Source organism: Lytechinus pictus, chromosome 4 (assembly GCF_037042905.1).
Source record: "Lytechinus pictus isolate F3 Inbred chromosome 4, Lp3.0, whole genome shotgun sequence".
Classification (NCBI taxonomy): Eukaryota; Metazoa; Echinodermata; class Echinoidea; order Temnopleuroida; family Toxopneustidae; genus Lytechinus; species Lytechinus pictus.
The window spans coordinates 3,869,893-4,014,071 of NC_087248.1; the positions used below are offsets into that span (position 1 = coordinate 3,869,893).

The 144,179-nt window shown below is 36.4% G+C and overlaps 6 protein-coding genes across 10 annotated transcripts in view; 2 read left to right on the forward strand and 4 right to left on the reverse strand.

Annotated features, from left to right (window-relative positions):
- Positions 1–3,785: 3,785 nt before the first annotated feature.
- LOC129259163 (brefeldin A-inhibited guanine nucleotide-exchange protein 3-like) lies at positions 3,786–39,869 on the reverse strand. 4 transcript variants are annotated; one of them, XM_054897460.2, is made up of 30 exons: positions 39,750–39,853; positions 35,985–36,170; positions 33,197–33,321; positions 32,646–32,783; positions 31,435–31,503; positions 30,385–30,489; positions 28,656–28,751; positions 27,887–27,923; positions 25,201–25,267; positions 24,596–24,715; positions 23,783–24,116; positions 22,626–22,738; positions 21,800–21,978; positions 20,017–20,705; positions 19,514–19,661; positions 18,845–19,017; positions 18,241–18,406; positions 17,561–17,677; positions 16,218–16,442; positions 15,335–15,578; positions 14,737–15,090; positions 13,795–14,143; positions 12,823–13,002; positions 11,898–12,162; positions 9,818–10,085; positions 9,291–9,535; positions 8,631–8,973; positions 8,085–8,313; positions 7,629–7,759; positions 3,786–7,267 (listed from the first exon to the last, which is right to left on the reverse strand). In XM_054897460.2, the coding sequence occupies exons 2-30, from the start codon at positions 36,067–36,069 to the stop codon at positions 5,674–5,676; spliced, it is 7,188 nt and encodes a 2,395-aa protein (XP_054753435.2). In that variant the 5' UTR covers positions 36,070–36,170; positions 39,750–39,853; the 3' UTR covers positions 3,786–5,673. The 4 variants fall into 4 exon arrangements, with proteins under 4 accessions (XP_054753435.2, XP_054753434.2, XP_063954169.1 ...); XM_054897459.2 differs by having other exon boundaries at positions 25,201–25,294; XM_064098099.1 differs by lacking the exon at positions 30,385–30,489 and having other exon boundaries at positions 39,750–39,869.
- Positions 39,870–41,915: 2,046 nt separating this feature from the next.
- LOC129259162 (uncharacterized) lies at positions 41,916–54,233 on the forward strand. 2 transcript variants are annotated; one of them, XM_064098101.1, is made up of 7 exons: positions 41,916–42,113; positions 43,165–43,302; positions 44,526–44,737; positions 46,632–46,929; positions 47,356–47,538; positions 47,697–47,967; positions 50,140–54,233. In XM_064098101.1, the coding sequence occupies exons 2-7, from the start codon at positions 43,281–43,283 to the stop codon at positions 50,219–50,221; spliced, it is 1,068 nt and encodes a 355-aa protein (XP_063954171.1). In that variant the 5' UTR covers positions 41,916–42,113; positions 43,165–43,280; the 3' UTR covers positions 50,222–54,233. The 2 variants fall into 2 exon arrangements, with proteins under 2 accessions (XP_063954171.1, XP_063954173.1); XM_064098103.1 differs by having other exon boundaries at positions 41,921–42,113; positions 44,526–44,731; positions 50,140–51,853.
- Positions 54,234–55,309: 1,076 nt separating this feature from the next.
- LOC129259693 (aminopeptidase N-like) lies at positions 55,310–97,007 on the reverse strand. The gene is made up of 18 exons (XM_054897957.2): positions 95,311–97,007; positions 71,883–72,174; positions 71,143–71,263; positions 69,495–69,649; positions 68,101–68,214; positions 67,280–67,417; positions 66,713–66,778; positions 65,987–66,052; positions 64,753–64,931; positions 64,161–64,249; positions 63,700–63,833; positions 63,018–63,221; positions 61,970–62,043; positions 61,566–61,667; positions 60,431–60,595; positions 59,725–59,865; positions 59,170–59,251; positions 55,310–58,354 (listed from the first exon to the last, which is right to left on the reverse strand). The coding sequence occupies exons 1-18, from the start codon at positions 96,186–96,188 to the stop codon at positions 58,190–58,192; spliced, it is 3,165 nt and encodes a 1,054-aa protein (XP_054753932.2). The 5' UTR covers positions 96,189–97,007; the 3' UTR covers positions 55,310–58,189.
- Positions 97,008–104,505: 7,498 nt separating this feature from the next.
- LOC135153950 (uncharacterized protein DDB_G0271670-like) lies at positions 104,506–117,340 on the forward strand (the record flags this gene model as incomplete). Its single annotated transcript, XM_064098905.1, has 4 exons — positions 104,506–105,169; positions 111,507–111,527; positions 116,643–116,702; positions 116,757–117,340. Coding segments are annotated over exons 1-4 (1,329 nt in total), but the record flags the coding sequence as incomplete, so codon positions are not given.
- Positions 117,341–120,860: 3,520 nt separating this feature from the next.
- On the reverse strand, positions 120,861–129,472 carry LOC129259160 (guided entry of tail-anchored proteins factor 1-like). Its single transcript, XM_054897454.2, has 4 exons — positions 129,341–129,472; positions 125,155–125,320; positions 124,337–124,404; positions 120,861–123,884 (listed from the first exon to the last, which is right to left on the reverse strand). The coding sequence occupies exons 1-4, from the start codon at positions 129,425–129,427 to the stop codon at positions 123,657–123,659; spliced, it is 549 nt and encodes a 182-aa protein (XP_054753429.2). The 5' UTR covers positions 129,428–129,472; the 3' UTR covers positions 120,861–123,656.
- A 2,662-nt stretch (positions 129,473–132,134) lies between these two features.
- The window catches only part of LOC129259688 (protein SFI1 homolog), a 21,818-nt gene continuing 9,773 nt past the window's right edge, over positions 132,135–144,179 (reverse strand). Inside the window, exons 7-16 of the mRNA XM_064098104.1 lie at positions 143,899–143,995; positions 143,293–143,453; positions 142,781–142,855; positions 142,122–142,373; positions 141,290–141,582; positions 140,620–140,724; positions 139,815–140,281; positions 139,013–139,214; positions 138,453–138,561; positions 132,135–137,813 (exon numbers count right to left, since the gene is read on the reverse strand). Of these exons, the coding sequence (XP_063954174.1) occupies positions 137,706–137,813; positions 138,453–138,561; positions 139,013–139,214; positions 139,815–140,281; positions 140,620–140,724; positions 141,290–141,582; positions 142,122–142,373; positions 142,781–142,855; positions 143,293–143,453; positions 143,899–143,995 (1,869 nt within the window). The 3' untranslated portion in view covers positions 132,135–137,705. The remainder of the gene's footprint in view (positions 137,814–138,452; positions 138,562–139,012; positions 139,215–139,814; positions 140,282–140,619; positions 140,725–141,289; positions 141,583–142,121; positions 142,374–142,780; positions 142,856–143,292; positions 143,454–143,898; positions 143,996–144,179) is intronic.

Below are 144,179 nucleotides of genomic sequence, written 5' to 3' on the forward strand. Positions count from 1 at the left end.
TTTACATCCACACACACTTAATTGTTTGAAAATTAATTTACATTGTGAAAGTTGTGCTGAATTGATCTAGTTTGATAACAGTTACTATTTGAGCTATGCAAAGACTGCTGGAATATCATAGTGTACAGCTCATATGGCCTCATGCAATAAATTGATAGATAATTCATGATTTAAAGAGAAAGAGTCAGATATAGTAAACAAGAAGAGAAAGAAGACATGATTACTGCGCATATACATACATGTACAATAATTTTTGTCAGCTACATACATGTTCATTACAATTTGTGAGTTTCTTTCTCCAGAAATTGATCAATGTTCCATAGTTAATGTAAATAAATAAATAAACTAGTATGACTTATAGCTCTTGTTCTGGTTATCATTCAACATCATTTTATAATTGACAGGTAAATAAATGTGTCAAAAGAAAGAAAATTAGCCTACATACAGTAGGCCTACCTCTGATATAATTCATGAAAAGATATTAATACCTGAAAAAACATTGCACATGATTAATATGTTGAAGGTGATTAATAATCAATAATTGCACATAATTAAAACCCTTTAAATTATCATCAATAAATATAACATAAATGATTGTTAACGCAAATGTTTATCCTATATGGCAGTGAGTACTAAACCTTGTAATACATACTTGTATTATAATATGCTTGCAATGCCTAAAATCTTAAGTTTCTTTTTGAATTCCACATAGAATCTTTCTGATATGCAAAAATAAAAGTGAAAATGGTAATTTTAAGATATTCTTTACTGTCATAATAAGGTCTGTAATTGAGCATTGATTTTCCCCCCATCTTAACCAAACTGGATCCCCTCGGTTTAAAAAATATCAAGAAACTTAACTGACTGAAACATTTCATTGAAATTAAAAAAACGCTTATACGATATAGTCCAGGATAGGCCCCATAGACAAGGGGTCGAACCTTGTTTTTTTAGATATACAATGTTTTTTTATGGTTTCTTGTCAATTCGAGGGTGCTGATTCCGAATCTGAATGATGCCACTCTTGTAACCTTGAGCATTTTCCGCAAATTGGCAAAATCCAATATGGCCGCCAAAATATGCAAATTACCCATGAAAACCATAAAATTGCCCACACTTTAGCTTTAAAATGCATGTAGTTGTTGTGCAGAAGTGAAATACCAATTGGAAAAGCGATATCTGACAAAATATTTATTTTATTGATATTCAACATGGCCGCCATAACCCCTGTATACTTTATTATGTAGAATATGAATGGGGAAAAATATTTTTTTCAAACAAGAGCACTATTATTGCATGTGATTGTGACCAGCGAGTGGACTACTGTCTGAAAACATGACTATTAACAAAACTATGTCATTTGTATATTATCTAATGTGATAAATGCTGTATTATGATATTAAAAATGGCTGTCATAGACCCCTTATACTGTGTACAATATATAACAGGGGACAAATAATTTTCACAACCTTTGAATTTGTTTCACTTTAAAATGCCAATAACTGCGAAATATTGGTGTAACACTGTCTGATAACAAGGATTTCTAACGAAACATATCATTTCCCTTGCAATTTCGGTAATTATGCTGCATGTTGACATTCAAAATGGCTGCCATAGGCCCTATCTGTATTATGAACAAAGCGAATGAAGAAACTAATTTTCACAAGAGTGAAAACAATAAAATGAATGTAATTGTAATCTACGAGTGAAATATTGTCTAAAACATGTTTTCTGGCAAAACATATCATTTCCTTTTTCACGCATGAGATAAATGCTGTATTGTAAAATTTAAAATGGCCCCTATGGGCCCTTACAGTATTATCTACAATGTAAATGGGGACAAATACTTTTGAAAGAATTAGGATTTGCCTGACTATGAAATCCATATAATTCTGTTGTATAAGGAAAATATTGTTGTGATAAATACTGTATTTTGACTTTCAAAACGGCCGCACAAGCCCCTACAAATTCTGTAACATGTGTATAGGGAAACTAATCATCACCAGAATGAGAACCAAAAACGCACGTAACTATGTGATGTATAGGTAAAATTTGGTCTTGAACATTATTTCTGACTAAATACATCACATAGTGGTTGAGAAGGTAATAAAGGCCTTACTTTGAAATTCAAAATTGCTGCCATAGCCCAAAGTAGTATGTACATTGTAACTGGGGACAGATAATTTTGACAAAATTTTTACTATGAAAATGGCTTAATGTTTATCTAAGTGGTAAGTATTGTCTAAACCCTATGATTTCTAACGAAATATATCATAGCTTGTGTCATAAAGGTGATGAATGCAGCCTTTTAAAAATGAAAAATGGCTGCCATAGTCCCTTATCTTAATATGTAAAATTTGAATGGGGAAAGATAATTTCCACAAAGAAACATATTGCAGCCATTTTGAAATTTAAATATAGCATTTATCACCTAAATAACATAAGAAATGATCCATTTGGTTAGAAATCATATTTTCAGACGATATTTCACTCATACATGCAACACCATTTAGTCAAGCAAACCAAATTCTGTTAAAATTATATGTTCCCATTCACAAAGTACATAATAGGCCTACCGTTAGGGCCTGTAGCGGCCATTTTGACTTTCAAAATACATTAATTATCACCTACCTGGCAGTGAGAATGAATGATATATCTTGTTAGAAATTATGTTTTCAGACAATATTTTACTCTTAAATCACAATTATATGCATGTTATGGTGCTGACTCCTGTGAAAATTGGTTTCCCAGATCGATTGTACATAATACAGTCAATGTCTTTTGGCGGCCATTTTGAAAGTCAAAATACAATATTTAACACAAATATGAGACCCAAATAATATATTTCGTTGCAAATTATATTTGAAGACAGTATTTCACTAATTTACCACAATAAAATACGTTTTAGTGCTCACCTTGTGATTGTTTTTGTCCTCTCTCACATCGTAGATCATAATTTTAGGGCCTTTGGCAGCCATATTAAATATCAAAATACAGGGTTTATCACATACATGGCATGTTAAATAATAAATTTCGTTAACAATAATGTTTTTAGTCAGTATTCCACTCGTTTATCTTAACAAAATGCATTTTAGTGCTCACTCTTGTGATTTTTGTGTGTCACCATTCACATTGTACATAGCATTAGGGCTTTTGGAGGCCATTTTGAATATAGAAATACAGGATTTATCACATAACTGACACAAAAAATTATTTATATCGTTAGCAATAATGTTTTCAGACATTGCTTCACTCATAGATCATAATTACTTGCATTTCAGTGCTCAATTTTGTACAAATTTATTTTCCCTATTCATATTGTACAGGGGTCTATGATGGCGGCCATTTTGATATCGAGAAAATAAATATTTTGACAAAAATCATTTTTTCAAATATTATTTCACTCCGGCAGCACAATTGCATGTACTTTATATAGCCAATGTGTGGACAATTTTATGATTTTCATGGGTAATTTGAATATTTGGCGGCCATATTGGATTTTGCCAATTTGCAGAAAATGCTCAAGGTTACACGAGTGGCATCATTCAGATTCGGAATCAGCACCCTCGAATTGACAAGAAACCATCAAAAAACATTGTATATATAAAAAAACAAGGTTCGACCCCTTCTATCCTGGACTAATAGACCTTCATCCAAAATATATAATGTAATACAATCTTATGAGAATTACATTTATTCACAAAATCCCATATGACATGTAAATGAGTCACAAATTTGGAATACATTGTGTTTAAAGTAGGTTACTTGATATTCTTCATAAAAGATTGCAAACCTTCATTATTTCATTTTACTTTAAATCAAGGTAAATTTCAAAGAACATTAACATATGCTACTGTATAACTTGGGGAAATAACTATAAAAAAACCCCATAAAAACCATGATCTAAATGTCAATACAATCAACAAATCTTAGTAATTCCTGGTTGATAATACAAGTAGTCTAGGATAACTTACAGAAAATATATCTTCAAAATAATGTGTGAGTCACAAATTTATGGTCAGAAATTCATGCATTGACAAGAATTGCATCCTCGCGCCATATTGAAGTATCTATTTAAACAAATCTGGAAGGTCTATGCAAATGATACCCAAGGGAAATATCATCTCTATCAATATTTGGTTCCCTGTCTCCATTCTGTTAGCTCTTAGCAGGAAAAAAATGAGGTCTTAACATCAATTGACAATGTTTGACAATAAGTATTGAGGATGATATATCACCAAATCAAGGTTTTAACAGCTGGCAGAAATTAGTTACATGTATCTAAATATGCTTCCCCATTAATAGACTATAAGAAAATTGTCAAACCTTAGTAAGTTAACCTAATAAAAAAGACCTAGCTGTTGAAATGTAACAAATACAAACTGGTGTCATCTAGTCAAACAAAATTCATGCACATACATATACATGCAAAATGTTTCTAAAACTAGTTGTAAACATACATTCTTTTTCTCAAAATAATTATCTTTATTAAATAGACAATAGAAATGAATTTTAGCAATTCAAGTAAAAATTTCTCTGCTATTCAAATTCTCAGCCTCTTACATTGCAGTAAAATAAAACATTTTAAAATAAAACAAAATTCAATATACATATACATGTATACATTAAAATATATATCTTTAATCATATATTTTTTTAAAGTAAGCTAGATGGATTTTCTTCTGCTCACACTAAAAATTTATGCCTCTGACATTGCCAAATCAGATTTTATTTTCAAATAATGACCTCTCACCTTTGACTTTTGATCTTGTGACCCAAGATTAAACTAATAATATATGCATACTTGGACCATGGATCCTACTAGAACTTGGATAAAGTTTGAAGTTATAATCCATCAATCGGTTATTTATTGCAAGAATGAAAACAGGATGGGCAAACGGACAATCCGAAAACATAATGCCTCTGACTGTGGGGGTGGTGGGAGGCATAGAAAACTTCTTATAAAAATGCAATTATACTAAGTCAGATGAAATGTCTAAAATTGTATAAGACAACACATTTGCAGTGACAAAGAATATTTGCCTTATTTTGAAGTGTTCTTTATACAGGTTTTAATTGTTGACAAATTAATAAATTGATGGCAAACTGTTTTTCAAAAGCTGAAAAATAAAATGATTGTTGGAATGTATCTCAATATTGCACAGCAGTTTTAAATACTGTTTCTTTTTTTCAAGGCTAAAAATAATGGAACTTCGAACATCATACTTCTTAATAAATTATAAATTCTAGAATATAAATTCTCCATAAAATCCTGTAGATTTCAATAAGCATGATGTTCCAAAGATCATAATGGCTCCTATTTGCAATGCATGTTTTACTCTACCTGATTTTATTTTAATGTTTTATAAACCAAATATTACTGCACTTTTCTCCTTAATATTAACACAAATATGATGATAAACAGCATTAGATAATTATGATTAAATAATATCAAGATGAAAAATGTTGAATTCTATCAGCTAATATAATAGTACTCTAAACACGTATACAAACCAAATAAATAGCTTTCAGAAAAAGTAAGTACAGAGCAATTCAGAAAAAGGAAACATTAAATGTAATAGATTAGAAAATCATGACACATGTAGTTTCATAGCTAAAAGAGGATATTGTAATGTATATCATTTTGTCATATTATACAATGGAATGTTTAAATCAGGCAATACCATGAATACGTGCGACCCTGTCCATGAACTCCATGACCCCTTGCCTAACCTGATCATTGGTCACATGACATATGAGCTGGTTGATACAAGGGAAGATGGCTGGAAGGAATGCGCTGAACTGTTCATCAGGTAGAAGCTGTAGAAGCTTCAACATGGTGCCTAGCATGTTGCCCCATGTCTGCATCTGAGCCTCGCTGTCTTGCAGGATGGACGACTTCTGTTCTTCCTGGATCTGTTTCCGGCGCTGGCGCTCCACGGGAGTCAACGTTGCTGCTGCTTCCTTGGCTTTGATGCGGCCGTACATCTGCTCCTTGAAGGTGGGCTTCTTGACGAAGACAGAGCGGGAGTGGTGGAGTTTACGCTTCTTGTACTCCTGCATGAGGCTCTTGATAGCCTTCTTAGTGGCTACCGTGTAGACCTGCCCTTCCTCTTCTCCGCTGCTTCCTTGGCGGAGCATCTTCTCTCTGTTGGTCTTACGCTGTTCAATCACATTGACCTCCTGTTCCCTGACCTCACCATTAACCTCTGAGCCATACTTGACATTAGGAGTCCAATGAGATGCAAATTTGAAACCTTTGGCTCTTGGAAGACTGCTTCTGTGTTGCCTACTTGGCTTTGGCTCACCATTTGCTTCTCTTTCCTTGTCATCCTCCTCATCATCATCGATGTCACCGTCAGACAGAGGATCATCCTCAAGTTCAAAGGTGAACATCCTATCCCGGCTATCATCAGGGGATGTAGTAGGTGCCACCAAGAAAAAGAGAGCCATGTCTGAAGATAGAGGGGCATCATTCTTACCACAATTAGGGACAACATGCAGCTGGATAAAAGAGGCACAGACATCGTTACATATACCATGAAGTCGCTTTATCAGCCAATCAAGATCGTCAACAGAACTCGGATGAAAGGTTAAGTCACATTTCAGCTGCAAGTTGTCTACACTGCTGACACTATCCCTACTCTGCAGAGTTGCTGATCGCTGACGAGAGTTATCATTTTGTGATGCAGCACTTGGTGTCGTCTCTTCTTCCGGAGCAGTGTCCCCTTCTCCAAATTTCGTGGGATGTTCAGGTATACCCTCATTCCGGCACAGAGCCCTGATGATCTCCTTGATATGGGAGGCTTCCATCTTATTCCGAGGTGTGTGGTGGCAGAGTTCCAGGAGTGTGTGAAGGTAGAAGGTGAAGCTCATTGCACCTTGCCAGTACAGGTTTGCTGCAACCTCAAACCTGGATACCTTTTGCAGAAGGAACTTCAACCCTGGCCTGCTGTTGAACTCGCAGGCAATCTGGTACGACTGGATAAAGCACTCAAGAAGAAGGGACAGGTTTCGAGGTGAGAGATACGCAAGGAGACCAGGTAAAGATGAGTCAAATGGAGGTACCTTACTGGAGTTGGTAGTGGGTGAAGTTGGGCAGTCTGTCCCATCATGAGGGCTTAGCTTTGATGGCAGACTTGTAGTGGAGATTGCAGTGTGTTCACCAGAGACTTGAATCTCTGATCCATGGAGGAGGATTGTACCTAGAGTCTGGATCAGCAACTGATGCGCCAACAATCCAAGGACTATTCCACGGAAAGACACTCTGCAGAAAAAAAGAGAAATGGTTGTAAAAGAAATGCAGGCTTTCTTATTCAACTGTTCAGACATGTATATCAAAAGGAGTATCAAGCAGGGGGGGGGGGTAGGAATGTTGCAAGGATAAAAAAAAATAGCACAGCTAATTTATCACACAAATTGTACAACAAATTAGTTCACATGAAAGAAATTTCATTAATAAAAAAACAAGTTATAGATATTTGATAATCTTTTCCTATTATAGACCTGAATATATCAAAGTTAATCTGTACAATTCCATCATTACCTGTTGCTTGCGAAATATGAAGTAGAGGACAATAATTTCAGTCAGAGATTAGGATAATTCTGAGGGCTAGTAATTACATTACCTTGATTTTATTTGGTCAATGCTTGTAGTGAGGTCCATATCAGGAGGATAGATGATAAATATGAACGACCTTGGGTCATCCTCTGAGGTCATATCCATGGAAACTGGTCGCTGGCATTCTAAGAGGAACACCTACATGTAACAGAGAAAGCCATTGATTTTATATTTACACCACAATCTCATAATATAAAGAATTCTACAAAAACCATGACCATGCTCTCTGTCTGATATGGTGAGCAATTTTCTGCCTTTGTTTTAAAATTCCAATCTGAAATACTGATCATAATCAATGTTACATGTATATTCAACCAAAGTCATGAGCAGCTAATTAAGAATGAAAGCATTGGTAAGACCAAGAGTCCCAACAACCTAATTAACAATTCAATTCATGTAATCATCATTTAATGTAGATTTATTGCCTTGTGTTTAGGAAGACATATCTGAGCAATGGGTTCACCTGTTGGGCAAGTTGCTGCAGTCTAAGGTACTCCATATCTGTGACATCCTTGCGGGCAGCGACCTTCACAGGACAGACATCTCCCATGAAATCATCAGATCCTGGCTGGAAGCAGGACATCAGCTGCCTGATACTTCGAAGACTTGTTGCCACAGCTCGTTGCATGCCATTACATGCCACCGTCCACATGTCATGGGTAAAACTGGGACCAGCACTCAGCAACAGATGTCTGTGATGGTGTTTACGAAAATAAACGTCAATGAGCCATTCATATCGCATCAATGTCTTCAATATTGGTAGAAAAATAAATTCTAGTGCTGAATGTTGAGGAAAAAACAAATTTATGGAAATTAGATGCATCTAGTTACATATTCATTGATATCTTGTTTACAAATTAAGTATGAAGGAAAATCATTTTTAAAAGCATTATTATGGTTGTATAGTCAAAGAAGATTCCCTTGAATAATATTTCCAAACTGTCAAATGTGCTTGTAAAGGTTGGTATATTTTATCTAAACTTGAATACATATATTTGGGAGAACCTACCTGATACAAGAGCACCCTAGCCTAGCCACTGATTCATTGGACTGCCCTATGCATTCTACCAGGATATCCAGCAACTGCTTCAGCATCAGGCATCGACCATTTATCGGTGGCAGCGGTGGGATATCCCCGTCTCTATTACCATCAGACTGTGAGTTACACGTTTCCTGGGTGGTGTTTCCTTGGGTCAGGTGTTCTACCACCAGGTCAGTAGCCAGGCCACATGCCTGCTTGAAGTTGGCCGTAGTGGCATCCCAAGTGGAATGGACATGGCGGTTGCGACGCACCCAAGAGTGCATCATGGGCAGGAGGAGCTCAGTCACGGCGTAGACACCGAACATAGGCCCTAATTTCAGAGAGAAAGTGAAAAATACAGATGGATAGAGTAGGTAGAGTGAAATATCAACCTTTCATCTAGAACTTATCAGACTTCTACTGTTTCTTTCATTTTCTGCTTCATTTAAAATCATACCATACATCAAGAAGCCCTTTGAATGTCCTAACTTCTTACCAGGATTCATGCCATAAATCTTAAATCTGAAATATCAATGTTTTTCTCATTATTCCAATCTAAATTTTACTGTATGTTTTATTTTCTGTTTCACTTAAAATCCATCTGAACATTAGAGAGGAATACCCATTTTCATTTATTAAAATTCTTACCAGGATGTACTGCCATAGATCTAAGTAGTTCAAAGAGTAGTTCCAAAGTAGGAGGTTGATATCTTCTAGGACATAGAGCCACTGCTCCTGTCAAACCTTCCAGTAAAAGGAACCAGACCCGGATGATTCCAGTGTAGTCATCTACTGATTCCATGGCGATAGGCTGGAAGAGTTCATCATCCAAACCCAGAGAGGACAATCCTCCATGCCTTGGGGACGTAGGAGAACTTGGAAGAGGAAAGGACCTAGACAAAAAGGGGGAAAATAAACAAAAGCCACTCTTAATTATGCTGTGACTAAACCAATAGTAATATTTCAAGTTAATAAAATTGATAACTTCTTCAACCTGTGGAACAATGGGAATTGGCTGATGCACAGTTTAAATTTATTCATTTTCAGGTTACCATGTCCTCTTTCCAATTGTATTGGCCTGGAAAAATAAATAAAATTAGATCATATGCATATTTCAGGAGCATGAAATTGATGAATTCGATGGTGTGAAGGATTGACATATCATTGTAACTTACCTTTGAGGTGATAATTCCCCTGGAGGAAAACTCTCTCTAGCCACCAGCCTGATGGAATGCGCTCCCCTGAACATAGGGCAGGAGGGCATCTGATGAATAGAGGCAAGAATCTTGTGGCATCGATGAAGGTAATTGAGAGCAGGGAAGCAGAGGTCAAAGACACCGTAGGTCATCGGGGGTCGTTGCCGTGGGGATGAGGGCTTGGTTGGAGAGGTGCCAATGTCACCTTCATCGGCCTCACTGCTGGTTTCTGATATACCCGCATTGCCTTAAAAATAAATTTATAAAAAACACATGCATTTAATTCACAGTTAAAGCATGTGACTGATAATCACATTAAAGGGGATACATGTATGTCAAATAGACACCAACAAACATTCAACTACACAATTATGCATTTTGAATACTGTATGCGTCTTCATACCAGTAAATTTTAATAAGTTACAAAAAACTACATATCACACATAATGGGGGAATTTTCATTAAATAAACATTGAGATTTTATATTTCTTCATATCTACCTGATGATACATGTATGTTCCTTAACCCTATCTTAACTGGGCTATTTCGGACCAGTATATACTGGGGGGGGGGGGGGGTCAATTTGACCCCCCCCCCAGATCTCGGCCACTGATTGCGTAATCGCCGCGAAAATTTGCAAGCGCGTAGAGCCGGATTTAAACTACATGTACAAGAGTGTATAGTAAAATTTTCAATTTTTTTTAATAATATTTTTTATTAATTAATTATGCAAATAAGCATATGAAATTTGCCATAAATTTGGTGTTTTGTGTATTTGCCTTTAACTCAATTTATATAGCTAGTAGAATGCTAATTTTTGGTGGGAGTATCAATTATTACATTTCTAACAAATATCTACAAAAAAATAGCAAAAGTATAATTAATTTCTTATGTATTTCTTTGTTTTTTCAAGCCTTTGTTTTTTATTGTTTTTCCCGATGAACTTTGTCCAGGACCCTTTTGCGATCATAAATAGCATAAAATAAATCAAATTAAACCGACAAAACTAAAAATAATCATACATTTATGATTTTTGGTTGAAAAACACAATTTGCATTGACTTTTTACACGGAATCACGTTTTTGAGCAATTTCTGGTCTGACATGCACTTACAAAACCTTGCGTAATTTTGAAACTGCGTACCCGGGCGTCGCAAATTTGGTCTCAAAAGATGCGCAAGACTTGAAAGTAAAAAGTCAGTGAGTGGCGCAGTAAAAAAAATTCGTGCGACGGCGTAGTGACAAAATTTGTTGAGGGGGGGGGGTCAAATTGACCCCCCAGTTTAATAAGGGTTAAAGGGATGGTCCAGGCTGATATTTCTATCTGAATAAATACAGTAAAATTCACAGAGCAAAATGCTGAAAATTTGATCAAAATCGGATCACAAATAACGAAGTTATTGAATTTTTTAAAATTGCATTATTCCGGTGAAACAGTTCTAGGCAAGTCTTTATGAATATTGATATTAGGTGGACTGATGATGTCATATACCCACTTGTTCTTTTGTATTTTATTATATGAAATCAGGTTTATTCAAATTTTTTCTACCAAGAACTAAAACAATTGGATTGACAACTGATCAAGTGCATTAGTTATTTATTGCCGCAACTTATTTCATCATAACGGAGACACATCATTTACACATGTATGGAAAAATGAAACATTCAGGACTTCATGTAATAACATAAGAAAAAAGAAAGTGGGGATGTGACATTATCAGCCTACCTAATGAATATTCATGATGATAAGCATATAACTATTTTCACACAATATTTATAAATTTTAAAATTCAATAACTTTGTTATTTGTTATCCGATTTTGATGAAATTTTCAGCATTTTGCTCTGTGAATTTTACTCTATTTATCTAGATATAAATATCTTCCGCCCGGACCATCCCTCTATCTCCAATATATTTTGTACAGATGGATCTGCTTCATTCATTGTTTAAAAGAGTGGTGATTTCTTTTTTAAAAATAATTTCTTACAATATTCTTAATCTTTAAAATAAATTGCTGAGTTTGAACCCAAATATCAATAATCAAAGAAAATCAAACTCACTTCCACCCCTGACAAATTTCAGAAGACACAGTATGCAGTCAATGGCAGCATTGGCAAAGACAGTCACGTTATCAGTATTGAGGAATGCTTCAAAGACATTGCAGACCGGGGCAAGCGGATGCTCTGCCCTGTCTGGTGAATCATCCGATTCATGGTGCTGATGCGGCTGCATGCGTACTGCCCGTAGAGCTCCAAACAAAGGACGCCAGCCAGACTTGATGTTTGAAAAGGACCCCTCAACGAGCTCACATATTGAGGAAACCACCTACCAAGGGCAAGGATAATGTGATTGCTTGTGTGAAACTCTGGCCATTCTTATCAATCAATGAATATTGTTAATATAATTTTTATTGCTTATGCTACATTTATGTCTCTTTTTTTTTAAAATCATGACAGAAATCTGGGCTTCATCCAGCAATGATGAAGAATAAAGCAAGGTGTGAACATATTTTTAACATATATGGTGGACAAATGTATGGCATTTGTAGGCTTCAAATTAGACCACATGGTCTATCTTGAAAAAATTTCCTGAAAAGTGGTACTCACAAATACCTACACACACTCACTCCCATCCTTTCATTGAGCATATTTTCTCCAGGAATGAAAAAAAAAGATGCTTACAGAATTCAGAGTGAGTACATAATTAAAAGATCATGCTCATTTTCAAGAAAGATCTGATAGTATTAATAGTGTGAAGCGATCTACTGCCCCAAATCAAGTTTCTACACAAGGAGAAAAAATATGAAGTAGAGCACTACAAATCGAACTAAAATCTATTATAATTTCATGATACATTTTACTTAATCAAGTTATGTGCATATAATTATGCTTCCCATACAAGTAATTCAAACCCAGTTTGACTCAAGTAATTGTACAACCATGCTGAGAGAGAGAGAGAGAGATGAAAATTAAGTATGGCTATTACCTGATCTTGGACATCACCGTCACATAGTTCCAGTCTAAGAAGACTTTCAAAGGGTTTCAGTAGAGCCTCATGGAAGTTAAAGTGAGGTAACTCCTGACTGGACATCATAACCTCTGTAAGGACATCATGGATGATGTCAATGGCTCGCTTGGACACATGCCGATCTTTGTGGCAAGCAGCCTGAAGAAATGAAAAAAAAAACTACATGTATGCACACTTTATATGGCTTTGAGTGCAGACAAGGAAATTTGACACACGATGATAGACATTATCATTGCTTAAAAATTTCAGGTAGGTCTCAAACAATAGGTTGGACATACTAGAATTGCCCCAAAGCACTGAATTGAAGGTAAATATTTTAATGAATGAAATCTACATGAGTTGTTTTTTAAGATTTAATACAAATAAATTTATGAATTTTGTGCAAGATTTGCCCTATATCCAGAATAAAGGCAAAATCAGTGGTAAATCACAGATAATTAGAAGACTGCTATGAGGTAACTAATAAGCGTACTCTCAAACGAGAAAGCTTGTGATGGTGTAATTTTGATTTTAGCATATCAGTATAAACATTCAAAACCCTGAAAAAAAATGTTACATCTTATGTCATAAAATTGGATTGCAGCAGATTATATACAACTGCAGTGTGAGGCAAGCTCTATAAACAAAAACATTCCTTGACATCTCAATCACAATAACATTGATTGTGCGGCAACGACAATGTCCCGCCAGTTCAGACGAGCTGAAGAAGCGTCCTGGATCGGACGTGAAACTGTTCTCTGTTTCAAACCAGAAAGTCCAGATGATCAGATTTATTTCTATTTGTAATTTGATCAAATACATAACTCTACAACCATCACCTGCCTACCACACCTCTAAGCACTGTTTAACTCATTGGTTACAGAAACTGTGCGATCCCTGTACAAAGTCTACAGGAACAAGAAAATTAGTAGTCAAAGAGTTAATGTGTACCTCTATGAGATGAGGGGCGACTAGACTCCATGCCTGCATCATGTGTATAATGGGACGACTAGGATGCCTCACGCACTTGAGAATCACATCCCCTAGCCTGAACAGCAGCAATGAAGTCTCTGCCTTCCCCACCGTTGGGAGTGACTTACTGGGTGATGTAGGAGCGATCATGCTGTGGTCACCAGCAAGGGGGTGACCAGCTGTATCCAACCCCATGGGTCCGATGCCCTCGGTAGATGGGATGGGTTGGGAGCAGCGGTACAGCTGGGCCTGGGATGCAAGACGTAGCTCTCGCAAGAAACCTAGTAAGGCCTGGAGGTTGAGACTAGATGCAGCATCATCAAAGAGCCTGAGGAATGGAGTATGAAATATATCAAAGGTAGATATTTGTTTCACAATCAAGTGTGTGTCTCATGAAGGTTCATGTAAGTGAAGTTCACTGACAAATTTGCTCTCAACAAATCATGTGTAATCATTTCAGTAGCTTATAACAGCTATTGGTGAAAATCTCTTGACTATTGGTTTCATGAAATCCTTCCCTCCAATCCCTTGTATTCATGTATGTAGTGCTCAAGGTTTTCACTTGTGAGTTTTCTATACTGGCCAATACTAGTATTGAGAAGCATATCATGCATTGTTATTTTGTGGCTGTATTTGTAAATGTGGTCAGTTGGCCAAAATCTGCTCTTTTCCTACTAGTCTAATTTGATTATAAGGAAAGACTAATGAAGATGCATAGAAAATCAATGATGATTTTGGCAAAGCTATCACACACAAAATCATTACAATATCAATAGCAATATAGACAGGAATGGGAATTGTACATTTTCACATTGTTTCCTAGGATCAGCATCAAAAGCTGACATCAACCAACATTATCTACATATATATTGTGATATAAGGGATTTGAAAATACAAGAATCCATCATCAGCCTTGCTCACCTGTCTACTCCTGCAGATAGTCCACAGACAACTTTGGCAGCCTTGGCCACACTGAGCAGTCCTCCCTTAGCAGACCCAATCTCAAACCCTAACTCTTCCATCTCCTTCTTGATGAACTCCTGCACATCAATGCCCGATGATGATGGAGGCGGAGCTTGAGCGACTGGTGGAGGGGCTACTGGGACATGGGCCGACATGTACGGAGGAATCAGATCAAGCTCGTCCGACATGGCCTCCTCCAGGGGTTCAATTGACCGAGTGGATTCTTTGACGTTTGGCAACGGGGTGACTGAGGGTTGAGCATCGGTGCTGCTGAATTGAGTGTGTTCGAGTTGTGAGACAAAGGCACAGCATCTGTTGAAGAGTCAAGATAAAGACTCATAATCACTCCGATCAAGGAACAAAGTTGCCCACTAACAAAGTGAACACAGCTACAACGTATGATACAGGTAGTTCCTGTGACTTCTATTACAGACTAACAACTTTCTCTTGGACAAATGAGTACAGCAATATAGGATACTGGGACTTCTATTACAGACAAGACTGCAGTAAACATTGCTGTTTGTCATTGTTGTTTGATAAAGGTGTGGATTCTTACCTGAAGACATGACCCCAGCATTCCGCCGAGTGGCTACCCATCTCAAGACCCATAGAAAGCAGTGCATCCATACTGAGAACATGGGCAGCATGAAGCCTCATCCCCTGTCCCTTGCCTAGCTTCCCCCTAAGGCTTGCCATCCTGGATGATGTCTCTGTACTATTGGTGTCAGGAGTGGGATTGTCACTTGCACAGGAAGCCTCGCTCAGCTGGGCGAAGACAGCCGCACAACGCGTCTGGAGGCCTAAAAGTAGGATCAGTCAGGAATGAAATGGTACAAACTCAATGAGCATAAGGTCTAGGAATGAAATATACACTTTCTGGGATAGGATATGGACTATCAATTCATGACAGTTGCAAAATGGGAGAGGGAGCCCACATATCTAAAAATTTATGATAAATCTGTACACAGTTAACTAGGCTGGTTGGAAAAATTCAAAAAAAGAAATATTGGCTAAAGTAAAAGGCCACAACAATTAGTTCAAATTAATTGTCATTATAAATTTCTACTGAATATGACATAATTTAAATTCTGGCACTTTTGGTATAAAGTTACATGTGCTTACAGACAGTAACCCTGTGTCACCAGATCATTCTTCTTTTCCATTTTTCACTACTATTGAATTTGAAGACTAGGTTGTATTGTAGGTAGTGAAAGGATATCAGGGGAGTACTCTATGAAGCCTTTCATCAGTGAATTTCATTAACACATTTTCTTAGGATTTCGGTATCTTATGGTAAATAGCCAGTGAAAATCCCTGAATATTTGATTTCATGAAAGGCTACCCAGCTTTCCCTTGAATTAGGCAATATTATCACAATGTATTCTCCTAGAATGTCCTGTCATGTGCATCATTCATCAACAGCCTTACTGCAGTCTTACCCAGAGTACAGCTGAGTTCTGCAGCCTTCCTGAGACCATCCAGACTAAGACAGATAGCATCTTTGTCCCTTGAGTTCTGTTCCTTACTGCTGCTTCCTTCACTCCCCAGTAGGAAGGCCAGGCCACCACCCTGGACTAGGGTGTGCTTGGAGGAGAGGGGTATGGACAGGATGGAGAGTATCCTACGCCAGAAGGTTGTCAGGAGCTCTCGGGCAAACACCTCACCTGAAATGGTGTATCAATGTAAGAGGTTGCTTGCAATGCAATTTAAGTCCCTTTTTTGTCAGATATTTTTTTCCAACTGGGAAGTATCATTGATGGCAGTGACCTTTTATGCTTATTAGAAAGATTCTGCCCCCCCCCTCCTGCTTAGTATCTTGGATTGGTCATGTAGTAAAGGTTAGAGTAATATAACATTATTATAGAAATACAATTAATTTAAACTCTGGTCTAAAATTTCCAGCTTGATTCACAAAAAACAGGGAGTAACCAATTATTGAGTAAGCAGTAGAAGGTATTTGTCGCCGGAGCAAATGCCATGGACCCGCTGAATATGGCATGCAGATGCATGTGCTCTTCAAGAAAGGACTACTCTCTTTACCAGCTTTCAAAAATGATCCTCAATAACAGAGCTTATATCGCTGGAACAATAGATGGATTAGAGTGGCATGATAAATATGTCAAGGCAAGATCATGGTAGGGACACCTACTTGACATGTAGCTGGCTCAATCAAGAGAAGGCTGCTCATAGGTGACTAAGAGTTGCTATGGCGACAATTGCACCAGGCTTTATTTCATCCAAGATATGGGTTTAGGGTTGTAGTATGGTTTTATGTTAGGTTTACGTTTAGGACAAGGTATAGAGTTAAATCCAGGGTTGAACTTGGTCATTCCATTAGTGTGTGGATCAATTGTCGCCGGAACAAAATGCCATGGAACCGCTGAATATGGCATGCAGATGCATATGCTCTTCAAGAAAGGGCTACCAGCAAAACAGGGACATGATATCACAAAGGCATTCTGTCAATACTTGTACATTCGGGGATCAAGTTGATAACCTGTGCCTTTTGGAATTACATCTGGACCCTTGGAGATGAATTACAGACATCGCTGTGTTTTTATCTCTTCTCTTTACTATCGAAATGTTACTTTTAGGCAATTCCATTTAATATGTTTATCCAATCCCCTATATGCAGGAACTTCCTGAAATGTGTAATGCTCTCACCTTATCATGGCTTTAGCAGTTCATGCAGGGGAGTAAGAAAGGGGGAAAGTCGGAGTCAGAGGTACAAATAGGTTGATTACTTTGGTATTGCCCTTCTTGACTAAAATGTGAACCATACCTGCTGACCCTTCTAGATTTGAGTTGTTGACTGGTAGCGTTTTAATCCCTTGATTGTAAGTAGGGGCATCATGAAGCATCTGACCTCCAAGCTCTTGACTTCCTAATCCATCAAGATCTGAAGAGAGGGGAAACAAAATATATTCAACATGATCTGGAACACTCCCTTGTGATGTTGTAAAATCCATTCTTTGGGTAGAGCAGGGCATCATCTAAAAAATAAATTTCAACAAACGTATCTTGTACTGCAACAAATTGTAGCTCTGAAGGAGGAAGGGGAGGTTTACTGTCTCAAATGCTTATCGAAGACGAGTAGAACTTATTGGATTGTACCAAAATGTTTGAAAATAATACCAATCAACAGGCAGATTTTCTTCACAGCTTTTGGATAAGTATATCATTTGATGTGTGCATTCATGACCCAACTTTTGATTTATCATGACAATGAAAATAGGACTGACTGAAGAACCGACTGTAGGTGACCTTTAGACATAATGCCTGCTGCACTGCACGAGTGGGCTAGGCATAAAAACCCCAATTGAAATGACAACATCTATATTCATCATCGTTCCTGTCAACGTTACTAACTACACCTACATCATCATCATCGTCATTATCATAATTATCCATTTTACCACTATCATCATTATCCTGAATCACCTCTAAAACGTTTCAACTAACCTGTCAGGATGGAGATAAGAGCCCGGTTACAGTATTCCATTGAAGGTTGGTAGCCTCCTTCCTCCAGAAGGTTCCTGGTTATAATAATCCTGTAAAGCTCACCCAGCCAACTGGCCGACAGGTACACCAATACCCCGCTGTAATGGACACTGTCAATGAATTGTTTCTGCAAATTCAAAATTCAAAATCCTCAGAAATTGGCACTGTTTGTTATAATGAGACAATGGTATTTTGAGAGAAAAAATGAGAGATTTTACTCTCTGTTTCACAATGTCATACTTAAGCACCTACGCAGTCATGATATTTAACACGCAAATCCAGAGCATAATCTGACAAAAGCAGTAGTGAAATTTAATGCAAGCATCTGAGGAGTTAAGAGATGGGAATTTTAGTTCAATTGCAATTTGAGTTTCATTTCAATCTATCGCAACTCATTGTAAAACAGTGCCCAGGTGGAGCAACAAGTATTTTCTCCTATATTTAAAAAACAACTTTATTCAACTAGAAAAGAACAAGGTGCCAGAGTACTGAACATAACTGTATGCAAGGAAGGGAATCATGAAAGTTAAGGTCTGTAATTTAATGCTATAAGGAGGTAACTCACCTGTGTCAGAGGTAGAGATGCAGGGTTCTGGTAATGATCACTTCTCACAAGCTTGAGATTGAGTAGCAAACAGGCGTAAGTAGCAACATAGATACCATCGGCATTGATGACTGGAGTCAGGTTCAACTTGTTGGATTTATCACCTTCTGCTTCAGACTTCTTCATGCTATACCCTACTCAGAGCAAGATAATTGGAAATATCATAAGAGCATTGTGCAGATTGGAGACATATCTAGGAAATGACACCCAGGGCTAGACAAATGCTGAAACTGAGCCCTTTTCTTGTTTCTGATTGCAGTTTATACCTCATTTTCCATTAAAAAACTTCAATTTTTTTTTGTTCAATTTAACTTTTGCCTTTGTTGCCCCCAAAGAGACACTCAAATACATGCCCCATAACATGTAACTCCAGGGATAGAAACTTCAAAGATGGATATACCTAAATCTACTTTATACATTAAATTTGAAACCTTTTCTTTCAACATAAGGAAACAGAGTCATGAAGATTCATGAATTTTAATTCCTTTGAACATATGAATTTTAGATGTTAGCATTGGTGACTTTCCATAGCTACATGTATCATTTATCAGTTTCTCTGTTTTTTTTAAATCAAATTAAATTAGTACGTATATGAGAAAAGTCGATGTATGTAATGTTGACTATACTTACCAATTACATATCTGGATGCAAACAGCTGAATAGCCTTATCAACATCGGTGACATCATCAATGGCAAGAAACCTTGGTAACATGGAGAGGAGAGCATCAGCAAAATCCTGGGCAGCTTCTTTCTCTTTCTTTGCAATGAGGAGAGCAGCCTGCCAAATAAATATTTGAAAGGAATATTGAAATGAGCTCAATTGAAATGTTTGATCATTGTAAGCCTAATTAAAGGCCTTTAGCAACCTTCAAAATCACTTTTATATTCTGTAACTTATTTAACATTAAAGAAGTGGATCTTTTCATGTTTTGGTCTGCAAATTACTTCAACTCGGGCGATTGTTCAACTTACATACAGAAGTTCAACTTTGGCAGACTTACATGTACCTGTATTTACAAGTAAACCTCATTTCATTTACCAATAAAACTTATTCTGCTTATTTCTTACACACTTATATATGGTGTTGCTCATATGTGAAGTAAATATAGAATGATTGAAAATAAGATTCTAACCTTTTCTGCAGCAGCTGAAGGGCTTCCTGGTAAAGATGATCCTTTAGCTTCTCCATCCTCTCCTTCTACCTTCACATCCTCTGAAGCTGATGCACTGGATTCAGGATGTTGGACACCATTCTTGATATCATCACCCTGAGAGATAAGTGGTGAGTCCTCCCCTAAATCTTCATCAGGCTCTTCGAGCTCCCTGCCATCACCTTCCTCTACAACCTCGCTGGTCTCGACTGCCTTTTCCTTCTCTTCTTCTTTTCCTTCCGCCTCCTTCCTGGTCTCATCCTGGCCCGCATCACCAGTACCATCATCCACTACCTCCTCCTCTGCATCATCATCGGCGGCAAAAGCAGCTGCAGCAAGTGCAACAGGATCCTCCTGGTCCACCACCTTGTCCTCCTCCTCCTCCTGGACCTCCTCTTCCTGCACTCCTTCTACCAATCCATCCCCATTATCACATCCTCCCCTTGGTGTGATAGGATCAACCTCCTGTAGATCACCATCTCCTTCCCTTTCTCCATCTCCATTCTGCACTGCGCCCCTTTCTAGACCTTCAACAGTCTGGTTCCCATCTCCCGTAGGTGATCTGTAGGCTCCAGCGAGTTCAAGGAGTGTCTTCTTCCGCTCTGGCTGGAAGTTGATATGAAGGTTTTCTGGTGTAAGGCAAGGTGGTCCATCTTCTTCTTGTTCCATTTCTGAAAAGCGATGGGTGTTAACACAATTGTAATCAACAAGCCGTTTGTAAAAATAATGGCAGCATGACAATGTTTTTTTAAATAGAAAATTATGAGTAGAATAAAATAGAAATTAAGGATAAAATAAAACCATATCATCCCCCTTGTATTCAAAGTTATTTGTGGCATGACAAAATTACCAATGCAATTCGGCAACAGGGTATATCATCTCAAATTAAAATATTAATCCTAAATGACTGGGGGCCAGAATCATCCTCCCCCTTCAACATTTTTATCAGTGAGATTTCATGAATTTTACTTTAAAGGATAAGTCCACCCCAACAAAAAGTTTATTTGAATAAAAAGAGAAGAATCCAATACGCATAACACTGAAAATTTCATCAAAATTGCATGTAAAATAAGAAAGTTATGACATTTCAATATTTCGCTTAATTTCACACAACAGTTATATGCACATCCTGGTCGGTATGCAAATGAGGGGACTGATGATGTCATCCACTCACTATTTATTTTGTATTCTATTATATGAAACATTAAATATTCTGATTTTCTCCCCCTTGCCCTGTGAAATCGAGTTTTATTCCTCCATGAACATGTGGAATTACCATTGTTTAACATTATGCTTGTTAGATATTTTTCTATTGATTCTAATCAATAATTTTCTGGGGTGGACTTGACCTTTAAATAACTTGAAAATGAAAATCCATAATTCATTGTTCGAAATAGAAATCTGAATCAGAATCACTCCGAAAATTCATTTTGCCCAATTAATCATGGGCCCGGCAGCCACTGTGCAGCACCAGATCGATGTAGATCTATCCCTTGAATCTTGAAACGCCAAACAGCGTAGCAGCAACTCCCATCTTTTAATGTCTTTTGGTCTGACGCGACTGGAGTTTGAACTCCTGACTTCCCGGTTATGAGGCAGATGCTCTACTAACTGAGCAAACACAATAGTTGGATCTAAATTCATTTATATTTCAATAAATTTGTCACTTTAAGCTAAAGCAAAATAATTGGAATTTTCTAGCAGATCACCTAAAAATTGCAAAGTTGCAATCGATTGGTTTCTTTCAATGTCCCTATGATCTTACCTTTCTTGTTTTCCTCTTCTTTTTCCTTTGCTCTCCTTAGGATCTCTTCTGCCTGCCATTGACTCATTCCTTTCCCATGACTGATCTGTTCCAACGAGGCTAACAGCGCCCCCACACATCCAATGCTAGACACGCACACCTCATGGCAACCAGACGCTTCAGAAATAGCATCCATGAGTCTTGAACAATAGGAAAAAATGAGAAACAACATTAGACTGATATCATTCTAAAATTACTGATAGATCAATTTTGAAGTGTTACATATTCATAATGAATTACATGTATGATGAAAAAAAAAGTAAAATGGCTGTTTAGTGCAAGAAAGACAAAACCTTACTATTGTTCATTTTTTACTTTTATGTGATGATGTTGAATAGGATTGGGTGCAATATATGTTTTGAAAAACATGGGCAAGTGAAAATAAATATCTTCACAAAAAATATAACTTTTTAAAGCTGAAATTTGAACAGGTCAAGGTAGAAGAAAAATTGATATTTCATGGAAAGAAAAATGACTGAACAGTGACCATTCGAGACAAATTATGAGGTCTGAATTCACAGAGGATGTTTAAGCCCTCTCCAACAATAAACTCTCACTTACATGGAGGTTGCTTTTTTTTTAAATGTGCACAAACCATGTATATGATCCAATAATTGCGGTAGATGCACACATGAGTATTATGTGCTTATTTGCACTTATTCTAGTATGCATAAACAAAGTACATGTAGTTTATGAGTGGTATCCCATCATAGTTAAAACCTTCTTTGTGAATCTGGGTCTAAGAGAGTAAATGCTGTAAGATGGAGAGGGTGAGATATAGACTTACAGTTTGATGAGGTCCAGGTCTGCTTTATGGTCCTTGTTTGACATGCATGTAATCTCAGCTCCCTCTATAGCAGGTCCAGATAGGTCCAGGATCCGACCAGGTGAAGACAGTATCTACAGTGAAGAAATAGTCCATTCACTATTACAGGTCTAGTATTAAACTTTTAAAGCTTGCTTTAATAATAATAATAATATACAGTTCTTGTATAGCGCATATCACATTTTGAATAATGTCTCTATGCGCTTCCAAAGGACTTGGATACTAAACATGTGTTTTGATCATCTTCTTTGTAATCTTATTGTAATTCACAAACTTGTAAATTGACCCCTTCATCCTATACTATATCTATTTGTGCATTATATACCAATAAATAAAGATAAATAAATACATGAAATTTAATAAAAGTATTATGACTGTTCATGGCTTTCAGGTGAGTGTAATTCATCAGAGTAATTTGCACCACTATTTCATAAAACAAAAAATATAAAACATTTCATTAGGGCATTAGTACATCTACAAAACCTAAACAACGTGGATCGTTGTGGCCCAGTGGATTAGTCTCTGGACTATGAAACAGAGGGTCGTGGGTTCAAATCCCAGCCATCACGTACCTTCAGCAAGAAATTTATCCACATTGTGCTGCACTCAACCCAGGTGAGGTCAATGGGTACCTGAAAGGAATTTATTCATTGAAAAGCCGAGCGCTGGAAAGGCTGCTTGAGCTACAGCCGGGGTAATAATACTCAAGTCCTTTGGAAGCGCATAGAGAATTTATTCATAATGTGTTATGCCCTATAAAAGAATTGACTATTATTATTATTACTGTAATAATAATAATAATAATAATAGCGGTATATTTACCCAGGGTAGCCGCTTCAGTTCCGAAAACTGTTCTCCCAGCGGGCCCTGCTATTATTACCCCGGCTTTAGCTGGGCTGCCTAGGCGCTCAAGCATTCAAGGAATTAATCCTGCCGGGTACCCATTTACCTCACCTGGGTCGAGTGCAGAGAGACCTCTGTAGAGACCTTCAAAACAGTCCCAACACCCTCAGCTATTATCTTGGGTATATTAGAACTGTTCAAAAGGTAGTTAAATGATCTGCATTAATTGTATAATATAGTGTTATTTTTTTTCACCAAAAACACATTGTTTTTACCTCTTTAAGGACCTTGAGGGCCTCGTTCCTCTGCAAAGGCGGAGGAAACAGCAACATCCTGTGTAGCAATGAACCAATCACAGGCCTCATAGAAGCCACACACCCTACCAGTCTGATCAGTTCTCCTGCTATACAGTAGATCACGTGCCTGGCTGAGCGAAAGGAGACGGGAACGGACACCGCGCTGCTGGATCCTCTACCGTGCTCCTGATGATGATTGGTTGCTAGGTGACCAGGATGATGGTGGTGGTCGGGATGATGGTTAGAGGAGATGATGGATTTCTGGTCCTTGGGGATACCGAGGATCGCGATGAGGGTGGGGCAAAGCTCTTGCCTGTTTTACATTAGAACATCAAATAAGCAGAAAGAAGGCATTTAGACAAGGTTTTAAGAAAAAGAGAAATTGTATTTATGCCAGACTTTGTATTAAATGACACAAGGGAAGACTCAGCTTAAGTTGAAATCCCCTGGGACCGCAGAAATCTGTTTGACGTAATAAGTAAAATTCAAATCGAAAAAAAGTAAGTAGCAGAGTTTTTCTTATAATCTGGTACTGCAATTGCTGTGGCTAAAGCAATAATTTGACTTACAGAAGATTGACCATGATATACAGACTGAACTATAGTTTGAAGTTTGGATACCTACATGTACATGAATGTCATTCAACTGTTCAAAATTCATTTGTGTTCTTGTATAAATGTCTTAAATGGGCATTATGATTTTCATTGAGAATATACATGTACATACATGTTCACGTAAACTCTACGAGATTACAAAGAAATTGATAGATTAAATGAAAACTAATGTATTTACCAAAGAACTTTCTGGAATGCTGAACTGCTTCGCAGGTTGGGCTCCATGTTGGTAAGCATGGCCAAGATAGCTTCCAGTTCAAAGGTCAGCTGCGTTTGATTCTGAGTGCTGGCTCCAGCTCTAACAAAATAATACAAAACAAATGGTTTTCAATACTTGAATTACTAGAAATTTACCCACATTGTGCTACACTCAACCCAAGTGAGAAGAATGGGTAGGAATTTATTTCTTGAAATGCAGCGCGCCTAACAGCTGCTCTGCTTAAGCCAGGGTATATGCTGCATTACTGTACAGTGCTTTAGAGACTTCTGATACAGTGTTAAGTGCTATATAAGCAAGTATAATTGTTATTAGTAGTAGTATACATGTACAAGAATAGCTGGACTATAAGTAATTCCAATCACAAGCTATTTTTCATTAAACCACATAATCGTTAAAATGTGGATATCTGCACCATCTTATTTCTTAGTGCATTCATAAATTTGTATACACAGAAAATTGTCTCTTGTTAACACATACATGTATAAACAAAATCACATCATCTTAAGAAATCGATGGAGCATTTAAATCTATGCGAAGTATAAAATTATTTTAGAAGGACTTACTTGTGAGTTTCTGAGACCTTGTTACATAAGAACCCCAGTACAGCAACCACATCACCACATAATCGGTCTTCATCGTCACCATCATCAACAGAAGCTGCAATACAAAACATACATTAAACATGAAGTCCTTTTACTCTGAAAAAAATGCTATGGAATACCATGCAAAACAAGTAATACTGCAAAAATGAAAGATAAATATATAATATACTTAACAATACATGTGTATCTGTAGTATGTTTATGAAGGAAGTCAAGCACTTTGGAATGCTCTACAGAAAATGGCATAAAATTCTATCCATCATCAGGCAAGCATGCATATACAAAGCATAGTAAAAAGCTTGAGGAACGATACATTGTAAGTATCGTGAGAGAAATATACAATAAACATGGGTTTTTTTTAAAGCAGGATTAGCTTTACCATAGGCATACATGTAGATCTGGCGGTTAAAAGGGAGGGAATGGCAAGGGGGTGGGGCAGAGTTTTTGAGGCCTTCTTTGGCTAATGAAAAAAATAATGACAAAAAAGAGCTTCTGTAATCCGAACTTGTTAGTTTTTGGTTAGTCAGAAAACTTTTGCCCCCCCCCCCCTGGTAAATCTTGGATCAATGCCTTGGTACTATTTTCTTTAACTGCAAATTCAATGTTTTTTTTCCCACCAACTTTAAAAGAGAACATGCATTAGTTATGAAAACAATAAATGCTAAAGTTATGTTAAAGAATTTAATCTAAAAACATCATTTGCTAAATTTCAAGTTACATGCATACAACAAACTGTATTCCTTTTAAAATTCTATCACTATCACAATTGCCTATCTTACATTGTTATCCTGTACTTTGTTTTTTCTTTGAATCTAAGCTGAGAATATTGTGCGACTGAAAAAACTATGTATGCTAGTGGCAAAGAATGACAAACACGAACAAGTATATTAATCATTGAAAGACAAACGCACATTTTCAGAAAATCCACACAGGTATCTACATGTAAGTGGTGCAAAATGACTTACATATGTTTGAAATCCACATGAAAAGCATGTCAAAAGTAAATTGAAATATGTGGTAAATATTAGAGTTTCAGAGAAAAACAAATGAATTATTTACAGATGTACAGGTACATGAACACATAAATGAATGTCAAACACACATAGTAGCTGGCAACTTCCAAGCAACATGTATAGTGGATGATATAACATTTTGAATGATCCTGTGTATTATTGTTTCAAATAAACTAAAAAATGATTTTTATGATTCCAGTAAATATTGTGATTATCCACTGCATAGACTAAAAGTCATATTAAAGCAATATTTTATTTTCATTATAGACAAATGGTACATGTACCAAAAGAGAGCCTGTGTGCAATTGGTCAAAAGTTTCATCTCATATAATTATTCATTTATTGTAGTCCCCTTCCAGGACTAATATTTTTGTACGAAAATGGACAAATGTCATGAATTACTTTTCTCAAAGAATGTGTGTGACATCCAAATATGTACATCTACATGTACATCTGTACACTGAACCATAACAAAATGTGGAGCAAGAAATAGCACTACATGTACATGTGGCTAATAAAATGTCAATTGATCTATTTCAGTTATTCCTGTTTGTATTTTTTCTGCAAAGGATTTCTTTAATTCAGACACTATTGTACAGAACATGTATGTGGCGTCCCCTCTGGAAAGAATGCATGGCATACATGATACATTGAGAAGGGTACTTATTTAACCATTTTTGCTCCAGATTCTGTTTGGTTTTAGTACATGTATGTTGCAATACAGCTTTTACCAACTACATATAAACAGGCTTACACAAATTTCAATACGATGTGCATATAATCAGCTTTCATGAAATTCATAGAATATGAGGAAAGGTGCTGTGAAAATGTCTGGAAAAAGGGAAAGAAAAAGGATGATAAAATCAAAATGGATATCAAGACATATATCATAAACTAATAGCGGAAAATAGATATCAGCTGAAATTGAGAATTTTTTTTTTTCAACATTATATAGTACATAATATACACAGACAAGGAGAGGTTTGTTGAAAAGGAAACATCAAATAAATAATTTATGGATGTGAGAATGTACTTCAAAGGTAAACTTCTTTTGAAGGACTTTATTCCGAAGCATTCAAATATCCAATAATAAAAGTAAAATATATGTAGAATTTGATGCTTTATAAAGATATCAGAACTTAGGAAAGTTCATAGCTTTGATAGAAATCAACATTCCATAGACTTTAGCCAGAAAATGCATTTTGAAAATAAATATCAGAAAAAAAAAGAAATTTCACGGCTGAACAAACCTCAATTATGCTTTTGGAGTCTTTGTACAGTGTAGTCTGTGATTAACACAAATGATAGAGTATTTGTGTGATGTGCATGTTTGTATGAAATGGGTACCTAAAACTAACAGTATGGAGACAATACAGCAAGTTTTGTCAAACTCTCACTACTGTAGGGATTCAAAGGTCTTGGAAACTCAGTCACAATTATAGTGAATATTAAACAATCCTGTATTTGGTCGTGTTGAGTTTATATGCATGCTTTGTGACACATTACATATCTCCGAGTAGGTCAATTAGACAACTTTTGTACTGTGTAGCTCAACATGTACATTATGAGTGGATTGTTTTGATAATATTAACAATTCTATGAATATAATTATGATGGAACAATGAAATTTCTTACCCATCTCTCCATGGTCTAACATGATAGTGCTTTTAACCTGGGATGAAATAGCATAGTGGTATAAAGATGAAAGCATTATAAGACAATGATAAAGGAATGGCTGCAAAAGCAGAAAATTTTACTTTTTTGAAAAATGAGATTATACATGTATGATAACATGCTTCTTTAAAGAAATGTCAATGAATCTTACCAAATCAATTATTATTATTTTTTAAACAAATTATGTAAATTTATTACTACAGACAGAGTATACATAGTTGCGTCATTTAGATGCAGCTATGTGCAAGTCACAAGTTGCATAAATACATATAGTGCACCAACCTGCTATTGCTCTTTAAAAAAAATCATACTCTTGATGTTAAAAATTTGAATTATTTATAATCTATTCAATTTTTTCAAACTTAAGATGTTATCAATACATGTAGGATGATAGTTCAACAGGGAGTTACTTTACATGAATTTAGACTTACCTATAATTTACATTACATGTACATGGGGGGGGGGGGGGGTATACATCAATCTGTGTGTAGCATTGGTGTAAAATTGTGATAATTCATAGTCGATCTCTTTTCCCACCACATATATGTAAAGTTTCAACACAGGTGGGAAACAAGCATTTATGTGGAACAATTTACAAACAATCTCAAAATCAAGGGGAAAAATTCTTGCTTACATGTGTATAATAAATCAACTAAAATTGACACAGAAATGATACAGAACATTTTATTGCATGTAATGGCTGCGGGTATAAGACAAGAAGCAGACTTACTAGCGCTTTACACAGCACACTCAAGGTTTGCGTGAGGGTGATTTTAGCAGCATTACTTGCTTGACTGGGATGACGAATGGGCCAATCAATGCAAGCCTACAGACACACACACATAAAAACAAATTGACATGCTACATGTACATGAAAAACAATGCAGTGGTACATACATGTAGAGCAACAATCATACAGTATGCAGTAGGCCTACTATTCTATACATTTAGCAGATAGATTGAAGATGAGTTGAAATGTTGACGGAATTTTCTTGGAATGCTCTTGATCTCTAAAAAACTGTTGCACTATCATTGAGTTCTGGGAGAGTTTTGATTAAAATACATGTAGGCATTAAGTGCTAAATAAAGCAAAAATAATTATCATCATCTTTATCCCCAGCCCCCCCCCCCCCTGCCAAAAAAAAAAAAAACCATGCAGCACAGAAACATTTTGAAGTCCCTTTAAGCTTAGTTTACAAGGGTAGGACATCAGTCTAGGCTTTCCTTTTTGTCCAGAAATAAACTTTGAATTTCAGCCCCAAACTTGTACCATATACATGTACTCAAGAGGCACAAATTCTGTAAAAAGCTTGTCATACATTAGATATGATTGATGTTTTCCCTGTGCATACATGGATGAATTGGAAATACAGAGCAAAAGAAGTGAAAAAAGGGACACAAATACCTGTACAAGGAAAATTTTTTAAATAGCTGGGTCCACAGTGATACTTGCTATTACATATCACACTGAAAACATATGAACTTTATATAAAATCAATAAAAAATATAATATTGACATTTAATAGATAATTAGTATATTCTGAAAATGAGCAAACCATAACATAAAATTGTACTAGTAATATTGAATAAAAAAAGACAGGATCATGATTACATACAGAAAGAAAAAAAATGAAGTGTACGATGGTATGAGTGTGTGATTGGATGAGAGCAATGTTTCATAATCAACAGGACCTCTCATTCATTGCCATGCTTGACAGGCTATAAAATTCATCACAGAGAGGGGAGATAACCCAGGGAGCTACCCTGTACTTAGAATAAATGTATGATAAGTATGTGCCACAGTCGAGATCCCCATTTTCAGCCTTAATTTACGTTCCAGAGCATCAGTAATTATCACCTTTTTTCCGTTCCGGAGACCTTAAATTTGTGGTTCCGCGTTCTAGTGCGTGTCCGTCATGAACTGCTCAGCCGGTGGCGCCAATGGACCATTCTGGAGACCCCCATTTTCTAATATGGTCAGTTTCAGAGCATTGCATTACTAGCAATCGTTGATCCTAGAGACGTTCTGGAGACCCCCATTATATAAGACTAATTTTTAGTTCCAGAGCCCCCTATTTTCGACTTTGGTGTGTCACATAGGTATCATGGTATAATTTGAGTAGCCCTGCCCCCCCACCCCGGAGAAAAAACAACAGTGGATCACCCCCCCCCCCAAGAATTTTTTTTTTTTAAGTCGACCATGGAGCTATAATTTGTCAGCATTTTCCTAAAAAATCTGACATGCAAAAATTACAAAGAAATGTCACTGGGTTAAACACTAAGATTAACTGAAATATTATACCAATATTATAATGAACAGCATACAAATATACAATCAACTTGCTGGAACAAGATTACAAAACATATGCATGATAATATGACACCAATATATACTCATGCAACATGACTGCAGCAAGACACCAAGCAGACAATATGAGACTGGTATCTATCATTTCTACCTGTCGATTGGTGCTTTGAGCTACATCTGTCATGACCTGAAGAATGGTCACCTGACATGCCTTGTGGACCTCAGGTTTGCTCTGGAGATACACCGATTGACAAAACTGGGACAACCATGGGAAATGGTAAAGGATAAAATGGTTTTTCAACATCAGTGCGTGCGATTCAGGGATGGATCCAGGATTTTCCAAAGGGGGGGGGGGGCATTTTGTACAGAAAAAAATTTAACAAGCCCCCAAAAAGGGTCTTCCTTCCCAATTGATGGTGATGTCAGGAAAATTTGACAATAAAAAAAAATGTCCCCACTTGTGCAAGGGGGAGGGGGGGGGGGCACCGGCCGGGTGTGCCCCAACCTGGATTCACCATTAATGCGATTTAAATGTACCTTGCAGCTTTAGATCTGTTAAGAACTTTCTAATACATGATCCAAGTTCTGTTATGCAAAAATATCTCTACTACCTGGTATTTGTCTAAGTATACATACTTGGTCAATTATATTTGGTCACAGAAGTTGCATCTCAACTGAAGACACATCTCTACCACATGTCTATAATGAAGCAGCCTTTTTTTTCAAATATGGTAAGAATCTAAATTCCGTCTACATTATTTCATTAAAAAATAACTAGTCAAGAAAGAGGCAAGTTTTAAGTACAGTCAATGCTCAATGGTAATCAAAATATGTAGCCCAACTCATTTCATCCAAGGCAGTTTCGAAAGGGGGTAGTAAATACCATCCAATAAAAAAAAAATTTAGATGAAGTAAAGTACAGGCATGTCTAGAATTAATATTACAACATAAAATCTCACGGTTTTCAGACAGCTTTAAAGGGAATGAATGCATTTGAGAGGATTGACTGAACAATTATGAAACGTCCTACAGAACAACATAATTATTCATCATTCTCATTTCACAATTCTTTTTTTTTATATTTAAAGTAAATAGGATAATACTATACATCTGTAAGCATTGGTAAAACTGGTAAATCATCGATGGAATGTTATAAAAATCAAAGTAAGCAAAAAGGATTTATTTAGAGGTTGTAGGATACCTTGGCAATGTTGATAACAGTCTGCGGAGACACATGAGATGGATTAGAGCAGGCTACCATCAAGAGAAGCTGTAAGAGAAATGAAATATTGAAAGGGGAAAAATACTATTAAGTATGACAAACCAAAAAGTGCTACCTAACAAAAGAAATTAATATTCAGGGAGAATAAAATGATAACTTGCATGGTTATAGTCACAATGAACACAATCATAAACATCATTATTAAAGCCACTATTATATCATCGTCACAATATTCATCTTCATCATAATCATAATCATTATTAATCAACATCACAATGATCATAATTGCAATGACCATCATTATCACTATCATTATTATTGGGGCCATCTTCATTACCACTGTTATTATCATCATCACCAAAGCATTATTACCATCTTCATCACCATCAAAATCATGATCATCATCATCAATTATCATCGTAATCATCATCATCAAAATCATCATCATCATCATCCTCCTCATCACCCTGGTCATCACTTCCATCACCACCACCACCACCATCACCACCATCATCATCACCACCAGCACCACCACCACCACCACCACCACCACCACCATCATCATCATCATCATCATCATCATCCTCTTCCTCCTCCTCATCATCACCATCACCACCATCACCACCACCATCATCATCATCATCATCATCATCATCATCATCATCATCATCATCATCATCATCATCATCATCATCATCATCATCATCATCATCATCATCATCATCATCATCATCATCATCATCATCATCATCATCATCATCATCATCATCATCATCATCATCATCATCATCATCATCATCACCATCATCACCACCACCACCACCACCACCACCACCACCACCACCACCACCACCACCATCATCATCATCATCACCATCACCACCATCATCATCACCACCAGCACCACCACCACCACCACCACCACCACCACCATCATCATCATCCTCTTCCTCCTCCTCATCATCACCATCACCACCATCGCCACCACCACCAACACCATCATCATCATCACCACCACCACCACCACCACCACCATCATCATCATCATCACCATCACCACCATCATCATCACCACCAGCACCACCACCACCACCACCACCATCATCATCATCATCATCCTCTTCCTCCACCTCATCATCACCATCACCACCATCACCACCACCACCACCACCACCATCATCATAACTGACCTTCATGATCTCTACTTGATGCTCCTCACTCAGTGATGGAGTCACAGCTACTGCTCTAAGGATCTGGTTTGGCATGGTATCATCTTCATGCTCTATCTCACCCTCTCGGCACTTCAATTTCTCATCAGTTACTACTTTCTACAAGGAGGAAAATGCACAGTGATATTGATCTTAGTATAAAATCAATCTCCAGCAATATTCAGACACTTCACCAAAAGTCAGAGGCGTGTATTTCATGGGGGACTCCTGCAAGCATCTTTTCATATTTATAACTAATCTTGTCCACATTTCATCATTAAAAAAAATGGGGGATATGGGGAAAGCCAAAACAAAACTGCTATCAGCTTTTATCATCAACATATTAAAAGTATCACTAAAAGAATTTTGCTTAAAACAAACTTTCTTTTTACAAAATTTTGTAAAGAATAAAACAGGAATCAACTTGAGAGTTACCAGAAGCATGTTCTTTGAAAGAACCAAGTTTACAGAAGGGAAAAAATAAAATGTCAAGAGGTTTTAAAGTAAACTGCATTGTAAATAAGAATGCAAACCTGAAGTCCATTGATCCCCAAGGGAATAATCTTGCTAGTCTTTGATTCCAAGCACAGTTTAAATGGTTCAATACAGACTTCTCTCTGTGAATGTGTAGAAGCTTCTGACTCCTGGCTGTATATCCCTGCAATGATTATAATAGTGAAGGGAAAATAAACGTTGGTTAAAACAAACAGATTTAACATTTGACAACACTAGGGTATCATTATATTAATGAACTTTTAATGTATAGTAGTACACATGTGCTGTATACAGTATGCAGGGAAAATGTGCCTTTCATTCCTTTTCCGTAAATGAAAAACAAGAGATGTGATCCACAATATTTGTAATTCCATTTGATTATGGCTTATAAACGAATTTTTTTTAACAAAAACAGTCGATATCGCGTCCATGAGGGAATTAGGGATGCATACGTGTACTTGAAGGCATGTACATGTCGTACAATGTACATGTACCTGTAGATCTGTATATACAGGGCAGCAAGGAACATCCTTTTACTCTATACTGATTTATGGTCTTTTTCTTTTGCTGAATTTTTACAGGCTAAAAATAAAATGTATAATCTCTATTTTCAACACATTAATGCTTATTTTCTAGCTGTGGAAATGGACCTCAGATTCATGTAACTTGATTACTGGTCTTAAGAAATCACTAATAGGGTATGGGTTTGAATCGAAGTAAAAATCACAATGAACCGTTTTACTGGAAATCGGACCCACGTACACTGCACTGTTGTACTACATGTACAACTACATGTACATGTATGTGTGAAATAAATTACAGGTCCAAAGGATGCATAAAATCATATTTTTCTGATAAAGGAATTAGCCTCGTGTCTAAAAATTGGACAATGGATTTTCACTTAAAGTTTTCTGCACATGTGTACTAGTATGTACTGTATTAAAATATAATAGGGGAGATCGGGGTTAGTTGGAACGCGGGGTAAGTTGAAACATTGTAATTTTCTTTAACGCCTTTAAAAAAAATTATGCAATACTGCCCTCAATTTATTGCTATTAATAATACAACACTATTAATAGCAATAAATTGAGGGAAGTATTGCATAAATTTATTTTACAGGCGTTAAAGAAAATTACAATGTTTCAACTTACCCCGCGTTCCAACTAACCCCGATCTCCCCTATACCTATGTACATCTTTGTGAACTTTTAAAAATAAAACAGGCCAATTATTAAATCAATTGACTCTTATTTACAAATGAAATGAGTTGAGGTACATGTAGCAGATGGTCATTGCTTCAATAGTGTGTTCTGTTTGTGGGCACACAAAGACTGGTATACATGAGTGTGAAATACACTGTAGAAGAGTATATATATTGCACATATGGTTAGAATAGTACCTACGTGTAGCTGCACATCTGGCATGATTTCAGGTTGTTTTTACTCAAGGGCAATCACATTCACAAACCATATTGCAACTTGTTGAAATCATTTTTTTTTCCATATTAAAATTATTCATGCAGTTCACAAAAAAGGTATAATTAACAAACATTCACATATACATGTACTTCGAAATTTTACAAGTACATGTTTCAATAAAAAATTACACTTCAAATGTATTTTGTGCAGTTACAAGAAATGTATGTACCAGAAGAAATATATGAATCCATGATTGCATAATTTGACATGTACTTTGCTTTTATCATCAAGATTGTAGATTCACAAGTGAATGTAAATGGTATTGGTTAATTTCACACCTTTTTATTTTCAGCAATAGGACTTCTTTGGGGTTAGTTGTGCAGTTAACAACATAATTATTCACACCCCTGGGAAAGTTATGTGTTTTCCTGTAAAACTAAAAACTAAACCAAAATTACTTGTACAGTACATCTGTTCGTGCAGAATAACTGGATTAGAACTCCTCCTGGTTTGCATGTATAGCAAATCCCACTCAGAAAAGTCAAAAGAGCAAGACAAACTTCATGAACACATTGACCTTTCCAATGTAATGTTTACCATTTGAAACAAAACACATCTGTAAATATTAGGACCTAGACCTCACAGGAAGTGCAAGTATGCTGGAAAGAAGTACAGCACAGACTTGTCCAATAAGTACAGTTCACTATGCACATGTATAGATATCATGTACTTTTTGCTGTTCAACCAGACTCCACGTACATGTATTTTAAAAGTCACATATTGAGATGATGGACACTGGATAATTAATGACAATTGGAATGAAGTTTCCCCTTTTTCATGCTTGTTTTTAAAGATTACAATACTGTGTCCCATGGAATAAGATTTACAAGAAATTGATTTGAGAGAATTAATATAAATAAATAAAGATTTTTTCATGACTAATGACTTAATTACATGACTGTGAAATGAAATCTCCCAAAATGCATTGATTACTTGTACATGTATTCCATTGTAAGATTAAAGTGCATGTCTTTCAAATAAAAGGTGCCTTTTAAGAAAAACAAAAACTACATACATGACCAGGGGCTTGTATCACAAAGCTTAGCAATGATCGTAGAATATTTTTCTACGACTGATTCCATTGACTACAATGTACAATCAATCATGAAAATCAAGCTTACAATTAATCTCTAACCTTTGTGTTACATGACCAGGATATACATGTATGAAGCACTAATTGATAGTCAAATGTATCTTCTTTGAAGGTTTTAATTGATTTTAAAATATGATTGAAAAGCACACTTGGCTCTTTGTAGCCAGACATTCATAGGCAAAAAAAAATTAATGAATAACAATGTATACAAATAATATTGAGAATACTTATCAATGTATCTAGGACAATGCTATACCTTGTGCTTGGCTGACGGCCTCTCGTATAGCTGCATGCTTGTTTGATGTTGCCTCCTTAAGGATCTGTCCAAACAACCCCTCCATGATCAGGTCAGTGAGGTCGGGTCAGGTCAGGTCAACAGATCTTTGGGTACTTGAGGACAGACTACTGGTAACTCATTTCATTATCGTCTTTCCAAGGAAAGCTTCAGAATGTACAAAAGCAGAATTATGCAAGACTTAGTAAGATTTCAGGACTACCAAAATTATTTTAGAACTGCAACTGAAGAGCATTGTACAAATTGCAGTTTGACACTCATAATGAACTTCCTCAAAATATTAAAGCAAAATTAAAGTATTAAAGCAAAACATTTTGCAAGTTTGCAGTAAATAATGACAAATATGGCATGTCTTTACACTTTAAAAGGGATGGTCCGGGCTGAAAATATTTATATCTACATGTAAATAAATAAAGTAAAATTCACAGAGCAAAATGCTGAAAATTTCTTCAAAATCTACATGTAAATAAATACCGGTAGAGTAAAATTCAGAGCAAAATGCTGAAAATTTCATCAAAATCAGATAAAAAATAACGTAGTTCTTGAATTTTAAAGTTTATCAATATTTTGTGAAAACAGTTATATGCACATCGTCATGAATATTCATTAGGTGGGCTGATGATGTCACATCCCCACTTTCCCTTTTTTATATGTTATTACATGAAATCATAAATGTTTCATTTTTTCATAATGTGTAAATGATGTGTTCCATTATGATGAAATAAGTTGGGGCAATAAATAACTAATGCACTTAATCAGTTGTCAATCCAATTAGGCTTTTTTTTTGGGGGGTAGATTTTTTTAAATAAACTTAATATAAAATACAAAAGAACAAGTGGGGATATGACATCATCAGCACACCTAATGAATATTCATAAAGACATACCTAGAACTGTTTCACCGGAATAATGCAACTCTTTAAAATTCAATAACTTTTATATTTGTTATCCGATTTTGATCAAATTTTAAGCATTTTGCTCTGTAAATTTTACTCTTATTTATTGAGATATGAATATATCCAGACTGGACCATCCCTTTAAAAGACAAATCCAAAAGGATAAAAATCAGAGGCATAACACTGAATATTTCATCAAAATTGGATGAAAAATAAGAAATTTATGACATCATTGTAAAGTTTTTATTAATTTCACCAAACAGTTATGCACATCTTGGTCGGTACGCAAATGGGGGGACTGATGACATCACCAACTACATGTATATCATCATATGAAAAATTATATTTTTAATTTTCTCCCAATTGTCATGTCAAACAAAGATGTCCTTGATAAACATGTAGAATTACCTTTGTTTTAATATTTTGTAGTTCATTTAAGTTGGTCCTTATTGTCAAATCTGTAAAAATTGTAATATTATATACCACAATAAAAAAAAATAGTAAGGGACATCATCGACTCTGTCGTTTGCATCGCATTGAGTTGTGTATACAATGCAACTGTTTGGTGAAAAATAATCATAGCCTAATTTTAAGATATCATAACTTTCTCATTTTCATCCGATTTTTATGAAATTTTCAGCGTTATGCTCGTTTGAGTTTTCTCTATTGATTCAAATCAACATTTTTCTGGGGTGATTTGACTTTTTATTTGAAGGTTTTATATTTCCAATCTGTAGAAATTTTATACCTCTGCTACCATGCTACGCTCTATGTTGCCAATTTTAGGATTATTGGGCACATTAGATAGCCGTAAAATACTTAATAATCACAAAGAAAAATAAACTTGGTCAAAAAGTAGATCTGTGTAGATGGCAATTCCAAGCAAAGTGAATATTTTCCAAAATCTTATTGGCTCTGTTTATTTAAAGTTATGATAAAAATTTTGGAATTAGAACTCGCTCCTGTGTATTTTCAATGCTGGACACATGTACATGTATGTACTTGCATACTGCTTTTGAAATTTGATGTATCAAGCTCTGATAGAAACACAGTATGTACAGTGTAAGCTAAAAATTAAGTCTTAAACAATACAAATAGATAAACTGGAAATATAATACTAAGCATTAAAAATGTTTAATTTCCTTATGTTTAAAGACAAAGTATCATCACAATTTCCATCACTAGATTCATGATATATATCATCATCATAATCACCATTCACAATCTATCATCATCATCATCATCAGGGCAATTCCAAGCAAAACTGGACATTTTCCAAAAATTTATATTGGCTCTATTTTAAATCTGGAGCAAACTTTTCTATTAAAACTCATATGGGATTTCATAAATACAGAAGGGGAACATAATTAGCCACAATTTTTTTTTCTTATGCATCTCCTTATAGGAGAATCCAAAGTCCAAACCATACAAAAAAATTCTATACATGGGACTACATATATTGTTTTTTACTTAATTTCAATTTAACAGAAAACTATTGCTTGTTTTGTAAAATTTTCTTTTCGATAATCTGAAGGTAATCATTTTTACATCATATCAAAAGAAAATTTCTAAATATAAGTTCATTTTACGTTGCCTGTGTGTGAATATTTCAGATGTCACTCCGTAACCGGGTATGGGGTTTATGTTTTAAGTTGTAATTAATGAAAAAATACACAAATTTTTTAATGTAATGCAGCATATTAAAGCTAGAACATAGAATCCAATCAATAACTCAACATTGTGATAGCCATTTAAAGTTCACAGCGTTTGATCAATATATTTTTCTCCTCAAATATGCATGTCCATTTTCCGTCACTCCGTAACCATGATTATGAATATTCATATCTCATTTAATTCAGTGGATCAAAATATGTTATTATTTTGAAAAGTGGGTTTCAGCAACTACTGTCAGGTACCATTTCTTTGCAAATAAATATTTAAATATGGGTGATATCTTTGTTTGAATGCTAAAAACTTGTTTCTGAATGTCACTCCGTAACCCTGGAACTGCCCATCATCATCATCACAACCATCACCATCATCTTCATTATCATAATTTCCATCATATTCATCACCATTTATAAGGATTACTGCCACCAACCATCATCATCATTCATCTCCAGCATATTCATAGTCATTATCAACATGTTAAAAATTGTTATATATCATCAATCATCATCATCATCATCACCACCATCACCACCATCATCACCATATCATCAATTTCATCATCACCATCGTCATCATGATCATCATTAGCATTACCACCATCGTCATCACGTGACCCACCCAAGGGTTCATTACATGCCGCCGCGCACAGAAAAATCAAGCCATAGAAGTCGTGTGTTGTGGACCCAAGAAGTGAGATCCCAGCACGCGCGACCCACTAGTTAGAAATCCACTGCCAAACGCGGTTCGTGGTGCGAGGTTAGTATACTAATACTAACCTCGCAATACGTGTGAGTGCACGTGACCATCATATTCATCATCACCACATAATCATCATTTCCATCATATTCATCACCATTTATATAAGGATTACTGCCATCAACCATTATCATTAAAAAGACATCATCATTGTCTCATCACCAGCACTCACACACGTATTGCGAGGTTAGTATTAGTATACATCACCAGCGCAGCCGCAGGCTAGGCAGAAGAATGGCAGAACTGCCAGAAGGAGACAACACAAATTTACGCATGTGGGACTGAGTTTTCTTGACAATTATTTTGCACTCATGATAAATGCCATAAATTGTCGAACAAACTACAAAATTTAAGTGAGCAATCATACGCATATTAATTCGAATTCCTGAATCGAATAATTTTACCTTTAAGATCAAAATAGCAGCCTTAGCAGCGGTACAATGAACGCATAATCCAACAGCTGTTCACGTTTTCCAGTTTTCCTCAGGCTTGAATCCACGAATTCAATATAGGCGATCTAGCTCGCTCGGATCGCTCGCTTGCTTGGCGCTGAAAATTGCAATGCATGCGAATCCATTATTGTAGTGACACCGGCGTTCATGAAATAGGGCCTATATATGGCCTACTTATAGTAAGAATAACATATATGAATCAGTTTATTCTATATCATCATAATTGAAAAATATACAGCCACATGAATCTCTTTGCACATATAAACACATTTTTATATATTATTTTTTTAGATCAATTTATTTATTTTTAGGGGAGGGGGCAATTTGCATGGGGGCAACAGACCCACGAAACTGTCCCCTTTCACAATAGTGGCTTACAGAAGGGGATATAAAACCTCGCGCACGACCCCTATAAATGAGGGGAGAATGAAAAGGAAACCTCCCATTAAGCTAGGTCCTATAGTGAAGGATTATATAGGCCCCTACTGTCAAAATCTATCACAAAATTAGCACAAAATCATGTTTTTGCTCCCTCGCTCGTGAATTTTTTTCAGTTTTGTCTCAGTAGGGCCTCCACGAGTTTGGGTTTGACCTCCTAAATTTGGCTCATTACCCTACTTCCCACCTCGACCAATTTTTGGTGAGCACTGATACCGTCGATGTGTAAGGAGATCGAGTGAGTATGACCGTTGCAGGGTCGGATCCAGGATTTCCCAAGGAGGGGGGGGGGGGGGTAAATTTTCCCGAGGAAAATTTGACAAGTAAAAAAAATAGAAAAGAAAAAAAGAAGGTTTCACTAAAAACTGAAGATCATTTTGTTCACGTAACAAAAAGGTCTTCAGTTATATTTGTTGTAACTTTGAAAGGGGGAGCACACTTGCGTAAGAACAGCGTATTTACATTAAAAAATAACATTTGACTATGACTCTCAAAGGTGGGAGGGTCAGAGGGGGTCGGGCGTCCGAATCCCTGAAAGCATTATAGTTAAGACCAGGGACGGATCCCTAAAAGGTTTTCATCTAAAAATAAATGTCATTTGATCCGCAAGAAAAAAAAAAAGGTTTTTCACCTAAAATTGAAGGGCTTTTCGTCCAGAATTTGATAACACCCCCCAAAAAAGGGTTCCCCGACTTCCAAATAAGGGGGGGGGGCACACTTGTGTAAAAATGGCGCCCCTGGATCCGCTACTTGTTTAGACCTGCATGGAGTCTGGGTCCAGAATTCTTTTGCATTCTTAAAGGTTAAGTCCATTTCATAAAAGTGTTAATTGATTTGAATCAATAGAGAATAATCAAACAAGCATAGTCATTATGCCGAATTAAATTCAGCCATGAGGATTATGCCATATGAAGTTTCGCTTATTAAAAAAAACCAGTTGTAATATAGGCCTACACCCATAACTTAGTGATGTGAAAATGAGAGAGTCGATGATGGCCTCCCTCCCTATTTTTTATTGTTTGAATTGCACAATTTTGTATTCCTTTTTTCTTTGGCAATAATGACAAACTTGAAAGATCCACAAATTGTTAAAACATTGGTGATTACACATGTTCAGGGACGAATAAAACTTTTGTTTCACATGACAACGAGGAGAATTTGAAATATTTCACATTTCATTCGAAATACAAAAGAAATAGTCAGTTAGCGATGTCATCAATACCGAACTTTAAAACGTCACTTCTTTTACTCCATTTGATACAATTTTCAGTGTTGTACTGGTTGGATTTTCATCTTTCAATTTAAAACAACTTTTGTTAGGGTCCCGTTAGGGTGGACTTGTCATTTAAATAAGTCGCACCTCTAAAGTTTCTCACTGTATAGAGACAAATTGGTCATTGAAAAAATAATAACATGCTAATGTTAAGGCCCATTTCGACCCTGGATAAGCCCCTTTTTAATGACCCTCCCCCGGAGATTGAATGCAGAGTAAAAAAAAAATGGTTTACCAAAAAAAATACTGATAATTAAAAAAATGAAATAAAAAGATCTGATAGGCAAAAGAGGTAGGCCTACTGCCATGACTATATTGCCGACCCACTACCGGATCCGCTACGACCACCCCACCCTCCACCCTCCATCCACTCTTCCTTCCAAACTGAGCAGAGCGGGGAGTTCCCCGAAATAAAAGAGGGAGGAGTTACGTTGCCATGACTGGCACCAGCGTCGTGGACCCAGCCTTTACCGTATATACCCAAGCAAGCTGGAGCGCGAGTCGAAGCCGGCCGACCGGGCGGCGGCTGGCGCGACGCGCACTACGAATTCCGCTGGAGCTTGCAGCGCACAGTACATGACGTCCGGCACAATTAGCTACACCATGTAAGTCGCCCCCAATTTCTACCGAGTTATTAGATAATTCACTATCTTATTTATTTGAATAAACTCGTCAGCGTCACAAGCACATTGTGTTGTGAAATTTTTGAAATTCTAGGCCCCTATAATTAAATAATCTTGACTTTTGAATTGTTTCATGTTTGTCCTGTCGAGCTGTCCTATCATTCCTATCATGCCTATTCTTACTTCTATTGCCTATTTGGATCTATCATTCAACTACTAGTTATTATACAAATATTCAAAGTTGATGAGTGCGATCGTTCCGAATATTGCATGAGTGTGCAAGTTGAAACAGTCTATTCAACGACGCGAAGCGGAGTTGAATAGACTGTTTCAACTTGCAACGAATGTAATATTCGGAACGTCGCACGAATACAACATTGAATATTTGTTTTATACAACACCGATAGCTTACACTTCAGACTAGATAGGCTAGATCCATAGGTCTAGTTTATGACTAACGCGCGTTAGGTCTTTAATTTTGCTTACAATGTTGTTTTTTGGGAGTCAGTAGATTTAAACTAATAATCCCAGGAGAGTCAAGTACTTTCAACATAGATAGATCCATGAGGTCAAATTTGTGAACGAATTCCATAAAATCCAGAAGGAAATCCAGAAGGTACGCAGTCGTACCCTGGGAATAATTTGCTTAGCAACGTACGTACGCGCATTGTGTTCAGCTTAGCAACGTTTATGCGCAGTGCTACGTACATCGGTCAGAGATACGAAAACGTGATTACGCGCGTATACCGCTAATTCACTTAACGTGTACGGGGCATGTCCATGGGTTCAGTGTGCCCAGGGATCTTGCAGTGCTGGCTCATTTTAAATACTTCAGCGTGCTATAGTCGACTATAGCACGAGCGTGCAAAAGTCGACTATAGCACGGCTAGCATATCTTAGCGTGCTATAGCTGATTCGTCTGAATGTCATGTGACACGCTTTCATCCAATCAGCTGTCAAGGATCTATACATGTGTTGTATAAAACACTTTAGATTCATCATATTTATCTTCTTGTGATTGTGCCTTTTGAAGTTTTGTTGATGGTGTTGCCAAGAAGATCATAGACTGAGACTCGAGACTTCATTTCAAAGTCAAAGACAGAAGTCAACATACCCACGCCCACGACACTCTGTCTCTGAAACAAAACAATGGAGGAATTCAATGCTGAAGGTATGTTATGTATTATTTTTTTATATTAGGAGCAGTTTTGTGCCAGTAAATAGTAATCCCCTTGGCTTTATATAGGTCTCTGAGTCTGAGAAATAACTTTTCAATCAAAGCATCTAGAACTGAAGTAGGCCTAGGTAATGCCTGGTTCACTGAAGACAGGCCTACACGAAATCTGAGACAAACGCACCATTATGTTGAGCCGAGGTGCCGTACTAATCGATATAAAAACAGCCCCATTCCATTCACGACAAAATTATTGAATTCTATTTGAACCCTATGTTAATAGAGGATAAACTCAAACCTGATGACTGACGATCGGGATTTGATAATATTGGTAATGTGTTTTTGTTACTCAATTTGAAATTATGAATACATTTTATAATTGTAATAAGTTTACAAAATTTTGATATAATATTTTGTAATTTTATAATGTAATAATTCATTTGTAATAATATTATTTATTCGAAATTGAAAATGCAATGATGTAATACTTCAACATGTAATAATACAAATTTTGCGACTAAAACTTGCCGCTCTTCTATTTTTGTTTACTATGTACAATCCACTGGCATGATGTGAAATGGTAGTTTGTATTTTAATCAGGATTATTTCACCTTGTTTACATGATAGCCTACTCACTTTCAAAACTTTACCTCATATCGGCTTATTTAGTTCACAATAACCACATACCTGTATGCAAATATTATTTTCAGGGTTGAACTTGACATGTTCTAACTTGTTTATCGCTACATATTTCATATGTAAATGTTAAGTTAATCGATTTATTATAATCCTCCTTCTTTTCCATTTTCATTCTCTTCTCTATTATCCCTTTTTTTAATTTGAATTAATTTATCTCACTGTTAAATGTTGCCTTATACTAAGTTTCATTATTAATAGTATGTGAAAGTTTACCATGTAAAAATACTTTTGTAATCCAATGCACAATTTAGTTGTCAAACTACGACGCATGGAGATTCGTACACTTATTGTTTATATGTTTTTGATTCAAATAAACCATCTATCTATGATCTGTTATGTACAATGAGTCGTCAAAATCAAGCATACAATTAATTGCTAACCTTTGTGTTACGGAACCCATGAACTGCGAAGAGTTTTTTTGTCCTAATAAATGGATTTTCTTATTTTAAAACCCCAAATTATAAACTGGGTCTGTACTAATTAACCTCATCACACAAACTTTTTTTTCAAATTTCATGCAGAGGTACCTCCTTTAGAGGACATGAGTGACCTTCTGGAACAAGCTCATCAACTACAGAAAATGAAGGATAAAAAGGGCATGGCTTCATCTTCATCATCATCATCTTCATTTAAATCATCATCAGTCCATGGTTCTCCAAAAGTTGAAGAAAAACCCCAGAGCCAGAGGGTAAAACAGGAAGCTACAAAACAGGAAACAGAGACTGAGGTACATGTACGTATAATTTTTCAGTGTCATGCCATTGGGGTAGTTTGCAGAAGTAAATCTCTTCCTTGTTGGAACACTTAGTGGTGTGAATTATCAGACTTCTGGGGCCCGTTTCTCAACACCGTCATAAGTCTAACTTCTTGACTAAATCGGAGATAGTGAGCTACTTGTCCGCTAACCGTTTCACGAAGCCCTCTTTACCAAGATCGGGTACAACAACCTCACTAAATATTTATGACACCTCCGAACCTGTCATAACTTCTTTCTTAATGACGTAGTGGCATCACGTGGGTAGACTATGACAAGCAAAAGTGCCTAGAGATTTGAAAATAATAGTCTTAGGTAATCAATCATAGAGTATGAAATTACATCACAAAAACGAGTGGAATAATGCATTCAATGATAATTCTAATAAAAACAAACTATAAAAACTGTTTGTAAAACGCCACAAAACCATTCAGTTTGAAATAGTAAAATGATTTGATCGATAAAGATTCTACAACGTCAGGCCATCCATAACTGGACTCGTATTTGTCATTTTCAGACCCCTATTAACATTTGGATAAATTATATCTCTAATTCATGCATAGAATATGTCAATCGTATGTTTCAGTTTCAAAGATTTATTTTTGTTTTTGTTAAACTATATTTTGATGATGTTTGGAATCGTAGAAGGGCGTATAATTATCATCATTTTACAAAGAAAACCGTTATAGTTTACTTTCGTAAACTATCAAAATTCGATGTCCCGGGGGTACCCATCTCAACGTCCACATGTGATTTTCTAGTCATGAAGTGATTTATTCATAATTTAATTTTCTCAGCAATTGAGTGCTCCAATATTCATGGTCTAAGTATGTATGATGCATAATTTGCATGTGCCATTATTTTAAAAAGATGTATTTCCCAATTCATCACAATATTTGCAAATTTGTCATAATTTTTCTTTTTTAATATTATGCTATTTTATGACTAAGGCTACGTCTCGTCTGCTCTTTTTACCGATAGTATCGATATCAAGGTATTCTAGTTAGGAAGCCTTTCGAGAAACAGGTTTAGTAAGATTGGAACTATCTCCGTGGTTGGTGGATAAAGATATGACTAACTTGTCCAGGTGTTGAGAAACGGGCCCCTGGAGGAAAATTGATGTGCTAAACTTCTCTCAAGTTACACTTGTTGATTAACAATCCACTTATGGTCTATGCATGCAGACAACCATCAGGATTCTGAATTCATCAGATTCTTGTGTTTCACACTTGTGCTACCCATGTTCATTATCATGAGAGGCCTATTCTCTTGTAGATAGACGACTTTTAACAAGATAATGTGCTCTGTGTGTGAGAATTGAAGAATTAAAGATTTATGAATCCCAAGCGCAGTTAAGAAGATCATGTATTAATCTTTGAAGTACAAATGAGATCCCAGGAATTTGTACTGTTTAAAGTTTAAATGAAGTTTGCCAATCACTTTAAAAGAGATACGGTTATTAATGTGGTTATGCTGTTAACCATTCTCAGGATTTATACGAAGGAATGATGTCACAATAAGAGCACTACTTGCGTGCATGTATTTTGAAATTCACTGAAAACCCTGGTAATTTGTCGTTCAGAATAAAATCAAAATCAATATTGATCAAACTTACATGCTACATGCACATATAGTAATGGAGATTGCAAAGAGGAATTATAAACAGTATTTAGAAGCAACATTGACAGGAAAACTTTATGGAAATATGTTCATGTACTTTTACAGCAAAAATATATGCAGTTTGCATGGAATTTTATTGTGTACAATAACTATAATTGTGAATGTTTCATAAAACTATCCTTGTGATTTTAGAGAATTCCAAAAGAGATGAGACTCTCGTATTTACATGTGTTTCACTCTTCCATCTCTACAGAAGACACCATCTCAGACCAACAAACCAGCTTCCTCTAAAGCCAAGTCCTTTGGAGGCCTGAAGAAAGGATTTCTCTTTGGTTCCGCACCCAAATCATCTGGAAAAGCTTCTTCACAAACTTCTAAACAGCGCCCTCTCGTAGAGCCATCAAACAAGGCCCAGACTGCTGTATCAGGTGAAGGTCTTGAAGATATTCCACTCATCAAACCTCAAGGTGATGGTGCACAGAATGGAGCACAGAGGATCCAGGAGGTTCAGGATGCACTGAAGGCCAGTGCTCCGTTTCTTGAAAACAAAGGTGAATATTGTGTGGCCACCGGTCGTCAGCAAGGAAAACACTTAATGTGATGGGGAGGTCTTTCTTACTTTGTTTACAGTGCTTAGTTCTCAGCACTCTTTTGAAACTTAAAAGGGTTAATTTTTATATTTTAGGATTATAGGTTATTAACTGTTGTATGCCTGCATTAAACCAGCTTGTCCACTGATGCCTGACTAAAGGCTGCCATTCACAGGAGTCCTGAAATTGTCTCTTTATTTATTTCTCATAATAATTTCTTGAATTCACTGTGCATTTGAAACAGTAATTTGAGCTAAACCTGGGTAAAAATGATTATTTTGAACCTCGGTAGATTATTTCAGATAGGCCATGCTATGCTTATTATTTCAATAATTCTTGAATCCCTAATTTTGCATTGTGACCTTTTCAATGTCTCTCTTCTTATAGACTGGGTGAACGACAATCTTCTGTCAAAGATTGAGAAACATCCTCGCTTGGCCCAACAGATGTCAGATCCTCGTTTCAGCCAGGCAATGTCCATGTTCCAGTCTAACCCACAGGGTGCCATGAAGTACTTCCAAGATAACCCAGAAATTCAGACCTTCTTTCAAGACTTCTGTGCAATTCTAGGTAGGTCAGCCATATGGAACATGCTGTCGGTACTAAACATTATTTATCTTTTCCAATTTTACCCCTTGACCAATCAGGTTGGAGGATTTAGTGGCTTATGTCGCAGCATGGTACTGTTGTGAAAGGAAAATTCATTATATTTTGTGATTCTTCCACAGGGGATCATTTTACTGGTCTCAGTTCCACATCATCAAACCAACCTTCTCCGTCAGCCCCCAAGGTGACTCCTGTCCAAGAAGTCAAAGTTCATGATAGTCCAGGTGCAGACATGAGGGTGTCCAGCAGTACTGACCCCAAGCAAGCAACGGCTGCAGATGAAGCCAAGATGAAGGAAATCATGGCTGATCCTGATGTCATCAAAGCTTTTGGTCATCCGCAGATACCCCTTTTCTTTGAGGCGCTACAGAAGAACCCTGATCTAGCTCAAAGGTATGAATCCTTCATAGGACCCTAGATAGTGTTTCTTTAGCTGCTCGTAAAGTCTCGTATGACTTTAAGCATGACTGGAACATATTCTTAGGTGCTAAGTCAGCTACATATAGATATATAATTTAGCACAGGTAAGGGGTCACCAGTCATGCATGAAGTCGTGAATAATTGACAAACTGCTTCTTGAAAGGCCCCTGAATAGTTATCCATGACTATACGCACGACTGTGACCTGATTTTGTGCTAAATTATACAGTCGAACCTGTCTTAGTGGCCACCTGCTTATAGTGGCCACTTAAGATTCCCTGCAGGCTGCAGGTAATTCATGTGTTGGAGACCCTTTCTATAGTGGCCACTTGTCTAACGGGGTCAGTGGCCACTCATTTTGCATCCCTCGGTTAATAGCAGACCCTATATATTGGCCACTAAAAATAAGTTTCCTAAAACTTTTTACTCCCAACAGTAGTTGAATAGCTAGTCATTGAGCTTGCAGCTGCATCTAAACATGACTCTTACTCTTAAAATTAGTATTAAACAATCAACATAAGTATTTGGTCTATTGAAATAGACATGAATGCAATATTATATAAAAAAAGGTTGAAGTCATTAAAATCACAGACTGTATGTCCAGTACATTGCACAGTACATGTATCTACTATTCATGGTAATTTCAAGATGGCCGTCAACCTGTCTATAGTGGGGACATTTGACATTTCCCTTTGGTGGCCACTTTACACAGGTTTGACTGTATATATTTTTTTAGCTGAATTATTAACTAAGAACATGAATCATTCTTGTGTAAAATCATGTGTAACGTAAATTAAGGCCACTGAACACCGAATGACTGGTCCATGACCCGATTTTGGAACAAATCACATTTTTCTCATTTTCTGAAAATGTGAATGAATAGTATTTTTTTATTTGAGGTTCAAATTAACCAAAAGAATACTAATATAACCATTTTGGATGATTGCAAGCCTTATTTTGGAGTAAATTCCAAATCAGTTTCAAATCATAGCCCATCATATGATTGCCATGATGTCATAGATATTAAATTCACATTTATTCTAATAAGGATGATAGCACAGTCACATATTTGAACAAAGGTACATGTATTTGTATGATTTAGAAAATTTCACAGTAAGATATTTCATGTTTCAATATTAGCATCAAATTCTACTATGTTTTATTCCAAAATCAGGTTGCAGAGCAGTAGCAAGGTGTGGGGTGACCTTTACGAAAAGCATTATGAAAGACCACCCATATTAGCCATATACATTAGCTGTTTGCAAGTTACGCATGACTTTACGCTTGGCCGATGACCCTTTGTTGGGTGCTAAATCACATTCTCAATCATTTTTATTCTCATTAGCTACATGTGAAATCTGATCTGTGTAGATTAAAATTCTCATTACTAACATGCATCTATAAAATGAATTCAATATTTTTCAGAGTTGGATTTAAAGTTTGATAAGGTTTGTATAGGAAATGCACTCGCATTTTCCAAAATATCTCATTTTACCTTAAGAAAGGGTCACGAGTCATGCGTAAACCTATGTGCAACTTACAAACTGTTTTACATGTATAAAATGTTCCCCATATTCATACCAATCGATGTTATCTTAGGCTTAAATAGTCTTATATAGACTGAAAAGCCTCTAAACCTAACCCCCCCAAAAAAATCTGATCCTTTCTTAATGAGTATCCAGCTATAGATCAAGCCTCGTCGATCTGGCACTTCATAGTGGCTGCGGGGCCTGCGATCAATGGGGCAAAATGAATTTTCGGAATATTTCTATTCTCAGATTTTTATTTCGAACAATAAAATGTGGATTTTTTTTCATGATTTTGTTATCATTATTATTATTTTTTTTTTTTGGGGGGGAAGGGTAGTCTCTTAGTACTAACATAAACTTGTAAAGGTGATATCTCAAGAACTAATGGTCAGATTTACATGAAATGTAGCTACAATAAAAGGATCAATACTGACCACAAGTAGCTTTGTCATAAGCATTTGGATTGATATGTAATAAAATTCAAAGAAAACTGAAATCAATTGAGTAGTATTACGTCAAATTCTCTATAAGATAAGTTTATATATACATTTATTTTTGTTAATTATTTAAAGATGATAAAACATCTTTCTACTGTACACTCTTGTATTTTTTTTCAGGATGATGCAATCTGCAGATGCTGACTTCAGACGGCACGTACAGACGTTGGTGAAGAAAGGACTTCTGGGATTTGCAAGGTGACAAGATGGACTACAGAATGAGAGAAGTCATTATGTAGGACATGCCTTCCAATATGTTGAACATAATGGAGCACAAAATCCACCATTAGAGCAATAGACTGCGTGTTTAACGTTCCTGGGTATTCCTGTTAAATGCACAATGTCGTGGAAGCAACAGCAATATACATTTGGACTCCAAGTGCGGGAACTCCCAAATGTGTGGTGTAGTATAAATCATTCAAAAGGAGGACCTTACGCTCGGATGATAAAATCACTTATCAGTGAAAGATGATTATCTGAAGGATAAAAAACATTCCAGCATTAGTATTCTAAGCTTAGAATGTTTGTCAGACATGTTAATGGTTTGGAAATTTAATCATATATTTTGGAATTGCTTATAAGCAAAATTTGAAAACAAATATTATTAAGCAACATTGTTTCCTTATTTCAATTTCATCCTTTTTTATTACTTGCATTGAACAAGGACCCTGTTTCACAAAACTTGTTATAATAACAACTTTGCAATAACAGTTAAAAGCTACTGAAATTTTTCAATCTGATTGACTGAAAGTAAACTTTTAGAAATTGTGCATTTGTCATTATAACAAGTCTTTATGAAATTGGACTGAGTGTTTACTCTCAGGAAAGGGTTATTGAGGATATCAAAGTCTAATTTTATGTTATAAAGCTTTCTTGTGACATTCCCTTTGAGGATGTTTGATTTTAGATTATTTTATCATATTCCATTCATGCTATAAAGTGTGTGTGTTCGTGTTCATCTGTCCAATCTGCCAGCTTCTCACTATTCATGCTTTTCACGGTTGGTGAATACAGCTCCTAAACTTATGGAGAAAAAAAAATACCCTGATTTCTTTGCAGCCGGCATTTTATCAGCTCGTCGAAAAGTACATTTACTCACCTTTCTCTTGATTTGTATATTTCATAATGCACGCAAGTTGCGCCCTTAACACTATCTAGGCCGGGGGGGGGGGGGCGTCAGAGGTCCCCCCTCAACGATTCGCGCAATATTTTTGCCGCGCGAAATTTTTTGACTGCGCAGCTCGCTGACTTTTTACTTTCAAGTCTTGCGCATCTTTTGAGACAAAATTTGCGTCGACAGGGTACACGATTTCGAAATTACACAACATTTTGTAAGTGCATGTCAGACCCAAAATTGCTCAAAAACGTGATTGCGTGTACAAAGTCAATGCAAATTGTGTTTTCAACCCATAATCATAATTGTATGATTATTTTTAGTTTTGCTGGTCTAAATGGGTTTATTTTATGCTGTTTATGATCTCAAAAGAGTCCCCGACAAAGTTCATTGAAAAAACAATAAAAAACAAAGGTAAAAAAACAAAGAAATACATAAGACATTGCAAAAAAATATAATACATAAGAAATTAATCTGATATCGCAATTTTTTTCATGTTCATTTGCTGAGAACACCACAAAGAGTTTCTACACCAAAATTAGAACATTTGGAGCTTTATTTAGGGAATTAGAGGGAAAAGTATGATTTTGCATACTAATTACGCATAAATTAGCATAATTAATTAATAGTGATTTGCATGCAATAAATTGATACAGAATTTGTAGATTATGTTCCAGGCAAGTTGCGTGCCAATTTTCGGCGCGATCGACGGCTGTGATCTCAAGGGGGGGCCTGGGAGGCCCCCCCCCCCCCCCCGGCCATATGATCTCCCAAAATACCCCGGCCTAGATAGGGTTAATGTGACGTCAGTCATGTGTTAAATCCGGACACCAAGCATTAATCATAGTGTTACTCTTTCAAAGTGATTACAGACTTAATATTATTACAGTTTCTTGTGATCTCATTTATAATATGACTGATCAATCCATATTTTGGAGAAACAAGTGGAATGCCTCTGGCAGGCTCACCTGCATTACGCGATTCGATATATAGCAGCAGTGCTGACTTTGAAAACAGCTATCGAATAGTTATTCACAAAAGAAAACATTCATATGATAATGAAATACTATGTCCATTGACCCAAAATGACCTTTGACCATGATTATGTGATCTAAGATGTGTGCAAAACAACTCGATTACTCTTATGTCTAAGTTCTATGAACTAGATCCATAAACTTTCAAAGTTACGATGGTAATTCAACAATTACCCCTAACATGGCCAAAGTTCATTGACCCTAAATGACCTTTGACCTTGGTCATGTGACCTGAAACTCGCAGAGGATGTTCAGTAATACTTGATTACCCTTATGTGTAAGTTTCATGAACTAGGTCCATATACTTTCTAAGTTGTCATTTAAAAAACTTTAGGTTAAGATTTGATGTTGATGCTGCCGCCGCCGTTGGAAAAGCGGCGCCTATAGTCTCGCTCTGCTATGCAGGCGAGACAAAAAAACTACCCCAATTGTCTTTCAGTTGGCAGTTTATCATCATGTCCAAAAATACTCGTTATCTCTTCATTTTGAGTATTTCATAATACATGCATGCAATTTGGGCCCATACTGTGACGTCAGTCATGTGTTAATTCACCTGACACCATGCATTCATCAAAGTGTCTCTTTCAAAGTGATTACAAACTTAATTTATAAACTCTTCTGATCTCACTTATAATTTAACTGATCAATAATTATTTTTCACTTGGGATTCATCTTTAAATCGTTTAATATTTTCTTATTTTTAATTCTTACTTGCGGACTGTGCTACCTTGTATGCCTTGGAAAAAAATTGTTGACCACGAAGCCTCCCATGATAATGAAAATTGATTTAGCATGTATGTTATAATGCATTATGAATGTATTATGTAATACTGTAGCAAAAAAGATTAAATATGTCCAACAACAGAAGTACTTTTTCACAACTGGGTAAATAAATGATTTATTCAGTATAAACATCTGCAATATAATACAGAACATACAAACAATAGCAAGTATAAATTTAGCCTGGTCCTAGTATAATGACTACTTCAATACAAGTTTATACATAGAACATATATACTATTTTCTATTTACAGTCAATACCTTGTAATGGTGATCTTATGATTCCATCCATTAAATGCATTTGTTATTTGTATATCAAGTCTTAAATGTATTATAAATTCGTAATATTTGCTAGGCCTTCTTATGTACTACCATGTGAGTAAAAAAAAACTTAACCCCTCCCAAATCCCCAATTTAAGGACAAAATATTTCATGAACACATGATTAATATACATGGTCTGAAAGAGTATCTTCAAAATAATTTGATACCATATTTATGTGGTATGTGTTAACACTTGGATTATTCTGAGGTATTTTTTTACTGTGATGTAAAGTTTGATTTGCACCAAAGTAAGGCATGGCTGCAATGAATGAATCCACATGCCAATGATGTCATTATCCTACTTGAGTTAGTAAACATATGTGTAAACCCCTTTTCAATGAAATTAACTTGAGAATTAATACTAAAAGGTGTTTACTAAACAATTTTAATGTAATTATTGAAAGTTGGTTTGCAACAAATTTTAATGCAACACTTGTAGATTTATGAAATCATTGACATCTAGATTCATTAATTGGAGCCATGCCTTACTTTGGCGCAAGTCAAAATTTACATCACTGCAAAGAATACCTCCTGATCATCCAAGCGTTAACACATACCAAATGAATATAGTATCAAATTATTTGGAAGAACATACTCTTTCAGGCCATATATAGTAATTATGTGTTCATGACATTTTTCCTTAAATTAAGGACTCATGACGTGTCAAGTTTTGTTTGACTCACACAGTAGAGCAGGCATGGGTTTATGATGTACCTCTGGAATCAACATTGTACATGTACATCTATTAAGTCTTGGTGATGTTGCTATACACGTCATGATTAGGGAAGGAAGCCATTGGGCTGCATTCATTTCTTTTTCTTTGCCCTTCCTAGGCAACCTGGGTTTGGATTGTAAACATTCTCAATTCATTTTCCCTTTGTGTATTTTCCTGTAAAGTGCCCTTTTTGTTAAATGCTGGATAAAAATTATGATTTACAATAAACAATGATAATAATCTTTAGAATATCAATGATCTCACATGTATGTATTTCATATTCAGTGTTGACGATATTAATATTATGTTCAATCAGTATTGGATTGATACTCATTTTAATGTCAAAACTGTAAATCAGCTTTTAGTGAAATGAAGTACACAAATTTAATGTCTCTTTGTGCTCAGAAGATGATACTTGGTAATGTGTTGGACACCAACCTGTGAAATGGCTTACATGTAGATATGCATATACATGTACTGGCCTAATTTGACAAAAGGAAGCAACTGATATTTTGACCATATTTAGTTTTTGATGTTTCCATTTTACTAATTAAAACATGTATCTTTTTCCAGGACAAGTTTAACCCTATCCAGCCCTATTTCATGTACAAATCCAGTACAAATTCTGTATGTAGTCAAAATTCATAAATGTATCATTATTTTTATTTATTAAAAGCAATAGATTTCATGTTATTTATGACTGAAATGGTGTTGCTGACGATTTCCATTGAAAAAACAACAAAAAACATAAAGTAAAAAAAAAACTTAAGGAATACAAAAGAAATATAAACAACAATAAAATACATTATGAAAATAAAAATTCCATATTTCCATTTCTTTTATATACAGCTAAAAAAAATTCCAAACCAAAGTCTAGCAGTTTTGGGGCTATATGTAAAGATTTACAGCCAAATTATGATTTTATGCATTAATTAGCATAATTTATTAATTAAAAATAATTTTGAATAATTTTAGTACAATTGATATTTGAATTATGGTTATTATTTCGTGGGTGATGTGCCTGCAATTTTTTTTGGCGATCGCGCAATCAACGCCCAAGATCTGAGGGGGGGCTGTGTTCGCCCCCTCTCCTCCCCCCCCCCCCCCCCCCCCCCCGGCTATGCAATTTCAAAATAGCCCAGGCTTTATACTGCTCCTGTTATGATATTTGGCTGGTTAACCATAATGCGAATGCTCAATGATATTTTAATATGTACATGTAAATGGCAAAATGATTTTACTCATTTACAGGATATTACACTTTTGTTACTCGCTTCCTTCTGTCAAAATAGGGTAGTATAAATGTACAATACACATACTATCTTCCAATGAAAGTACAATTTATTCAACTTTATACAGCACAATGAAATTAATAAAATAAAAGCACACTGCTAGTGTAACTTACACAAGAACAGAATTAAATACAAATGAATTAATTTACAAGACAAATGAATATCTCTCACATTATCTCCTTAGCTTTGATCCTAACAACTTTTTTTACAATATAGCCTACATTGAAATAGAAAGCTTGATCATTGAAAGCATGTAATTCTTGGTCCTATTAGGAGGCTATTAATCTGTTGGTCCTTCAAATGAAAACTTTTTTGCTGCAGCTACTTATCATTAAGTCATCAGAAATATCCAGTCTAAAACAAAACATCAAAACTTGTCCAAGTCTGTCTTAAGATCATACTTTAATAAATTCCTCTTTGCATGTGATATATATATTATCATTGCATTGGTCAAATGGGATATGTGCTACTGCATAATTATCAATGAAATGATGTATTGAATATCTTTGCATTTAAGACTTTTATATAGTCAGATTTGTCTCTTTATGAACCACCCTCTTGTCACCATGACACATTATCCTAATATGTGCAGTGTAGTCGGGGTCGGGACAACTCCAAGGGGTGTTTCACAAAGATTTAAGTATGACTTAAGAGTCACAATTAAATGCTGAGTTGCATGATGAATAAAAGGTATTAACTGCATTGGTCAGATCATGCGAAGAGGACGCTTACTACTGCGTATTGATCAATAAGATTGCGCGTTGCATTTCATGTATGCTTGTGCATTTTATATTTAAATCTTTGTGAAACACCCCCAGGTGTTAAACATACACATGTAGGTCTTGTTGCATAAATCTAAATGATTATTTTTCTATGTTTGATTGCACATAATATTTAATGCAGTTGATGCTATGTTTCACATAACAGGGCCAAGAATGAAATACTTTTTTATGAGGTTTCATCAATTTCATTCTCATTTCTGTAAAAATCCTGTACAAGTAGAATTCTGTGACATGTGATTAATTGTTTGAATACAGATCAATGACATATCCTTCGCTTATGTAGAACTTGAATTTACATCCTCTGGCTTACGAAATATTGGTCTTTAGTACTTTGTTTTACTTTGTGCCTTGCTACATGTGTATCCTACAAGTATGAATACATATGGAAAATATTTCTCATATAGTTTGTGTTTGTGTTTAGTTTTGCAATTAAAGAATAGCAAAGTTTTGCTTCCACATGCAGCACATATCTATACAGAGTGAAATGACAAACTAATTTCTTATTTAATTAAACTCATAAAATATCTTGATACTAAGCAAAATCCTGAAATATTACAATTTGTAAAATATATGGATATAACAGTAGCCTGTCAATATGTAAAAATGCTTGAATGTTATAAATTAAATGTTGTAAAAAAATACTACAATTGATTCTGAAAAACCTAAACAACAGTGCACTTTGGTGATGTGATTGAGTCCTTAAGAGGTTTTATTCTGCTGGTTATCATAAATTCATCAGCATTATTCCAGGTCTACCTTGCATGAAACTAGAGGAATTATTGTTGTTGAAAGGCCAATGGCTTCTTTATTATTTATTCAAAATTAGTCTTTCATAGTGAGTAATTTTTGCCTTACATGCGACATTTGTATTATTAAATTTATAATTACAAAAAATAGATTTTGAGTCAGTTCATACTCCTTAAGTTTTTGTTTAACACAAATGGAAAATAAAATTCTGTTATCCTTTTCATATTAGATGAATACAGTATATATAACTATTATTTACGAATTGATAAAACAATTAAACATTACAAAGAAACTAAAATTTAGACACTGACATAGGCCACCAACTCACAAAATGTTTCCATTAAATATATAATACCAAGACACAATATTAAATAATTAGATCAAATTATGAAAATACAAAATTTCTTTCAAAAATAGGACTACCTCAAACAATCCAATATAATTGTTTAATCTGTACACATCACACGGTATCTATATTATTCACATGATACACTGTACATGCATTTTTCTTTCCACATAGCTGTCTCTTCAAGTCGGGACTTCTAAAACTGTCAATAAATACTTTACACTTGTGCTGAGTTTCAAATAATTTCTCATTCACGTTCTCTGTAAGACATTTACTAATACTCTGAATATTTTTTTCACATGTAATGAAAACACCGAGTATAAATGTTTCTAATGAGAGAGTATTGTTCTTTTTTAGATTTTGATACATACAACCATACAAACGAAAAAAAATATGCTTCCACTTCTAAATATTCTTTGCTTTCCACTCTTACATTTTCAGTGCAGGGCATATATCATGAATATTGATTCGCTGTAACAGATATTGTCTTCAACTCCAATCACTTGACTATTTGGTATTGTGCTTTTTCCATGCAGTTATATAAAGCACTCTATAATTTGCTCCACAAGATTTACATTCAGTCTTGTAATATCTTTTCTTTCTTTAAAGCTACTCTCACCTCACAGTTTGTTTCACATGCTAATGCCATTTTTTGTCTTCAATGAAGTCCACATTTCACTTTAAGTCTGTTTCTGTATTGACAGAGTTTCATAAATGCCTCTCTTCTTTTCTCCACCTATCTTCACATAAATTTACATCCTAATGCAAAAATGTTCCATCCGTGTCCACTCTTCACCTTCTTTGTTTCCAAAGTGATTAACTTTCACATTCTCATGTCTTAAGTTCCTGGCTTTAAACATTCATTCCTAAAATGTTTCACAACACCCAATTTGTCCTCACTTCCCAGATAAAGCTTCACTTCCATGTTCATTCCATCGAATTTGACGGCGACACTGAAATATTCAAAGATCCTATGCTTGTGATTACAACGCCTCTAAAAGTACCCTTGATGTGGAGTATGAATCGCTTCACCATTGTTCAAGAGTTTTCTCTCTTCCAGTTCTCGAGCCACTCCTCAATTTGTCCATAATTGTTCTCCATCCAGTGGATATTAGCCTTTGTCTTATCAACCGCTTGAAGGAAATTACTGAAACCAGCCAGGTTCTCCAAGTCTTCGTGTTTGCTTGACATAAAGGTCTCCAACTGGGTAAGATTTTCAGAAAAATAAAATGGAGTATTACCATCAATCAAAGAATTTTCCACTTATAAGAATATGAATAGCAGGGGTAGATCTAGCCAGATTAGATATGCTGTTTTTGGTGGGTTTACAATTGTGCACAAACAACATGGCTTATGAAATGGTATTATATCGAACCCCGACTTGATCCGCCGCTGAATTTACAGAAAACACGGATATTGCTCTCAAAAATAATTTGGATGTAATAATTGTAAATGGAATTCACTTGACTTGAATGTTTGAGAAAAAAAATCTGTATTTCAATAAAGTATTTGCATGCTTTGTTGGAAGTTTTAATTATACTTATGATTTTTTTTTCAACAATAATTAGCTCTCTCTCTTTTCACCTTACAGTTTGATCTTCTTATAAACCACATTAAAAGGAATGAATGGTGTAAAATATGAATGAAAGAGATGTAATTTGATTCAAAATATATATATTTTTTTCAAATTAATGCCATTCTTGCAGAGGACCAAAATGATTTTGCAGTTGAAAAATGAGACTAATTAAAACATCCAATATTCCAAAACAGTTTTATTGTATTCAGTGAAATATCAGGTATGTCACAGGAGTCATTTTTTTGTTTCCTCCACTTTCCAATTAAAAAAGCAATACTGATTTTCAGTTCTAAGTGGAATATGTACAATGTGAAGCCGTTGCACAATCAATATGATTGATGTAGTTGACCATTAAGCACATGAAATCCCTCTATTGACTTACAATTTTAATTGTGCAAGAAAACAAAATCATCTGAATTATTTTGTTGATATGGTTTCTTACCTCTTCGAGTTGGTATCGTGTATTAAACCATTCAGTCACAGCTGTGATTATGTTTCCCATTAAAAACAAACCAGATCCATACCTACATGCATACAGAAATATAATTTGATCAAGAATGATTCAGTTATAGAGAAATGTGATAGAGAAAATCTCTCGCAGTCTGTATTATATCATATGATTATTTCTGGTATGTTTCTCATGTGGAAGCTAATCCAAATCACTTTACAATAATCATCACATTATCAAAGAGAATCATCATCATCATCATCGTCATCATCAACATCACCACCATCATCATCAATCATCACCGATCATCATTGTCATCATACCCGTCATTTACTTCGTAATAATCGTTGCAGCCCTTATCTTCTTAGTCATCTCAACGCTTACCATTATCTCGATCAATAATCATCATTATCACTCCTCTTTTCACACTAGCAAATTATATATTATTCTCTCTGAAGTGGGCAAAATTGTTTTGATTTTTTTTTTCTCTTCTTCTTTTAATCATTGGGAAAAGGGTGCTGGTATGGAATCTACGAAAGTTCTCCATACCTATTTTTCAACAAATCCCATTGGTCCCTGAAGAAATTCCAAGCCAGGAACCCACCAATAGGATTCTGTGATACATACTGGAACACACTGACTGCATCAGTCAGAGTAAGCTGCTCAGGATCAAGAGTGCGGGATAAAAGTCTGGGTGGATGAAACAAACATTCTAAAGGTAATTGTCATAATGTTAAGAATTTGAAGGGTGAGATATGGGTTGAGGTTTATCACTGATTCATTAGCATGGTATTGTGCAAGAAATAAAAGAAAAAGGAAGGAATGTCAAGAGAAGATAATAAAAAATCAATTGCATTGACATATGTTATTTTCTCTCATGTCTATTACAAAGTGAGCAATTTCAATTTTACTGGTGGAACATTAATTGAATAACTATGGTAACAAAGATATAGGTAACTCCAAAATATCATTTTTCAAATGTTTTGAGTGATGGATATTTGATATATTATCTTACAAGTTATCTAGCTGTCTTCCGATTCTGGTGAATATGATCTTCTGGGTATCAGTCCACTCCCAGTGGATTATAACAGATTCCTTTTCTGCACACTATTGCTTAGACACAAAGCCAGATGTATGACATTACCATTACCACCATGCTTTATTTCACAGAATGTTTGCTAATGATAAGGGTTCCATATCAGTGTCATACACCAGGAAGGGGAGTACCTATTTCCTGATGAATGCTACTACTCACCTGTTGATAAGCCAAGGTTCCCCCGTAGCCGTGAGTGCCGCCAACCAATGTTTAGCTTCGGCTGGTGAGCTAGCTTTGTAGGAATCCCAGGTAGAGTCCCATATCTCGGGTCCCCCAGAGGCTACCCGTGTGCTATAGGCGAAGCTTCGGTAATCGGGCGGAATCCTTTGGAAAAAAGGGCCGGGTCAGACAAATAGAGTGATGGTTCTATTCTAAGTTTTGAACAACTTTGCAGATGATACATTACTCAAATCATATTAGGAAACGGTTGTAACAAGCATTTGAGCACTACAAATAAAAGAGATCACTTGGCAAACAACATTATGTATGCAGTGGCGTACACATAGGGGGCTTGCCCCCCCCCCAAAAAAAAAAAAAAATCACAACCACGAAAAAAAAGAGAGAAGGATGAAATATGATATTTTCTTAATATTATGTAAAAATCTATGACAAAATTTGATTTTTGGAATAATATGTCTAAATTTTTGCTTGCCCGCTTCGCTGGCAACTTTTCAAATAAATGTTGCCCACTATGCCATATTGTGCCCCCTCAAAATTTTGCTCATTACGCCACCGTATGCATGCATGTATAGGGATGGTCTCTATACTTTGATAAGATTCTTAAATTAAAGATATCTGACTTGAAATTTTCATCAGTATTACCGAATCCATGCCTGGTGGATACATTTATTATCAATTAAGGGATGAATTACTAAAAGATGTCAATGTAAAAACAAAACACTCTCTCATAATTATGGGAATCATGGAGCACTTTTCCAAAAATAGGCCCTAAATAAAGGTGTATGTTACAGGATAACTTTGAGAACATTATGAATCAACACAGTTAAAATGCTTTTCTGATAACAGAGAACAAATTCATGTTAAAGTGATGGATCTAAGAAAATTAGATAAGTAAGTGGGAAGATAACTATTTTATTGAATTAATGAATCTAAGAGAATTTGATGAGACCAAAGGTTCACCTCCTCTGATATCAAAGAACATATACACTAAACGGATAATGCTAAGAGATCTTAAAAACCAATTCAGGTTCCCTGTTCATGATTTTCTTTGTTGCCATAATTTGATGATATAGTGTCCAATAAACAAAACTAATATACGTTACTTAGTACTTACTCATGGCCATTTGAAAAGTTTCTAAATAAGTCTTTTGTTTTGTCAATACATCTTTCATGCCCATATGCACACATCTGCTGGAGAATCATCACTCGTAATAACCTGGTAAGATAGAATATAATAAGATTAACAATCAATTATTGACACCCTCTGTCAAAAATTGGCCCAAAATGATACTCATGAACCACATAGAGCATCATTTCATCTGACACGTTATTCATTCAAATTCAACTTTCTTCAAAATGGGAAGGTTGATAATACAATCTCTACTGGTCAATGTTTCTCCCATTCTATTTCTCTACTTTTTCAAATAAAAAGGTCCAGGGGAACATACAAACATTTGACCACCTTATTGGATCTTAAAGTTGCATTCTTGACAATTATCTTAAAAGCTATTCATTTACTTTTCCTGATGTGGTCCAGTGTTGTTCCATCCCACGTAATCATAAACAGTCTTAGCCTGGTGAAGAATATAATCCTAAAATAAACACAACAACAAAGAGGGAAATGTTAATTGTTATTAAGCTCTACCAAAGTCAAAATGGTGTCGAGGATCCTTTCACTACTACTGCTACTACTACTACTACTACTACTACTACTACTACTACTACTACTACTACTACTACTACTACTACTACTACTACTACTACTACTACCACTACTACTACTACTACTACTACTACGACTACTACGACTACTACTACTACTTCTACTGCTACCACCATTATTACTATCACTACCACTGCTGCCGCTACTACTACTACTACTACTACAAATACTAATATTGTAATAAAATATGTTACGAATATTTGTAATAATAATAATAATGATGATGATAATAATGATAGTAATAATTATTATTTTAATGATACAACTTATATTGATTGGAGTATACGGATAATGATGATAATGATGCTCACGACCATGATCATGATCACGATAGCAAAACTAATCATTAACAAATAGACATTGAACCTGATAATAGAGTGGTATTTAATCACTTTTTCGCATTTTTCTCTGTTAGACACATGTATATGCAGTTTTCTAATGTCCTATCTAATGAAGATATGAACACATTATTATTTAAGAAATGAAAGAACCCTGAATTTCACAGCTCTTCTGTTACTTGAAATAAACTCTCAAATAAGGAAGAAGAAGATAATGATTGTGATATTGGTGATGTTGATGAAGAAGAAGACAACAAAGAAGATGAAAATGAAGAAAAAGAGGATCAAGAAGTAGAAGAATAAAAGAAGAAGGAGATAAGGAGTAAAATAGAAGGAAAGGGAGAAAGAGAGTTGGAAAAGGAGGAGAACTAGGCCTAAATGAGAACAAGGACAAATAATGATAAACTAAAAAGATAAGGAATAGAGCTAATCTTGGTTTCAGTCCAACTTTCTTCATTATTCTCTGCTTCTTGCCATGCACAAAGCTAACCCAAATTCAACAAACCTTGAAGATTCCATAGACAGGCGTTGTTCTTAGCATGCGGTCAATGTATTTGAATGTAACTATGGCGCCCTTCCATGGAACATAGTCCATCTCACGCTCAAGGTATCTAGTCAGGTCAAGGGCAACAGATAAGTTCAGACGACCTTCTGTTGCCAAGCTGAACACGTCGTCAATCAGAGCGGCACGACTGGCTGGTGAGATGACCTGTGCAAATAAGATACAGGAAACGTTAGATCAATAACAAGGTCCAAAACCTTCCAACCTATTAATTAGCATTTCATGGAAACGAAACGGCAAATAAAACTAACAAAGAAACATTTAGATGAAAGGCAACAAGAACTTCAAAACGTTTGTGAAATGTTATAATTTTGTTAATGTAAAGCACGATATAAAATCCTGCTAATCGCATTTGTTAAATTAGACTGAAATAAGGCTAGTCACATTAGGGGGTTGACTTAATTTGCCGAACTGTCTTCATATATCAGACATTGAATAGCTAGTGAGTATTGACAACAAAATGGAAGGTTCATGTTATTCCAGAATATGGACGGTCAATAGTATGTTTGCATCACAAAACAAAGTGAAAGATTGAGATTAAATTCTATTTTTTTTTCAATTCTCTTTTTAAGCTCAGAAGGGCAAAAATAGTGAAAGATGGACAAAGAGGTCAACAATCATTTACCGAGTGGTCATCCATTAGCTGTCTCGAGAGAAGACGCCAGTTGTGGATGTGATAGTTGGTCCTGAAGAAACCAGTCCTATTGACATTCACCAATATCCACTGATCACGTTGGACATTAGGGATCGCAAATCGTCCTTGAATGAAAGTTTAAAAAAGGTAAGATGTATATTTACTGGAAGATATTAATATCATTGAGAAAGTACTCATTATCATTTCAAATCGCACTATCATTGTTAAATATTGAAAATAATAAAGCATGAAATCTTATTCATATCCTATGTTGATCACAAACAATTGCTAATAAACCTTTTTTCTTTATATTCCTCTTCCTATGAACTACTGGCCATGTACAACTCATAGGCGGTTTGTGTGTTATAAACGATGCTCGAAAATGTTTAGAATTATAATGAATTGACTGATTTATTGTGTCAGGAGTGGGAAAAATTGAATGAAATACAAACCTTCTCTCGTATTTAACCAGTACATATACGGGGAGATGATGTCATTACTAGCAGCTGATGAAAACGTCACCGGAATAGGCCAAATATATCTACAACATTCGAAATAAAAGTTTATATACATAGATGAAATAATATGTTGTGTTTGATTATTCAAATTAATTTTCAGGTTTAGAAAACATCAGATAGGAATTGATATCAAAGTATATTTTGGTAGTGTGTTTGTTATTATATCATTGTTTACTTTATTTCGGATGACTGACTTTTTGTCTCGAAAAGCTAAGGTAAAAGGTAATTACTGTCTGCCCTAACGGTTTGCAAATACGAGTACAATGTAGTCACAATAGTAGAGAGATATATATATGGATTTGATTTTGACTCCATGGTTTTAGTTAATAAATTCTACTTTGCTTTTATATGCTACAGTCACACAAAATAGAGCGACTCAAAATCGACTGCTAGTATGTCACTGGAAATAAATATATAACATAATAAGTTTTGGTCGGTCGTCTGGTATGGAGTTAGTTTCGGTGGCATAACTTTGGTACTGATCAGATATCCTTGCCCCGTTCAATGACCCAAATCATTGTCTTACTTGTACTTTGATTCAGCGACCTCTGTCTTTTCCCTGTCCAATAAGAAATGCTCCTGGTGAAGACAAACCATGTCATGACCACAGTCACGTGACACAGTAACTACAGGATAACCCATTTGACCTAACCATGGCGCCATAAGTTCGCTGATATCCCGGTACTGGCCATGAGCCTGAGTTACCTGAAATACAACAAAAATACACAAAACGGTTTGAACTACTTTCTGCATTATATATATTTTTTCTCAACATTCAACATAATATACGAACTTGTATCAGTTCAGGTCCGTTGCAGAAAGAGTTGCAATCAATCGCAACTGTAACAAATCATGCGCAACTTGATTTTCAACCAATCAACAGCGCGCATTAGGGACTTGCGATTGATTTTTTGGCTTGCGTTTAAACGCAACTCTTTCTGCAACGGGCCCCAGAAATCATAAAAGATAGTAAACAAATATATCAGGCATTGAGAAAGTATAGTGGAATTATTTATCCGAGGTTGGTCTGGCAATTACTATTTTTCCCCGAGGGGCGAAGCCCCGAGGGAAATATAGTAGTTTTGCCAGTCCAACCGAGGATTAATAATTCCCACTATGCTTTCGAATGAAACGCCTGATATATTTGTTTTATATTCTACTTTTGATAATTTACAACCAAAATCTATGTGTTGAGCTTGCAAAGTCCGGTTACTTGAGTTGAATTACCTACTTTTCTCCGAGCCACCGCGCTCAGCGGAACGCAGATTAGTGCCTGCGCCGACGCATCGCGGGACTTGCCCGGGAGAGAGAGCGCGCTGGCCGGTGCGCAGTTTAGCTAGATATCCAGTTTTGCGAAATAATGACGTCAGACCTCGATATATCCAAAAATATATCGAGGTCTGACGTCACGCAACATCATAGTTGAAATATATTAGGTCACATGATGCTACTTGAACCAATCACTATACAGGATTTACTCTATGTAGGATATAAACATAGATATACATAGACTATGAATATTTCGTTTATCTCTTTCGTTTTATCATCTATTATTACTTGATTAACCTTTTAAATCATCGAGTATGCAAACGTTAAGACACAGTACCCTTGGGTTAATAAGTTTTAGCAGTGTTCCTTTCCAATGTAAAACTTTTTTTATCAACGAGGATGCATTTCAATTTATGCAATACAATTCTCCTTTCGGTAGAGTGAGAATTATTAAAAACAAAAATCTAATTTTCAGATATTTCAATACGCACCGAAGATATTGCCCGCCAAATATCCCAGGCGTCAGCATTACCGTACTGCTTGTTCTGGAGAAAAACCTGGTATTCAAATTTGGAAAAGAGAAAAAGATTGAAGGAAATTAGCATTACGGAACAAAAATAGATTGTTTCAAGATACAGCAAAAGTAACAACAATAGGAAACGTTTTTGTTCAAATCTTAGACATTGTATATCTTGTCCCTCTCTCACAAAACCTACTAATATAGTATTTGCCATATTAGGGCTTCAATGATCAATGTAATAAATGATTTAGTGGCAATTATCACTGATACTAAATCAAAGTATTACATATAAGAGTTAATGTGATTATGACATTTAAATCAAACTTATTCAATCCTTACCCATCCTTAAATGTCTTGACTGGTTAGTGGTTTCAATACAAATCTAATAATAATAATAATATTAATTAAAAAATAAATGATAACGTTTTATTTACCCAGGGTAGCCACTACAGTTAGGAACCTGCATGTGTACCCTTCTCCAATGTAAATGCTGAGTGCTTAGCAAGAAGGCAAAAGGTCCCATTTTGTCTTTGTCTTTGGTATGACTCGGTCAAGGATCGAACCCACGACTTTCCGTTCATGAGGCGGGCGCTCTACCGCTGAGCCACCATGCCCGGTCTTCGCTTATTTAAATTACCAAACAAGATGGCAATTACATTTGATTATTTTATTCATATTATTCTCTGGGATGACTTACCTCAAGACCCTCCTTAAAGGTTTCATATCTTATGCTGTGTTGAAGCATTCGAAGAATGGCTGGACTCTGCAACAACAATAGATGAAAAGAATATTTCGTATCTTGACCTAACAATAACGTTCAAATCGTAAATAATGCCAATGTTTACCACATAGTTGGATTTAGAAGCCTTTTCCCTTGACATTTTATTGTCCCAAATTTCTTCAATGACAGTTGGTAAATTATCAAAATGCCTCACATACTTGCACTTCTACTTTTGAGATCTTCAGTTCTTTGCCCTTTTGACGAAAGGAAGTAAAACAAAGGTATTATATTGTGTATATACAGTAGTAAATTGTGTATTCGTTCTTTTACTTGCAATATTTCTTTTTCATGGGGAAATTCCCAAAAGTACCGATTATTTTTATTATATTTCCAATACTTCAAGACAAAATAGGAACCAATTACTCCTAGGTCACGAGGTCATATTTGACACCATGGTATAAAGCTTTTTGGAATATGTTTTCTTGGAATGATATGTATTTAGATAGAGTAGCGTTGATGCCCATGAGTGTAAGTCTGTCTTACTTTCTGATAGCTGATCATGTCAAAGTTGTCCATGATGTCACCGACTTTAGTAACAGGTTGCTGGATAGGATGTGACGTCACCAAGGAATCCAGTATCATTACCATCTGCAGATCCTTCACCACAAATTGCTCATCCCACTGTAAGGTACAATGGGGTTGGGGGAACATATTCATAAAACTAAGTCTTTTTGTATTCTTATTAGGCCCACATAGACCGCAATGCATAATTGGACGATTACTAGAATTAACCCAACTTAACTGGAATAAATTGAACTTCCAGCTTAATATTGAATTAGTATCAAGACCCATATTTAATAATTGTACAGGTAGACACAACTAACTAAATATTTCATATGATACCAACATTGGTTGATAGTCTAATAGCATTGATTAAGTTAACCTAATCTTAATTTAAACTACTCTTTTATAGAACGCCAGTAGCCATCTTAACTTTTCGGACCATACAACTTACTATTGCCCACTCTGGAAAGAGTTCTTCAAGGGCGAAGCAACTACCCCACCTTATTTAAATACTTCGGACTCCACAACCTACCAATGGCCACTCTGAACATGCTGAAAGGAGTTCTTCAAAGAGAATATTTCCTATGTTTGTCCCGCCATATTATCTGAACACCTCGGACTTTACAACTTACCATTGGTCACTCAAGAAAGAGTTCTATAAGGGTGATCTTCCCATGATTGTCCCAACTTACCATCTAAACTCTTCGAACTTCACAACTTACCATTGCTTACTCTGACAGGACGATCTTTCTCATGATTACCCACCTATTCATCAAAACTCTTCGGACCTCACAACTTACCATTGCCCACTCTGGAAAGAGTTCTTCAAGAGCGATCTTTCCCATGACTGTCGCAAAGCATTCCTTCAGCCAAAGCTCATCCCAATAAACCTGAGTAACCAAGTTACTATACCACTGCAACGAAACAGATATAAATCTGATGAAAAATATAGCTGTTATTAATGAATTGATAAATGCCGAGACTGCCAAGTCATTTGAGCAGTCACAAGCAATCAACCATGTTAACAGACCGTTCTATTAGTCATAAGTAACGGGGATGACTTTATTTTTATAGATCCCAATGCATCTATCAAGCTTTCAGAGCCTTTGAAAAAAAAATTAATACGCTTCCTCAGGGGAAGCATGGAGGATTTGATATCTGCAAAGGGCTGCTAACCCCATTATTAGTGTACTACCCGATGTTGTACAAACCCTGTTGCCATGAGAATGAAGCAGGTAACATGTTTTTAAATGTTTGCTCATCTTCGTGTCAATTACAGTGAATATATATATTTTTCAACACCAATTCTTCCAGCGATTTCCCTTCCTATCTGAAATCTTTATAACACACTGCTCGTCACAACTGTAGTTGAGGAAACGACAATCGATCGGATAGATCACTGTTTTATATCGATCACTGTAGGTACCTCCTTGTTGTATAGCAACACTTCCGATACTACTTCAGCATGACAGGAATTAGCCGTTTCACTTTCGTACTTTTTCAAATATGAAATTAAGAACGAGTCATGCGCACGAACCATAAGCAGTACAATATTATAAACAAGACTGTATAATTTGCACAAAGTCAAATGTTGTAACGTCCTATAAAACTAGTGTAACTCTACAACGTTGGTTCATTGAATAGTTTTGGAGTATAGGTAACCAAAGACCCTTTTATCTACATCCCTGATGACTGCCTGATGATTAAGATGATGGTTTAAACTCTTGTCCATAAAAAATTGCTCGATAAAGACTTTCGATACTCAAAGCTGTTATTAGTCTTGATGTTTGACACGAATTGTATCACCTTGTTTAACAAAGGGTGAGCCTACATAACATGCTTAATAGGAATCTTAACCTTGAAATCTGAAGAAAAACATTCTGAAATGTCCTTTAGGCAAAAGCAAAATTTTAATCATTAAATGTATATTTTGCGTAAAAGGTGAGATCTAAAATGATTCCCATCGATATATTCTGCAAATTAGAAAATGTAAAACATTAGGCCCCAAGTCTCAATGATGACATATACATAAAGGGCAGAATAGGATAATGTTTCATATCGTTTCATATTATATACATGTATATTGGTTGTATTCATGTAATATCTTACACTGAACTTTATCCACCATTGTACCAGACTTTAACAAAACCTTGTAATATTGACCGAAGTGACTACTAAAGACAAATGGTTCTACCTGATGGCCGAGTTCGTGAGCGATTACAAAAGCTATCTCCTGAAGTGTTTCTGTAGGTGTCTCTCGTTCATCGTAAAGCATGTACGATTCTCGGTATGTCACCAGCCCCCAATTCTCCATACCAGCTACTACAAGCTGGGGCAAGGCTACCATGTCTGAAACGAACAGGAATTTCCAGAAGATTGTAAGACATATATGTTTTAAATTAAATTTACACATTATGTAGCATCGCTACCATCCCCAAAGGTAGGGGGACCAGGGCCGGATTCAGGATTTTCAGGGGGGGGGGGGGCACATTTACCCCCGGAAAATTTAACGAGCAAAAAAAACAAAGGTTATCACTTTCAAAAGGGGAGGGGGCACACTTACAAATTACAAATTTTGAATGTTTAATAGACCAAAAATAGTAGGGGACATTTGATATTGTATCCACCCCTTCAAAATGGTATAGGGGGACGCGTCCCCCTGTCCCCATGGGATTTCCGCCCATGCATGCATTTATCTATTGTATGAATTATGATACTTCCACTTCTGAAACCTAAACTAAAGGAAAACTTTTCGAGTGAAAATGTTAATTGACGTATTTCATAGTGGAAAGAAGAAAAGTAGAGAGCATTGTTATTCTTCATAATTCCTCAATAGTAGCAACATCATTCTGGACACACTATGCATCAAATTCAGGATCACGTTAAAAAAAACATTATGAGTGATAAATGCAAAAACTGCAATACAAATGGGTTATCAGCTAATTGATGATTATGATAGATTATTTATTTTAATCAATTTCTTGAAACGTGACCAAGAACAGAAAAAACGCAATGTCAAACTATAAAAAAGAAACTAGAATATACCTGAAAGCACAATTTATCGCTACATTGAGCATGTATAGCGTATTTTACCTTTCATTCAAATAATATAATAGTTGCCACAGTGGTTATTTTAAGATGGAATTCGATTACAAATGACAACCAACATGGCTAATACTCATTTCAGCCCTTTCAAATATAGAAATTGTCTCGAATTGTTTGTGTTACAGGAGAGAGAGAGTAATATGATGCGTTAGACATGTTATGGAAAATACAGTACGGAAAAGTTGTTACTGATTCATTGGAATCGTGTTTTCGTGAGGAGTGGGATACATGCAATATCATGAGGTGAACTTTAAATATTCAAGGACCAGAGGAATATTTTGCTTGAATCTAATGGTCTCCTTTTCCCCCATAAATGGTTAAAAGACAACTACATTATTGAACAAATAATATGCTAGTAATCTAATAAAAAAAAAACGATTCTGTAATGCGGCGTTTATCATTATAAGACAAGGAAATATATAGTTTACCTTTATTTTAAGGTTAAACAATCTTATCAAGACGCATTGAGAAAATACTGTTTATTAGTTGAAAACGACAAATTGGTTAATCAGTTTACAATAAAATATTATTCAATGCTTTGGCGACTTGAACCTCAGACTATCTACGAATCTAATGTGAGAATCTAATGTGCAAGTTATTGAAGATCCAAGGGAATGTATTGACATCGAATTAAAGATATATATTAAAATATATATGCTTCCCGAGATATTTTATATGACCAGAACAAATCTTCGAATCTAAAATACACAACTTATTCGATTATAAATAGTACATACCTAATTTGGGCAATGGGTAATCGAAACCACTGTAATCTTCCAGAAAGTTGAAAAGCCTGACCCCAATATCGAGCGCGAAGTTTGCCTGGTCAATTACATCGTCTCTTGCCAAAACTCGAAACTACGAGAAAAAAAAGGAAAATTGGAAATTAATCTCAAAATGAAGTTGGCTCACATTTATATTATATAATACATGTCATCAAGTCAGCATAAAAATATCAAAATATGACAAATCAATTCAATTATAAAATTGATAAAACTGAGAGAACCATGTTGAGAGTAATGATAAAACGTCTTTATTTTTTTGGGGAGAAATAATTCGTTTAGAAAAAGAGGGGGTAGCAGTTCCATAGGATTCTTTCTGACAATTACATCAAGAAACACACCTACAGTAGATAGCACAATTAATGCATTTTGGTAACTCTTTAAGACGATTTTGGACCCCTGCATTTCAGACGAATTTATATATACCAATCTTTTTCAGATCTTAGGCTTCATGGAAAAGGAAATAAATGCAAAATTGAAAACAAATAGACATGTATAAATGACTAATAAATAAGGTATTGAACAAAAAAGATTACCACTTCATCACCTATTTAAGATATCTGATAACCTTATTGTAGTAATTATTCATTTTTAGGTCTCTTTATTTAAATCACCATGCAATGACCCTTTGCTGGAGTAATGTTTCTTGGTATCAATCTCCCTTTCCGCTCCAAAACTTTAAAATATATCCCTACCTCAACTCCTTCCCTGACAATTTGCACTTTGCTTTGGAATTTACACACGAGGAAAGCAACTAGGTAAGTCGACATCACTGGCGTGGTCCTAAACGAAGTCGTTTCCCACATCTCACCATCACCCATGGTCGTCGGATTTGTCTGTCGATCGATGACGTCCATGTTAGAGAAGGCGCTGTAGCCGACGAGGTGGATGATACTGATTGAGAAGTTAGCTTTAAAGGCGGGTTCGTCGAAGCACGGATAGACGCGTCGAGCGTTGATAGGCGACAAGAAAGATGCCACATAGTGTCTACAGGAGAAATAGCATTTGAAATCATGAGATAGACTCTGAAAAATTGGGAAATTGAGAAATTGAAAATTAACTGCCTTGCTAAGAAAATATAGCAATGGCTTTATAAAGGGGGTGATGATCATGATAGCTCAACTCCTTTCAATGATACTTATCTCGCAGGCAAATACAGTTGGAATCATGTAGAAAAGTGATAAATATTGCATTTGTCAAAAAAGAACTAGTATTTATTCAAGCTTAAATCCAGATAGATTTACTTATATATACAGAAATGCATGTACCTATGTTCCGTTGTTTAATTGTTGAATTCGGTTTAAATAACATTTCACGACATGAACGAAGTGTTACAAATTTGTGACATGGCATGTTACAATTACATGTTTGAAATGCTTGGTTCGGCATGGACCTTGGTTTCGGGTAAGCCCAGGGTATGTGCAAAGTATTTACCTGACTGTTTGAAGAAGGAATGTTATACTTGTAGGCAAACAACATTATCTTAAACTGTTTTTCGAATTAGTTCCTATATCAACCGAGTAAGATATAGTTGATATCTGTCGTTACTTTTCATCAACATGTAAGTATTTTTACATCTTCTTTCACCGACTCCATTACTAATTTCCTTGCGGGCATCGGCAGTATAATAATTACCAACACACACACCCTCTTTGTATCTGATGGGTCAATACTTTCCCGGTCGGTCGCCGCAGTCGTCACCAAGAACTCGTGGAGACTGTGGGGTCCCTGGGAATCAAAATGGCTCTTGGAATGGTAATGGAGGTTAGATGTTTTGTTCATACCGTGAAAAGGGCAGTGCATCAGGAGATAGAATGAAAGGAGGGGGAGAAGGGGGATCAATCACCCTTTATATCGTTTAGCATGTTTTGGGGGTACACAGGGTTTGACATTTAAGTGTTAAGGTGTGTATGTGTGTTTGCGCATGAAAGTGCAGTGTATTTGTTTGAGAGTGAGGGTGTGCGTGCGAAAGTGGTGTATGTGTGCGATCCTGTGCTTATCACATGTCAGGGTGTCTATGTTGATGAGTGCGTGTGTGGGTGCGTGTGTGTGATGAGTGGTGCACGTGTGGGGTGCAATCCTGTGCTTATGACATGTCAGGGTGTATATGGGGAAGGGTGCGTGTGTGGGGGGTGTGTGGGTGCGTGTGTGTGATGAGTGGTGCACGTGTGGGGTGCAATCCTGTGCTTATGACATGTCAGTGTGTATATGGGGATGAGTGCGTGTGTGTTTGTGTGGGGGATGTGTGGGTGCGTGTGTGTGATGAGTGGTGCACGTGTGGGGTGCAATCATGTGCTTATGACATGTCAGGGTGTATATGGGGAGGAGTGTGTGTTTGTGTGAGTGTGGGTGCGTGCTTGTGCGTTAAGATACGTGTATTGAACATTCGTGTAATCGTGGTAATGGATGTGTGTGTAGGGTTGGGCTGTTGGTATGACCGTCTTCATACACACATTTATATTCTCGCAATTATACGGATACGAATCCCAATACACATTAAGAGAGTTCAAAGAAATATATGTAATACTACGTGGAATGCCGATAATTTATTATCACAAATATTAAGAGACTGATTCGAAGATCAGTCAGATCAAGGATAATTGCATAAATTTATCCACTAAACAATTGGTATCATCAGAATTTTACCGAAGAACTTACGACTTCCTTGTACATTGTATCTTGCCTTTAACATGTTTAACAAGGTGAAAGCGAGATTTTATCGCGGCTGAACGCACTCTTCTCCCGACAGACCCCGGAGGGTGTAACTATTTTGTCCGATGTGATTAAATTGAACACTTTCACTCCTTTCTACTCCAATAAAGTGAGTTTGTACAATTTATTTCCCAAATGACGAACCGTGTCGAAGCTTCGAGGTGGTATTAACGCCGTGTCCTCAATGAGTTTTACATGACTTTGGTATTCCCAGCAGACATGTTAGAGGAGTACTGTGCTTGGAAAGATGTAAAAGTGAATGAATCACCTGGTGTAGACATTTGTGTAATGTGGTTTAATGGTGACTGCTTTTGGTTGGGCTGCTGATGTTAATCGAAAAATATACATGATCTTTTATTAAAAATACAATTTCAATGTCATTTAATGATAATAGGCCAATGACATCGGCATTGTAATAATCATAATTAAACTTGCTTCTATATATTTTAGTAGAAATACAATATTATACTATACATGTAAATGACGATAACAGCATGTCCATAAGGAATTATTTTGAGAGATCCGCATCACTCTCATTCGATTGAATTCGATTTGAATATACCATCATCATTTCAGTGTTTCTAATTTTTCAAACGAATAATTTTATTACCAAACATGGATTCCTTTGAGCAAGATAACCTTCCTTTGACATCATTAATATTCTTTGCCATCCTTTCTTTACCACGAGACTCTTCTATTCTTAGCACATCATATGTTCATGAGCCCCCAATATTAAAATGTCGAATCAAATGATTCTTCGTATTTAAGTGGTGATGTAAGTGACGACGCGGGCACAAGGGGGGGGGGGTGGATTCCCCGACCTAATGTCCTGTATATAACTTGTTACAAATTCTGGGTAATCAATTCAGGGCCTTGCCATGACATGAAAATAAGAAATAAAATCGTAAACACCAAAATATTTAAGATACTACAAGACTTCAGGGCCCCGTTGCACAAAAGTTATTATAATTATAATAGTATCTTTGCTATCCAATGGAAACTACCATGGTAACAGTTCTCGTTGGCCAATCAAAATCAAGGATTCCATGAAAGTTACCATTGGATGGCAAAGTTACCATACTAGTAACTTTTATGCAACGGAGCCCTGGGTCTCAAAATATGATACACGTGTTTCTTTATTTAGGGCGTACAATGACCTCCACCCCAACATCAGAATCTTCATCCAGGCTACTGTATGATCATACATACGATCAATGTGTATGTGGCGACAGCATGCCCGGAAAGAGAAATAAAACTTCTCCTCGACATCAGAATAGTCAAATTACAACTCAATGCGCTTCATTACTTTGACATAATCGCTCTGTTCAAAGTACATAATTAACAAAAGGTTAACTCTCATATACTCGTCAAATTTACCCTTCATTAAAGCAATCAGAGTACCACTGATAACTGCGCACACAAGGCCGCTCTAATTGAGTTTACATGTAATAATTGCACGTTAGCTCCAGAGCAAAGCAACGCCACTGACATAAGGATACTAGATTCCACTATACACAATTTTTAAAGCACTCACGTGACATGGCCAGCTAACTTCATTTCCATATATTTATTGACATAACACAGAAGTCAACGTTCTTTTTTATGACTGTTCCCTTTGTGGGATAATGACATGAAAAGGATCAATATTCTCTAAAATGCTGTTCTAATTCCTTTTCAAAGACCAGGCTTATTCAAGAAATGAGTTGAATTGTAACCAAATGGTAAAATTAAGTCAAACGATAAATTGACAACTCGATTTGTTAAAACGGAGAAAAATCAAAGAATGAAAGCATCAATAAAACCAGATCTAGAGTGATAAAATCGTGACATTGTAATGTCTTCCGGCTTTCCTCTTAATTTCTTGGCCTCTACGTAACTTATGAAAGATGGAGCGACAACCATGAAACGTCGTCGACACATATTCTTATCTACATCCTGTACAACCTACATTTTTTATGAGAAAGATAAATCCCTTTAAAGACTATAGAATTAAACAGGTTAAAAAGTCGTTGACGTAAACCAGCAGATATATCAATAATGAGATTTTAGAGGAAATGTAGAAAATGATGGATGGAACATCTAATTGTTTCCAACTAAACATACCCTGGAGCGTCGATCTTATTTCAGATAAAATCCCATAGCGGAATGAAAAGAGGAACGGGAAAGAATGAAGGACGGAAATGCGACGTCCGAGCCTCTTGACTGTGAAGTTCATCTCAAATTGGGTACGTTTAACGCACTAGCCGGGAAAAAATGAGTAAATTACTTTTTCCAGTTTTCATTTTATGAAAGAAAATGAGAGAAATAAAGGGAAATGGATCGCATCTCATCTGAGATTAACAGTATCATATTTTGTTCAAAACCGTATCTAACGAAAAGAGGAAGTGGAGATAGACAATATCGTCTTGATACTTTTTAAATATTACAAAATACCCAAACGGGGTGGTTTCCTATGAAATCTAAGGGTTTATTCACGTCACTAATTTCAACTATAATATGAATCAGGACATTGTAATTTGCAGATAAGGAACTTATACCCTCATAATGGTGGTGAAATGGTGCAGTGGTTCTGACTCCCGCCTTGTAAACAGAGGTTCGTGTGTTCGAATCCCACCGCCACTTTGCCACTCTCGACCCAGGTGCTAAATGATACCCGGTAGAATGTGGAAGTCATTTTAGCTTGTCCATTACTGTGTGCGCCTCACCGGCGACTGACTGGAATACTCCCCAGGGAGTGGAGGATGTGCACACATTGTGTGAGGGAATGACTGATCGAATCCGATGACCGGAGTAATAATGTATTTGTAAATCGCTTAGACACGTCGTTCCGATGTATTAAGCGCTATGTAAGATTGGATTATTATTATTATTTGGATTTACACAATTCATAAATATTTGCACCATTGAAATTAGATCCCCCTAAAAGGTAGAAACGTATACTCTTTGTAATTCGAAGATATATGCGAACACATTAGATAAGCATTAATGATATTAATTAATAGTGGGCGCGTCGTGGTCTAGTGGTTCCGACTCTCGCCTTTCAAACAGAGGTTCGCGGGTTCGAATCCTAGCCATGGCGTGTTTTCCTTCAGCAAGAAATTCATCCACACTGTGCTGCACTCGACCCAGGTGAGGTGAATGGGTACCCAGCAGGATTATTTCCTTGAATTAACTGAGCGCCGGTGATGGTAGCTCGAGCTAAAGCCGGGGTAATAATAGCAGCGCTTTGTATCCTAAGGCAAAAAGCGCTTTATAAATCCAGCTATTATTATTATTATTATTATGTATTTAAAATTACATCATTCCATTCATTACCAATAACATCAAGTAATTTTCGATATAAATTGTGTGTTTCCGTCAAACTATTTGTTTCAGTTAATTTTTATGAAATTTAAGAAATATTAGAATACCTTTCGAACCTGCGGGATCCGATTATCTAATGTAATATTACTATTTTTTTACTGAGTTTCAGTAGATATTGCCCAAGTCTCACAACTAAACTAAAGTCTCTGAAAAATAGTATTTTTTCCATTTTACCACCAAAAAAAAAAAACCAATGCACACTTCAAAAATGTATGCATCATATAATTAACCGAACAAAATACAAAACAATGCATATTTCAAACAATGTATGCATCGTTTAATTAACCGAACGATTAAATACCAAGTACTTTACCTTCTTATCCAATAAAAAAAGAATAGTAATAGTATTCGCTTGAAGAATATAATGAAAAATATATCCTATGTCCTATCATTTATCTGTATTCAAGGACCAGGATCCGACCAAGGTCTGATAGGTATCATGAATGGGAACACACAATAAGTTAAAAAAAAAGAACTAATCTCTTCCTCGTTCCAAAATATCATGGATTTCGCATGATAGACGTGCAATTGAAATGCATTAATCACTGGTCATTTATTTTTTCAATTGATATAAATAGGCTAAACAGAAGGATACTCACATTTAATTGACAAATGGCAATAACCTGTAATCGCCAGATTATTCGATGACATTTGCTTGATTCAAATCACCTCACGACCTATAAATGTCATGGCATCTTCATAGATCATAAGTTGTATTAATATGATTGTGTAGTCATAATTTTGTTTCTTAATATGCTTGATTGGTTTCTTGTTTATTTATTTTTCCTTTTTGCTGTTCTATTTCAAATTGCTCTGTTAATGCATTGCCCATTTTTCTTTCAATCAAGAACAATACTAAAGCCGGGGTAATAATAGCAGCGCTTTGTATCCTCTGGCAAAAAGCGCTTTATAAATCCAACTATTATTATTATTATTATTAATAAAACATGACTAATAAATGTAAGTTGCAAAAGGAGAAAAACAGTTTTGCAGAGAGATGAAAGGCTTGGGACACAAAACATTTCTGATACATTTTCTCCTCGGTCGGTAAGAAAAAAAATTGCAAAATAAGGGACTAAGAAAACTTCGTCCTTGTCGAAAGTTTGTCATGGACCCTGAACTTTTGTTTATTTTAAATGTCAAAGGTCAAGTTCCTTGAATAAGCAGGTGTAAACTCTTCTGTTGTCCTTGATACAAATTGGAGATGTCGGGGTGTGTCAGCTTGCACGCAAAGTTTGACTTGTTGCCGTGGGTGTAAGACCAAGTCACACAAAACTGTTATCCACATGGTTTATATATGTTATTCAACCAATGTCTGGTCAATCCTGGGTGATTATAATTGGTACTTGGTGTGAACGGCGTATTACAATGGTCATGCTGAGACGATTGAAACAATACCGTTTTATTCACTCAAACCTCTCCACGGGAATTGTCTCAGGGATTGTTATACGAATGAGAAATGCTTAGCTTGACTGATGAAGCAAAGCAAACAATATTGTTAAAGGCCAATGTACGAATATGTTAATTCTTATTCTTAAAATCGAAGAATAGTCAAGATTGCAATCATTATTAATGATATTATCGCCATCCCCATTATTATCACGGTTTTTTTTTATCATTATCATCAATATTTTGTTATAATTTTTCGCTATTGTCATGTTCATCATTGTAATTACAATTTTTTTAATTAAATTTCATCATTATTGCTATTTGTATCTTAATTTTCTTATAATTAACTTTATTGATATTGATATAGTTATTGTTATTACCTTTGACTGAGAATGCTGAAGGAAATGCAAATATAATTATAGGAGTTTTTAGAGTGCCATCCAAACTCATGAACGTGTTTAACTAACATGCATAGGATGACGTAGTATTTTCTTAAGTTGAATTTTAGAATAAAACACCTGACTATGAAGTTGAAACCATACGAAGTTAAATCCTCTGACATTGAATTACTAGCCGGAAAAAAAAGAAACAGGCAAAAGTCCCTCATAAGCAATTACGAATCAATCTACATAACAGCTTGCATCACCTAAAGCAAAACTCAGCGGCGTGCCTAAAGCAAAGATGGAAGACGAATGCGTTGGACTTCAAATCTGTCAGGGTCTAATTGGGAAGGTCAAATTTACGGGAATTGTCGACAATTTAAGAATCAGAAGGATCTTTATATCAGCCTTCCCGCTGAAGTCAGTAAATACCATCTATTAGTAATGACCCAGTGTCAATTAGATTATGGTAGTTGGTTAGCCTTAGGCTGTACAAACGCTGAGAATACCAGGTTAATACACCTTTCTGAATTCTGAGTCAAAAGCAAAGATAACCCATTGTAAAAATCCAGAATCATGTCCTTTTTTATTTATCAATAATCGAAAAAGTGAAAAATAGATACACCATTGTTTAATTTATTTTGCATGTTTACATGTACAACTGTGATATTGTACATGTGCGTTCGTGTTTACTGTAGACTGTAGTCCAAATTTCATGAATGACTTCTAAGATTTACTTCATAAGTATGAAAACGAATATGCCACCCACTTCACGAAGGACATGATTTAAAGATTACTATTCGAAATGATAATAAAAAAAAATTAAAAAGGGTAATCGCGGAAATGGTTTGGGTATCAATTTCTAAAGTCCAGTCCTAGAAAGGACTGAGAGAAAGTTGATAGATATAGAAATGTAATTGATAGGCGAGAAAGTGGAAGTTAGAAGGTATAGAAGGTATCTTAAACGACCCAAACAAAGATAAAAATAAAATGCAGAACTACATATAGGCTTACATTCATGAATCCATGGGGGATTTGTATAACCCTGTTATATTACAAGTTTGGGCCTTTCCAGCATTGCTTCTCAGGATTCAAAATATTTCATTTGCTTGTATTGGATTTAAAAAAGTATTTTTGTTGGTATTTTTTGTTTTGTTTAGTCAAATATAAACTTGAACTGAAGCGAATTGGTATGAAGGGCATTTAACTTTAAAAGAATTATTCATGCTTTATAAAACTAATTAGAAAAGGCAAGCATCTGTGACAAAAATATCTTGAACATTAAGAGGACATTCACCTACATCAATTTATGTTTTTTACATGACAAAATATACAAACATGTGAGGGTTCATGGGCAACGAACACGCACATTTTCATACGTATCCACCCACAATAATTCCATGAAACTCCTTCCCCTCATAATCACACGCGCTGGTAGGTATGACCGATTGCTTTTAAAAAAAAAGTGATGTTACAGAATGGATTTTAATTAAACTTATACCATCTTAACTAGGGTTTAACTTTTAAACTTTTAGTTCACAGATAGGCTCCGAAAAAAAATCAATGTAGTTGGGAACTTTTTGTAGTGGACCTTAATCTCGATGCAAGTTTGGTCCTGTAACATCACAGGAAATTGTTTCTTCATTTAAACATTGTGTGTGATTTCGAGTGAGTGTCGATGGTGGTCGTTGTTGTGTGCGTGCAAGAGTTAGGGCGTGGGTGGGTGAGTTTGTGTGTGTGTGTGTAGGTGGAGTAACCGAGCGGTCTGATTAAACACACGAAAGACCGAGGTTCGTGAGAATAGAGAGAGGGGTTGGATTGCGAGTGTGTGGGGGGAGGGCGGGTGTGCATGGGCCTGTGTACGCGAGTATTTTTTATTTTATTTTATGCATCTCTTAAAATATTATGGGCAATGCGTTTTGCTTAACAAGTTTAATCATTCCATTCAGATTTCGCGCTATTGCAAACGAATTCCATTCATCAAGGTGTGAGCCCATACCACATGAATATTACAACAAATCATTTATGATAAGCACTTTCATATTCAAGAAATACAGGTTTCCTTATACACATTACGTTTTAGCATGTTTTTCAGTACATATATAACTAATCCTTTCTTGTTTACTCACCCCGTTTCTCTTCTCCATATTAAACGAAACTCCGTGGGCTTTAGCCTTTAATATTATTTGTTAGCTTGAGTCCACCCAATTAGTATATCAATTAACCCATTTATAAGAAAATGAAATCGATTATAGATCGATTTAATCTAGATTTATCGGGCCCCAATTGCTTTATTCATTTGAATCCGATTCAAATTTAGGTCTACCGCATCACCTGCAAATGATGCTATTACCAAGGATTACGCCCACGCCCACCCATATTAAAGAGGGATCTATTAGACGACCTAATCACTCCATTAACCTCCGAACATTGTTGGAGACATATCAGCTGTTCAAAAACAGTTCGTACCACATATAATTATACTTCGGAAGACATATGCTCAGAAAACCAACTGCATTAAACGTTGAATAGTGTTGTGTACTAATAAACACCTAGCCCTTGCGCTGTCGTTATGTTAGAAGATTCAGTTCCCCTCACCGATCAGTGCAAGACACCCTTCCTCATTCTACACCCTCTTTGATATTAAGTTAATGGACAGTGCTTTAAGACAATGCCTCTTCAAACGTTGGAAATGTAGAATTATTTAGGGGATAAGCCTTAGAAATGTGGGTCACTTGCGATTGAAAGTACTCCTATCTTTCTTTCTACTCAAGAAAATCCCCGGCATATAGGAGAGCTAAACAAAATTTAGCACTTGTAGAATAAAAAATTGGGAGCAAATTGATAGTTGATTGAAACAAGGAAAGAGGAGAGAAAATAAGAAACGGTTGGAGATATTAACCGGATGCGTCTCACTTTACTTTTCTGTATACAGATATTACTATGAGATTCGTTCCGGTTGTTAAGGTAAGATGGTTGGGGTTAAGTAGTACCGGGAGCAATACTCTCACCCTCTTCGTACCTCCACGGCACCCTTGAGGGAGCTTCTTATCCCCCTCTTGATCTCTGATCACGGCGAGATAATTCGCATTTCAGTACAAGGAGAGCATGTTCCTCAGAGCGAGTACAGCTAAAAATGGGTGTCTTCGGCATGATTCTCACCGAATGAGGGGGCGTTGGTGTATCCGGTAAGTAAATTGGGAAATCAATACTTAAAATGATCGGCTTGTTTGCTTGAGATGAGGAAATCAAATCAAATAAGGTAGATCTGCACCCAAAGACATCTGCTATTTTAAGTAATGCAAAGCCTGGGAATTGAAAAGCAATAAATACTTAGTTTGATGAATATTACTGATTCACTAGTTGATCGATACCGTGGGAAAGGTGGGATGATAAAGAAACAGATTGAAGAAATTTTACCTTTTAAACGCCTGGGAATCCTATAGTATCCCCCTTTTCCCAATTCTAAAATTAAAATTAATGTTAACCATTAACAAAAAGTGCCATTTCTGAAATTTATTCCTCCCCTATTTGACAGTTTGTAAATCTGTCGGATCTTCGTACCGATGAAAATAGCGATATTAATCAATTACACATAAAACAGACACATTTTCTTGGTCTGTGATTCAAAGTTTTTTGTTCCATGAAAACTGACATGCACCGGGAGTTGAATTACCCAAGTTTTACTGTTTTGCGAGGGAATCAAAGAAATATATTGTGCAGACACAGCTTTTGAAAATTTATATAATATTTCTGGCTAGTTGGTATAGTCAATTGTTTTGCAAAATCTGCATAATGAGGACTAGATATTTACCACCAGCCCCCATTAGTTCTATTTTCCATGTATCAGAATTTACTTACACGCAGATTATCATGTCATTCCTAATTACCACATTTATATTGCCCGACTTTCTGACAGCTAATTACTAAAAATAGGAAAGGATTCAGGTCGAGATTGACTTGATATTGTCTAATCCTAAGATATTGAAGAAATAGACAGTTAAAACGAGTTTACCAAATTGCAGAGAAATCCTTCTGTTTTATCCTTGTTGGATTAACCAACCCACACCCTTAAAGTCCCAAGAACCCGTTTCATTGATTGCTTTAAAATAATTATAAAAACACAAACAACTTTGTTATTTAAGGACAGGAGAGTATCCGATCCTGATGAAGGCTGAGTAAAATAAATAAATCTAACAACAGCCGTTATGGACTTTATAGTGGTTGTGGTGATTGCGGCGGTGGTGATTGTGGTGAAGAAGATGATGATGGTGATGATGAAAGCGGTTATAGGAAAACTTTAAAATATTGAAAATAATTAGTACTTCCAAATGGCCCATTATATCTCAATGCATTTTACCATTTGAAATATTATAATTTGCATTATTTGCTCTGCCAACCAAAGCGTTTACTGCCTCAGTGGATTAAGCCATCAAAAGTAAACTTGCTACACATGGGTCGAGAGTGCTCTCCTCATCAACATCACTCTTTCGACGAGATAAAGATGTAAAAGAGGGTTGCAATCCCCGTAGCCCGAAAGAGAGAATCCTTTCATTTCTCCAAGATGTTTTTACATGTCTTTTATACCAGCCGGGAAATGAGATGGAATTGTACCCTACCGAAGTGCAAATTACATTGTAAGTAGCTTCGTATCCTCCAGATTATTGAAGAGAAAAATGACCCTCTGGCAAAGTATCGAAGTCCTGGTTTCTACCTTGTCGTTTCGTCTTCAACATGTTCCACTCATTGCGAAGAAATTTAATTTCGATCTTTGGAAAGTACTTTTACGATAGCTTTGTAACTAACTTTTATATCATTGAAAAAAGGAGAAATCTAAGGATGGCCTTCACACAGGCTAAAATTGTGGAGTTTAACGGGAGTTTTAAGAGCCCAGTCGAGGTACGGTTATATTCATAACCGTAGTCAGAAGTTCAGTATTGATTGGAATATTCATTTATTTATTATTGATATTTTCGACAGGGCGACTCGTCATCACCAATGATGGTGGTCATTCATGAGGCCATGTCACCAATAAAACAATAGTTACATAAAATAAACATAATTATTATAATAAATATCAAGAATATTAACTCAAAACCTCAACATTTGATTGAGAACTTGTTAAATGTAATTATAAACAAAATATATATACAAAGCATTTGTTATCCTCGTAATGAATGTTTTATTAGTTTTGGTTCTGTTTTTGTGTGATTTAATTTGTAAAATTCTAGATAAACATTTTTGCATGACTAATTATAATATGTTAATATAACATTCTAACATAGATAGTAAAATAGTTGATATCGTTGATATAAAATAGGTAATATCGTTACATTGAAACTGCCTCGAAATGTTTGGGCATATGGCGACTCGGCGGTAGAAAACCCGCCTCGTGAAAATGATTCGGTCCCTGGTTGCAAATGTTTTAAAAATGGGTCTTCTGTATTTAAGCCAGGCGCTTGGCATATTAGTATGGATAATAATAATAATTGCATTTTATGTACACATGGCCGCTGTAGACCAGCTAATTAAGTGGTTACCTCGTGTAAATATGATTTATTATTATTATCATTAGTATAAATATAATGATAATTATTATTATTATAATCATCATCATCATTATAATACCCATATGCACAAGATTGTACCCCTAAAAGGCCAATAATCAGTTGGTCTTATGTTGATATTATTTATGCATAATTACAAACACTTTGTGATTTACTTGTAGTCAAATGAAAGAAACAACCTTAATATCTCTTTTGCAATATATAAAAATGTCCGTGAGAATAATAAAATGACTCTTATCATACTCAAGAAAACAGCATAGCTATGCTGCCGATAGGCTTACAAACTCCGGATTGGCACATTTCAAAATGCATATGTCAGAATGACGTATCCTAAACCATGAACGCCAAAGCAGTTGTAAATCGGGTGTGCGACCAGTAGAATTCCCCATAGCGATGGTTTTAAAAACATAATATAATATATGTATATAAATATAAAAGGTAAGTGGTAGCAAACCGGATACATGTTATGTGGTTACAAAATTTGAATAGTATCAAGACACATTAAGAGTTATGTTTGGTCGACGTCACTAAATCGGACAGAAAATGAAGAACTTTCAGAGGGTGGCATTTCGCTTTCTACTGTAGCCATGCCTGGGATTTACAAGATTCAGCGTACAAGCTGCACAGATATATTTCACAATACAACCCCGAGTTATTAATAGTTGATTCATATTACATGAGCACACTTTGCGTCAAAATGACACGGCTTAAAATGTAAAAAGGATTAGTGCCTTTTGCACGTCGTCGATTGTAAAACCATTCTCTTATGTAATACAGTTATCATGTTTACCCTGTAAACTCTTCTACCATGTCTACTTAATTAATTGGCCATTTCTCAGCGTATGATCAAGCTTTCTCCAGGGTGACCACGTCTTTGTGTTGAGGACTGGCCTGGGATCAGAAGATTGAAGAGTATTGGACACGTGACACAAGTCATGGGGGACTTCGAAAGTAAGAGATTACACCTGTCCGTAGAATTACCAAAAATATATGGTATTGTGGAGGTAAAATCAATTGGAAAACTGACTCACGAGTGAAGATAGAATGACAAGTACCATGGGAATAAAACATCTTTTGACCCGTCTTCATCTATCAGACAAGACCCACTGAGATGAATATTTCATCGTAGTCATCGTTATCATCCCATGTTTAAGTGTTTAATGTCCATGTTAGTCACAACAGTAATATCAAAAACAAAACACGAACAGCAAGAAGTCAAAATCGATATTTTGACCATACTCCGTGACAAAACTGTCGAATGTTGCCACCACTTTGTTTTAGTCAGTATTTACTTGAACCATATCAAAGGACAAGTAACGTCATATATGAGTCGATCAAACTCTTAGTCTTAGGGGGCTAATTTAGACAGGAATAATAGTGTCCCATTTACATTAAGTTCCATACATAAAAGGTGCTGAGTAACTGTGATTAATCCCTTTACAACATCAGGAAATTGATGTTACTAATGAATAATGCAATTCAAAACAACAAAATAGGTTTATTGAAAAATATGCAGCTCAATCTCCAAAATATTTTGTTTAACGCCATGGTGAACTCCCCTCGCCCAGATTCTATAACTTTACCCGAAAGCTTCCTAGCCTCGCAAATTTCATGGTCGGCAGGTTCAAAATTGCCCCTTTGCTTTCACTTCATCATTAATCACCCTTTATTCAAACTAAAGCTTGGAAATATCAAATTCAAACCATTTGTAATGTCTTGAAAGTTCATCTTTTAAAATTATACAAAATGGGAGTTTAAATATCCATATCGAAATCGGTATATGTTGCTATGTAAACATGGAATAAGGAAAACATAGAAATGTCACCATAAAGGTAAAAGGACACAGATGACTTAATGAAGGACAATTCTGTTGATACAAAAGGCCTATTCCTACTGCATTGACCCACTATCCTGGTTCCTTACAGGTCTTTGCAACAAATCCTCATAAATGTTAATCTCTCAAATCAAAACTCGTCCCCCTATATGATTCCATGTCATTCACTCAAACTGACAATCATCAACGATAGAACGATTCGATTTAATCCAACTCCCAGCCTTTGTCCTCTCAATAATCGCGCAATAAATATCGCTTTCATTCAATGGAACTTATAAAATAGCACTTTAATGAAAAATCACAGTTGTATTGTTCTTCAGATTAAATTTCACTTGCATAACACAAACCAAATACCATGCGTAATAACTCAGTAATGAAGATTGGTATTAGATGTGAAATGGTTGATAAAAGTAGGGCTTAATTGAATTGATGATCATTGTCCTTGGGTTAAACGGAATTCCGTTTTCCTAGGTAATCATTAAAGCGCCAAGGCCATAGGAAGAAAAAAAAATGTATACAGTATTCATATTCTACCATATACAGAGGTAAAATTTCATCAATATTAACAATTATCTCAGGTTATCTGGGTTTCTCTCCCTTTACCGTTATTTAAGTTGTAACAGAATGGAAGGTCGGTCATCCGTATCAGGAATCTGGGGGATCCCTTGTTCACTTTAAAATAATATACAACTCAATAGGATATAAAAGTAGAGGGATGGTTTTAAGACGTCCACTATCATGAACAGGGCTAAAATAAATAAAACTCAGGAATGTGAACGCAACTTAATTTCAGCCAATCAGAGGCAACTTGGTTACAAGATTCTTTCCCTGGGGGATCAAAAATAACTCATAAAAAAATGTAAACCAGCAATGGGACGAAGCGTCGGAGTCGCCTAGACTACAAGATGTCTCTACAGAATGATCCACTTCGCAGACGGTTTCTACAACGCACCAATACCTTTGAAAATGCAGGTCAAATCACAATTGACAGATATAGAGGTCATTGTCGAAAGTTGGCCATGTTGGTGGATCGGGATAGCACATCGTCTTCGGACCGGACGAAAAAAATAAAATAAATTGTTCGGTTCGAATCTTAAGACGATGTGCCGTCCCGGTCCACCAACTTCAGACAATGACCTCTAATATGTCAATTGTGATTTGAATTGGATTTTTAAAGAAATTGGTGCGTTGTAGAAAGCGTCAGCCAAATGTATGCTAAAGTACGCCATTAAAGGATCTGCAACGCACTTTTGTTGGGATATTTTCTGAAAATTGCCATAAAAGTTAGGACGGACATGGTTCAGGAAATTGTTTGGAGAAAAAGAAAAGCGCATGAGAGAGAGAACGAGAGAGGGAGGGATAGAGAGTTGGGAGTAACAAACTGGAGTGACATGGATTTGTAGGAAATAGAGCTTGAATAAAAAAAAGAATAAGAAGATTAAAAGTATATATTTATATGAAATTTACATGTACCTTAGATTTCCTTGTATAAGGATGTCGATTTACTACAATGGAAATAGAATGCTAGTTTATTAAGAAACTGTGAAACATGATCCTCGGCCAGAATGGATGAGAAACGGATGACTTATATTCAGTCAGTGCGTGTACTTGGTTTACCCAAGATACATTCCAGTATTGATAATTACGTCTGACGGTTCCAGTCATTGATGATCAACATAATTGTTTCTGCACAAGTGCAGATGTGGTTCTTTCAGCCGTGATTATTGCACTGCTTCATTTATGTCAGATGCAATGGCTCAGAAACGATAATAGGAGGCTTACATTGAAGAAAAAAAATTGTGTAGAAACACATACTTCCGGTTGCAATGGAAACAGCAGCAAAGTAAAATAAAGATTGGCTGCGCACTCCAAGGTAATCTAGAAAGTTGTCTCACGACTTTGTTTTCTTGCTCGAAATATTGAGATGAGACTCCCTATATAAATATCCTAGATAAAAGCAAACGCGCGGCAGTAACTCTTGTAAAATATTTACGGTTTAAGGAATATGAATATTTTGTTCTACATTTATATCTTCCTTTTTGTGTGGCAATTATTTGGCACTATCTAAACTGAAGTGAAATTGACGGGGGGGGGGTGGCAATTATGATTGTTCTTCAAAGCATTTGTTCATGTTTTAACCTCTGGAATGACATTTTCTTTATCTTATGACTATACCCTTCAATAAATAGGAATAAAAAATGTTAAGATGAAAACTGAATTCGGTAAATGAAAATGAAATAAACAGTTTTGAATTGATAAGCGAGAACAAACTTTTAATTCAACACGGCATTCTGACGGAACAACTAACTTCTTCTATGATAAGGTTGAAATGAATTCGAGCAGCAAGATAAGTGTTTAAGCCTGTTAGACAAATCGATTTTAAGCATCCATTTGGTATTGACATAGGTAGATCTGATGTGCATGTCTGGATTTTAAGACTGCTTGGACCTCCGTCCAAGGCTGCTTTATACAACACCAACAGCGGCCAAGTAAATGCGATTCTGATGGAAATAATGTCTGGAAGATAACACACTGTTTTAATACTCCTCTTGGCTATAGTCTATTTTCTGTTTCTTGAAGTATACTGTCAAACAGTGGCATACGCAGGGGGGTTACAGCAGAGGTTCAACCCCCCCTTTAACTTTTTTGAAACCCATTTTGTACGCAGAGAGGTGATCACAGGGGTTCCAACCCCCCTAATATATTTTTTTGTTACGAAACGACCTCAATTTTTTGTTGAAGACCTTTTAATTTTTCCTTTTTTTGTCAACTTTTCATTCAGCTTGAACCCCCCCCCTTTCAAAAAATTAGTTTTTTGATGCAATCGCCTTATTCTTTACATCTCAAAACAATCTGATAATAATTCAGAAAAAAACAATAATTTTTGTAAATACGTCTTATGCTTACCATTCCAAAATACAATATGTGCAGCTTTTTATATTCCGAGTTGTTTTATACTTTCGATTTTTAAGGAGAAAGAAAAAAGAAGCATTAAAAAGGACAAATTTGGGTATTTCTAATGCTTGATCGGTAAAGACGAGATTTGACTGTTCTTAACAGGCTCTCATTATCATAAGACAGTAAAAGGACCCATTGGAAGTATCGACTAGTCAAAACGGATTAGTGTATAACGTATACAAGCAGAAATTTTTGATGTTTGCACAATTATGGACCCAAGGGTCAAGAACAACTTGTTTTGAGGTGTATTACAGTGACAAATGAACTACTTTAGGGAGACGGGGATGATTGTATACTAAGTTCCTATATTATAACCAAATAATAATTATATCTGAATGATAATACATGTCATCAATTGGATAGTTTCTTTCCCTATTTTGTGTATAAGTAGGCCTTCATCAAGCGCCAATTTGCATTGTTATCTTTATACATTACCATGTCCAAGTGGAAGTCGTAGAATATAAGCTATTCTGGATTTTCATTAATTGATCAATGATGTACGTATTATATTAATTTCACCTCATCAAGTCATATAAAAACACTCGACCTCCGGTATAGTCCACTTGAGGTAGTAGTCTTTGTGCGGTCGCCATTTCCCAAACGCAACGAGAGTAGTGTCCACAAGATTTGCCCGTTTAATTATTGGATAGAGAGTGCCGAGTGTAGATGTTTTGACCAATGTACACTGTTGGTCATAAAGGTGGAATAAAATATTTTTGAATAAAAATCGACATTTTTTTTGGTATTTGAAAGGCTACGCGTAGTCAAAATATTAATTGAGTGATTACATAATGTTTCCCCATTACACAAGTGACATTATAACATGATAAATTTGGATTACGTAATAAATTCTTTTGTTGTAGACCATAAAAGCCTATGCATATGATATTCTGTCCCTTTCCCTGATTTAGCACTGTGTATAAGAAGGTTGCATTTTTTCGAGTTCCTTGTATACCGTTTGAAATAAAAATCGGTAGAGACGTTCCCTGGACTATGCCTGGTCCAACGGCAACAGCAACACGCGAGAGAGTGGTAGCACTGCGACAGGAGGGTTACAAGCAGACTGATATCGCAGAAGTCCTAGGGATATCACAGAGTGCAGTCTCTAAGATCCTGAAACGTCAACGTAAGGCGGGGAATGTGCGCCCACGTAAATCTCCAGGACGTCACAGATTGATCACAAGAAGAGATGATCGCCAACTGTTGAATTTCAGCCGCAGAAACCGGAAATTGCCCACGAGCCGTCTTCGTCGCTTTTGGAGGAGATATCATGGGATCAACGTTTCCCGGTCAACCGTTAATCGCAGATTGCTCCAACATGGTTACCGAGCACGACGGTTGACCAAATGTCCACGCCTGTCTGTTCGCCACATAGTAGCTCGTCTTCTTTGGGCTAGGGAGCACAGAAGGCTTCATCCAGGACATTGACAACATGTGGTCTTCACGGACGAGAGCCGGTTCATCCTTGACCGAAAGGATGGGAGACAACGAGTTCATCGATTAGCCGGGGAAAACCTTCGCGATGAATGTATCCACGAGACGACTCAAGGCGGAGGCGGCTCAGTGATGATATGGGCCGGCATCCATTATGGAGGGAAAACGCCACTGGTGGTTCCGGACGGAAACGTCAACGCCGCCGCCTACAGGGATATCTTGGAGTTCCACTGTCTTCCATATGCAAGACGAGTGTATGGGCACAATTTCCGACTGCAGGATGACAACGCTAGACAGCACAGGGCCGCTACAGTAAGGGAATTCTTGGAGGTAGAGGGCGTCGTACAGTTGCCATGGCCAGCTTGTTCGCCGGATATGAACCCAATAGAGCATGCATGGGATGCCCTAGGCCGAGCCATCAACGACAGAGAGGTCATTCCTCAAAATCTGCAAGAGTTGGTAGATGCTCTGAGGGAAGAATGGGACGCTATGCCTGTTGACGTCATCAACAAGCTAGTGTACAGCATGCCACGACGTCTACATGCGCTGGTTCGTGCCAGGGGTGGACATACCCGATACTGGTGACTGAGTAAGAACAATGACTCAAGTTTGATGCAAATTTGTCCATGAAATCACAAAAAAGAAGTCATCTGGAAAACTGAGAGAGATTGAAAATAAATATCTCATGATCCTTTAATTTACTGTATATTGTCGTCATTGTTGTTTTATGCTCATGACATCCATCGCTTAGGACATAAACTTGTAAAATATCACTGTCAAACGTGTGTAAAAGGCAGAATAATAAAGTAAAGTGGTTATCATGCACCATAAATGCCATATTCAAATCATGTTGTAATGATTACGCTGTGAAAATTTGGTGAAAAAAATATCCCACCTTTATGACCAACAGTGTATATTCATACCACTGTTCGGACTGTGGTATTCGATCCCTGTACCTTCATAACCAATGTCCAGAGATTGGGCGATAAAATCAAAATCATCTACAGACCCACAAAAACGAACGATTAAAGGTGTGGAAAACGCCCAAAATCGGAAACAACTTCTTCAAGAAAACAGAGGCATTTCAGAATTGAATAACAATATTATTTAAGGGGAATCAAACCTCCGTCATAATAGAGAATGTCTAAGATTTGTTCAACTGATTGAACAATAATCTCAAATTAGCGATTCGGTGAGGAGATTGTGACAAGACAATAGTGATGGGGCGACTTTTAAAGTCGTAGTGTACTTATTTATCAAGAATTTGTAGGTTTCTGCAATCACTTGTCATGTCCTTGATGGGATGGTTACTACTATTATCCGTCGTGGCATTTATCAAAATATGAAACGGATGGCATATTGTGATATTCTGTTATAAAAGTAAAACATAAATTCAGTAATTTGAGGTAATGAAGCAAAATCAAGAGATGTCTGTAGCCTACATCATCCTCACAAATCACAATTAAATAATGACATTACCTGTGTGCACGTAAGATATTGCAAATTTTGAGAATTTGTATAGATTAATGACTGTCTTATTCTATGTACGATTTTACCTAAAAGTTCATCTTTCTTCCTTCTTTTTATTCGTATTTCTCTTTTAGATTTACTTTCTATCGACTCAGATTACCCTTTAAGGGTAGCACTTTTTACTTGCATCTCCCCAGTATCTGCAATCACTAGACAATTCCACTTCCAGTAGTTGTCAAATGAAAGTATTCCATAGACAAGGATTAGCCCATTAATTAACCTCTATTTTCATATTTTACTATGCTTACTTAAAAAAACTGACTTTATCCGTGGCTCCGAAAAATCGTTATCACTCGATGTTTCAAATATGACTTCATGCGTTGTCAAGGCAATTCTGAGTCAATGCATAATAAATTAGAACTTAGTATTCTTGATTCTTGATGTGTTGGACGCATTCATACCAGTCAATCTCACTTAAAATATTTTTCCATACTATTCAGAATTGCAACATGGTTACCACAATTGTTTGATATCTCATTAGTTTGTGTTTAAGATGTTAGAAAAGTATTGATAATAAAAAATATACCTAATCATGGACCTTCATAATACCCAAAGCGTTTTAATGAACGTCGTGGTCTAGTGGTTACGACTCTCGTCTTTAAATCAGAGGGACGTGGACTCGATTCCTAGCCATGTCGTGTTTTCCTTCAGCAAGAAATTCACCCACATTGTGCTGCACTCAACCCAGGTGAATGGGTACCCGACAGGATTTATTCCTTGAATGCACAAAGCGCCTTAAGCAGCTGGACCTTAAGCCGGGGTAATATATAGTGCGCCATGGAAAAGGCAACTAGATAATCGGCGCCTCATAAATGCTATATTATTATTATTAATATTACTACTACTTAAATATTTAGATCTTAAAACAATCATAACCATGATAACAGCTTCTGGACTTTTGCTCCAGCAAGTGTGGAGAATAATTCGTCGGAAAATACGTGACTAATGAAATAATACCTACCTAAATCGAGAATACTTGCCATAGAGAACCAGCTCCATAGAATGATCGGAACCCATGAACTACATTATACGGTTTGCAGTTAAAATATATATCATGTATGAAAAACTTTCAATTTTGTTTGCTATTTAGGACTGATTTGTTAATATTTCATGTATACTGTATGTATGAAAAGTGGCACCATGCATGCAGTTGGGCATCAGACCTATGGGTCATATCTTCTTAGCAGAGCATTTTAAAGGTGTGATTAATCTTCGTAAATATGGTGTATGGTTAATTGGACTGATTTATTAATAGTTAATAATTATACCTCAAATTATGTAGTGGTTGTTGCATTGTACATTATATGGTCATTCTATCAGATATAATGACAAACTATGAGGTTTTCGGTGTCGAAGAAATGAATGATAATGCATTTATCATAATGTGAGGACCTTTTACTAATTAATGTTCATTCTGATGGTATTTAAACAGGACCAAGTTGGCTTCTGGTTTGTTAAACATGTTAAATGTTCAATGATATTAATGTATACTACTTAATCGTTTTGTAAAGCGCTGAGAAATACAATGTATTAAGCGCTAAATAAATACAATATATTATCATCATTATCATATGTACCCTCAGTTGCCCATACCTATAGTCCCATATAACAATTTATGATATGTAAAGAGGTGAATTTCATTGACTTTATAGTATATGATTTGAGAAAGTGAGCATTTATCACTTCGCTTTTATACCGATATTAATACCACATTTGAATTATTTGGAAAAAAAAAAACGCCACAACGAAAAAAGTTCATTTACCGTAAACCAACTATTTGCGTGTATGGGACAATACCTGTATTTATTCGCACGGGGCAGTTAAACAAATCACTTCATCTCTAGCACACATCGGATCTCATCTTCTACTTCAAAATTAAAGATTCTCCAAATTCACGTGTCAGTATCCCTTATACATATTTCCCTGTTGAAAATATTATTGTCCAGGAGTTAACTGTACGTTCATGATTACAAAATATTCCATACCAATTATATAGCAAATATATGTACTATTTCGCCTTGCCAATAGTAAATGTTGGCTTAAACCCTTGTCATTCATATTAGTCTTTCTTATACGACTTCACAACCAACTTGTGAGCTATTACAATCGTTCATCCAACCAATTGATCGTTATGAGATAAGGGGTAATGAACCAACAAATGGGAATTTCCCTCAAGAAATCTTGTAAAATTTCTTATGCAGTACATTTATAGGAGGAAATACCATACTTCTAACGAGTGAAATTGTTATTATGGCAATGACAAAAGATCACAAGACCACGAATATAAATTAGATCAATAATCTACTGCAGCTATTTTAAGGCCTTCATACTACGACGAATTTAAAATGCAAAACACAATTCCGTTTACGTACTACATTTGACTTTTTAAGAGCTTCTAACTACCAATGCTTTCGATATTAGCAGTAAGTTTGTTGCTCTTTTTAATGTTTAAATGGATGTTATTTAGAATGTAATTCGGCATGTTTAGTGGTATAAAGGGGCTATGAATCAAAAGACATTCATTTGCTAACCTGCAGCAGTGTTTATAAATAAAATGTAATCAGGGGTCAACATTATCATCAAAACATTTGTGTAATGTAAATTAGTTTATTCATTGGAGGTAACTATCTGGAGTTTTAAGTTTGATTAAGTAATTTGCCAGTGTTTAAACAGCCAATGTGTGGCAGTATACGTATTTACAGGAGGATATTGAATGTTAAGTGAATTGCAACTCGCCTTTGTGTGCACTCATAAGTATGTTTGAACACAATGCATTTGACACTTCCAAGAATTATACTTTACAATGCTTATGAATATCACAGGGAAGCGGCCCTTTTAAGTGAGACGCCATACATTGAATATATTGCTGAAAATAATGTTAGACCTTATTTTAACGATCCAATATTTTGTGAATGCCGGCGTTCAAAGAAAATTGACGCTGAAGTTGATTACTTACTCTGTCACTCCTTGAGATGTGACGTACTTGCCTTGGTATAGACCTAGTAGGTTGGCATTGAATACGGTCACATACTGCATACTAAGTGAATACCTCGTACCCTGATCCAAGGGGGAGACAGTCCGAAGGACAAGATAGTCATTCTTTTCATAGAATGTAGGCGGTCCATTTAAAGTGACTTCTTCGTTTCCCCCTTCTTTGAGAAATCGGAATGATTCGACAGAGTAGTTCAGCTCTTTTGTGTGCAGTAGGATGATATCTGTCTCTTTGAGGCATGTGAAGTGAACGGTGATGTTACCAGCGAAGATGCCACGGTGAATGTCAGTTCTTAAGCTAAGTTCGTAATGGGACGGCTTCAAGTTGGTAGGCAATCGGAAGTTTTCCCACACTAATGGTGAGGACGAGGGCTTGGCATCAGTCGCCTGTTCTGTTCTAGGTGTGATTACGGTCTCTACAACACTCGTGTTCGAGGACGCGTTGAAAAGGTGATCACATGTGTTCCGTACAAGGAGTGCGACTAATACGAAAGTGATGATGAAGAGGATGAGGACGGCGAAACAAAGGATGCTCTTCATGCAGTTTGGTGGACATCGACGATTGCGATGTCGATAACCTGCTCCTCCAGACACACGGACTTCATCCTCTCCCGTGCCCTTACGTGACCGTGAGACGAAGTTTACGATATGTTCTCGTTTACCTGGCATCCTTACCGCCGTGATTTCCACTCCTTCAGATTCACATCTCGCTACCAGCGGCTTCTGTGAATCAGTCATATGATGGAGGAGCTGCAGGCTCTTCGTCTTATTGTTAGTTTGCCGACAACACCCGTTCTCCCTCCCGCTCTCCAAGGGTCTACCGCTCACTGGTGACCGTGACATCTTACACGAACCCCAATCAACAACTAAAAATTGAAAAATTCCTCAATTCCCCCGTACTAACGCGTTACTCTAACCCTCCTGGGCAAAGGAACCAGAATCGGGTCGCGTTGCTTTTGGTAACACAATCCCCGAGACCGACGATTTCAATACTTAATCTTTGTGTCTAAAATTGTTGTAATCCTCTGAATCTGACACCAAAGTGAATTGATATTTGGTTTGGCTCCGGCATCCTGAATAAATTTGTGTTTACTCGTTACATCCATCAACGACTGGTTGGCTCAGTAAATGTGCACCTTTTCTCCGCAAATAATTTCACATTCGAAGATGCATTTTTGTTTTTTTGTTCAGGATTATGAGCTTCGTGAGGGACCCAATTCTGGAGTGCTCTGCATTCTCTCACGCCTTACCTCCAGTCAATTGACATCTCAATCACCAGGTTGATCACGATTGACGATAAGATAAGCGGTATATCTTCAATTCAACATTTCTCAAGGCATAAAGCATTACGAACATTTCATCTAAGAGGCAAAAAAGTGTATTCAAAGAGACGATTTTTTTTTCACAAAGGCTCCAGGCAACTTTGGGGTGTGCGACGGTTAGAAAAAGCGAGAAGATAGAAAGTTGAAGACGGAAGGTGTAGGTCAGTGAATGCTAGGAAGCGTAAACTTCCATCTCTTTTCCTGCTAGGATAGGGGAGCATGACGAGATGATAAGAATTTTTTAGAAAGACTCCTCACGCGCATGAACAAAAAGCGATAGTGACTTTGTTTTGGCGGGAAAAGAAAGTGTGCGCCGCGAACGGGTCGTCTGCTGATTAGTACACTCATCAGATTTGTGTTAGCTCTATATACGCTCCCGTTTAATACTTCGAATGGTTGAGCTCGCAGTACGGTGTTAATTTCCAATTCTCGTCCGTCATCTTTCTCTCTCTCCCCCTCTCTCCTTTTCTTTCCACGCCCTCTCTCTTTTCTCTCCCTGTCTTCTATCACTATCTGGACATGACTTTATCTTTTTTTCTTTCTCTAGAATCTGACTCTCTCCACTTCCCGAATTGAATATGTTGTTTTTCTTCGTCTTGTTTTAAAAATATGATTTTCTGGTCTATCATGCCAAACCTGAAACCTCTCACAATATCCAGCATTAAACTTCCACATAACATAATAATCACAAACGTCTTTATTTTAATGTCGGCATAGCGAAAAATGAGAGAAACAAACCAAAATAAAACAAAACAAAAAACACACCACAAAATGTAATTCCTAAACTTTTTAATATTTGTGGCGTTATAATATCGGACAAGCGTTTTTATTGGCAAATAAGTGAAAATTTAGGCACAATTATTTATGAATCCGCTTCAAAATAGAATCTTACGTTCTTAAAGAGTATATGCAAAATATACAATATTGGATCTCGTTAGTTTAGAGAGGACTGTATAAAATATTTTCATTTTTGTCCATTTAAAGGCAGCTCTGTTCACCAAAGTGAACTTTTACAAAGTACGTCGATAAACAGCTGGTGATTTATTTTACTGCTATGTCTAAACAGAATTATGGAGAAAGCGTTTGAAAACACAACAGCAACACATTATCTGATCAACCTAAGCAACCTCGATAATATTTGCTATTTTTTGAAGCGACAAACCTATTGTCATGCATGGTTGTAAAATTTTTTACTGCGTGCATCCATGCATGTATTGGACATTGGATTTATTTGATATGTTGTTTTGTTTCAAAACTTGCCAGTGAAGTACTGAGACAAAGTGACTAATTTTAACGTAAACATTAGACAATAAAGATAGAAATGCAATGTGAAATATAACCATACCATGAGGCAGTGCTTACCACCAAGAGTGTTTTCTGACCATGTGAAATTATAATTTGTCATGTTCACTCTTAACACATTTTTGTCAGATGAGGATATCGTCCAAATATAATTCCTTATTTTACCAGTGTGAAAAGACTCATATGAAATGAACATTCTGTATGATGTGCCTCATGGTTTCATACTGGGACCACTACTTTTTAAATACGTTTCTTGTAATGATTTACAAAATTCTGTAATTCATCGATACTGTCGATAAAAAATATCACTTCATTTTTCATATCCTCATTGGTAATTTGATAGACGTATTGATTATAAGTTATTTCTTTTGAAAACTTTGGAATTGTAAAATTGACAAAAAATTGACCAAAAATGCTCCTATTTCGCGTTTCATGAATTCAAATGGAAAGTTTGCGTTACCCCGAAGGTCGAAACCCATTACTTCGTTCATCGTAATGTTAAATAAAGAATATCATGCACGATGATTTTCATCTCTGTAATTTTTACACTGCAAAGCATATCATAATTTCATAAATCTGGAGATCTCTTCATTCACGCACGACAAAGTATCTTCTACGACATTAATGAAGCAGACTTGACAGTTGCTGTCTGTTCTGATTTAATGTATTACGCACGAATGAACATTCAGGAAATGGCAAAGAAACACAGGTGGGGAAGCAATACAGAAAGAGATATGTAAACAAACTATGCAGCAAATGAAACCATGCCAAAACGATAAAATCCAGTATATTCATATCTGTAGACTCCAAAATCATAAGCAAAGATATGCATGACGATAGAGATTTCATTAGCAATAAAAGTTGGAAACCAATTGCACAATTTTTATTACCCAACATTGTAATGTACCTGCGAAAGAAGATGCGTACACACAGTAAAACGATGTTTACTATATGGACCTTGCAGTAGTTGTTTTAACGACAATTATTAATTAATCTTTTGAACGAAAACTGTTAATTAATGGAGAAAATAAAACTTTGTTGATTTAAACACTTGTTTAAACGGTTTAAAAATACTGTAAGGCTCATTTAGCAAACAATGTTGTATAAACAATTGAACAGCGTTTTTACTGTGTATTTTTGAAATATATTTTCAATTTTGATAGTGAAGAAAAATGAGACCTGGAGAATTGGGAAAAGTAAGAGAGACATGATAAGCGAAAGAGAAGGAGGGGGATCAAAAATGAGAAATAAAGCTATCAAAATAAACCCTTGAGCATTGAATTTTTCTTTGTACAAGATATTCATTGAAAATATATTATCAAATAAACAAACTCGTATTATATTTTGCCATCACAATTCTGACCCAATTACCCTGGATGGTAATAGGCAATTCTTCCCTATTATTACACTTTGAACACATGACAATGTTTTATTTAAAATATTTTTATGGCTAGCTCGCTTCGCTTCTCGCAACATGTAAAAAGTGCACATTGTTCAAAATCAAACCCCTCAAAGTGTTGCCTCACTATACGACTGCTAAAAAACATGCCAAATAAACATATCTTAAATAAAAAATATGAGATAATATCATATTCCGTAATGGAATACAGAAGTTGAAAATGAATATTCAATATGCATTTAGATATTCACCAGTAGATACTGTTTGAAAACAGTTTTTTTCTGAATGTGTTGACATATTTGTGTAATTGTATAACAAATATCTATCAACTCTATCTATTTATAATACCATTTTTAAAATACAGTCAAAACATCATGATTTGTTTAATATTGCTATTCAAATATAGACGTCCATTACGCCATAAACAACACGATCATTTATCAACATTAAACACTTTTCAAAATAACATTCACTACAAAAGAAAGGTTATTTTTGGCCCACAGAAATTGACAAGCAAGCAACAACAAAAAAAGACAAAAAAAACCCAAAAAACAAAAACAAAACAAGGGCGTTTACTTCAAAATCAAGGTAATTTTGGCCACGAGAAATTTGACAAGGAAAAAGAAAAGTTTCACAAATAAATATAGGTAATTTTGCTTACATTTCTCAATTTTTACCAAACCAGAATTCCAGGGGTGCTGCTTATGAAGAATAATACACGCAGCACTCCATGCAAGTACAATCTTTGGGGGTGTTATAATCGCATACATTCGTAATTCCGAAGCTTCGTTATTCCGAAGGTTCGGATATTCCGAAGGTTCGTTTTTCCGGAGGTTCGTATTTCCGAAGGTTCGTAATTCCGAAGGTTCGTTAGTCCGAAAACGAAATTAGGTTCGTAATTCCGAAGGTTCGTAAGTCCGAAAACGAAGTGAGGTTCGTAATTTCGAAGGTTCGTTAATCCGAAAACGAAATGAGGTTCGTAATTCCGAAGGTTCGTTAGTCCGAAAACGAAATGATAAACGAATGTAATTTCGTTTTCGGACTAACGAACCTTCGGAACAACGAACCTTATTTCGTTTTCGGATTAACGAACCTTCGGAACAACGAACCTTATTTCGTTTTCGGATTATCGAACCTTATTTCGTTGTCGGATTATCGAACCTTCGGAATAACGCCACAAATGTTCGGATTAACGAACCCTTTTACGTTTTCGGATTAACGAACATCGAGGTATAGGCAATTTACGTGTTTCGGAATTACGAACCTTCGGAATTACGAAGTGTAACCGTTTTAGCACCCCCAGCACCCTCGTTTCCCAGGACCATGATGATCCCGGTGATTAACAAAATACACAAGAGGGTCCAAAAGGTATACACAATAGCAATTATATTGAAATCAAAACATGACGACGATGGTAATTATTTTAAGGCCTGGTCCCACTGGACGCTAAACGTAATCATAAATACAGGGAACGAGCAAAATTTCGTGGGTGGCTTCATCCGTTTTCATCTGCTCCAGAATTTAAATAATTAGCGAAAAATCTGCGTAAACATTACGGAAAATAATGGACGCTGGTAGTATTTAGCGGGGATGTTAAACGGATATTTATCGGAAGCCTAGCGGATGAAAGCGGATAGAAATGAGTGAATGGCAGCTCCGAAGGGGTTACATACTTTATATATGAGATGCATCCGCGTACATCCTTTTTATAGCCGCGCTTCTAACGATGTATAGACGTTATCTCTCCTCCCTCTTTCCGTTTTTCAGCTGCAGTGGATACGATTTGCGATGATGCAGAGGATGCAGAGATGATATAGCAGACGTTTAGCGGATGATAACGGGCATGGGACGTTTGTTGCTCGTTTATGCTGCGGATTTACATCGTACACGGCGGAAAATTCATCCGTTCTTAAAGTTTTGTGCAGCTCAAAACATTTTGCGCGGATGAAATCACAGTGAGCCGATGATCGATGGATATGTAACAGGTATGCAACGAGTACACAATGGATGCATAGCGTTTTCCAACGGGTGGCAAGATTTTGTTACGTTTTACATCCGATTTGCATCCATAAGAGCAGTGGGACCAGGCCTTTAATAGTAATACAAATAATGATATTAATGGTCGAGAATGTGACAAATAAAACCATATGAAAAAAAATATTTCAAGTGATACATGCAGGCAATCAATCAAAGAAGGGTGTTCAACAGTATTAACCAATAGAGCATTGCCTGCAAGCAAGATAGATTCATGAGTATGGGAATTCATCGAAGATTTATCTATAATTGGCATGACGTACCGATTTGCAACATGGGGTAAACCGTGTCTAAAACATTGTTAGCCCGCCTACTTGATCAACTTGGGTTTCCCTCCTCATCTAATTGTCGGGATTAAATAACGAATTAACCTTTACCCCTACACTCCTACGCCTCACCATTGAAAAGAAACCGACTCCGTTTTTCTCCTTTTAGCCGAAGTTATTGAATTCATGTTCTTAAATGAATGTGTTTTTCTGAAACTTTTACCACGTAATTGAATGTGCACACGTCACAGTATAAACAGACTGGATCTATGTCTATAATTTGCAGGCCTACAGCCTCTTTTAAAAACGATCGCGGTATCAATAGAAAGTTAACAAAGCTCTATCAATAACAAAAATATGAAGGTGTGTATATCAATTCTATGTGTAAAGATCAACCCCAATTGAACGAGTACATTATAATGTATTGAGTTGAATCTGCATTGATAAATACCCCAATCAGTAACAACAATATATATGGTAACGTCGGTTTTGACGTAGTAAATATTCGTAAATAAGTATGTTAGTATATATACATGTATATAAACATACATACACACACACACCCACTCACACACACCCTCACACACACACACACACACACACATACCCTAACATACACACCCTCACACACCCCCACACACACATATATATTTATATATTTATACATATATTAAGCAAATGATTTAATTCTTGATACACTATTACCATCCCTAGTCACGATTTTACTTTGCCCCCTCCCCTCTCCATATTGCCGAAATCACCTGTTTCTTCCGCAGAAAGCTATCCGACAGATTTCAAGTAAGAAAACTCTCTACCCTGTCCTCCTAAGATCGGATTCTCGAGTGTTATGGTTAAGGCTATCGGTTTCCGATGTGAGGGATTTCAAGTCAGATTTGAATATCGATCCAGGGGTGTTTTACAAAGACGAATAATGACTAAATCACACATGACATTGAAAGCTACTAGACGTTCTTAACTATAGGGCCTACAAATTTGAAAGTCTCCTAAAACAATGGGATCGAAATATCATTTTGATATTTTGCATTTTCAGACCACTATCCGTTAATTTTGCACTCAGTAGGCATTGAGGAGGGGAGGGGGATTCATAACCATTCTGTTTACAGCGTTTTAATACATCTTTCTTCATTAACAGTAAATATAATGTTATTCATCCCCATCTGGTGCATAAAATAAAGAAAGAAAGAGAGACAGACAAAGAGAGAGAGAGAGAGAGGGGGGGGGTTCATCCATGCAAAATAAAGTAGAGTTTTGCTTTATTTTCAGGATTAAATTCAATAAAGGTAAAACATAATATATAAAGGTTGGTATCTTGATAAAATCTTATGTAACTCAAATAAACGTGACGCAATACAGTTCATAACAGTTCAGCTATGATTTGTAATATTGGACAATCGGTAATTGCCGAGCAGATGTAACGTTATTCCCTCACAATATGGATTGATTATTACGATTTAATTTTACTTCATTAATCACGCTGTAGTTTCCATGCATTTTCACGAAATGTTTAGTGGGTCCAAATTGTGCCAACTGTACTCATCATGAAAGTAAATGAAAATGTTTGATAGGATAAATACGACAAAATAGCTTAATTAGGATTTCTTGAATTTCCTTTAAAGGCTTACTTTGAAGAGTGACAGTTAGACGAACAGTTTCAGTTGCATTATAGTACTGGAGACTAATGGTTCTTATTGAGTATTACCCAGATGTGCACTCATCAATCATCAATCATCATCATCAATCAGACTGTGATATTACTGCACTTACAAAAAAATAAGTGGGTTCATATTGTCCCAACTGTACTCCTCAGGAAAGTAAAAGAAATGGATAGAAAAATGCTAAATATCTTCATCAAGAGCTTGTAATGGATTAACTTAGCAGTGCAGGTTGAAGTTAAGTTTGAGTTACATAATGCAACTGCGGGTTAATTGTACTTATTGAGCAGAGCGCAGATGTGCAATACTTTTCTCTAACAATATGAAATACTAGTAATACTTTAGATCCGGTTGCAATATTCTTGCATTTACAAAAAAAGAAAAGTGGATTCAACGTGTGTTTCTGCAATCATCGAGTAAGCAAATATATGGGTCAGGATGAATACATGGCGCCAAATAGCTACACCAAGATTTCTAAGATTTCATGAAAATTTTAAACTATTAATTGAGATTAACCATTTATTCGAATTGCTCAATGCAGCATTTCTTGTAGGCTTCACGACTTCGAATCCTAGGCTGACAAGAATATCAAACTAAAATATATACATTTCTATCCAATTCAAAATAAGTTTCTTCTCACACATGTATATTATACATTGTTTTCGCTATCGGAAAAGAGTAAAATATCCATGCGTGATTGGATGAATAGAGAAGTAGGTTATTTTCAGCTAGGGTATTTGCCACATTAAACACACATTTCTTTTCTAACAAAACCTTCATTTATGGAGATAAATCAGTCATATGAGCTTGAGTGTTCATCTCGTAGTACGCTATATACTGATTTTGAACATTACTGTCAATAAATCCTGCTCCTCAAAACTATTTATACTTCCTCTTGTTTTCTTTTTATATATTTTAACTCTGTCTAAGTACTTCAGTACTCAGTAGGGAAAACTGTGCAATATTACATTTTGCTTCAGTTGGTTTATATCTAACCAAGATTCGACTATTGTTCAGTGTATGTAGATGAAAGAATGTTACGCTATTTATGTGAAACATTATATATTGTAGATATATATATTTCCTCAGTTTTCTTTCTTTATTCTGCCTAAATTTTTATTTGCTCTCGTATATTTTTCTTTTGCATTTCGTGTTCCAGGCATCATGGCTTCTTCCTTCAGATGTATCAAGCTGTATCTTGAGCGCCCTCAGAACCAGAAGGTTGAAGTAAAAACAATGAATGTATCAGCCATCAGTGAGGAGGCCCTCTGTGATGATATAAAGTCTTCCAAGCTTTCCAGTACAGAGTTCAAACTTAACTCATTGTCATCACAAGCTGAGCAGTATAACACCATCCTTGGAAATATTTTTGATAGTCATGCTCCAATGAAGACACGTACAGTGGTACTGAGACCCCATTCTCCATGTTTCAAGAGCAGCTTTCATATTGAAAAGCGGGAAAGACGTCACCTAGAGACCTTGTGGAGAAACTCTGGACTTGAGATTCATCGGCAGATGTATACATCGCAGAAGCAGAAGGTCAATCGACTCATTCGTCAATCAAAGTCAAGATACTACAATGACCTGTTCACAGAGAATGCAAAAGACCAGAGACGACTCTTCAGTATTGCTGACAATGTCCTTCATCGCAAGAGCAAGTCTCCTCTCCCACAGCACCAGTCAAATGAACAGCTATCCAAAGAATTTTGTAAATTCTTTGATGAAAAGATCTCAAAAATCCGCCAAGAATGCCAGATTGCTGATGACCTAAGCTTTCCTTCTGCTGGAATACTGTCATCACCTAGTAAACTTGTCGGTTTTCGAAGAGGTAACAGAGGATGAGGTACGACGCATTGTATTATCTTCACCACCAAAATCATGTGATCTTGATCCGATCCCAACTCTGTTGCTCAAATCCTGTTATTCTACTGTGATCCCTATTGTGACATCAATCATTAATACCTCTTTACAATCCGGAGAAGTCCCAGAAGTTTTGAAAGTTGCACAAGTTAATCCAGTGCTGAAGAAATCAAAACTGGATCCAGAGAACATGACCAACTATCGCCCGATCTCCATCCTCAGCTTCTTGAGCAAGACACTGGAGCGCGTCGTGATGAACCAGTTGAGTTCCTACATCACAGATAATTCTCTCCATGATACATTCCAGTCTGCCTACCGTGCCAATTATAGTGATGAGACAGCAATCCTCGAGTCCAGAATGATCCACTTTCCGGCATTGATGAAAAGAAGATATCGCTTCTAGTCCTACTGGACCTTTCAGCAGCATTCGACACTGTCGACCATGATATTCTTCTCCATCGACTTAGTGACCTATATGGAATCAGCGGAGTCGCACTACAGTGGTTTCGATCGTACCTGACAGGAAGGACAAGCTATGTTTCCGTCGACAGTGCCAGATCCGACTCATCAACGCTGAAGTATGGCGTTCCTCAAGGCTCTGTCCTCGGCCGCAGTTGTTCAGCATGTACACTTCGCCCATATCTCACATCATCAAGAGGCATGGACTCCAGTACCATCGATAAGCAGATGATACACATATTTACTGTACCGTCAACTCATCTCAAACTGAGGTCAATTTAGGACTTCAGCGCTTTGAATCCTGTGTAGCTGACCTCCAGGAATGGCTGTCTAATAACTATCTCAAGATGAATGAGGACAAGACGGAATTCCTTGTTGTGGGATCTCGTCAACAACGAGCCAAAGAATTGGCAACTCTTTAATTAAGCCTTCTGATCAAGTGAGAAACCTTGGAGTGGTGTTTGATTCCTCACTTACAATGGAGCAGCATGTCACAGGCACTTTCAAGGCTGCCTGTATCTCTATCCGTAATCTTGGAAGGATCCGCAAGCATGTAACTAAGAAAGTTGCTGAACTCCTTGTTCATGCCTTTGTAACAACAAAAAACCCGACTGGACGTTTACTACTCGATTTTGACTGGTTTGACTCAACATCAACTGCACAGACTTCAGCGTCTGCAGAACATGGCGGCACGTCTTGTGTCCCTTCAAAGAAAGAGAGTCCACATTACTCCAATTCTGCGTGACCTACATAGATGGTGAAGAATAGCCTATAAACTTGGGATCATTGTATTCAAAGCGCTTAACGATAAATCTCCACCCTACATATCAGAGCTCTTATCTCAGCATAGACCAACACGCAGTCTCAGATCGGCAGATCAAGCATTGCTGACAGAATCTCTCAGCCACACAACCTGGGGTGACAGAGCCTTCTACATCTCTGGACTAAAGCTGTGGAATAGCCTTCCCCAATTTATCAGGAGAGCAGAAACCCAATCAACTTTTGAGTCTTACCTGCAGACCTTTCTGTTCCCCACTCCAACATTATTGCAAGAATAACTCAATTGTAGCATTACTAGGACAGTACTTGAACTGAATGATGATCCTAAGCACTTTTTGAAGACATTGAAATTTGTGAGATATTTCCTATTTTTGAGCAAGCGCCATGAGCGCCCAGCTGAGGCGGATACCGGCGCTTTTAATACAAGACTGCCCATCATCATCATCAGATGCTTTCTCTGAAAACGTTTGTCAATTCTAAGAGTGACGGGAGGACCAGGGCTTACTAAAAAGAATACATTTTATAAAAACAGATATTGAAAATATCCCTAATTTGTTAGATCAGTCCTTCCCTTCAAACCTTCATTTTTTACTAATTTCTATTCACCTTTTTCTTTAAGTGATCCATGTCATTCTACGAACCAGTGAAACGGGATTCTTTATATTTACTATATTCACCCCGTCAACCACGAGCAAATTTTTCACTCATTATTTCAATAAGTTTGCTTGTGACTCAATCCTAAAAAAACATATAAACATCACTGGCGGATCCAGGGGGGGGGGCACATCTGGCCCGTGCCCCCCCCTTCAGAGGTATAATACAAATTTGTAATGTAAATATGCCGTTGTAACACAAGTGTGCCCCCCCCCCCATTTGAAAACAATGACTTCTTTTTGCTTATCAAACTTTTTTTGTAAACGAAATGACCTTGAATTTTGGGTGAAAACCTTTTTTTTTTTTGCTTGTCAAATTTTCGTCGGGAAAATCCACCTCGAAATACGTGCATATTCTTTATTATCCTTTTATGATTTCATATGATAAAAAAAATTAATTGAACGTGTATTATACTTCTAAATTGTGTTAAAAATGTATTCCCTTTTTATGGAATTACGAATATATGATTATGTGATGTACTTCTGAACTAATATTTGCATTTCTTTTTTGTGTTATAATGTTTATATAAATGTAATCATGCCTCTGTCAACTCATCGCAATTCGGCTATGCCGCAGTGATGTTTCTTTTTAATCAATAAGCCGGTTATCTATCTATCTATCTATCTATATATCTATCTATCTGTCTGTCTGTCTATCTAAACTACTCTTTTTGACCTCTTTACGATGTCCTCAATTAAAAATCCATTGCAATTCATGATTTAAATTTAGACAGGTTGATTGGAAGTTTTCTGTTACAGGGCACCAATCATGGTGTACAGTGGCGTAATGGGTCAAATTTCGAAGGGTTCGAAACATGGCATAAAAAGGCAAAATTTCTTAAAAGCTAAGAGAGAGAGAGAGAGAGCGGAGCTAGCGAAAAAAAACTAACTTTGTGATTGATTTTGATAGATCCAGAATTCATTTCCCTTTTTTTTATTTTTTTATTTATTGCAAGTGAAAATTTTTGACGGTCTATGGCCCAAAGCCCACTCCCCCGCCCCAAGCTGTTACGCAAGTGATGGCGTATGTTCCAGAAGATTCATCCGTCATTAATCTTGTGGACATTCTTTGAGACAAGCTCAGCTTTTGCTTAAACTCTGTCCTGTAGAAAGCGGGCCACTGAGATAAACCCAGAATTCGTGACTTTACCTGTTCCATGGACGACCTTGACGTTTCATCCCTGACATATCAACGACACTTCATCGTCAAGAGGCCGTCATTGATCGGCTAATCGTACACGATGGGAATCTGGGGTAATGAAGTTTCAACTCGCTCGTCCACCAAGTCTACCGTCCAAGGGTTACACGATCACCTGACCGGTTACATCTCCTCAACCTCAGAGAATCGTCTCGTTTCGATCGATACCAGCTATTATACAACGACAAGGAGAATTAGGTCCGTTTTCCAGGAGGATGAACGCTGGATATTTGGCCCTATTTTTCAGTACAATATACCCTCAAATTATTTATAATAGCATTCGATTAAAATGACTTCATTGATCAATTCAGGACTTTGTTTTATTCTGAAATAAATAGGGAAATTCCCTTTTTTTTTGGGGGGGGGGGGTGGGTTTCAAATGATCACTTTTTTAACAAAGGCAACTACCCTAGTAATGCGTTACAATCTATCAAAATTATACCTAGACATAGGGATATACTGATTTTTTTCGAGGATATTAAAAATATAGTGATGATAACTACCATAAATTACATTTTCGTTATCACTACACGATTGTGGATAGATTCATTACAGCTTTGGGGAATAGAAAGTGTCTATTATATGCCCACCAAGTAGACATTTTTTTCATCTCCAGAAGACATCGATAGACATTTCAACTTTACCTAGTCAAATACAAACTATATTTTGTGCAATGCTGTTAACTGTCACATATTGTAGAGTTCTTCTGCAAGAAGAAAACGTTTTGAAATTAAAGTTTTAAGTTAATAAATCTGCACTTCAAACCAGGGCAACAGATTAGACAACATTCTTCACAACTGCCGTAAATTAGCAGCGTTTTGTTTACCTGAAAAAAAAATAGCAAGATAGATTGTGACATTAAAAAATAAAACAAGTGTAGATCACGAATATGACAATGATTATCATGTACGTACATAATATATTGATAAGTGAATACCATCGAAGAACAAAAATCATACTTTGAACATGGTGGGGAAAAAACCAAATACCAGCACAAGTTCCAATCTATCAAAATTTTGATTGGACCGGAAATAAAACCTTTCGAAGTGGGCTGCCATTTTGACGCATGAATACCTGGGAAACCACATTTCAAATGTTTTTTCAACTTGAAGGATATCTGTCTAAATAGTTTCATACCGTTTTATTGCAGCATGGATTGCTGCATCTACTACTACTAATATGATATTTCATGCATTTCAGAACCTGGTAAGCACTGTCAATGTGCTTTAAACACATAATAGCATGGTAATAGTAACAAAAGTAGAATTATAATATATAATGATGAACAGTGGGAATTCATTATTCTTCACTAAATAAAAGCAATCTACAAAAAATCACTTAAATTGTTTATTTACGTTACTGCAGATTATCGTAACGCTAATAATTGCACATTCCCAATAATTATAAATATCGAGACACATTTCCTATCACTGGCGTATATAACGGATGAGAAATACATCATCAAGGTTTATTCATTGCATTTTTTACCTTTTTAGAAATGCCTTATTCATGCCTCGAAGGTCCTACCTGGCTACACTAATGACATAAAGATTTTAGACAAGAAATGATCAAAATCCAATTATCTGTTTTAAACCAGCAAGAAGAGATTTCATGCAATGTAAACATCAGCTAGTCCCCGAATTGATTATAGTCGGTTATTTGTATTTCCTTACTTAACGCTAATAATGGCATCTAATCAAATACAAATCCCGTTAAATGTACTGGACTTAATGAATTAATGTAATCTTGCATAACGACTAGCGAACAATATACACTTGTACACAGCACCCCACCCCAAACAGATGTTCCAAGCTTTTAGTTTCTTTCATCTATTGATTTAAACACACACATCTTTTATTTGGTCATTATTTTATTGGTTTCGATTTATCGGTTGATGTTTGTCATAATTTGGCTGGTGAAGTGGTGATTGCGTTTCACCATCCGACATCCTATGTGTGACCACGCATTTTATGAAGACAAGACGTCTCTGCTTCTTCTTTACCCTGTTGCTGATTTACTCAAATCAGACACTGTACATGGTGCCACAATATCCTGTGTAATATTCTACGGTAGCGTCTTAAAATTGCAGTGATGCACAGAGAGCTTAGAGACAGACACGGGATTTCGTGTGTGAAAGGAGTCGGAGACGTGGACAAACGCTGGGGATGGTCAGGTGCAATGCTCTTGCTAATGAATTTCATGAAGATTCACCGCTCTTTAACGAGAGCAACTAGATTAGAGTCATCTTCTCACTGCTGCCAAAGATGTACTTGGTCATGAGCTAGCTACGAAGAAATCGTTGACGCCCTAAATAAGTTCTTTCCAATTACACATGGGTGTACACTAATTTCAAGTCTCCCTATCCATTGATGAGCGCAGCATCTTTAAGGCATCTCAGACATGCTGAACAAGGAATCCGAATTCTGTCGGTTTCAGTGTGAATGTTGATTGGCTGGAATACTGTGGTCCTAATGAGGCGGTGTGTTTCAACAGCTGATCGCCAAGGTGATTAGAAGGTCTTTTTCTTTAACCATCATGATGTTCACATGTTCCTTCCTGCGTTTCAAAACTAGCATAGGCCTTAACGTATACATCGCTGTTGGTTTCATATTCAAATGGAAGTTATTCCATCATGATTTTAATTTTGCGAGAATATAGAAAGTGAGTAAAGGAACAGGAAAATGACAGTTAAGAATAAAATTTGGAGTAAATTCAGAATTGCAGAAATGTACTTTGCATTAATGGTCCATGAAGAATTTGAGTCAAAACTTTTGAGTATAAAGCATGCTAACAAACGTGTATAGTTGCAGATATTATGTTAGTAGATGTGTATAAATTGCAATTTCGAGAGTTTTAAGATCCATATATTAAATTTTATGAAGCAATAGGTGAATATTTAGAGGTATTCTTAATAAACATTGGTTGATTAAATGGTCAAGTTCATTTCATATTTAAACGATATATATATTGATATATCATAATATTATTGATATGTAAGACAAGCATAAAACTGAAAATGAAAAATGAAAAAGGTGGATGTAAAGTAAAGAAATTTTCTGCATGGATTTAATTTCATTTTAATTTCATAAGGTAAAATTTTTTTTTTTAATGGAAATAGATTTAGAAATAAACCATCAGTATTAGAATTCGAATTATTTTTTTACTATTTATTTGTCAATAATTCTGGGGGAAAAGAAGAAAACAAATTAGATGAGAGTGCATCATTGAACAGAAAAATAGACATTCGACTGTTTCCTTATTTCTATTTTCACTATTATCATTTTGTATTTCTTTGTTTTTTAATACTTTCTCAATCATTAGAACCCTACGAACCGGGAAATAAACGACATTATTTGAGCTTGTCATACTACATTGTGTTCTCCATTACATGTATTCTGGGAGAAAAGTGAAATGCATACAACTAAATATTATGTCAGGCAAATTGACATGCAGACTCATGCTTTTTGGTCTCATGTGCAAATTATCGGAGTTCACGAACGAGAAAATCGGGTTGAGATGCGATCACATATCTGTGACTAAAGACGCAAAAACGTACGTTTTCAATTTTCAAAGATGTCCATGAAAAAGATTTAACTTTAAAAGAGGAAAATATTCATTATTTTGGGATGAAAGGAAGTGATATGCTGGAATTGCATTTACAAGGAAATAATTTGAATGTTGTCTGTAATCCAGGCAAGTGGGGGTGTATTATTACTGACAAGTGAGGGAGTGTGTAAAAGTGCGTTTGGTGAAAGGTGGGATGAGTGTGTTTATGTAAGAAGGGTGTGCAGGAGTGTGGGGGTGAGTGTGTATGGGTGCGTATGGTAGAGGTGGCGTGAGTGTATGTGTAATGGTGCGTGTTGTGGAGGATGAAGAAAGAGTGCATGATGGTGTGTGTGTGTGTGAGGGTGTGTGTGTCTAAGCATTCCAGAGAAGGAGGGTGGGATGTTTGTAAGTGAGCGTGTAGTATAAGGTGAGGTATTTGTGTGTGTGTAAGGGTTCGAGTGTTGGAGGATGACTGAGTGTGGAAGGATGCGTGTGGTGCACTATGTGCATGCGTGTGTGTGTGTAAAGGTTCGAATGAGGGAGTGTGGGTTGTAAGTGCATGTAGTGGAAGGTAAGGTAAGTGTTCTTGTGGTGGAGGGTGGCCGTGCGCGTGTGTGTAAGGGTGAGTGTGTATGCAAGAATGAGTGCAGAGGAGGGTGAAGTAAATGAGGATGAGTGTGTGCGTGTGCGTACATAATGGTCCCAGTGGATGGGTGTGGGTGTGTGGAAGAGAGCGTATAGTGGAAGATGAGGTGTGTGGGGGAGTGGGGTCTGTTTACATGTGTAAAACATGGAGTCTGGGTGCGGGAACGACCATGATATTTTAAACTTTGAAACAGCAATTTCTTACATCATGAAATAATATTCGCTATATATACATATATTGGTTTATTTGTTTCTTGTATTCCCCTGTCCACTTATAAAAGTTAATTCTAATCATATTGTAGTATCATGACTACTTTCATTTTGGCCTACTAGTACTTTAACAATATTAATTCCTTTTAATGGTCTTGATATTTTGAATTCAATTTCATGAAAAACGTTGTTAGTCGAGCCTAGGTTCTGCCAAAAGGACACTGAAAGGTTATGTGAGGGAGGTTTATAGTCACTTTGGAACGTCTATGATCAGAGGACTTGCTCAAGAGTTTGTGAATATGAAGAAGGAAATCGAGCATGGTTTATATTGCATCATTCTTCTCTAATGGGTATTATGGGGTCGTGTATTACAACCTAGATCATACTCACATTGGAAACAAAAAATTAAACATCCATGCATAGTATACTGAAAAACCTTATGTCAGTACAACTCCATTTCGTGATGTTACAACAAGTTAAACTATGTAACCCGTATTCTAAAGTTTACATGTTAAACCCCTTTTCAGACAAAGATCATACGTCTCTCTTTCACTTTTCCATCTCCAATGTCAAACATAAAAAGCAAAACTAAATATGATTATGAACTAAGATTCAAAGGCCATATAAATAGGTCTCAAATTTCATGAAATAATTAGCGGTATTTCTTTAATGCTAGTTGCCAAGAAAATAATGATAAATAAATTTGACTGCTAGAGGACGAATATTTTGAGCACATCATAGGCTGTCGTTCGAGAAAGATGACATATATCTTGCTGAGAGTATTCTTAATCTGTTTCTACATCTATTTGACATGCATGTTAAAAAAACACGTAAGCAGTTATAAAGGCAATCTTTACCGTGCACATATATTACATGAAAAGAATGTGCACAAAATCATTAGCAGTTTTGAGCCGCCGAATTCTTAAAACTAAAATGAAGTTGTATCTAATTAATGATTTTTCTATATAATTGGAATTAAAGGCACAACATATTCTATAATAATGTCCACCACATTTTTCATCAGTTTAAGTCTCAGAATGTGTTGCCATCCTTACATTCGCCCGGGGTTTATTCTGATCGGTAGGTGTTTTTTATATTTTCTTTTAGTTTTTTGATTATTTTTCAAAGACATATAAAGCACTAAAACCTAATGCAAAATAGCCATAGTAATTTTCTTTGACGTCTATGAAACTGGTTATTTCCCTTTTCATAAAATTGCAGGTTTTCAAATGGGATGGTCGTGAAAGCTGTTACCTCATCTGTTGTTCCCACTTCCACGCTAATGACTGCCATTTCCGCTCGACCTTCTTCTTCGTCCTTTCAGCATCTTCTCTCTTTTTTCGTTAAAAATTAATTGTCTGTCACAACTTCTAAATCAGTTTCTAATCAATCATCCTTTTGGAAGTTAAGATGACTCACTTGACTCGGTTTCTTAGATTTATTGGAGGCTTAGCATCATTCTATGTTTGCCGCTCTTAACCAAGGTGTAGACGACAAAAATAGACAGCTGGTATAAAAGCCTAATACGAACTTCGAATAATTATCAATGGCAACATATTTATTCTATTTTCGAGATGTATTTTTGTAATTTAACTCATAATATCTCCATTTGCGATGAACATTCCTAAGGTACATTAGATAAATGACTTTATCATTTACTTCTATCTAGTTTTTTTTGGTCTCTGCTACATTTCATAATTTTGCTTTGTCTATAAAGGATACATTTGTCATATTTATACTTACGTGAACTATCTTTCTTTACGATATTTTATTTATGATAAGAACGTGTTCTCATTATAATAATAATAAAGAGGGTGCTTACGAAGATAAGTTGCTATTGTGTTTGCAGGGTCTGTTTATACATATTTCTGTGTAAAATATTTTCGAGGGAATACCGGGCAATATTAATCACTCTGCTCATCTTCATCGCCTTTTTTTGTTTAGTATACTATTTGTCATTTTATTTCCCTTTTATAATTTTTTCTTTGATTTCTTAAGTTTTCAGTTATCTTCCCTCATCCTCCCCTTTAATCATTTAAGTGTTTACCTCAAACGTGGTCATCTGGACGGTTATTTCCCAGGTTCATCAACTCTCTGCATCATCCTCTCTTTCTGTTACCCCCCCCCCATATATCTGTATGTCCTTCCTTTCGAGGTGCCCTCGTCCGGACGGCGTCTTCCGGAGCAACTAGGATTCTCAAAAAGCGGGACTAACAGCCCTCGTAAATGGGCGCGACTTCGCCTCTGTCCCAGAGCAGCCCTATATCATCGGGTGATTCTACACTCCTAATCATCAAGCATCTAGAGTGATTTGTCAATGTTTGGAGACGATGACCAGCTTAATGTCAATCTCTTAAACGGATAATGCCATTTCTATGTTTCGAATCTCCCCGGACCATTTGCAAGAGCTTCTGCATTTTTTGATGTCGTATCGAAAGGGCGTAAGAAGCATCCAATAATTTTAAGAATATAGAGTTTGAATGCATGCAGCTCGGATAATTTATTTGACAATCGTAAGGAACTTTTTGTATCTATACTCAAAAGTACTTTTTAAAAGTATTTTCACTGATTGTTTCCCAGCATTTATATCGAGGTTAAAGTTCATTTAAAAAGTATTTTGGAGACGCTTGGATTCTTTACAATTCACCTAAAGCCGTAAAGAATCGGGACAACTGGTTGGCATATGCGACGAGATATCTGTTATGATAGGTGGAGTTTTTTAAGAGGGGTTATCGAGATTCGAAATTTATCTGACAGTGCAGTGTTGACTTAAACGTCATCGTTAATTGAATATCGGATAAAGGGTTTTATTAGAAATGAGCACAAACATTCACATACTATGAATAAATAAAGGATCTGTCAAATCACGAGCATCGATATCATATCATAGTGATTGTCAATAACTTTGAACAAGGGCCAGTCCAAATTAAGAGATACATCTTTAAAGGAAAAAAAAATATTTAAAGGGAAAAAATCATAAGAAGAGTCAGGCTCCATACATCAGTAGAAGAGATCATATTCTAAAACTCTCTGTACCACAAGCAACGATTGATGCATACACATTTTCGTATTATCCCGTACCATTCGTATCTGGAACCATCTACCAGCTAAAGCAGTTACTGCCCCATCAGTTGCTGTCTTCCGGTGGGCTGCCCTTCCTGTCATCAGAGGGTTGAAGCCTCCTGTAGGTTCCAGGATGCTGTAAGCACTAGGAGCATGATTTTTACTTGCACTTCACCAATTTTATTGTAAATAGAGTTCCAACAAAACTGTCTGCACCATCACCTTCTGTCACAGCACATCCCATCCCAGTTTAGCTTGGAAGAGCTGCTTAAGGGATTATTCCTTCAAGGTTCAAGGTTCAAGGGATTCATTTTGGCCAACAAAATTGCTGAACACATTAAATGATACAACTCTTTTGATATTTGCAAACTTTCTGTGTGGTTTCCTAGAATTTAATTCAACGATGATCCCTTTGCTTCGACCGACTTTAAGAGTCGGGACACATAAATCCTTATAGCGCCCTCCTTTTTCCCAGGTCCCTTGTTGTGAGTGCATCCCTGGGAGAAATAATGAGTGGTTTGGGGACTTTTGTCATTGTATGATTAAGGGCTTTTAAAGGTTTACCTAAACTCACTCATAAGAGATATGCCGAGGAAAAAGTATACATATCAACCCTTTAATGGATAATGTAAAACTACTTTCAGAAATAAAACTATAATTAAGACTATTAAACATATGTGTTTTAAGGCAGAAGAAACATGGTCAGTAATTATATTCTTAACACATAATCCCTATCAGACATTGAAAATTGATAGGCGCGATTCGTCATCATCATCATCACTAGCACCACCACCATCATCATGATCGTCATCACAAATTCGAATCACGATCATTATCATCATTATGAATATCATCCTCACCATCACCATTACCATCATCATCATCACCATCATCATCATCGTCGTCATCATCATCGTCGTCATCATCAGCATCATCATCATTATCATATTCACCACCACCCTCATCAGCATCATCACCACCACCACCATCATCATCATCACCATCATCGTCATCATCATCATCACCACCATCATCATCGTCATCATCATCATCGTCGTCATCAGCATCATCATCAGCATCATTACCATCTTCACCACCACCCTTATCACCACCACCACCACCATCATCATCACCATCATCATCATCACCATCACCATCATCATCATCGTCGTCATCATCATCAGCGTCATCATCAGCATCATTATCATCTTCACCACCACCATCATCATCACCATCATCGTCATCATCATCATCACCATCATCATCACCATCATCATCGTCATCATCATCATCGTCGTCATCAGCATCATCATCAGCATCATTATCATCTTCACCACCACCCTCGTCACCACCACCATCATCATCATCACCATCATCACCATTGCCATCATCATCATCATCATCACCATCATCATCATCGTCGTCATCATCATCAGCATCATCATTATCATCTTCACCACCACCCTCATCAGCATCATCACCACCACCATCATCGTCATCATCATCATCATCACCATCATCATCACCATCATCATCGTCATCATCATCATCGTCGTCATCAGCATCATCATCAGCATCATTATCATCTTCACCACCACCCTCATCACCACCACCACCACCATCATCATCATCACCATCATCATCATCACCATCACCATCATCATCATCGTCGTCATCATCATCAGCGTCATCATCAGCATCATCATCAGCATCATTATCATCTTCACCACCACCCTCATCAGCATCATCACCACCACCACCATCATCATCATCATCACCGTCATCATCATTATTATCACCATCATCATCATCATCATCATCATCACCACCCTCATCAGCATCATCGTCATCATTACCATCATCAACCCCAATCACCCCTTTCGTCGACATTTTTATCATAACCTCTAACCATTTAACCCATTCAACAAAATCATTATTAATTACTTTTAAAATTACAATGATTTAGAAACAAATATAAAATGATATTAATACAAAAAATCCGACGTGAATAATATTCAATCAATGACTATTTGGAATTTATGCATTTTTTTTTATTACAGAGCTTTGAAGATCTTGCTATACGTCAGCATCATCATACAAAGATTTACGATTGATCCAACTAATTTGAACTAAGTCATCAATAAAGGTGTTTGCATTGTCCATCTATAAACGATTAAACCTTTCTGTCTTAAATGAAAGAACATGGAAAAGAATGCATGCACTATACACGGGTGTCATTGTCATTAATATATATTCGAGAAACAATCACAACTTATTCTATGACTTAATCCACAGATTTATGACAACAGTGCATAGTATATCAAAATACATATTTTTCAAAGTACAGATATAATTCGAACTCAAGTAATATATACCGATTATCGATTATCAAAAATAAAAAATCGAGGCTACCCTGGATAAACAAAGACTTTATAATAATAATGATAAAATTATTGGACCGAGTCGCTATCACTTTCATTCAAATCTGACGGAGGTTCCTTCGCAGGCCATGTATTTCTGGAAGAAGATCAACAAACCGATACTTTAGATACAGAGATGTAAGGGGATGTAATGATACATGATATGTGAGAAAAATTGACAGCACGCAAGTCCGAATTATATTTCGTGTTCTATCGATCTGTATGAATAATCAATTGTAAATGGGGCATTCCAGTAAGAAAAAAAGAATCAAAATGAATAAATCAACTTCGTTTAAACCTCTGATCAGGTTGTAACAAAAACAGAAATGACAGGCTGTTGGATGGAGAGGGAAAATGGACGGAAAAGCGGATGTGAGTTTGTTAGCCAAGCTAATCACCTATGTGATTAGTTTTTCCAGAGTAATTTCGCCAAACCAGATACGCCGAGGAGCAAATTTGATTACAATACACAGATGATGACAGTTGACAACTCACGTCCTTGTTCTGATAACAACAAAAATCGTAACAACTTTATTTTTTTGTTAATTTCCCTCATTAACATGATTATCTGTTTCAGCACTCCTCACAATCATCATCTTCCTATTCGTAATATATTCATTTTCATTATCTCCGTCAATTATCATCACCATCATCATCATCATCATCATCATCATCATCATCATCATCATCATCATCATCATCATCATCAATCATCATCATCATCATCATCATCATCGTCATCACCAACATCATCATCATCATCACCATCACAACCACCACCACAACCATCATCATCATCACAACCACCACCAAAATTATCACTGCCACCATTCCCACCAACACCTCTACCCGCATCATCATCATCGTCGTCGTCATTGAAATCCCAAAATATTTATCAACATATTCATCTTTCCAGCTTTAAAATGAACCCCTGATCTAATGGGACGTTGAATATTTTTTTAATGAAAATAATGTAAAATGATGCGGATGCCTGGATGAAGAAAGACCAATATGACGGATCACTCGAAGGGGACAATAAAAGGAGCTTCTAGTCAAGTTAAATTGTGCGTTCGATTTTCTTCGAATACATTCGCATCCCTCAAGAAATGTATTCTCAATAGAAGATGATTGATGTTTGATGGGTCATACACAACAGTTTAACCCATCCTCGTTTAAAACGTTAGATTTCACCAAAATTGATTCCTACCTAGAGTCAATGCATTCTTTGTGTGTGGTTAAGATTCCATCGTTTTTATTATCATGACATTAATTTTCATTACCACTATAGCCAAAAATATCGTAAGCAACTGGTTAAAAATATACAAAATGATTTTGCTTATTGGTTACCATGGTAGCCCAAATTCAAATTATATTTTCAAAATGTATAAATAACAATACCTACTTTTTACTCATCAAATTTAGCTCGGCTCTAAATGTGTGAGCAATAGGGCAAACATGTAACAAGGTCTGTGCCCAAACCACACAATTCTACATTTCAGACAGCAACGGTTCGCCATGGAAGATAATAGATAAACTGGGAATTCATCCTTGGTATTTCAAAATGAAATGGAACGTAGAGGGGCTTTTAACATATCTCTTATGTGATTGACATCAAGTACAATACGATCGCACGCCTGTTCGCCTCTTACGAAAAGAGCAAAATAAAAAAATAAAAAAATATATAATCTGAATCTCTTGGAGGTGGGGTCACATGGAAACATGTGATGGCATAATAATTAAAAGAAAAAGAGGTTTACAAGCAAATGGAAATCTATTTTTAAGGAAAGCAGTGTAAGAAAATAGCAAGAACTATTGGATACTTTTACAGTATGATAAGTATTTATAAGTATATTAATAATGATCATGGTGATAATAGTAATATGATTTAGGACTCCTGCTACTACTAAAACTACTACTACTTTATGCCTCTGCCAATCGTATGTGGTCGCTACTACTACTACTGTTACAACTACTTTGTTCTATCCCTTCATCCATCACCATTCCTTCATCCTCATTATCACTAAAATAATTGTTGCTTTAAAAATTATTGCCATTTCACCATTTTAATTGTGATCGTAACCACTGATATCATGATCATCATCACCCACATCATCAATATCATTAGTATAATTTCACGATCATGATTATCACCACTAGTATTATCATTACCCACTATCATTATTACCCTTGTTACATCATCAGTGCTTCATCATTATGAAAAATAATCATCAGTTTTCCATGACAATTATCACCATCATCATCAATGTCAACATCACCATCAATCCATCATCATCTTCATCATCATCATAAGCAGCAGCAGCAGCATCATCATCATCAATGTCAACATCACCATCATTATCATCAACATAATCACCATCACCAATATCATCACCATCATCTTCATCAGCCTCATCGTTGCCATCATTACCATCGCTATCATTTGCTATTCTTAATTTTTTATGTCATCCCTCCATTTCCATTATCCCTCATAAATGATCTTCATGTTGCCTCTGTGATTTTTTTTCAGCACATCTTCCCAATCAGTTCAATACACTTGCAAAAACATATCCATTATCATAATTAATAATCTCTTTCATCATCAACATCAATACCATATTCAAACAGTTGCATAGAACATTTTATAAGAATGTGACAGCTCATTTTATAAACAGTCGAGATATAGCGTTTTTAGCTCAATCCATCACAAAAGACGAACAATATTTATTTACTGTATTCATTTCTAGAAATTTGGCATCAAAAAATTATAATAGATTGATGTTTACTATTTAGGAAATAATTGTCCAGTTTTTCATGATAAATTCTGCTCCAGATATTTAGAAAATATATTCTTCAAATCAAGTCATGTCTCAAAATAACAATGTATCAAGTTCATTGTCTCTTCACCACTATCCCTTTTAATTATTCAGAATAACTTGCATATGATTGATGAAGGGTATAAAAAGAGGATAGACGTCAGAAGGAGAAATGTTTTCAAAGTTAGCAAAGCTTAAACTTACAAATAGCATATTGCAAGATACATGCAATGATAAAGTCTTTGCAATTTTGCATTTGTAAGAACACATAGAACAATGCTACTGGTTGTTACTATCACAATACGAATTTCAACAGAACTTTACAAGATAATCTGAAAGTGTTGGTATTAATGATTCATAACAATGCAATGTTGCTAAGTAATTAACAATGAGTAAGGCATTTATATTCGAATGGTTGAATCAATGCACGTCCCCATGTGTGGTAAATTTGTGCTGGCAATTTTTTTATTACTTCAAGTTTGACTTGATTAAATAATTAAAGAACTAATCATATGATGATCCCGAAATTATAATTCATCCTGACTTCAAAGACATGTTGTAATTATTACTCACTGCTTCTATGCCTGGCATTATTCATGGAAACTCAAGATTATACATGACTTTCAATTTCATAATCAAGCAGAAACAGACCATTATCCCTGTCATTTGTGAATAGAAATCTCCTAGTGTGTTTACTTTCAAGGAGGCCTTTTAAATATTCCTTCTAACACGCGTGATAAAGATCTGTTAACAAATGGAATAAATGTCTTTCAGAATCCTAAGAAAATTTTTTTCTTAAAGGGTAATACAAGTCCCTCACCATGGGAAATTGAATTGTATTCAATTTTGAAATGGCTTTATATCTTAAAGGGTAATACAAGTCCCTCACCATGGGAAATTGAATTGTATTCAATTTTGAAATGGCTTTATAACGGCTTTCACATAATAATCGGTTCCATCAGTCTAGTATGATAAAAATTACGACAGACAGTACAAATTCATCCGAAATCAGGATTGTCATTTATTTTTGGTTTTCAAAGTTTTCAATAACCCTATTAAAACCTAGACTTTCATTAAGTCTTGTGATTCTAATACCAAAACTTAAATTCTGTTTATTAAACCAATTCAAAATATAGATCAATTAAAAAGCATACTATGTAACAAAATGGTTAGGACCAAAATAATATGCAACCCTGTATTATTTAAATATATATTATTTAGTAGCTGTGTTTCGCAAAGTTTTTTTTATCTAAGTACCCTGCATCATAATTTAGGTTTAAAAGTAGTTTCTGGTTCCTCAGTCTACACCGAATTCCCTTGCTTGCTTTCTTCTCTTCGACCACAGCCCAGAAACAGCCTAGTTTGCTAGCATTCCTCATAATTGTTTTTCCATAAAGATGCTTGATTGATTTTTCACCGCACAAACTTTGTAGAACTGGGAAATAAAACAAGGCACTTAGCATGATTATTTTCTTGTATGGAACCCAAGCCAAGCACATTCAGAAATACACCTATTTCCCCTCATAGAATAGTCAATTTACTGCCACTTTTTGCGGACAAACTCATGGCATTATCTCATTACTATCACATCATAATGAAGTTTAAATGAACCCATTATGACGTCAAAAGTTTCTGTCCCTATCTTTGTGACCATTTTGGGGATATGAAGAAATGTAAACTCTGAATGAGGACAAGACCAGAAGAGACATTGAGGAAAATTATAGGACAGAAGATGAAGCCAATAAACCAAACCCAGAATGGGCCGGGAATATTTGCACAGAACAGAAGAAACTGGTGCTCAAGTCACAGTGGAGGCCTTAGCCACTGACAAGTGTGAAGATGATTAAGTAAGATAGTAAGTAAGCAAACTCTGAACATATATATATCTCACCAATCTATCCACGTAGTGTCACCCATACCTGACAAAACAAGCACCTTATTTAATTTTTTTTTAACTGGTGACATACATTGCACATTTCAAAATGCTATACAAAAAATGAATGATGACTTGGCCACTTAAGACATAATAGTTATTTACATGTAGTTCCATATTCAAATTGCTTGTTCTAATGAGGCAAAATGGCAAGAAAATCAGATCCTAATGAATTTGAAAACAGTTTTGATAGGTATCCCCTCCCCTTCAATCAGCCCCAAACAGGAAAATAGTGAATATATATGCACACATTTTAAATTAGCTGAACAAGTGGTTAATGCCAATGGGATAGGAAATGGATGTGGACAATAAACTCATTTACCATTAAAAATTATTGACACAAAAAAAGTATTTGTGCTGCAGGCTGACTATACCGGTTCAGAACCTGGATTTTTCACTGGACGCTCTCTCCAAGCACTGTGTACAGTGAACATGTATCATGTTTTATTTGTAGATAGGTAATGAATTCTATATTGTCTAAAGCTATCATCTATGTTGCACTAAGAAAAGAGACAGTATACCTCTCATTCTGTTGAAAGCAAATTCTTCTACTATCACTGAAGCCATTCTAGCCCTTCAATACAAGAGATCTTGAAGATAATGCTTGTAGACACATTCAGCCTATGGTTTGAGGACACAAAGATCAATCAGACATCAAGGTCATGAAACTGTAGCAAGTCCCTGATGTCTTCACAGTGTACCTGACTTAATCCTAGAACTTCAATCTGTGTTCCTTCAAGAAGCCTTTGGGATTGTCCTCTCCCCTGGCACAAAGCTCTTGACAGATTCCTGTAACCTTGCAATCATTGCTGAGCACACAGCCAGCCAGGCAGTGATACCTATAGCTCCAGGAACCCCACATGGGAAGGCCAGGATCCGCCCTAAAGGCCAGGTCCACTCCTCCTCTAAGAGAATGACAGGTTCATATCGATAGGTCCAGATCAGGCCAATCATGAAAATACTCTGTCAAAGGAAAATGTTGAGAGTGAATAAGTTGAAGGGAATATCCAATACTTAAAAAAAAATCATACTTCACTTAAAAATCATAATTATAGTGGTAGAAACTCATCTGCCTAGTATTCTAAAATAGTTGACCAATTACAAAAATACACGTATGATATGATTCCAGCAAACTTTTTTGCACCTCTGTGGTGCCCCAGTTTTAACTGAGGTTAACCCTATATGCATGTCAAATGTGGTCATCTTTGACACAAGCTCAGCAAAGTTGTGCAATGTACAATAGATGACATAATGATCAACTGCAATGAGCAATATTGGATAATCATATTCATCTTATTCTTTCTTCAATCAAAAAAATAAAATCAACTACAGTGTAATCATCGAGTATTTGTATTTTGAGTGAGAGAAAGCTACAAGTTTACAGAAATTCTGCAAAAAAATGGTTTCTTACTTACATAGACTGTGTTCAAAGCTAATGTGAGCCCCCAGCTGACAGTAAATCTTGTTGCAACTTGTGAATTTTCTACAACAGCGAAAAAGAAAATAATGAAAAAATTAGCAATTTTCCTGTCAAGAATAGGAATCTCAAAATAATTGTCTTATCAAAAAAGCAACATAGCCCATTTGCATGTGAAATGATTGCTGCCACCATCACTTCAATCAAATCCTTGTTAACTTCTGCATTATAACATACAACATACATTACTTTAAAATTTCGAATAGTAAAGACAGCATTAGGAAAATAAATTCTATAGCTCTTTAAAGATACTTTTTACTTATTAAACCTGTGTGAATTTGGGCAAATAATTATTTTTAGAGTTGATGCGTAGGCGTACATGCTTGTTCATTTATAATATATGAGGTGATTTGTTTAACCAAGTTCTGATCAGTACAAAAAAAGTTCCTGGGATTTTAAATATACATCAGGGTAGGGAATAATTTTTATGTTTCAGGGGACTTTTTTTTCTCCAGATTGGGGCGATTGCAGAATATTGGGGGCTATTACTTGCATTTTAAGGGCTACATCTACTTTGTAGGGGTAAAAAACAATTGAGCAGTAAAAAGAAATATCATTCTGCCATAGTTAGAATAATTATTTTCTAAATAATCTTGAATATTGTTTGTGACAGATCTTGGGGCAACTCTAAGGCAAATTTTAGGGGTGATTTGGGCTGTCATGAGGGCAAAATCGCCTCTTGCTCTAATATGTATTTCCTATGCGGATATGCATGCATCTGAACAAGCCCCAAAGACTTTCAGACTTTATACTTACTTAATGATTTCAATTCCTCTTTGAGTTTAATGATTTTCCGTTCAACTTTTGCATACTTTGCAAATTCTTCTTTCATATTGATGTTAGATTGCTGATCCAGAAGATCTTGTAGTTCCCTTTTCTTGTCCTCATTTTCTACACACAGCAACTTGAATTTCTTCAGAATCTACATGAGAGAGACAGAGAAAACATTCAATATGTAAGGCCTATAGTGATTGAAAGCACGTTTGGTCATGGATACTGGCAAGAAAGTTTTATTTTTGGTAAGCTGTAAATCATTTAACTGACATTCACTGACAGGGATGAATAAAAAAAAAATGTATTCTTTAATGAAACATGCAATGGCCATCATCACAATATTCTGCACCCGTCACTCACTTGACTTGTACAACTTTTGTGACAGCCTTGTATGGCTAGAAGAATGACCACTCTGAGGGCATTCACCTATACATTATTCTCATGCTTTTGAGGATATGCATGCCACTTATCAATATAAAAATTCCATGACACAGTATTCAGATTACATGTAAGGCACTTGAAGTCTCCAAACACCTTCTATGTTAAGTTTATGCAACACAAAAGTCACACCCCTTAAAAAGTCTTTAAAACATCATTAAAAAAAGATTTTGTAATCAAATTCATATGTCATATGATAACGACCTTGGCAGTGGTCTATACAACTTGTTCACCAGCACTGCATCAGTGTGCCGGTGGGGATGCTGCTTCTTTTCGCCAGGCTACATGTAGGCCCAGAAACTGGTGGTGGCTGTGTGCACTAACGTTTGATGTAGCCTGCAGTGCTTGTTCCATTTTCAAAACTGAGCATATTCATACAAAAATTAAATGTAGACCCTATCAGCATTCATTCATAATGATTAAACATTCCCCAGCCCGGCCCTTCTTTATTCGACCATCTCGCAAAAACCAGGCCAAAGCTGTGCGTACTGCACTGGAGTCATGGCATGAGCCAGTGCAGCTAGCGCTAGCCCACAGTCAAGCCAGGTTCTACTCACATGTATTGTGAGGTTAGTATACTAAAATAACCTCGCACTATGAACGTGTCTACGCAGTGGATTTTTAAGTTAGTTATCATCGCTTCATAACAGGAATAATGTTAGCCTAAACTCAGTCCGCTACTCACTAGGGCTTTTTCTGGTGACGGGCGTTCCATTTTCAATTTTTATACTATTTTTTTATATAAAAAGCGCATAAAAAAAAGAGCAAAATCGCTTACCGCGGCCAGGAAAGTGGCTTCGCATCTCTTCCACGGAAATAAAAGGACGGTCGTTGGTGGTGCTAATACAATTCACAACCTTAATTCTGCTCATCTCTGTATGTTCTAGAAAAAGTCTAGATTCATTGTATGCGCAATTCCCATGATTGTTTGATAAATTATAGGCACCAATAAATGCAATAACTAAAAAATTCTACATGCCTTGAACAAAGCAAGCAGTGCTATTGGATACTTTGCCGACTTCGTGTAACCCTTTGCATCTATTTACGAGTAAAGCAGTTTTTGTGCCTAATCTTTTCTATGTAGTGTCTTTGATAGAAGATAAATCGAGCGCCTTTTTTAGGTAATTAGACAAAAAACTTTGGAAATTAGAAGACTGATCCATATTTTATCAACGAGAAGAGAAATCAGCACTTAAATGACACTATTTGAGGGATATTCATGATATTATTAGGGGGAATTTACTTCATATCATTCGGTAGGTTTCGTAGAAGGACTTGATTTTATTAATGATTGTCTGATATTCATGCAACTGCAAGGGCCATGGAAGTGTTGCAGTTTTCCTGTACACGGCGGCATGTAATGCACCCATGGCATCGGTAGCCAAGTTCATTACATTTTGATTTACATGCTGCCGCACACAGAAAAACAAGCCATGGCATGCCATGGGCCGTGGCATTTGATTTAGAAGTCGTGTGTTGTGGATACCAGATTCAGAACTTCGCGTCACGTCGCAGCACGCACGACCCACTAACGCTAGTTAGAAATCCACTGCCGAACGCAGTAGTGTGAGTGGCACTAGCCGTGCGCCAGTGTGTTCTTAATTAAAATCACTTGTTCACCGCAACCATCCTGGGAATCTACAGGTAGGACTAGGGTACGCCAATGTTGTACAGAGCACACACTTTAAAAAATCATTAAAATATCACTTTTGTGACCAAAATTACTAATTTCCATACAGTTGCAATTTATTTTTCATTCCTTTTTTTTGGGGGGGGGAATAATTTTTGTATTCATCAGAGCGCTCAAAAACTTTATTTTTGGGCATATTTTTGTGTACGCCCTCTATTGGTGGAAAGTAATATGGCAAGAAAATTTTCATTTTTTGATCTCTATTTTTAATTAAGAAAAAAATAATTTAAAGTATCAAATTTACTTAAGAGCCAAGTTGTATGACGAATACATGTAGGTGTAATGGAAACTGTCAGTGTAAAAAAATCAAGCATTTGTCCCAAAGAAAAAGAGAAAATAAGCCAAACATTGCCACCCTTATTTTGCCCGTCATGGAGATACAACTGAGAACAAGGTTATATCATAACCTTGTTCATTGAAAGACACTCACACTATTGCGAGGTTAGTATATGCTATACGAACCTCGCACAACCAACCTGTTTTTGTAGTGGATTTTAGAGTTGTCGTTAACATCGCTTCATAATGTGAATGATGTTAGCCGAAACCCATTCCGCTACTCACCAGGGCTTTTTCTGGTAGAAAGCGTTCCATTTTCAATTTTTAACATATTTTTTTAATTTAAAAAGGACACAAAAAAGAGCAAAAGTGCTTACCTCCGCCTGGAAGGTGGCTTCGCACGTCTCTTCCACGGAAATAAAAGGAAGGTCGTTGGTGGCGCTAATACAGTTCGCAACCTTAATTCAGCTTGTTGGTATTTTTTAAACTAGATTCATGATTCATTGTATTCGCAATTCCAATAATTGTTTGATAAAATAGAGACCCCAATAAATGCAATAACTTAAAAAACATACTTTTTTATTATTTTTGCTGACGATAATACTTTTTGGAAAATATTCAAAACGATGACAAATTAAACAAAAAATATAGAAAATTCTATGTACCTTGAACAAAGCCCCGCAAGTGCTACCGTTCGTTTGTCAATCAACGTTCCACCAAAGTCTTTACAGTAAAAAGATTGAACACTTTGCTGACTTCGCGTAACGCTTTGCATCGATTTACGTGTAAGATAATTTCTGTGTCTAGTCTTTCAATTGTAGTGTCTTTGATATGAAGATAAATCGCGCGCCCTCTATCGCTCATTAGACGAAAAATTTCAGAGCTAGAAAGGTGGCTTTCGTATTTCGTCAACGAGAAGAAAAATCAACGCTTAAATGACGCATTTTGAGGGATATTCATCAAATTATGAGGAATTGACTTCACATCGTTTCGTAAGTTTCGTAGGACTTCATTCTTTAAGTCCTCGTATTAATTTTTCGTAAATTAACGTTATTTGTTGAATCCGCCGTGCCTTCAATTATTCTGTAGTCGGCGGCTGAGATGCACCCAACTGACCCAAGGGTTCATTACATGCCGCCGCGCACAGAAAAATCAAGCCATAGAAGTCGTGTGTTGTGGACCCAAGAAGTGAGATCCCAGCACGCGCGACCCACTAGTTAGAAATCCACTGCCAAACGCGGTTCGTGGTGCGAGGTTTGTGTTTGTGTTTTGTGTTTGTGGTAACTCCCGTAGGAACTCGGCAGGACAGCATTTTTTGCTGGTAAACGCCAAGCTGGTTTATAACCAATTACCTATGAAACATTTTACGTCTACGGTCTAGGTTAATCAGTCATAGTGGCTGACTTATAGACGACAGATATCACTCTCGGGCCTTTTTATCAAAGTGGAGACAATGGCAGAGTTGGGATTCGAACTTGTAACCTTGTGATTATGAGTCCAATGCTCTAACCACTGGACCACACGACCCGTGTTAGTATACTAATACTAACCTCGCAATACGTGTGAGTGGCTGAGATGTAGCCGTGGGTGATTGAAAGAGTGATTAAAATCTTAATCACCATGATCACAACGAACACGAAAATCAACTGATGGGACTGAAAATAAAATTTAGTGCCATGACAAATATGGGGATTGAATGAGTATTCCCTCAAAATGTAAGATTTGTACGAATGATCTCCTTTTCAAAACCGCACGATTACTTACAATCTTCGATAATTTGGGTATATACAGTCGATAAGTGTGAACTACGGAGACATAAACGAACACAAATAGAGCAGTAGAAGAAGACATCACGCAGCAGCAGTTATCTAGATCTTGAACCAACTCTGACCTCAAGAGGGCGATCGATAACGCGGAAAAAAAGGGGAGGGGGGGGGGGGGTGAAAATGGATTGGGGCTGTGCATTTATTCCTCTTCCCTTAATTCCAAATCTCCTTGGCGAGGGTATTCTAAAGTAATAAAGTCTGGTTTCACAGAATTTAATGATTAAAGATTCCCCCCTGCAATTTCATCATTTCATAGGGCCAATTATAACACCGGGTCTATATAGCCAATAATAATAATTCCACGGGCATATATTTATAGGCCATGCAATTTCTAGTATTTACACCCTTACACTCCCAAAGAAAAGGTGTGTCTGTGATTGTTCTAAAGTTTTCAAAAAGGGAATAATGCACATTAAAGGGATATATGATGTTCAAAATGTGACCACCACCCCCCCCCCAAAAAAAATTAATATGAATGATAGGGTAGGGTTTTCATTTGGGAATAGTTGGCAATTTTCTGTTCTTGTTCTTAACTTTGTTAGTGAAACTTTACTTGTATTTTCCCACGGTATTTTCCATAATAGGGGTAGTTTAGGAAAGAGTGATCGAGGGCCGATCGTGTGATTCTTTTTTGTTCCAGGGCATGTTTTCCATAAATGAAAAAAAAAATCAACCTTTTTTTGTATATCCAATGCCTATTTCTTCCAATTCTTACTTCACTTCATGAACGACTCAAAATCAAACTTGAGGACATGACAACCTTTCATAAAAGATCCTTTTAAGAAGGTCCCACATAGGGGTTTGGAAGTACACACTCCCTTTAAGTACTTTCTCAATTCCTCTCTCCACACATACACATCATCAGCACACAATATAGGCACAATTTCACAACAGTTTGTTTTCTGCAAAATTAAGAGATACAGACGTTATTTCTTGAATAAATTCATATATTTGATTGGTACCAAAGGATAATATATATTTCATTAACATATCTAATTTTCAACATTGCAACATATTCATACTTTTCTTACATGGAGCTTGGTAAACTGACCAAACAAGCATAATATCACATCAGATAGTTTCAATATCCATCCTTAATTTCAATTAATACATTTCTGTGAAAGAGTACTAGGACTCTATCCTATTCAACACTGTATATCAAAATAATTGACCCAATTAGGCTGTCTGTTTTGTATATAAAATCCTACTTCGGTTGTACTGTGTGATCTGAAAATGAGTCGCTATAATAAATAGATCTCTCAATTACACAACAAACCCTATTAGACATGTTGGCTACAAGATACAAAGATATAAATTATTTTTTGAGAAAAGCTTAATAGCAATGTAAAAAGTAGTATAGATCATTGATGATTACAAATTGATTTGGGTTTTTATCTTGGATGTCAAGCCTAGAAATAAGCTTGCTACAAATTCAAATATCAATTTTACTGTTCAGAGCCGGAGTACGGTTGATTTCATCAGTGAAAATGAAAATGCTTAGAATTAATGCCTTTATAGTTTTTATCTCCATGAATTATCCCAATTGCATGTAGTGGATTGCAAAGTGAGAGGCGACCACAAAAATGTCTATGTGTGTAGAAAGCAGATTTATTAAATCATATGGATACTTAAATATCATGCATTCATCAAATTGCCTTTTACAGGTCAGTACAAGTGACCTTTTGTTTTCATGGCAGCTTTATCTATTTTAATAGATAGTTCTTTAAGGGATACTTCAGGCTGAAAAATAAATAGAGATAAAATTCACAGAGCAAAATACTGAAAATTTCATCAAAATCTGATAACAATTAATGAAGTTTATTGAATTTTAAAGTTTAGTAATATTTTGTGAATACAGTTATATTGGCATCATCATTAGTATTCATTACTAATATAAATCAGTTGCAAACCAAATTTTCTTAGTTCTTGGAGGAAAAAAATAACAACCCAATTTCAAATAATGAAATACAAAAGAACAAGTGGGTATATGACATCATCAGTTTGCTCATTGATCATTCATGAAGACATGCCTAGAGCTGTTTCACCGGAGCAATGCAAATCTTTAAAATGCTAGGATTTGTTACTTGTTTACTCGTTGTCTTATTTTGATCAAATTTTAGTGTTTTGTTTGTCTGATTATTCTTTATCTGTTCAAATCAAATTATTTTCAGCCTGGAGTACCCCATTAAAAGAATTGATTCTCAGAATTAATTCTCTGGGTTCAAAATTCCTGGCAGGGCTACTCTATCCCAAATTTATTTGAATAAATATAATTGAAGAAGCACAGCAGTGAAATTTCATCAAATTGGCAGAAAATAAAGAGAGTTGATGAGGAATAAGTTTTGCACTTTTCGTTTTTTTGAAATAGTGTTGGTCTTTCATATCAGTGAGTTAGCTGATGTCATATAAGAGCCCACTTCTTGGTATTCTGTGAAATCAAATCTAAATTAGATCGAATATGATCCGAAGTATATGGTAAAATGCATTTTCCTTGCGGTTACAACTTAGCACTTCACACTTTGCTCCACTAGATAAACATGTATTTCATTTTGTGCATAAGGCAACTTGTCAAAAGTCTGTGACATGTCTTTAGCAAGAATCCCACTATACAATGGTGCAAGAAAGTTAGTGAACCCCATCAGAAAATGAACATATTTCAAGTTCTGCCATGTTTTAGATATTCAAATGTAAACTCAGGTGATATAATATTACATTCTCTAAAGTTTGTTTTTCTGGTAATGCATGTAAATATACGGAATACTTTGTACTGTGCCATCTACTGTTCATATGTGATACATTTGTGTTGGTACAATTGATACTTAATTTAGACACTCTGCAACTGTATCTCTTGGAGTCAAGACATTTATTATTGTGTTCGTCACATCACATGGTGTCAGAAGTTTTAACGAACCAGCGCTTTCTTAAGAATACTTGATAATTATGTCGGGTCTGCGACTTCCTGGACAACTATCCTTTGAAGGAAACTTGTCTAAAAACTTCAACAATTGGATACAGGAATTTAACGGGTATGAGATTGCTACTCAACTGACGGAGAAGCCTGAGATTGTCCGATGTGCAACATTTTTACAGGTGGCAGGGCCACATGCTCAGGCTATATGCCAAACTTTTCCATTCACGAATGACAAAAGGGACAGGATTAATGTTTTGAAGCAGAAATTCAGGAATTACTGCGAATCTAAAAAGAACACAACGGTGAGCAGGCATTTGTTCAATACCCGTAAGCCACATGATGGTGAACCTTTTGCAAAGTTCTTGACGGAAATTAAAAGGCTCGCAAACGATTGCGAGTTTGAGCAACTATCCCTACTGAAGGATTGCATGGTCTGTGGGATAAAGGATCAAGCCCTCCGGGAAAAGCTCCTACAGATTGAGAACTTGACTTTGAAGCAATGCATGGAAATGTGTACATTGTGGAAGCGAAAGCCGAGCAAGTAAAACAACTTCTTCGCACACTGACGGCATCAAGAAAGGAGCCGTGGATGCCATCCAAGCAAGGCGCAGAGGATGTGAAAGCACGAGAAGAGGGTGGCAAGATGGAACTGGAAAGGACGAAGACCACAACTCATATTCGAAATCATCCAGGCGAGATCAACGTGGTCGACGATATCCCAAGCAAACTGTAAATACTGTACATATCGACAGATATGTACAAATGCCGAAAGGTGTCCAGCTGAGTTGGAGAAGTGTAAATCATGTGGACAAGGACACTTTTCTCGATCTACATTGTGCCAGAACACTACACCAAATTTTAAAACTAGATATATATAAGTACTGTAAGCTGTTGAAATAGGTCACTATGGAAGCGCTAAAACCTCCTCAACAGCTTGATTTGGAGGCACAAATCCTCCCGCAGGTATGGGCACTCTGGAAGGAGGAATTAATGTTGTATCTTGACCTGGCCATGGCTGACAGAGAAGATAAGACTAAAGTAAAAATGTTACTGTACCTTGCTGGCAGTATAAAAGGGAAGAGAGCTGTACCAAACCACAGAGCCAGCAATGGAGACCTTGGATGATACAGAGGTTTTGAAGGAGTTTGATAATCATTGCAATCCTTCCCATTACGACACTGTGGATCGATTCAAAATTTTCACAAGAGATCAGCAGGCAGGGGAGACTTTTGACGTGTACCTGACATCATTAAAACTCCTCACCGCAAACTGCGATTTTTTCCAAGCTGGCGGATGGTCTCGTAAGCATTGTCTGTGGAATTAGGGAGTCGGTTCTGAGAGAATGTCTTATGAGGGAAACGGTATTGACATTAGAGGGCTGTATCCAGATATGCAGCGCATCGGAACTGACAAAGAGTAGGATGGGGTGTTGGATAAAGATACAGATACGGTACATGCCGTGAGGGAATCATCGAACCAGCACTCTTGAAGTAAACAATCCAAGAAACAGAAATCAGGAGTCCAAAAGATGCGTAAATGTTGATACTGTGGGCAAGAACATGCCTTCGTCAAGGAGATGTGTCCTGCCTATGGGAAATAAAAACCATTTCAAGAACCAGTGTAAAACAGAGATGGGTGGCATTGCTGCAGAAGGAGAAGAGGATGATCCAGACTGTTCACTACATGAACCAGAAGAGATCAAAAGTATTCAAGAAAAGCCAAAGAAACGGATCTTTAGAAACATGTTGATATCTGGGCGTTCAGTAAGGTTTCAGGTAGATTGTGGTGCCACCTGCAATGTGCTTCCTTCTTCATGCAATGACGCAAGCACCGTGTCACTTCAACCTACCAAGGGATTGCTGTCAATGTATAATTGGAGTACGATGCAACCAATGGGAAAATGCACCGTAGCAGTTGTCAATCCCAAGAGTCAAGAGGTCTTTGATGTGGAATTCATCATTGTGGATAATGGAAGGCTGACTCCTATATTACTGGGTAGTGAAACCAGTTGATTGATGTGACTACTAGTTGTGCAACATGACAAAATCATGGAGGTGACTGACTCGCCACAGCTGAGCTCAGCAGAGCAACTGAGTCAGGAGTATTCTGATGTCTTTGAAGATAGAGTGGGCAAACTACCTGGCCAGTACAAGATAGAACTACATGTAGAATCAACAAGACCTTTTGTACATCCTCCAAGACGGGTGCCAGTTGCTATCAAGGAGAGACTGAAATCTGAGTTAGGGAGGCTGGTAGAAGCAGATATTGTAGCCCCAGTAGATATTCCAACAGAATGGGTCTCCAATCTAGTGTGTGTCAACAAACCTAACAACAAATTGAGAGTGTGCCTAGACCCACAGAACCCAAGCAAAACGGTCAGAAGAAAACGCTACCCAATGAAGATCATAGAATGCATCTTGCCTGATTTGGCTAGGGCAAAGGTGTTCTGAGTAGTTGATGCAAAGAACATGTTCTTGTATGCTGAGCTTGAGGAGAGTTCATACCTAACATTTTATGGGTGCTACAGATGAAAGATGCTCCCATTCAGTATTGCATCAGCGTCAGAGAAGTTTCAGACCGTGCCAAATCAGTGGTGGACGTGCCAAACCACACCTGTCTAAAGGAAGTAGAAACATTCTTGGGAATGATAACGTACTTGGGAAAATTCATTCTCAATCTCTCTCAAATAACAGCCCCCCCTTTCCCTCAGGCAGTTAACTGAGAAAGATGTTGTCTGGCAATGGGACGAGACACACACCCAGGCCATACATAAATTGAAGCATGTTATCACAGCAGCGCCTGTTCTAGGATTACCGTATATATCCTCCGTCAGGATGTTGTCTCGGCAACTGACGCATTGAATCAAGCTTTGGGGCTGTTCTCACCCAAAAAGAACAACCAATGGCATATTCATCGTGCCGCGTAAACAAGTGCAGAGCAGAATTACGCTCCGATCGAAAAGGAGCTATGCGCTATACTGTATGCTTGCCGAATGCTCCTTGACTACATAAATGAAATAAATAAATAAAAAATAAATAGGCCAGAGAACCAAATTCTACACCGATCATAAGCCACAAATAGGGATATTTGCAAAGCCGTTGTACAAGCTATTAAGTCTGAGAATCCAGCACATGAGAATGAACCTCTTGCGATATGACATAGAGCTGTGTTGGAAACCAGGAAGAGAAACGTTCAAACCAGATGCATGCATAATCGCTTGCCGTGTGTGAACGCGCCTTCGGAAATGGTGCATGATCAAGTAGATTTGATAGGTGTTCTGCACATGTCGGCAGAAAACTCCAGCAACTGAAAGAACAGACCAAGGGGATACCATCCTTCAAACACTCAGTAGATATATTCTAGGAGGTTGGCCTAATGACAAACATAATCTTCCTGCAGAAATTGCGGCATGTTATGCCTACCACAATGAACTCGTTATGATTGATGACGTAATATGTCGAGGCAATCGAATTGTAGATTCGTCTGACAAGCATACGTAGCGAAATATTGGGCGCTCTCCACGAATCCCATCTAGGGATAGTGAAGATTAAGTAAAGGGCAAGGAATTTGTTTGCGTGGCCTGGTATGAACGCAAACTTAGAGGAGGCTGTAGCAATAGGATCGGTATGCCAGGTCAATCAAAATACACTGAGCAGCTAGCTGTTAAAGTCGCATGAAATCCCGAATTACCTGTGGGCTAAGTTAGGAGCAGACATATTGCATCTAGACAGGAAAAATTTCTTACTGGTGGTTGAATACTACTCGAAATTTCCTGAGGTGCAACCAATTCAGGAATTAATTGCACATACGGTCACTCAGGAAATGAAGGCAATATTCTCGAGAACAGTATTCCCAATAATGACTGACAATGCGCGGCAATTCAAATGCTCCGAGTTAGAGAGTTTGAACGCCAGTGGGAATTTAGCCATATAACATTCAGCCCCATATACCCGCAGAGCAATGGCCAAGCAGAAAGAAGTGTTTAAACGATCAAGAGCTTAATGAAAAAGGCAAAGCTAGGCAAAGAGACCAGATGTATTCCATAACAAGAACACGCCTGTCGATGTGACTGATGGTCATGCTCCTGCACAGCTGTTGAACAGTGGGCTATTGCAGAGCAAGCTCCCATGTCCCATCAAGCTGCTAAGGCCACACACTGTCCCTCCAGCTGGACAGCTGTTATTTGAAAGAAAACGTAAACAAGCGATGTATCATGATACCAGACCTCCCACATCTCAAGCCAGACCAGCTTGTGTGGTTCAAGGCACGCCCAAGCGAGTGGATCCAGGGTCGCTTTATCAGTGCTCATGAATCTATCTTGTCAACTCACCACATGGCGAGTTTCGGATGAATGGAAAAAACATTAGAAACTCGAAAGAGCGTGAAAACATGGAGCGATGAGCAAAGGCGATCGCGGATGTGCTTTCTGCCGAACAGGGTACATCTGTACGCCAGAGATGCACACGCAAACACTCTCCACACAACCCCCAGCCGGAATGGACCTATTCTGTGCATGCGAGTGAGTGCAGTGAGAAGTGACAAGGTAGGACAACTTCCCCTAGGTTATATTGGATGTATGAGTGTATGATTCCTTAGTCACCGGCCCCTCCACTATGAAGCCTTAATGGAATGGGTAATCAGGGCAAAAAATCTGACTGCATAACGAAACGATTTTGTCATGTCTTTCAAACTGCAAGTTATAAAGTGTAATATCATTGTTTATGTTGACTATATGAACAAAGCAAACTTTACATTGACTAATCTTGTGCTCGTAAATTGCCTTCCTAATAATTTGTTGTATCGCTGCCCTTTAAAACTAGGGGAAGGGGGATGTAGTGTATGTACATGTACTGAATACTGTGTACTGCGCAATCTACTATTCAGATGTGATACATTTGTGATAGAATTAATACTTAATAGAGACACTCTGCAAAGTATCTCTTGGAGTCAAGATGTGTTATTATTGTGCTCGTCACATCACATGGTTCACTAACTTTTTAGCATCACTCTTGGATGCCATGTGTCTTTTCTTTGCAGCGCCTAAGATGATTTGTAAAGAAAAGCTACTTGCAGAATTTCAGCGGGAAAAACTCAGATCTGACTTTTGACAAGGTGCCTAAAGTATCTCTCCCCTGTATAACAATTAAAATCAAGGATGATTTATTGCATGTACATTCCACAAGGATTCAAACAATATTTTACATTCAAGGAGAATGTAACTGACTCAATCTTCTCAACACAAGCCTGGCTTGAATTTGGTGAAGGGACCAGAGTTAATATTGTTTCAACACTGATAGTGTTGCGACTTCCCAACTTCCAGTTGGGTGTTGTGGCTTATCTATAAATCATGTAGCTTAAGCACCAACACCAGGTTTGGACACCATACTTAAAATCACCCTGTAGCTTGCTGAGTTAGTTGAGTGATCTGTGAGAGGATATTCTTGATGTGTGGTTTCTTCTGGTGTAGCTCCGATGTCAGCACAGCTATCTCCTCATGAACCTGTAAGATACATACAGTTATTGATATTAAGAGATAGGTTGCGAAAAGGGAAGAAGGGAGAGAATGAGATATAAAGAGGGTATAGACAGCAAATAAGGAACAGTTATATTACAACAAAATAAAACATGCAATTTACCTGGCACAATAAATTCAAATGAACCCTTTGCCGACTAAATAAATTTAGAGGTGAAAATAATGATGACTGCCCTTTGAATAGTCCTATAAATTCTATGTTCCTTAAGAATTGAAGATGATCATCACTTATGTCCATGAGCAATTTTAAGGAAGTTTTCTGGTATATTGAAGTCTACTGAAGCTGGCAAGAGTGTATGAAATTTCATTTGATTTCAAATTAAAGAAGGCAAATGAACAAAATACACTTGTGCTTGTTAAGTTCATATATTGCTGCATATTTCATGTGTAATCTGCAATGAAGGAATGTCAATTCCTGAAATCTGTAATACAATACCTAGGGTGCTAGTCAATTACATCCTGTTATGGGTTCACCTTGGAATGTAATGTACACTTTTTCTGGCATACATTAGGAAATTGCCCTTTCAACATCTGACATTGCAGTCACTTACACAAACTCAAATCAAAATCCCCCAGTAAAAGAATTATATTGATTCTGAAACTAACCTGTGTGAGTTCATCGCCAATCAGTAATGCTGCACTGTCCTCCGTTGAAGAAGGTAAGTTTAGCTCCTTAACCCATCCCTGTAACTCAGCCTCCTGACTCTTTAATCTCCTGCAATATAATACAACAGAAAGTCAACAAGTGAACACAATCAAATCTACTTGGAGTTAATATGAATAGGCTCGACAGCAATTGACTCACAAAAAGTGTTTTTGGCTCTACGTTAATTGTATGGAGTGTGATTCAATCATGCATGAAAATGAAAGTACAATGTAGTTGAGTCCTACCAACTAGAATGATCCAATTGAAGCCAACCCCCCCCCCCCCCCCCCCCGGAAACACAGCAAAATTAGCAAGTATCTTAACATGAAGAGTCGGTTAAAAAAAATATCTTAATAGTCAGAATATCATTCACACCCTAATAATATCCCAGAACTTGTTTTAACAGCTGCAATATATTCAAACCATACTCACATTGTGATTGATTCAAATTTATCGCAACAAAATTTGGAACAAAAGTTCATTTCAAACACAATGGTGAATGGTTCTTGTCATCTCTTACTTGAGTTTATGTTTCATATCTTGGTATCCTTGGAGGGTATTCTTCAGCCCTTGTATCTCAGCGTAGAGAACCTCAGTGGAATCTGCTCTACTCTTGTCTTTTACTTCATCACCAAACCTCTGGGTTTGCTCAACATCAGATGGAATGGAAGATGTACTTCTCGGCAACATGCCCACTCTTTCAGATGTAGATTGTGATGCACCTTTGAGTTAAAAAGGAAATATTTGTTTTGAACTTCTTCCTTTTCATGATGATAAAAGATGTGTCCCGTGGAAATATGGAAAGTGAAATGCTATATAAAAAGTATAATATTTTACATATTGTGTCAACCAGACCCCCAATGAATATGATTAAGCTTAATAATTCCCAGTACTTGTAAGAAGAAATTCTTTGAAAGGTTTTGAAGGGATAAGAGTGACTATGGAGATCGGTGGGGGAGGGGGGAAGAGGACATACTGTATACAAATACTGAGATAACATGCTAAACACAAAGAGTGAGGAATAAAGAAAGTGGAAGAATGGGAGAAAGACAGACCCAGAGTTCAGACTATATCAGAGTCACAGGGTTCACCCCTCCTTTCAGGGACCACCCTTCCAATATTCTGAAGCTCCACAATTTTTTTTTTCATAATGGTGATCTAAGCATGCTCCAATACCAAAATCTGCGACACTTACCATGCAAAAAGATACAGGAGCACTCAATACAATTGTAGGAAAAAGCATTATCTCTATTTCATTAAAATGATGACTTGGGGGAAAGTTTGAAAGTGGGACGAAATGTGGGAGAAGAGAACAAAATCACCTTTAGAAGTTCTAGAAGAGGTAGAAAGTTGGCCTGATGAGAAAGCAGATGGTGGAAGAAGAACAGGAGGCTTCATCTCTATCCTAGAAACATCACTACTCCGAGTAAGTCTTGGACCATCCTTAGTCTTTGATAAGGTATATTCTCTGGGACTTCTAGAATCAAACTTGGTATCAAAATTTTTCTTCTTGTTTTCTCTGTCATCTCTTTCAGAATGTTCAGATTCACTGTCAGTAGTTCTTGGTTCATCAGATTGTCCCTCCAATCCACATGATCTAGTCTTCTCAGTATCCTCTGGGGGTACACTATTAGGGATGGGTTTTCTTGTTCCAACAGGTTCATTCAAATTTGATGGATCATGAAACGTTCTACTAATGGGTGGTTGATCATTCGATGGTTTGATGGATGACAGTGCTTTGCTTCGCTTCTGAGGAATACTATGGTGGTGTTCTTCTTCAGAATTATTTCTATGAAAAAAAAGGAAATTAGTCTACTTGTTTTCACTTTGTAATTATCATCAAAAAACTACAATGATCCTAAAATTTATCATTAAAAATTATCATTAACATCACAGTAATTCAAATAACAGGATGTTTATTGTAATTCCTATATGCACACTTTGATCACGTTTAAGTTGACCAGTCAAACACTTCCATAGTTATAGCAAGGGCAAAAAAGGGGATAGACGACCCCAAAACATGATGCCTCTGCCAACTCCCTACATCCTATTGTGGGCATAACCCCCCCCCCCACGTTATACATAAAGGTTTTTGTTTAAAAAAAAGAAAGAGCTTGATCAACTTACGATATTGCATGAAGATCTGACTGTGACCATAGTCCTTCTCTCTGTAGTGAATCTCTGAGAAAATCTGGCTTTCTGGGTTGAGGGCGAACTTTACTCATCACAGGTCTGTCATAGAGGAAAGGGAATAAATTAATGGCACATTGAACTTTGTTGATAGCAGAGTACAAACACACTTTCCTATCACATTCTAATAGCTGAAAACCTGAAACTGTGTAGTTTGCTGTAAGGTCTCAATCAATTCCATGAGTGTTCTGTCCTTATAGAGTGTGCACCCTATCAGTTTTCCACTATAAATTTTTGAAAACAACTTGATAGTTTTCATCCAGCAAAACAGCAACCACAATCTGAATGAATAAAGTGCCAGGATGTATGTCAAGCTACTTCAGGCCTATCAAACTGTAAATAAAAAAATCCAGCTACATGAAATAAAATATTTCCCCACAAAATGAAGAAAGTGTATTGCATAAGTAATTGGGAAATGGTCCCTTCCCTGGAAAAGATGGGATTTAACAATACCACAGATAACATGTTCAAATAGCATCATGCTACAGACAGCAAGTAAAGAGATGAATCCTTTCCTAAAGTAAATAAATAAATTCTCACATGTGCCTGTATATTTTTAATCAAATCATGAAATCAATAAACCATTAATTGCATAAATATATCTTACTTTGTAGAAAATGAGGTTTCTCCTACTGCACGATCCATCACCCTTTCTTCCACAGAGGCACTCATCACTGGAAGACCCCTTGATCCTAATGGTTCCACTGTCATGCTTGACATTAGGGTCGTGGGAGTGAGAGTGACCTTTGACCTATGACCTCTAGTAGGATGCTCATCTTCAAACCTGACCTTCCTCTGTTTCATGCTGTGATGTTTCTTCTTCTTTCCTCTGTTGGCGATAGTCTTCTGTCTCCAGAGGGTAGCACAGTGTTGGACAACTCGGTAGGACTTGAGAGATGTCTGTAAAAATCAGAGACAAAGTCAAAATTTGTTGAACTTGCATTTGGTAACTTACAAAGGAATATGATCAACTCTACAAATCAATCTGTAAATGATTCCTATATGTCTGACTTGCATAAATGATGAATACAGTACATGATTCTTGTATATCACATTCACAAAAAAAGACAACTAATCTGTCAAAAGAAAAATATAAAACAATCATAACGAAATGTAAATTCAGAATTGATCTTGGTGTCATTCACTTCATGATATAGTAAATGCTGCTTATAGGCATATGTTTTATAGAGGTAATAAGAAGTTCACATGTAGCTTTGTTTTCTTGCCTTACATATAAATGTAGGAGTAGACATACAACATTCTAACTAAATTGATGCTAAGGGATTTTATTTCATTTTTGCTTACTTTTTAAATGCCTGCAAATCTTCAACAGTAGCTCCTATAAAAATACATTGCCATAAAGTATACAGAAAATTTCAAGTAATTCCCTACACACTAGCAAAATTTCCTGGTCTTACAATAGGAACCTACTCATATACCTGAGCATGGTGTTGGGCAGCCACTGCAGCCCTTCTCTCCCCTAAACTCCCGGCTACCATCAGCCACTGACGCACCCCTTCTTTCAGCAGCTCTACCCTACGTTGTTCAAGAGCTTGTGTGATACGTGCCTTCTTCCTCCGACGTTCTTTGACGTACCTGATCCAGGCATGGAGTGTGTGCTGCTGGAGTCTCATACTCCAGAGCCATAAGGCCATTACTGTCTTGCCGTTCTCTTCTTTGGCTTCACTATACTGCAGGTTGAGAAAATAGAATAAAGGAGATTTCTAATCAAATGGAAAATACAATTATTCATAATTTGATTCAAAATTAACAAATTTAATACAAAATCTACATAAAAAAAAAATAACATGAAGTTTAACAGCAACGAAATGAAAAGCTGACACATGCAGGGACGAATCTAGCCTCATTAGACAGAATGGTTTTGAGAGGCCAACTATGGTACAAAAAAAATATGGCCCCTGAAATGATATTGTGTTCAACCTGGCTAGATCTGCTACTGGAAAATGACATACATTACTGTGTTGTTTTAGGTGGACATGAATTAAAAACAGCCCTTTTTATTCAACAAAGATGTTTAATAGAACCCCTGACATATTGATCAAATATTCAGTGATTGAGGAGCTAAATGTGTTCATACCTGATGTTTCCATCGTTTGAAGAACTTTGCTTGCATCCTGATCCTATTCAACCACAATGCCTGCCGAGCCATGAGCTGTAGAAATGAAATAATAGTACACGTACAGCAGAACAGAATAATAAGACTACACAAGAAGAACACAAAACAGTGGGTAATAAATTAGAGTATTAGGAAAGAGGTTTTGTTGATCAGAAAGACATTACACTAAAAACGAAAATACTTTGATTTTTATTTACTTTTGGTGTTATAAACTACTAAAACTAATAGATTGACTATTCTGTTTCCATATTCTAATGTTCATACAAATGTATTATTGTATGAGCTGAAATATTTGAGGCGCTATCATTTTCTCTACATTTTTTAGTCAAAAATTGCTAAAACTTTCCACTTTGTTTTCACTGGTGCATATGAAACCGAAACTGATAATGCTGAATCGGTGGCATATCATAAAAATATATCTCTACTAATTTGGGTGAACTTGATGCTTTTTATTTCAATTATGTGTTACTTACTGTTTTCTTGATGGCAAGAAGCCTGTATGCCTTCCATTGTTGGAAGCATCTCTGTCTCAATTTCTCAGCATGGAAAGTATCTGCTCTTAACTCTCTCCTTCTCTCCTCTGCTTCTGTCTTAGCACACTGCTTCCACGCTAGAAATGCTCTCCGTAATATACCTATACAAACAACATGATCATCATTGTCATTACCATCATTAACATCATCATCATCCTCATCATCATCCACATCAATATCAACATCATTGTTATCATTATCTTCTTAAGTACATTACAGGGTTACTAATTATCTTGTCAACAAATGTGTTACAAAAAATGATATGTGATTCTTCAGAAAATGGCATAATATAATCTTTTCTGAGTATCCACCCCTTAATATCTGAAAGAACTTGAATACTGGCATCAATGTTATAAGCTTACTTAATACTATATTTAAGTGTGAGATAAAGAAATTATAACTTTTGTAATGATGGAAACTTAGATCACATTCTTTTATTCTTCACATTATTGATCACTTGCTAAAGCTTTATATTTTCTTTAAAATCTTAAGATTGGAATATAATTTAGATCTTATCAATCTATTGAAATAAAATGATATTTCTACCTCTATCTAATTGAGCTTGTAGTTGTTGTAATCTCCAGACTTTCACAGCAGTATCAGCTGCATGCTGCTGAGCATATGCATGCCAAGCCATTACAATCTGAAAAAAATAAATGACAAGAAACAATACCAACCTACAATCACAATCCTTTCCCTATTAGCTCTAAGATGTTGGTCCACCAAACCAATCTGAGGCAAGTCTTTCACCTTACTACATGTAAGTTTTGGGGTGGCAAAAAGTTGTAACAGTAATAAATATTTTGGGGAGCTTAAAGTCCATCAAA

Coding starts and splice junctions, on each gene's coding strand:
- LOC129259163 (XM_054897459.2), bottom strand. CDS start 36,069: ATGGAGGGGTTGTTTGGACAGATCCTTAAGGAGGCAACATCAAACAAG. Junction 15,579..16,217: donor AGAACTCAGCTGTACTCTGG/GTAAGACTGCAG, acceptor TCCTACTTTTAG/GCCTCCAGACGCGTTGTGCG. Junction 7,760..8,084: donor TGCAGCAACTTGCCCAACAG/GTGAACCCATTG, acceptor TGTTACATGTAG/GTGTTCCTCTTAGAATGCCA.
- LOC129259162 (XM_064098101.1), top strand. CDS start 43,281: ATGGAGGAATTCAATGCTGAAG. Junction 47,539..47,696: donor AGACTTCTGTGCAATTCTAG/GTAGGTCAGCCA, acceptor ATTCTTCCACAG/GGGATCATTTTACTGGTCTC. Junction 47,968..50,139: donor AACCCTGATCTAGCTCAAAG/GTATGAATCCTT, acceptor ATTTTTTTTCAG/GATGATGCAATCTGCAGATG.
- LOC129259693 (XM_054897957.2), bottom strand. CDS start 96,188: ATGTCACGGTCACCAGTGAGCGGTAGACCCTTGGAGAGCGGGAGGGAG. Junction 71,264..71,882: donor TTGTCAGGGAAGGAGTTGAG/GTAGGGATATAT, acceptor TTTTTCTCGTAG/TTTCGAGTTTTGGCAAGAGA. Junction 67,418..68,100: donor TCTTTCCAGAGTGGGCAATG/GTAAGTTGTGAG, acceptor TGTACCTTACAG/TGGGATGAGCAATTTGTGGT.
- LOC129259160 (XM_054897454.2), bottom strand. CDS start 129,427: ATGTCTTCTTCTACTGCTCTATTTGTGTTCGTTTATGTCTCCGTAGTT. Junction 124,405..125,154: donor AGAGGAATTGAAATCATTAA/GTAAGTATAAAG, acceptor TCGCTGTTGTAG/AAAATTCACAAGTTGCAACA. Junction 123,885..124,336: donor TAGCTTTGAACACAGTCTAT/GTAAGTAAGAAA, acceptor TTCCTTTGACAG/AGTATTTTCATGATTGGCCT.